The 144,179-nt window shown below is 32.1% G+C and overlaps 11 protein-coding genes across 20 annotated transcripts in view; 5 read left to right on the top strand and 6 right to left on the bottom strand.

Annotated features, from left to right (window-relative positions):
• LOC100811814 (uncharacterized) overlaps positions 1-3,326 on the bottom strand; it is a 5,996-nt gene extending 2,670 nt beyond the window's left edge. The window contains exons 1-2 of one of the 2 annotated variants that reach the window (XM_041006981.1): positions 3,309-3,326; positions 2,190-2,287 (exon numbers count right to left, since the gene is read on the bottom strand). In XM_041006981.1, coding sequence (XP_040862915.1) covers positions 2,190-2,221 — 32 coding nt within the window. In that variant the 5' untranslated portion in view covers positions 2,222-2,287; positions 3,309-3,326. Of the gene's footprint in view, positions 1-2,189; positions 2,383-3,308 lie in introns of those variants that run through there. The other variant, XM_041006980.1, reaches the window with a different exon arrangement.
• Positions 3,327-5,831: 2,505 nt separating this feature from the next.
• LOC100811286 (uncharacterized) lies at positions 5,832-8,021 on the bottom strand. Its single transcript, XM_006590987.4, has 4 exons — positions 7,868-8,021; positions 7,665-7,760; positions 7,109-7,329; positions 5,832-6,331 (listed from the first exon to the last, which is right to left on the bottom strand). Exons 2-4 carry the CDS (start codon positions 7,752-7,754, stop codon positions 6,028-6,030), a joined length of 615 nt encoding a protein of 204 aa, XP_006591050.1. The 5' UTR covers positions 7,755-7,760; positions 7,868-8,021; the 3' UTR covers positions 5,832-6,027.
• A 9,288-nt stretch (positions 8,022-17,309) lies between these two features.
• Positions 17,310-18,414, bottom strand: LOC100810740 (transcription initiation factor TFIID subunit 7). Its single transcript, XM_041006979.1, has 4 exons — positions 18,160-18,414; positions 17,964-18,083; positions 17,778-17,862; positions 17,310-17,557 (listed from the first exon to the last, which is right to left on the bottom strand). The coding sequence occupies exons 1-4, from the start codon at positions 18,412-18,414 to the stop codon at positions 17,391-17,393; spliced, it is 627 nt and encodes a 208-aa protein (XP_040862913.1). The 3' UTR covers positions 17,310-17,390.
• A 17,657-nt stretch (positions 18,415-36,071) lies between these two features.
• LOC100810216 (uncharacterized) lies at positions 36,072-39,777 on the top strand. Of its 5 annotated transcripts, NM_001361898.1 has the most exons (4): positions 36,081-36,252; positions 36,913-37,915; positions 39,166-39,202; positions 39,376-39,777. In NM_001361898.1, the coding sequence occupies exons 2-3, from the start codon at positions 37,032-37,034 to the stop codon at positions 39,200-39,202; spliced, it is 921 nt and encodes a 306-aa protein (NP_001348827.1). In that variant the 5' UTR covers positions 36,081-36,252; positions 36,913-37,031; the 3' UTR covers positions 39,376-39,777. The 5 variants fall into 5 exon arrangements, with proteins under 5 accessions (XP_040862369.1, XP_040862367.1, XP_040862368.1 ...); XM_041006435.1 differs by lacking the exon at positions 39,166-39,202 and having other exon boundaries at positions 36,072-36,252; positions 36,919-37,915; positions 39,376-39,697; XM_041006433.1 differs by lacking the exon at positions 39,376-39,777 and having other exon boundaries at positions 36,072-36,252; positions 39,166-39,205.
• Positions 39,778-41,663: 1,886 nt separating this feature from the next.
• On the bottom strand, positions 41,664-44,698 carry LOC100809681 (cytoplasmic 60S subunit biogenesis factor REI1 homolog 1). The gene is made up of 5 exons (XM_003538030.4): positions 44,346-44,698; positions 42,870-43,445; positions 42,617-42,786; positions 42,290-42,502; positions 41,664-42,158 (listed from the first exon to the last, which is right to left on the bottom strand). The coding sequence occupies exons 1-5, from the start codon at positions 44,448-44,450 to the stop codon at positions 41,999-42,001; spliced, it is 1,224 nt and encodes a 407-aa protein (XP_003538078.1). The 5' UTR covers positions 44,451-44,698; the 3' UTR covers positions 41,664-41,998.
• A 1,923-nt stretch (positions 44,699-46,621) lies between these two features.
• Positions 46,622-49,809, bottom strand: LOC100809141 (cytoplasmic 60S subunit biogenesis factor REI1 homolog 1). 2 transcript variants are annotated; one of them, XM_003538029.5, is made up of 6 exons: positions 49,562-49,809; positions 49,298-49,437; positions 47,810-48,385; positions 47,558-47,727; positions 47,231-47,443; positions 46,622-47,103 (listed from the first exon to the last, which is right to left on the bottom strand). In XM_003538029.5, the coding sequence occupies exons 2-6, from the start codon at positions 49,400-49,402 to the stop codon at positions 46,944-46,946; spliced, it is 1,224 nt and encodes a 407-aa protein (XP_003538077.1). In that variant the 5' UTR covers positions 49,403-49,437; positions 49,562-49,809; the 3' UTR covers positions 46,622-46,943. The 2 variants fall into 2 exon arrangements, with proteins under 2 accessions (XP_003538077.1, XP_006591049.1); XM_006590986.4 differs by having other exon boundaries at positions 47,810-48,205.
• Positions 49,810-85,014: 35,205 nt separating this feature from the next.
• LOC100808604 (chaperone protein dnaJ) lies at positions 85,015-87,960 on the top strand. Of its 2 annotated transcripts, none has more exons than NM_001255581.2 (6): positions 85,015-85,293; positions 85,499-85,646; positions 85,761-85,899; positions 86,510-86,786; positions 86,876-87,074; positions 87,174-87,960. In NM_001255581.2, exons 1-6 carry the CDS (start codon positions 85,144-85,146, stop codon positions 87,491-87,493), a joined length of 1,233 nt encoding a protein of 410 aa, NP_001242510.2. In that variant the 5' UTR covers positions 85,015-85,143; the 3' UTR covers positions 87,494-87,960. The 2 variants fall into 2 exon arrangements, with proteins under 2 accessions (NP_001242510.2, NP_001354212.1); NM_001367283.1 differs by having other exon boundaries at positions 85,499-85,667.
• A 9,349-nt stretch (positions 87,961-97,309) lies between these two features.
• On the top strand, positions 97,310-104,558 carry LOC100500637 (MD-2-related lipid recognition domain-containing protein). The gene is made up of 4 exons (NM_001250243.3): positions 97,310-97,480; positions 98,115-98,216; positions 98,567-98,727; positions 104,126-104,558. The coding sequence occupies exons 1-4, from the start codon at positions 97,378-97,380 to the stop codon at positions 104,231-104,233; spliced, it is 474 nt and encodes a 157-aa protein (NP_001237172.2). The 5' UTR covers positions 97,310-97,377; the 3' UTR covers positions 104,234-104,558.
• A 7,521-nt stretch (positions 104,559-112,079) lies between these two features.
• Positions 112,080-117,302, top strand: LOC100802231 (uncharacterized). Of its 3 annotated transcripts, none has more exons than XM_006590985.4 (4): positions 112,080-112,294; positions 112,700-112,932; positions 114,591-114,811; positions 116,604-117,302. In XM_006590985.4, the coding sequence occupies exons 2-4, from the start codon at positions 112,752-112,754 to the stop codon at positions 116,997-116,999; spliced, it is 798 nt and encodes a 265-aa protein (XP_006591048.1). In that variant the 5' UTR covers positions 112,080-112,294; positions 112,700-112,751; the 3' UTR covers positions 117,000-117,302. The 3 variants fall into 3 exon arrangements, with proteins under 3 accessions (XP_006591048.1, XP_006591047.1, XP_006591045.1); XM_006590984.4 differs by having other exon boundaries at positions 112,677-112,932; XM_006590982.4 differs by having other exon boundaries at positions 112,660-112,932.
• A 3,369-nt stretch (positions 117,303-120,671) lies between these two features.
• On the bottom strand, positions 120,672-121,091 carry LOC121173058 (secreted RxLR effector protein 161-like). The gene has a single exon (XM_041006813.1). It carries the CDS (start codon positions 121,089-121,091, stop codon positions 120,672-120,674), a length of 420 nt encoding a protein of 139 aa, XP_040862747.1.
• A 16,282-nt stretch (positions 121,092-137,373) lies between these two features.
• LOC100801155 (protein ASYMMETRIC LEAVES 2) lies at positions 137,374-138,018 on the top strand. The gene has a single exon (XM_006591529.3). The coding sequence runs from the start codon at positions 137,374-137,376 to the stop codon at positions 138,016-138,018; it is 645 nt and encodes a 214-aa protein (XP_006591592.1).
• The last annotated feature ends 6,161 nt before the right edge of the window (positions 138,019-144,179 follow it).

Genomic DNA, 144,179 nt, shown 5'->3' with positions numbered 1-144,179 from the left:
ACAGTTTGGTTTTTAAAAACTGAACTGTTGATAACCCAAACTGCTAAAAACTGACTATACTTGTGAAATTTAAAGTGCATTTCAACTTTTTCTAATTTGAAAGTTATGTATTCCCTGCATGATCAGGGGTTGCAATTGCTTCCTAGTCTCTACTGTCTGACGAACTTTTTTCTCCCCTCGCATCCTAGTTGGGTTCTTAATTATTTCTTTTTATATTACAATCTAGACTTGCATCTTTCCTTATGTTTTTTTAAATATTTGTTCGCCTGAACTGTTTTTCAGTTCGGTTCGGTTCAGGCAAACTGTTTTTGCAGTTCAGTGCAGTTTGGTTCTTTTGGCCACCCCTGACCACAAGCAGTGGCAAACAACAAAAAGACACATTGAATGAATGCCCTGCCTCAAAGGAGTCAAAAAGGGACAAGGAAGGGCTAACAAGACAGATGGAATATATGGTGTTGTGAACAGAAGCATGGAGGGTGGCGTGGACCCTACACGTTGTGCCATGTAATAAAGAATTCTAAACTTTGAAATTTCTAGTTCATTTATTTGCATTATAGGTTTAAAACCAATGGACATGTATTCATTTGATCTTTGTGGAATTCTTTAGCAAAAGGGCACTTAAAACACAAATTAAGATAAGTTTCAAAAGTTGGTTTCATCATGCACTCATACTTTCAAACAGTTAGAATGAAAGCGGACTTTAAAGTTTTTTTCACTAGATAGTTCCTTGTCACTACCATCTTCTGTCCTAGAAGCTCTCCCACTTTTATCTTCTTACTGTGTCAATATCACCATTCTTATTAATCTTTATATTTCAACAAGCAAAACATGTAATAAAATGCACCATAAAAGTTATCTATACAATCTTGGCTAAATTTATTTTAAGCAAGAAAATATATTTGGGCAGCAATGTGACTTATGACCTGGGAACCACTGCCAAGATGAGATATATCAGAGCTTCTAATTTCACATCCTCACAATTAACTTGTCACCTAAGAAGATAATCATTTGATAACAGACTTCTACAATTTCCAATTTATTACACTTCTAAAAGTATGCATCTTATTGTATTCCAATAGCATCTAAACATCCTGCTGGGAAAATCAAAAGGGTACATAACTACATATAAAATATATGTTGTCCTTTACATGTTCAGATCAAGATTATCAGCCATGAGTTTGCAACGAAATAAGATAAAGACATGAAAAGAAAGGCTTCTTAAATGTGATTCCTGTCTGTAATCAAGAGAGGTATGACTAAAGTTACCAATTTCTAAATAAATACCATCTCACTACTAAAATATAAGACCAGTTCCAAAACGGAAATCAAAAGCATAATGCGAATACTCCAAAATGCGAAATAAGAGTCTTCATTACCTGAGATCCTATGGTCAAATCTCAAGGAACAGCATGGTATATACATACATACAAATACACACACATATATATAGCACTTTTATTACCTAAATTTAACAAGGATTCTTTGGATGACATACAAAAAAGAAGGATCTCAATATTTGGGCAATTTAGAAACCAAATTCAAATGTTAACAAAAATCCTTGAAACATTTTCATCATTAAAGTATTACTCTCTCTTCTACATAGTCTCTAAAGTAGAGAAATTATATAAGTAATCCTCCAAGTATTACATCATGCTAAATAGTCCTCTAAATATTGGAAAATCCTTCAAACCAGTCCTGAACATTGGTAAAATATATATATATATATATATATATATATATATATATATATATATATATATATATATTTAATACTTTAAAGACTACTTATAAAATTTCATTACTTAAAAGGAGAGATTATAATAGTTGAGGGACCAAATTGATGGTTTATTCCAAATCCTCCGGAAATAAGAAATTAGAGTCACTCAAAATTCTCAACAACAATAATAATAACAACGACAACAACGAACTTGAAGAAAAGAATAAGTTATGAAACAGTAGGAGCGGGAACAATGCAAATATCAAGAGAGAGATACACGTGTTGCATCATCATTCACAGAATGCAAAAACCTAGAAGTTAAAACTTGGTTGAAAAGGTATGTAATGTATATATATATATATATATATATATATATATATATATATATAGAGAGAGAGAGAGAGAGAGAGAGAGAGAGAGAGAGAGAGAGAGAGAGAGAGAGAGAGAGAGAGAGAGAAAGAGAGAGAGATACCAGCTAAATTCCCATTGTGGTGGTGTAGCCATGTGTGACCCGACCGGGTTCAAAGCGTGGACTTGCTCTGATTGCAAAGGAAGCGGAACGTAGGCAGACTACAGAGAGAGAGTGAGGGAAAAAATCAACAAAATTGTAAAATAGGGTTTCTTTACGGATAAAACAGACAAAAGGTGGGAAAGGAAAACACAAACTGATAGTTTTTTTTTTTTTTGACTGAACACAAACTGACATAAGTATAACTAACTATTTGTGTTTTTTTTTCACATATATTTTCCTAAAGACATAATTATTATGCTGAAGACACGTTGCACACTAGATTCTGATTTGCCATTGTAAAAAAATAAATCGTCTTGATATAAAATTATTCAAAAAATAAAATAAATCTAATGTTTATTATCGTCAGTTTCATTAAATATAATATTGGATCATTGTTGGTCTAAAACAATTATACATGAGGAAAAAATTGAATATGAATTTGTGTGCTAAATAGATCCCATCACATGTAACATGTTAATGCAGCACGCATCAATCCCCTAATTTACAAATTGGTGATTTCGTTCTATTGGTTAGATTGATAACTAACCATGATTAGTAGAGTTATTAACTTAATTATAAATTAATTAAAAATCATAATTATTAAAAAAAACTTTAATTATAAATTAACTAATAACAATGAATTGGTATCCAAGCTACTAACATGAGGATTCCAATTCTGAAATTGAAATCAATGGCTCCATGCTTTTACCAAGACCTAAACAACATATTATCTCTTAAATTGTGATGGCAGCTGCGGTTGCTCTGCGGTAAGTTAAAACCATGTCTCCAACGTAAAATAAAAAAAATAAAATAAATAAAGTCCATTGATAGATACAATTAACTAGCCCCAAAAGCTTTGCTCAGACAAAACAAGTTCCTTCGTTCTGCTATAAATTGTGAACAAAAACTGGAAATGCAGAATTAAAAAGCGCGCAAACACAAATCGAATTTAGTTACGTGCTTTCATCTATGGTTTGGCGTCAAATATTCAGAAAAGATACAGAAGATACATGACGGAGCTTCGACCTTACGACATAGCCGTAAGCAAACACACATTAGAGAGAGAAAAGAGAAGCATACGTAGAAGTCGCAGAGAGATTAAAAAACAAATTGGATTTAGGGCAATACGAGAGTCGAGATATGAGGAATAATCAGTGAAAGTGGACAAAGAAGAAAGACAGTGGCAGTGTGGCACCGTGCGTGACGGCGTGACTGTGAGGGTTTAGGGTAGAAGGATAAAAATATAATAGAAAATATTTCTTATAAAAATATATTTTAATATCTGATTAATTTTTTAATAATTAATGGGCTTTAATTAATTTATAATTAAATTAAAAACTCATTTAATTACTAGTTAATAATTTAACAAATGAATCAAAATGGTAAATTTATAAAAGTAAAGAAATCAAATGTTTCAATTAAAAATCAAAAGGATTAAAATCATAAATTTAAGAAATTAGAAATTCAAAATTGTAATTTAGCTAAAATATTATGATGAAAAATGAATTTTTTTATTAAAATTCATTTAATTTGACAAATTTCCCGCAATATATAACTTGTGTGTTTTTTTTATAACTTTTTTTACAATATAATATTATAAAATAAAAACATTATAAAATAAAAACTTGTACCAGCATAAGTACATAGAGATAAATAAGTAACTTTTTTCCTTATTTTCTTTCTTGGATGATCTTCTTTCTTCACTATCTAGTACTCGTCAATTTGAAGGGTGAGGTATTTACAAAAGATATTATGATACTAAAGTAAGATCTCAATCGAAAACAATAAATGATAGTATTAAATGATATAAACATTGTTTTATTTCGATATTCTTGTAACTATTTATATATACCTTAATGGATTTTGAATCTATAGGCCCTTGTGTATCATTTAACCTTATTAGATAATGTACTTCTAATCATTGTAGGGGTTTTAAGTCATCCCTTAATATTATGTTATTAAGGTAATTATGTAAGGTATTGAAAGTATTTAGGTGTTCGACTTAGTTAAGTACCTTTAAATGAAAGGATCATCTTTTTGTGCAAGATGTTGAGAGTATTCAGGTGTTTGATCTAATCGAGTATCCAAATACCTTTAAAAGAAAGAAACATCTTGAAGATTTTGAGAATACGTAGGTGTTTGACCTAGTTAAACACCTGATTACCTTTTAAAAAAAAAGACATCTTATTGTGTAAGATGTTAGGAGTATTTAAATATTCAACCTAACTAATTACTTAATTACTTCTAAAGAAAAATTATACTTTAATATTTTAAAGATGACAAAAAATATATTTAAGTATTTGACCAAGCCTGAATACCCATACACTATAAAACTTACTTAATTACATTTTATGTGTTTAGCCCTCCAACAAAAACTCTAGCTCCAACATTGATGGTAGCCATAGCGTTAAGAGTAAATCATTATTTGTATCTTGTAAGAATTGAAACAGTACCTAACTCATCGTAGGAATTGAAAATCTATCTTTGACAATAACACTTTCTTAAAAAATGAAGACAATAACAATGTTTTTTTTTTTTTTGCTGAATAAAAGACAATAACAATGTCGAGTGCGCAATAATAAACCCAAAAACGTCATATGCCAGCCTTCTTTCTCAAATTGTATATTACCCATAAATTCATAATGCTATTAATACACTATCCCACAAACTGCTAGCATAGTCCGATGCTTATTTTTTTCTATCCTTTTTATCATTGTCATACACTTTAAGTTATGATAAAACTAACTTATAAACTAGTTGAAATCAGAAAGCACATAAGCTAAGAGTTCAAAAACTAAAAGTTAACTAATAAATATCAAATGATGTAACAAAATATTATATTGTGCACAGGATTTAGTTAACAAAACATAAAATTTTCTCTTTTAAGAATTAGATCTGTAAAATAAAAATCATGTGAGGAAACATATTAAATCATATAATTTTAGAAAAAATATAAAATAATTCATCAAATAATTGTAAAATTGATATAATTCAAAAAAATTATAACTTTAAGAAGCAATGTAATAATGATAATTGGTGAGTTAATTGTCAATGTAATAATAACAAAAAAAAATAAAATAAAATTTAAATTGAATAAAAGGATAAAATGAAATTTCAAATAAAATAATAAAGATAAAATTGAAAAGAAAAAAAAAATAACTTATAAGCTAAATTATTTTCCATTACTACTCAAACAAAACGTATACTGGACAATCTTATCTTATTTACAAGCTAGTCAAATCTCCTCAAAAGTCTTACCATATTTTATGTCTCTACCTCCTTTTAGCTAAAATCAAGTACGCATATCTGTACAAGAACAAAATTTGCACGGTATATTCTGGATTAAAGTTAATTTCAACATAATAACCGTAGTAAGCTATAAATAAATAAATGTATGAAAATACTAGAATAGAATCTCCATCATAATTAATTAGCCTACAGAACTTATGTGATCCAGTGATTGTCGCAGTCAACCCCAGTCACCTTAAAACTACAAAAAAAAAAAAAGGGGGCAAAAAGATCCACGCCATCACAAGGTAGCCCTGAAATAAATTTGTGTAAAATTCAAAGAATAAAATAAGAGACTTACTGACAAGGAATCCATTTTCTAAACAACTATGTTTTTTTTCTGCTTTTTTTTTCCTGCAGTACTAGTGCTTAAGCACACAACAAATGTTCACCGAGAACAACCGTTAAAAATATATATATACATTCAATATTTCACGGAATTGTTGGGCATGATTAAAAGGGAACTACAGAAATACCAGATGCAACACTTATTTCTACTCTGCAGCACACTTCAGGCACTACCCTTCAGTCCTGAATCGGCATCATAATAAGCATCAGAGGAGGCTGCACCAAATTCACCCTTGTCACCATCTTCTTCTTCTCCAAAGAAATCCTCACGAGCATTGCCAGCTAACATAAGGGCAATCAACCAAAGGAGAGATGAATCAAGGGATAGAAAGGCGCCGCCTCCGAGGAGACCAGTTTTGGCTGTAGGGCATTCATAGCTGAGATTCTGGTGCACATTGCGTGTCAGGTGAATGTGTTCTGTGATTGTTGGCCATAACAGCATAGCTGCAGCTAATCCAGCGGTGAACCTAAGTGAAGACACCATTGCACAGAAGAAAAGTCATTTATAATAGACATGACAAACTTTTAGTACCCATACATGAGGTCCTAGGTTCAAACCTCAGTGTGACTATTGTGCACAAAAAAAAAAAACACTCATAGTCATCGCATTTTGAAGTAACATTAATCAAAAGTCAAAACCATATTACCTATGCTTTTTTTTCCAGGCAGTACAGGTTAGTTTCCAACATCAAGTGCAACTAATGATGCCATTATGATCCACAGTATAATCTTTTGCAAAGTTTTTTCATGGCTGTTTATGAAAAGAAGTTCGTCTATTACCATTCTACATTTATCATGTCCACAAAGTAGGTGTATTCTACTTGGACCAACACACAAGTATTTTGCATTTACATTGACCAAATGGATACCCATTTTTAAAAAAGCAAAATGCCTAGATGGTATATTGAATCACAGTAATCGAAGTAGGCAGAAAAATCCAAAAGCCAATATCTATGGCACACAAAAAAAAAGTATGTTAAAATATTACTGAGAATTGCTTATATAAATCAAAATAGCTAAACCCTTTCATAGTGGAGAATAAGATCCAGAAATTTAATAGTAGTATCAAACAACACCCCAAGAATCAACTCCTAGTACAATCAGTATATCTATCTTTGAATATTCCATTTCCATGAACAAGGGGAAAAACACTTAAAAAGAAGTATCACACGTTATAATTTAGTACCTGAAAATTTAGTCATGAAAATTGGTAAACAGAGTGCTTATAAGGTAACAGTACTTACAAAGAAATGTTGAAGAACACTGTGAAAGTGGTGTGCTTAAACAGAATCCCTTGTGGAATAGACTTTCCTTTGTAAGGGTAAAACAAAGACATATACCCAATCACAGTGGATGCAACAAGAAATGCTGTAGAAAGATACCCCAATGCAACAGTTGGATCGGCTGGGTACTTGCAGGTGACAGAGATACCATCCGAACCAGGCACGGGTGTTCCAGCCACAGGCTGTAACAAAACAACAAAATTATTTTTATGTCTGTGTATGTACACGCACGCACAAGGCTATATCTAAGTTTTGTCCTAACAATTTCCATACATAAAAAATTGATGAAGGCTTCATATTGCAGTATGTAACTGTAATTGTGGCTGCAATATTATTAATGTTGTATAAGTCTCCAGAACCCACAATCATGACCACAATCACCACATCAATTTTCTGCAATATGGTTTTGGTTCTCTACTTCTTTCCACAATCACAATTGCAATTTAAAACTTTGTGAATTTGCCATAGAATATACTATAGTTCAGAATTCAACATATTTGGGGCATCATTACATTACCTTCTTGTTTTCAGCAACAACTCCCAAAATGAAGGACACCACACCCAACAGTGACACGATCAAAGACATTTGTTTCACCGTGGCAGCCATAGTGCCCTGCAACAACCCCAATTATTCACATTCAGACAACAATAACAAACAAACAGAGGAATTAACAACAAACTCTTTTTTTCTTCATGCGAGAAACAAAGAAAACGACGTGCCTGATATGCGTAGAGGGAGATCTTTGAATGAATTCAAAGATTCGAAGCGTTAAGCGCAGAATTCAAGATCCCCCTTGCTTCCTCGTTGGTTTCGTTGGGGGAAGACACGCATAAATGGACGAGGATACGAGGAGCCAAATATTCGGTGCCATATTTTAGTCGTAAAAATTGTCACCTAAATAAGTCAACTCTTTGCTTTGTTGGCATAATATTAAAATCGCGTATTTGGATTAGATATTTGGCTACATTCATTCCTTTTTTTTTTTTACTTTCCTTTGCCACAAGGTAATTTATTACCTATGTGTAAGAAAAAAAAACATCATAAATTAATTGTTATTTTTATTTTTTAACCTAACATTAGTTATACTTTTCTCACTTATATTTTTTAAAATATTAACCGTAAACAAAAAAATATATAAATAAATTAATATTAATATAAGGTTAATTTTGTAAAAAAAAATCATATGTTTATTATTTAATCCGTGTAAAATAACTTAAGACAATTATTATCGAAAAAAAACAAACTAAAACAATTATTATTTTGGTACTGGGTGAGTACAACTTTTTTTCAAAAAATGAGGTATTTTATTACAGCTGTTGATTAAGAATCATGAGTTGTTTGCTTTTAAATTTTTATTTATAATAATAAGTAATAAATATGGAAATTAATTACTCTTTTGAATCCATGGGTTTTAATTAATGGGCGAATTTGGTCTACACAATTATAATCGTTCATATTTTTTATTCTCATAATTTCCTAAATATTTAAATTAGGATTTTACCCTATATTTCATCTAGTAATTCATGAGAATATAACAGTGGTGTGTTTGAATGTATGAAACTAATTTGTGGGAATTGATTAACAAAGAAAAGTGTTTTCATTTAAAAAATAAAAAAAAGTTTTTTTATATTTATTTTATACATTAAGTTTTTTATTTAATTATTTATTTATCTTTTTTCTTTGTTAATCTATTCTTCTTTTTAGGGTTGTTTGTCAATCTATCCAAATCAATGTTATACCTTCAGTATATTATCGTTAATTGTTGACTTAGGGGCAGTTGTTTTTCTGGTAGATTTTTTTGTCCCAGAAATATAGAAGAGAAAAAAAAATAAGCTGGTGCTTGTTACAAAGTAATAAAATAGTTAATCTTAAATATATTTTTTATGAGAATAAATATCAATTTTACCTTCACATTCATCAATTGATAGCTAAAATTGAACTCATCTAGTTATGAGATATAAATTTGTTTCTTACTAATTGAATCAACTTTGAATGAGTAGTTTATTATAGTTTTTTTTTCTGAATGAGGTAGTTTATTACAGCTGTTGATTAAGAATCATGCACTTTTTAAATTTTTTTTATTTATAATAATAAGTAATAAATATGGAAATTAATTACTCTTTTGAATCCCCGTGTTTTAATTAATGGATGAATTTGGTCTACACAATTATAATTGTTCATATTTGATTCTCATAATATCCTAAATATTAAAATTACGTTTTTACCCTATATTTCATATAGTAATTCATTAGAATATAACAGTGGTGTGTTTGAATGTATGAAACTAATTTGTGGGAATTGATTAACAAAGAAAAGTGTTTTTTTTATTTAAACAAAAAAAATTGCTATATTTATTTTATACATTAAGTTTTTATTTTATTTAGTTATTTATTTATCTTTTTTTTCTTTGTTAATCTATCCGAATCAATGTTATACACTTACCTTTAGTATATTATCGTTAATTGTTGAACAAAATATGTTTTTTTAATCGATCAGAAAGGAAATTAAAGTGTTGGACGAGATATGAGGCTAGGGATTTTAGTTTAATAATTAAGAAATTATAAAGAATAAATAGGAGCAATTAAAACCAAAGAGACGAAATCACACCTAAGCTACAATATAAAGCAATGTACTTTCCATTTGAATTCCACATTGAAGTAAATATAAGTCTCTTCCCCCGAGGTTAAATATTGGTAAAAAATATATCCAGCATTAATTATTTTATTACTATGTAACAAATGTGTGATTATTTTTTTCTCTATTGTATTCCTAGGACTAAAAAATCTAGCCTTGAAAGAAACGCAAGTGTTTAACACTCTCAGGTAAATTTGCTTCCCAAACCCAGGACCAAACTTTCTCACAAGAATTTTGAATATTTGGCTCGCGAGCTTAACAAGAATTTTCATTGATAGAATTTACATGCTCCCTTAAAGGACCTTCATCCAGCCAGTTATCGTACCAAAAGGAGACGTTACCTCTACCAATTCTGAATTTGAAACTATCTTTGATAAATGAAAGAGATTTATGAAGGGATGCCCAGATGTTTGAAGAGCCCCCTTGATAAGGAACATGCAAAAAGTGATTATCTTTCAAGTACTTTTAAGATAGCAGTCGAACCTAAAATTTATCCGCATCATTTAATGAGGGCCCAAATGTGCTTGCCGAGAAGGGCAATATTACTTGCCCTACACTTCATGATACCAAGCCCACCTTTACTCTCGGTAATAATATCATGTTCTACTCGAACTCAGAAAATCACTTTACTCAGAGGTCGATCCGTCAAGTAACCTACTCAGATACTAAATATCGGAGAGATTCAAATAAGATAAGAGGAAAATTTTATCTCTTAATCAAAAGATAAAGATACAAATCCTTAACCTACTCACATATTGACGTTTGCATACATTTGCATCTCTAATTTGAGCGTTGCAGTGTCTTTGCTGGTACCCCCACTGTCCATGAAGAGACTCACGAAAGAACACCACCATAAACAAATCTTGCCAAATTCAGTAAGAACATATCTCAACCAAGCAAATGAGAATGAGAGCTACCCGGAATGAAATTATGGACAACAAAGTTCACTTTTTGCAGACAGATTGAGGGAGCCAAATAAGCATCAAAGGCAACTTTAATCTCCACCCTCATACTTGTTGATATACTAATACTTATACCCGCGACCTACACTTGTGTATAAAGTTAATCAATCCATAAAAAATAATCAAAACAATTATGATAGATAAATTAAAAATGCATTCTTAAATTTATAAAACATAACATTAAAAATATTCATACATAATATTAAAAACAAACAAACAAACATAACACTAGTTTATCCAAACTCAAGTCATAAATAATCATTACAAAAATAATCATCTAATATAATGATTCTTAAAGTTAATATTCCAATCACTCAATAAAAACTCTAATTAAACTTGTTCATCATGTTGTGACAATATTCCATAAGACCTATTAAAAAGAATATAGTAAAATTAATTAGCTTATAATTATATAATATAATTTTTTTTTTAAAAACAAATGAATAGGATATTTGACCCAATCATCAGAATCAACTTCTTCATATTTTACAAACACTTATCTCCCAAATCAATATATTTCTTTGGTCCCCTAATACTATTAGAAAGAAGACTAAGAATTAAACTATAAAAACAATAATTAAAACTACCAATAGCATAATTATTTTTTCACAAAAAATTATATATATAACATATATTATTTACTTAACTGACATATTATAATTATAATATATGTGTGTATGCGTGCATGGGTGTGTATGTGTGTTTGCGGATATTTTTGTGGGACCCATATGATTTAGCTAGACTTTATCATCCCTATTTAAGTCCACTTTTGAATTGATTAATTGTTACTTTCTTTTTATCAGAATCTATGGTATTCCTTACTTTAATTATTATATTAGAAATACTCCTCGTTAAAAGAAGAAGAAAAGAGAAATATTAATGAGAATGACAATTTAATTTTTTTTTATAAATTTAAGATAAAATTATTACTATCAACTAAGTTAACCATTTTACTTAATTTTAATGAATTAGATAATTGGATCTTGTATATATGAAGAAAAGAAATATATTTTAATAAGTTTAAATTAGTCAATAGTATTTTGTAAACCGTTCCTCTCTCAGTATTTTCTTCTCTACTATTAGAATCTCACATGAATTGCATGATCTCCTTTCTCCTGCATGTAAATCCTGCTAACAAGAAAATGCTTGGGAGTGGTGGTGCTGATGGAGGTAACTCATTTCTTGTGGGTAATAATGCTTTATATATAGTTAATTTGGTAGTAAAAAATCAAGGTTTTAAATATCGGTTGAGGTCATGGCCACATTGCGGTTTTGTCACTTTGTTGGTTGATATTAGGACAAATCGTAGACAAATGTGGTTGATGCAGTCGTGAACCAACAAATTAATAAGTATTTGTTCCTCTTGTTGTTGAGGAGGGGTACTACACTATCTTTTGTCTTCTAAAATACTCCCTTTAGTCTTAAATATATAAAAAAAGTTTTAAAATATAATTTTTTTAACTAACTATATCTTACTTTTGATAGGATAAGTTGGGAAAAAATACTTTTTAATTAAAATTGATGTAATTAAATATGATTAACTAACTTTTTTTTAGTTAGTGTTACATGCTTCTTTTTTTTCTTATATTTAATAATGGAGGGAGTAGTCTTTAGTCTTTAAAATAATGAATTATATAAATAGTGCCTAAAGTATTGACATTTTAGTCTCTAATTTGATATATTTTACTAACATTGAGGGGACTAATTTGAAGAATTTTTCAATACTTAAAGACTAGCATGATTTCTAATACTCAAGAATTACTCATACAATTATTTTAGTTTGGTGGAGTCTTTACCGACTATGTAAGAGAGTAGGACTCTAAGGATGAAATTGATGGATTATTTTGGTTAAAATTTATTAAAAATTTGATAATTATCATGAGTGAGATTCATTAAATAAGGAGAAGTTATGCATGATCTTCATTGAGTGTGTTAGAAAGACTGTACCAAATAGTGTCTTAGTGGCATTTCTTTTGTTTTAATGGGTGTGTGACCCTTGCTTTCAGCTATATACAGGGCCGCAGGCACCTTGTTGAAGCATGTCGGGTGATGTTAGGTGCACCTAACATTATTATTGATGCATCCAATATTTTAAATAAATGAGTAAAAATACATTTCACTCAAGTTGATCCGTATGAGTCATACGGATCAACTTGATCTGTCTGTTTAAATTATATTTATGGATCAAGTTTATCCGTACAAATCATATGAATTAACCTCGAACTCGTGTACCTTTAATATAGGATAATTTTGAAATTAACAAAAAATGTTGGGTGCACAAACAATATAGCTGGTGCACCTAGCATCACCCAAGCATGCCGTGCTGTCCCTTCAATTAGGCCCGGAGTTCGGTGCCCAACACATTTGGTCTTAATTTTGATATGACTGCGGGTTTGCCTTTGAGTTTCATTGAAGTTTGACAAATTTAAGACCCTAGTGCAGCCCTATACTTCAATTCCACTGTGCTTGGAATCACTGAAAGGGGGAATTTATATGATATGATTTAGTAATTAAATCCAGTCAAAGCTAACTAGATTTGAGTGGAATCTTAGATATATGTAGAACTGAAATCAAAATATTTTAAAAAATCAAATATTCTTTTTAAACAACTTTGCAAAGGATTTTAGTTCAAAATCATGTTAATTACTATTTCAGAACTTTGCAAATATATTTTATTTAAAAATCAAATCAATTACTGTTTTGTAACTTTTCAGGAAAGATAGCATTTATTTAAATCAATTCCCAAATTTGTGGTTCCAAATATCCTTGCACTTGTAAATACTATATAGAATTATGCACTTGTAAATACTATATAGAATTATGAAATGAGGCAAGGTAACCTGTTGCTTTATTTGAAAAGTTGGAATCTGATTGATAAAGTTTGTATCTATAAGATGATGTTTCTGTGATTAAGGTTTTAGAATATGTAATTGCGTTTTAAAAAATAAAATTCAGGTCCACTTTGTTATGTTCTCCCCTGATATTTATATCATTTGGTTAAACAAGGTAGATGAGTTGCTGAAAGATTAGTGTGCCTACTGAATTGAACACTTTGTTGCAGTGTGTCAATAACAGCTGCCAACATACAGAAGTTTCTTTTCTATTTTTTAGGAGTTTGTTTCCTTTTGTCCACATTTCAGATTTTAGGAATTACAGATTCTTTTTTTAAATTTTAAATGTTGTTGTTATGCCTAAAATTAAGGGATGTAACTGACATGATTTATGCTCTTTATATAGAGCTGTTTTAATGAAATATTGTTAGCTTCCCTGAACATTAATATCTTTTTCTCTACTCTCTCATAAACCCCCAAAACAACAGAACACTGAATCAGTTGGGAGTTGTGGAACAAATGCATTATCAAGTTTCAAAGTCGTGTAAGGAAAAGATATAAGCTTAATCTTAGAAGAGTAGAGTGGTGATGGTTGCTATTATTATATTATAAATACCATATGAATGGGATTGTGATTGTGGTCTGCAGCCTGCCTAAACTATACTTTATTAAAAATTAGAACAGATATCAAAATAGTCTGACATGTTTAGTAAATAACCTTGTCCATTAAGCATGTGATCATGTTTAATTCTTGGTCTGTGCTTATGGAAAAACATATCTTCTACAGCCCTTGGACTAGTCCAATTGGAGCTGGTTTGAACCTGCAAGTGCCCACACTTCAGTATGTGATATCGTTTATTAGTGTATTTTTTGCTCTGGTGTTGTCATGACCCGAAGGTCACATGGTTTTACATTGCAATTTCATGAATTGTTTTTTTGGTCCATACTTTTTGTTCAGATCTCTGTGCTTGTATGGTCTATATGGGGTCATTGTAGCTTATATTCTCTAGGTAGGTAGTTGAAGAAATTTAGTGCTTTAGCTGGAGAAGACAAACCAGAGATTGGGCCTACGGAAAACCATTGTCATTGTTGTTCACATACAAATGTAGTCAATTTATGAGTAGTGAGTAGGGCTTTGTTAGGTGCACTAGGCATATTGTTTGTGCATCCAACATTAAAATAAAATTCTAAAAATATCCTTAAAGGTTTTTTATTTTTACAGATTACATGATCCATATGAGTTATACGGATTATGTAATCCGTATGAGTTAATCCGTATGACTCATATGGATCATGTGATCCATACTAGTTAACTTATACGGATTACGTGATCCGTAAATATATTTTTTTCAAAAATATTTTTTTAATTTATTAATAAATTAATTTTTTTAATAGTAAATATTTTTTATTTATAAAAATATACTGATTAAATAATTTGTATGAATTATATCAAAATTGATTGTCACAATTTATTATTTAAATTTACATGCGCAATAAATATACATTAAAAAATTAGTGTTATATATAACAACATTATTTATTTTATAATATAATTGGCCTATTAGCTTAATTGGTTATCGATAATCCTTTTATGGAAGGACAAAATGAGAAGATTATAAAATTATTGGGTATACTTGTAATTTCACTAGGTGTACATAGCAATGTCATAGTGAGTAATGTCATTTCTAAATTACTTTCTCCACATACACGCATATTTTACGACTTCGTGTTTGGAACGTTATAAAGCAACATCCATTCCAAATCCACGTTAATGATGTTTTTACTTTAGATGAATGTGGAGAGAGAACAATGATCCCAGTTACAAGATTCATTTCAAACTTGCATGTAACGTAACTACATATTTTATTATTACCACACATTCTCAATTACGATCTCGATCGATCAAAAAATAGGCTATCAAAATTAGGGGTGGGTAAGCAGGTCGATTCGTCGCACGTAAGACCCATTTGCATAAGTTCGTATTGGCAACGAACCGGGTCAGTTCGCCCCACTTCTTACAAAACCAAATAAATTGGTCTGTCCCCGCCCCACGGATCCCGCGGGTCAAACGGGTCGGTCCGCGGGCTTAGTTTTAAAAAAAATCAATTTTAATAAAATACAATACAATCAAATTAAGTTCAATACAGATGTAAATAAAATCTCAATAATTAGTCAATTACATCAATAAAATAAATAATGTCTTAACAAGAGAAAATCCAAGCAATAAATCTAAAATATGAAATTTAAACATTTCTAACAACAAATGATTCCATATTTGAAGTAGTTTGAGTTTTCTTCATCTCCACATTTAAGAGAGTACAACATCAATGAATCAGCCCTAACAAAAATAGGATAAAAACAAATTCTAGAGAGAGAAGAGATGTACTTTGTGTGGTGGCGCGGTGGTGGGCCGAGGCTGTGTCGCTGTTGTGTATCGTGTGATTACGTGAGTGTGGATCGCGTTTTGTTTTCCTTGTAAGGGGAAAGAGTCGTATGACTTTGCGCACGTGCATGAGTACGTGGTGGAGAAAAACCATGAAAAGAAAAAGTGTTCTTGGCCTGCTACAATAATAATTGCTCAATATGATTTGAGTTATTTTTTATAATAAAAATATATTGAAATATCTTTAAAAATATTTATTTAACAATTATTTTTAGCTTAGATGATAAAAATTGATATTTTTATTATTTATGACTTGCAAATATGAAAATGATAGATTAAGAAAAGATTGAAAAAAAATCAAAAAGCAAGATTTTTAGCATGTTACCACTTATATTTTTTTATCTGAATCTTTTATTTCTATTATCTTTTATTTTTCTTATCTTATCCTTTTTTATCTTTATCATCTTTTAATTTAAATCTTATTTTTATCTTTAAATCTTTATCTTGACTAATATATTATCACTTATATTTTTTTATCTGAATTTTTTATTTCTATTATCTTTTATTTTTCTTATCTTATCATTTTTTATCTTTATCATCTTTTAATTTAAATCTTATTTTTATCTTTAAATCTTTATCTTGACTAATATATTTCTTTATTTGTCATTTAAACAAAATTAAATTGAAAAAGAAAAAATCAAACCTGATATAATTGAATCAAAATCACACAAATCAAACCTAATGCAGACTGCGGACAACCTGCGGACCCCGCGGGCCAAACCCACATAATCCACGAGTTAAGCGAGCGTGAACCAAAAAATATGATATAACCATAGACTATTTAAAAAAATTGGTCTGTAGCCCGCGCACCAATCCATGAACCTGGACTCGTTTACGCACCTCTAATCAAAACTAGTTTGAGAATTATCTACCGCCACATATCAACCACTCATAACTAATTATTTAAATATTTATTTTATACTTTAACTATTAGTAACCATTGGATATAAAGTAAGGATTAACCGTGGGTCTCTAAACAACCTCCATAAAGAGTCAATATCAAGAAACCAATCAAGTATCCAATTTCATATCCCTCATGCTGCCCTAGATAAGGAAAACAAACAAAATGGCTTTAGTTGAACACATGCTTACCCTTACTCATCCGGAGGAAATTAGGACCTCAAAGGTTAACTATCAAAAAGGTATACCACAAAACATTAGGCAAGAAAATGCACGATTTGTAAAAGATAGCAAGAAAATGCATAATTTGTAAAATATACAAGAACGGTGCATACAAATCACCTACAAAGGAAAACTACTGTAGGTGAGATTTTTAAGAGTGAATGGAATTCAGATTTAACTGCAAAAGTTATACTATACAGATTTTCATTTCATCATTGTGATATAAATATTCATTTGGTAGTGGATTTGGTCAGACTGAGTCATCAGATTCCTCAGAATCACTCCTGTCAAGTTCCCCTGCATTAGTAAGATTCTCTGGAGCATCATGTTTTGGTGCAGGCTTAGGTGCAGCTTTTTTATTGGCACCTCGGGCATTCTCATCCCCTTCCTCTTGCTCAGCTGCTTCCACATGTGAATCTCAGTCAAGGAAATAACCAAAGTTGAGTTATTTTCACTGATGCAAATAGAGACTCTAGTTTATCCCATGAACCCCATATGTCTATAAGTGAGGAAAGGAATAAGTAAAAGGGAAAGAAATAAGCAACAGCAACGATCACAATAACTACTAATTTTAAAGAGAACATAGATTTGTATTTAAGGATTGAAAATTTTGCTAAATTGCTATTTGACACAAACAAAGATGTAAGGATATCAAGATTGTCCGCTGTTCCTCCAGCCATGATTTTGAGAAGATCTTTCTCAACACGGGAGACAAGCTCAGGCTGAAAATTGGGAAAAATAATAAAAAAAGTTATTTATGAGAGCATGTATATATAGGCGGAGAGGCAAGTTAATGTCTATGTTATGTGAATGAAAAGTATACATTAAGATCAGGCTCCCTGCGAAATCTACGCTTGCGAGCATCTCTCATGGGTGGAGTGAGGCCATGTCTGTACTCAATAACATCTGGAGCAGCATCACCAGATTCCCTCACCATAATCATCTGTTAGTTGGATGCAGTAAGCAGTTATATGAATCAAAGAGTATGATTAAGAATGAATGAATTATTTGAATCTGACCTGGCCAATATCGGCAGTCTTAATCAAAGAGTTATCATCATAAGTCTTATTATAGGATTCAACAACGCAAGGAAGATCCAATAGAGAAGCTGCGAAGTGTTCATTCCCAATCATAAATGTACCACTTCTTCCATCCTCACTAAATGACAAATCTAGTGACTTGTCTTCTGATGAAGGAGCATTGTTTTCATTCAGAAGACACTCTATCCGCTCCGCCACATTGGGTGGAACTCGAAGTATGAATTGCTCCTCCATAACTATAACCATTAGGACATATTTGGAAACATTAAATTGCTAAATGATTTGATTTAGAAAACAGATAAATGATATGAACTGAAATGATTTAGAAATCAAATCACATGTTTTGTACCCATTATAAGAAATGGGATTCAAATGGATTTGGAAATTAATTATTATGTTTGAATTTATTAAAACAGAATTCATTTCATTTCATTTTATTATTTTTCATTTCTACCATTTTATGATTTTAATATAATATGACATTATGAATGAATTTATAACATTAAATCCCCTCTCTTCCCCCAACATAAAAATAAATAAATAAAACATCATAATCATCAAAACTGTAAGATATAGTTTGCTATTTCCGATATCAATCAGCAAGTATATTTGATATAAGAACTAAGAAATAAAAGAGTGTACACACATTAAATTCATTACTTTCTTGAAGAGGCAATGCATAAATTCATGTTTTAACAGCTTATTTAGGATAACAACTAGAACAATTATTGGACAATGAACATCAAAAAGAGTCATAAAAGAGAAAACAAAAAAGTAACATGAGAGGAAAACAACCAGCAGGTGCTAGTTGCTACAAAGAGAATTAGTACTGTTAAATTCAAATTAATTACAGAAGCTATTTAGAACTAGAATTCCCAACGATAACCATCCCGTGAGCAAAGATAACATCAATTCAGCATCACCATCTGAGAAATAAAAGACTGCATTGCACTTAAAAAAAAACTATGTAGAAATATATTTTGAGAAAAAGGGTTACAGTGTAAAAAGTTTTACACAGTCATTCAATCACAACTCATCATGCATGATAACTTTGTTGACTTTTAAAATAATTATCTTAGAGTAATTCAAACGGTGATTTATAATTGAATAACAGTGTAAAATTATTTTACACTATCAATGCATAGGCGTTAAACTCATACTTTTAATGTTATGAAACCCGGTCTGATCATTGACCCAGTTGGAGAAGTAGGTCAATGGGTCAGTGGTCCAATCGGTGGGTCAGTAATTAGTCCAGTTTGACTCGATATATATTAAAAAATTTAAAAATTATATATATATATAAGTATATATTATAGATTTGTTCTAATCTTCCGTAGGAGTAAAATATCCTAAAAATAAGATTAAGTTTTTCATCTCTCAATGGCATACTTAATCACTCAATTTGCCAATGTCCTAATGGCATAAATATTTGCTTGTCTTTTTTCGCATATTACACACATGCTCTGTACCACTCTTTCCTCCTTAGTCTTCACTAAAGGCAACTAATACCAAATTTATTTTAATATTAAATATAAACTGGCCAAAGGTAACAGATTACAAGGTTTTTGGAGATAAAATGATATACAGTGGTCCAAATTTAAAAAGCAATTTAGAGTTTATTATATGCAAAATATTGCAAATGTATTGGGAATGGCAGGAAATATGGTAAATGCACTCATCTAGAAATTGGGACCGTGAGGTCCACAAATTAATAAGAGCAACTCTTTCATCTGCTATTAATTCAAAATCTTCAAATACGAAATTAGGAAATCTCTGAGAAGACAATGGCCATAGACCCTCAAGTCTAACACAGCACATAGGATCGCAGTATCAGAAACCACACAAACTTTTCCAACAACTTGTAGACTGAGGTGAGTTGAGAAATTTCTCACTTTCTCTCTTAGTTTTTATTGATTTCAAAATGATACATATATACAAGACACAAGAGAGAGAGAGAGACGGACTATTAACAGTGACAATTCACTGCTGCCTTCTGAATAAAGCTTACCAACTAAGCTACCAAACATAGATAAATACTAAAATATTCAACACTCCCCCTCAAGTTGGAGTATATAAATCATATGTACCAAGCTTGGAACAAATAGTCTGAATTTTGGGTCCTCTTAAGGACTTAGTCAAAATATTCGCTGGCTGATCATCAGAACCAATGAACTCAGTGACAATCTCCTTGGACAGAAGCTTCTCTCGAATGAAATGACAATCAATCTCTATGTGCTTAGTCCTTTCGTGAAAGACTGGGTTTGAGGCAATATGAAGAGCAGCCTGATTATCACAATGCAACTTCATTTGCAACTCTTCACAGAACCTCAATTCTTGCAAAAATTGTTTAATCCACGAGTTCACAAGTAACCATAGCCATAGATCGATATTCAGCTTCTGCACTGGACCGAGCGACAACAATTTGTTTCTTGCTTTTCCAAGAGATAAGATTTCCTCCAATGAAGACACAATAGCCTGATGTAGACCTCCTATCCATGGGATAGCCAGCCCAATCAGCATCACAATATCCCGATAGTTGCATATTACCCTTGTCTTCATACAACAACCTTTGTCCAGGAGCTCTTTTAACATATCTCAGAATACGCATGACAGCATTCCAATGGTCCAAATGAGGATTTTGCATAAATTGGCTAACCACTCCCACAACAAAGAAGATATCAAGTCTAGTAATGGTGAGGTAAATGAGTTTTCCCACAAGCCTCCTATATCTCTCGGGGTCAGGATAAACTTCACTTTGATCTGCCATGAGCTTTAGATTTGGATCCATAGGGCTTTCAACAAGTCTACAATTTTGCATACCAGTTTCTTCTAAAATATCAAGAACATACTTCCTTTGAGAGATCACAACACCATCTCCTGATTGAGCCACTTCAATACCAAGGAAATATTTCAAATATCCCAAATCTTTGGTCTGGAAATGACTGAATAAGTACTCTTTTAGCTGGGTGATCTTAGTAGTATCATTCCTTGTAATCACTATATCATCAACATAAACCATAAGATAAACACATTTTCCAGGAGATGTATGACAGTAAAAAATAGAGTGATCAGCTTCACTTCGTTTCAGTCCAAAAAGTTGAACAACATGACTAAATTTACCAAACCAAGCTCGAGTAGATTGCTTCAACCCATAAAGAGATCAGTGAAGCTTACACACAAGGTCATACTCCCCCTGAGCAACAAACCCAGGAGGTTGCTCCATATAAATATCCTTCTCAAGATCACCGTGGAGGAAGGCATTTTTAATATCAAGCTGATGGAGGGGCCAGTGACGAATAGCAGCCATAGCAAGAAACAGACGAACAATGATGATTTTGACTACAGGAGAGAAAGTATCACAGTAATCAAGGCCATATACCTGTGTGTAGCCTTTAGCTACCAAGCGAGCCTTAAGCCGATCAACCTTACCATTGGGCCCAACCTTAATAGTATAGACCCATTTACAACCCCCAGTTGTCTTGCTAGGAGGAAGAGGAACGAGCTCCCAAGTACCATTATTTTCAAGAGCCTGCATTTCATCAATCCTAGCCTGTCGCTAGCCAGGATGATCAAGTGCCTCATGGACAGTGGAATGAATAGTAAGGGAAGACAATGAAAAAACAAAGGAACCATATGAAGGAGACAAACGATGGTAACTTAAGAAATTATAAATAGGATGAGGATTACAAGTAGAGCGAGTACCTTTCCTGATGACAATGGGCCAATGTGAGTCAGAATGATGAGAAGAAGTGGAAGGAGAGGAATGATCCATGAGTTGAGGACTGGTTGAAGAAGAACAAGGATCACGAGGAGAGGCTTCAGGTACTGGAGATCCAATCTACCTTGTCCTATGTTGATCTGTAATCAGAGGTGAAGAGGCAACTTCAGGTGAATTTGGTGGGGAAGATGGGACAACACTGACATTTAGGTCTGAGTTACCTAGAGGATAAGGAGAAGGAATAGGAAGAACTTCCTGGAGAGACGAAGTATGGTCTATGGAGGGTGTGAAGAAGGGTGTGTCTTCAAAGAAGGTTACATCTGCAAACATGTAGTATCATCTCGTGGTTGGAGAGTAACACTTGCAACCTTTTTGAAGACGAGAATAGCCTAAGAAGATACATTTGACTGATCTAGCAGAAATTTTGTCTAAACCAGGAGACAAATCATGAACAAAACAGGTACAACCAAACACTTTAGGAGAAACATGAAATAATGGATCATGAGGAAAGACAATTGAGTGAGGGATTTGGTTTTCAAGAGAAAAAGAGGGCATCCTATTAATTAGGAAACAAGCAGTAAGCACCGCATCTCCCCAATGATGTGTAGGAACATTAGAATTTAGCATTAGGGAATGTGCAGTTTCAAGAAGATGACGATTCTTCCTTTTTGCTATACCATTTTGTTGTGGTATGTGGACTGATGTAGAATACCTTTGGAAGACAAAAAGGAAGAAAGATCATGAGAGAAATACTCTTTAGCATTATCACTTCTGAAAATTTTAATTGTTTTTCCAAATTGATTCTCAATCTCATTGTAGAATGACATGAATATAAGCAAAAGTTCAGATCTGTCTTTCATTAAATAAACCCAAGTACATATGTAGAATTCATCAATGAAGGTTACAAAATATCGAAAACCAAAAGATGTAACACAACTTGGTCCCCAAATATCAGAATGAATGGTAGAGAAAGTCGAGTTACATCTTTGTACAGTTTGAGGAAATGATGACCTGACATGTTTTCCTAGTTGACAAGACTCACAATCTAAGACTCGAAGATTCTTAAGACTAGGAACCATCATCTTCAATTTTGGCAAACTTGGGTGACCCAAACGATCATGCAAAAGTTTGGGTTTTGAGATTGCAAAAGAAGACCCAGGTGGACTGGATTCCAAGTAGTAAAGTCCTCGTTATTCATGTCCTTCTCCAATCAATTGCCCCGTCCCATGTTCCTAAATTACAAAAGAATTAGCAGTAAAAGTTACTGAACAATTTAACGAACGAGTTAACTGACTTTATGAGATTAGATTATAGGGACACTGAGGAATGAATAATACAGAATTTAATTTCAAAGAGGGAAACAATGAAACTTGACCACTTCCTTGAGATGCAACCTTGGAGCCATTAGCTACAGTAACAATGTGAGGAATTTTTAGAATGGAAAAGGATGAAAAGGAGGACTTATTACCATAAATATGATCAAAGGCACCTGAGTCGAATATCCAAGGACTAGGACCTTCAATGGATTGAGAGATACATGCTGTTGAAAAACATGGTACAGATGAGGATTGAGCTTGGTTGCTGGGTTTCTCGAATTTAAGCTTCAAATACTCCTGATACTCCTCATCAAAGAATCTAAACTCTGCTTTCTCTGATCTAGAAACATGTGTGACCTTGTCGGGAAACCCATGCAACAAATAGCAATTCTCTTGGGTGTGACCCATCCTGTTGTAGTAGGTGCAATGAGGACATCCACCCCTTCCACTGCGACCTCTTCTACTGTTGCAGCCGCCTCCTCTACCACGAGATGCAACCATGGCTGACGTCTCCATACTATCAGCAGGATTTTCATCCTTCGATACATGAGGCACGCGGAGAAGTCTAGTGATGAGGGAATCCATTGATGGAACCTGGTCCCCAGCAAGTACTTGATCACACACATGATCAAAGTTTAAGTGTAAGCTTCTCAAGATGAGGACCATGTAGAACTTGTCCAGTTTTCTGTTCACTTCTTCCAATGAATCAGCCACAAGGAACTTTCTCAGCTCTTCCACGGCAGCTAGAGCCTTACCCACATGAGCGATCATGTCATGGCTGGTTTGCTTAAGGGCTGTAACCTTCATGGTTGCATCAAACAAGCTTTGGATATCATTGGCAAAAATTTCCTAGGCCTTCTTCCAAAAAGAACGACACGTTTTAAATGATCTAAGAATCTCCAAAATATCTGACTCAACTGATTGCCATAACACAGCGCAGAGTTGATAGTCAAGCTTCTCCCATTCAGGTCTTTTGTCGTTTGGAATGGAATCAGAAGCTTTCTCCAAATGGTCATGGTATCCTTGACCAAGAAACCATAGTTCCACGGAAGAAGACCACGATGGGTAATTTTTCCAATTTTAGTTTAGCAGTCGTGATGGTTGGGGTTCCAGAGAAGGAGAAAACAGGTCCAAAGGAAGCCATTTCAGGTCCCAAACAAGAAATCCTAACACAAAAGAGGGAGAACACACAAGAGCTGATAGAAAAGCTTGTCGGAAGAGAGAGCTAAGGCCTGAAATGAGCTCAGGGGCTGACGACAAAGTTGTCGGGACCAGACAGGTCAGCTTTTGACGACGAGGTGACGGCGCGTGGGATCCATTGGGAGCGTGACTACCAGGGGTGGGTCGCACTTTTCGAGGCGAACCTAACCCTGGTCTCGCCAAAAAAAATGGTCGGAGATGATGACGGTTGGCGGTAGTGGATGGCGCGGCGGCAGACAGAACCCGCTCTGTTGCCAACTTGAAGACTGAGGTGAGCTGAGAAATTTCTCACTTTCTCTCTTAGATTTTATTGATTTCAAAATGATACATATATACAAGACACAAGAGAGAAAGAAGGACTATTAACAGTGACAATTCACTGTTGCCTTCTGAATAAAGCTTACCAACTAAGCTAGCAAACATAGATAAATACTAAAATATTTAACACAACAAAACAACCAACAGATAAAGAAGTAGCACATATACTGCTCAAAACGAAAGATCAAAGCCAAAAAAGCACACAGCTAACAGCTTCCTGAATGATTCTCGCTCCCTATGAGCAAAGAATTATTGAAAGGCAAAAAAAAACATAAGAAAACAAAATGACACCAAACTAATTTCGATTGCAAATTACTAACCACAGGACTTGGTCGTGTGGTCCAAATCCCATAACCAACACCAATTTTTTTAATAATTAAAAAATAACACAAGGTTCAAATCATGTTGTAGGCCACCAAGCCAGCTCAAAAACATTCCAGAATCCAAATAATGAAACAAAAACAAAAAACAAGGTTAAAATAAACCCACAGTGGTAATTCTCAAAATCAGAGCACAGAGTTCACAAACAACCAAAATCCAATAAGCAACAGCTTAAAAAAATTAAAATTAAAACCAAGAGCTCTCTCAATCAAAACCCAAACAAGAGCTTGAAAGAAATACCCCTTTTTGAAAGTTGTTGGCAGGTAGGGAGGCAATCTTGAAGAAGTCTCCACAAAAATACAAGGACCTTTGAAGGCGTTACAGATTTCCAGAAATTAGAGATCCAAAAGGGGGCGACGAGCTTCCAGTGCAATGGCGAATGCCGATGACAAGTGCGAAGATGACAAGCTTTGTGCGACAGCCGACGACGAGCGTGAATATGAAGAGAAGGGAAGAGCATGGTGGCCTGTGGCCATGAAGATAAGCTGATCCGTGAAGAGAAGTGACTGAGTGAGATTTTTTAGGGTTGATTCAAGACAACGCCATTTTGGAGCTTTTTTTTATGAAAAAAACCCAGTCCGAGTTTCAAAAACCAGCCAAGTTGTTAGGTTTACACAAAACCAGTCGGGTTTGATCGGGTCATCCCGGGCCAAATGCATGGCTGGTCCAATACCCAAACCAACCTGGTTATGCCACCAGGTCCTGGTTGGACCGGTCCGACCGGCCGGGCCGAATCGGGTTTTCCAACTAATCTAGTAAAAGCATAGCTATGCTAATAGATTCACTAAATTGCATGATGCGTGTAGCTCAGCTAACATTGATCTTTAATAGGAACCAAGAATAAAATTATGGTTTAGAGTGACTTTATACAACTAAAAACAGAGCTTCGAGACAAACATAACAGTCTGCCCTACTTCATACAAAACAAACCCAACATTCCCAACCCCCTCTTTCCAAGCACACCGGCCTCCTAAATATCCCTTTGCATCAAGCAAATTATTTGACTAAAATGCTAACCACCTGCCACCTCAGCTAACTAATACAAGGGAATCAACTAACATTTCCTTAGCAAAGTTAATAAAACCAATAGGACTCACGAGGAACAAGACAATGACATCAGCTTATACATCGCTTAGTGATCATTAAGGATGCAAGATGAAAAAAAAAGTCTCGAAAATGCTTCACGGGGAGTTCAGAAAAGACTTCACTGCAGCATCTCAATTATGTAAGTAAATAATATTACAGTGGCCTGAAGAAAAAGGGATGTGTTCTCATTGCCAATAAAGAGTACACCACAGAACAATGTGAGCAACTGTGATATGCATTTTTTAAATTTACAGTTCTCAATTCATACACAATTGTGAATACCAATAAATCGTAAGATTGAAACCCCCCACTGTTGCCCTGTAACATAACAGACAAAGAGTACATCCTGAACCACTTTGAACCTCTAAATCTGCAAAATCCAATCACAACCACCCCAAACTAGGTAAATAATATTACAAACATGAATTTGAAATGCTCGAGAAAATTAAAAAGCAATAAAATGAACTAGGATAGGTTTAGGGTTTAGGGCTTACCTTGAGAAACCGCAGAAATTGGTGCAAAAGCAGAAATCGCGAGTGAGAGAGCTTGAGTTCGAAGAGCGATAACGAGAATTTCAAGAATGGATCCAAGGAGCGAGCAACTGATTGCCCTTCGTTCGTCGAAAGGGGGTTAGGGTTTCGGTGGAATCAAATATAGTTTTTTGGAGTGAATTTTAGAGAACGTAATCGGTGACTCTGCTGTTGTTGGATGAAGGAAAGAAAAAATAAAACTTACCTCCCAAATCCAAAAATCTATTTTTATTGTTTTAAAAATATGGTAAAAAGTATTTTAATAGCCAGTAAAATATAAACTCAAAATTATCCAAACAAATTTTGAGTTAAAAATATCATTTCAAAACTGAAAATTACCATGCCTTAGTCTTCATTCTATGCTTTTATTTTTTGTACTCAAACTCTTTTTTTGTACTGCTCTTTTTAAATTAGGATTAGGTTTTAAATTTTTATTTATTTCAAAAATAATAACAAGTCTCAATAAGAAATAGTAGATAAATAAAATATATGAAAAATTATTTCCTTCTTATTCTTAAGGGATAAAATACATATTTTTAAAATTATTTTTAATTTATTTATTTAAATAGAAGTAATCATTTTAGGATGGACTAGGATATTAATATTTTCCTTTGCGGTCACGATTAAAGATAGAGTTCGACCAAATCTAGATTGGTTAGGACCCTACATGAACATTTAGATTGGAGCCAATTTACAATTAGAAGTCAAAGGAAAAGTGATAAAGTTTTTCTCAAGCAACACTAACTTATTTGCATGGCCCATTGTTGACATGTCATGAATCAATTATAAGTTCATAAGCAATAGCTAGACCCATTTGCAGAAAGACATTCAAAGATGGACCCATAACATTAAGGAGCCTCTAAAGGCTTTTTAAGAAACTATTAAGGGATTTTCTTCCTGCATCCAACACCATTTCTTCTACACTTAACATATGGAATGAAAAACCAATTTTGTCCTTCATGCATTGATGCTTAAAATGTGAGATACAGATTGGATTGGGATTTCGTCTATCTGCATCATTCGTTCACGCTCACTGCATTTCTCCTCTCATCTTCTTCTCTTCAATCAGTGTTTGATCTTCATTAATCGGTGGTTCATCTTCATTAATTCGCGTGTGCTTGTTGTTGGTGTTCGTCATCGTCTCATTATCGATGTCGTGAGTCGCCATGAGTTCTGTTGTCACCTTCTGTGTTTCTTTTGAGCACATTTTGTTTTGACATTTTCAGGAGAAGCACACATAGAATAGATCAGGGTAGGCATTTCCCGAAGTTTACTCTTTAGAGTCACTATGCTACATACATCAAGCTCTTCAAACCACTTGGATATGGTTTCCATCTCTTCGGTTATGCTGACTTTGGGCTCAGATAAACCTTGGTCTAAAAAACTTAGCCTCCGCCAAAACATATGGATTGTGTCAAGTGGTATGCTACCAAGAACATATCTAGCTAGCTCACATGCACATGGAAGACCATAAGTAGTTCTCATTATACATCCACAACGAGAACTGTCAATGCCAGCATAATTTACACGCTCAAACTCAACAGCAATCTAATTTAACGTATACCTTGATATCGTGCCAATTAGTCTCTTACATAAGGTTACTTTTAAAAAATGTCTGACCACATGTGTGTTTGTCTCAAAAGATGTCTTAATTTCAGTGTGTTGCGGAGTGATCCTATTGTTCATGGTTTCTCAAACACTACATAGGTTTTCAAGGCTATTATGCAATAGTCTCTTTAAGGCCTAATGTGCAGACTCAACCCTGCATTTGAAAAACAAACAATTATTTTTATCCATTGAAGTGTTGTTATTAAAACCAATATACATTTACAATTGTCCTACCTATTAGTTGTTGTGTTTCCTAGATGCATCACCTTATTCGTCTAGGCTTTAACAAATCTTTGTTTGTGGGGAATCAACCATGTTTGTTTGACATAGTTAAAAAACATTGGTCATGGTGAGTAAGCAATTTCAAACTTCATAAGACACTCATTGAACTCTTGCTCGGAAGGACAATCCACCAGACTCCCCCATGTTTCCATGACATAACCCCGTGCATTTTTTTGACCCACAAAGGTTTTACATTTTGCTTTCACATTCTTATCAATGTGAAATTGAGACAAAAAGTTAGTTGCCTCAGGGAAAGTAGTTTTCACTGCATTCATCAATGTTGAATTTCTATTGGTAACAATAACTTGAGGGATTACATCACATCTCAAAAAAATACCTCGAAATAGTTCCAGAGCACAAACAACATTATTTATATGTTTTTCATCCAAATAGGCAAATGGAACTGAAAATGTCATCCAGTAGGTGTCACACCAACAATGTCAAGTAAAGACATCCTGTATTTGTTTGTTTTGTAGGTACTATCTATAAGAAATACCAAATTACAAGCATTGATTAATTTCACTAATCAGAATGACTCCAAAATATATCACATACATCTTCATCCTTCAGCCTATGTCAATGAATATATTAATCGTGTTCAAGAAGCTTCATTACTTGTTGCATTTCACTATTACTGCCTCTAATAGAAGAACGATATGCATATCTTGCATTGTACACTTGCTTCATTGTTGTACAAGTGTTAGCATTGTGCTCCTTCAAAGTGAGAAGAATATTATTTGGTTTCACCATTAACTTTGTCATATCACCAATAATAATCTTCTCATCCTTGGTTAGTCGACCAACATATGGATGTCCAACGAATGACTTAGTCAATGCATGATTATGACTCCCACATATTAACTTCACCATCCACTCTTCACCTCCCAACACTTGTTTCACTCACAGCTTAAAAGGACACCCACATTCTCTAATGTGAGTCATTGTTCATACTAAATCTTTCTTATATTCCCTATATTTTCCTCTCCTCTCACAACCAATTAAAACATATGAGGTTCTTCCTCTCTTTCCAGTATTTGTGTCTGACCTTATTATCATCATCACAAACCAAATATCATACACAATAAAGCGAGTTCAATGCAAAACGTCATCACGGGTAACAAACACCTACAAAAGGGATAATACATGTCTAGTCTTCAAGGAACATTCATTTACTTACTTTAATAAAATACAAAATTATATTAATACCTGAGAAGTATTGAAGACATCAAAATAATCAATTTTTTCAAACACACCTGGTTTTTCTTCATTGTCTTCATTCATATTAACTTCTTCAGACGTTATGTTATGATATCCGTAGGGGGTAGGAATCACAACAAGGTGGATTCAGATTTACAAAACATGAGTGGAAAAATGAAACCAAATCCTATCCCCATTGGATTTTAGCGGGACACATATGGGGTGAAGTGACATACCTAAACCCAAACTCAAACCTGCTTCTCCAAGTCAAGGAAAATCAGGGTGGGGTTGAACAGGTACCAACGGGTTCAATTTTTATTGCCAAGCTTATCCATGGGAATTGAAGATTAAGTCAAAAAATTTTAACAACTCACGCATTTTGTTCAACCAATTCAATTAGACCCCCTTAATCTACAACTACTATTCTACTAAACTATATAAGATTGTGTTTTATTCTATTAGATGATGATATTGATTTCCTCCCAATAATTCAATTAATTAGTGCGGAATTTATATTTATTCTATTTTATTATATTATATTAAATTAATCATTGAATTAAATCTTAAATTATTAGTTGATATGAAAATATTAATTGACTGATTAATATATATATATGTGTGGGGGGGGGGGGGGGGGAGGGAGAGTGAGTTAGTGGATGGAAATTTTGTACTATTATATATTTTTACTTTTTTTAACATATCTTCTTTCCTCTTGTTTTAATTTCTTATTTGATCATAATTTTTCTCATTTTATTATCTCATGACATTCTTTGTTTTCTCTAGGTTTTGATTTGTGTTTTTCCTATATTCTACATATAATCATTATGATCATGTAGTTGACATTCTTTTCTATTTTTATTTTCATTTTTTTGTCATTTGTTATGGAGGTCATGTTATTGATTGATATATATATATATTTGCAGGTATCTAATTGTGGATAATTTTCAAGGTATGATTAGAAAGATATTGTCAAAGTCTCTAACATGTTAAACTTATTTTAATCTGTCCAAATTGATTTTTTTATATTTTTACCTTTATTATTTTTTGGCATTTATCATAATTGCCACAATAAATTTTTTAATAAAAAGGGAAAATTAAATATAAAATTGAGTGGCCAATATTTATTTATTAATTTCAATAAAGTTTAATTTCTTATGAAATTTATTCACTTAAAAATATTCAATGAGTTATTATAAAAAATTACACAAAATTATTTATTAACATTTTTTTACCATACTAAAATTTAAACCTTGCAAATGAAATTATACAAGATTTTATTATTGATGAAAGTATATTTCTCTATGGATATTTATTTATTTTAATAAATTTTCATTTCTTATGACATTTATTCACTAATTTTTTCAATGAACAAGTTATTTTTGGAACTAATTTAATTTAAAATAAAATTAACCATAATAAAATTAAAAACAAAATTGATGTAGGTAAATGACTTAATTTTTGGAATAATTCAAATTAAAAGGAAAGATATAATAATGCATATATATTTATAATTAAAATTTTAAAATAATATAACATGAAATTCATCAAATTGTCAAGTATCAATTCAAACAATTAACATTAATATAATTTATTTTATCCTTCAATTCCAACCAAAATGAGATGATGTTTTTTAATCACAATTTTTTTACCATTTAAACATTTTTAGATGAAATTTAAAGCTTAAAAAAGTAATCATATTGTAATTAAAAAATATTCTCAATTTTGTTATCCCAAAACAAGCTTGCAAACCATAAAATAAATAAACAAATAAAAAAATTAAATTAACCTTTTCTAAAAGAAAATCAAAAGAGAGCATGCATACACCACCAAAGTGAAATAAATCATACCTAGCACAACACCCCAATAATAATATTTTTCTAGAGCACGTGTATATAAAAATATATTTAAATATTTATTGACATATTTAGTGACATATATTTATTAAAATTTAAACTAAATAATTAATACTATATTAAAAGTTCAAAATAATATAAAAATTACTCTTATAAATTATAAAAGAGGAGGAAGCCAATTATATTAATGTAACTTAAGTAACTATTATAATATTTTATAATTTGATATAGAATATGATTTTTATAGATCCATCGATTGAATTATATCTACATATTACCAATATTTTTTATGTGAAATTTTGTTCAAATTAAATAATAATAATAATGATAATAATAATAATAAGAAGAAGAAATTAATCAAACGATTCATATTTTAGTATATATTAAAAAATTTATATCACGTCAATTTTAATTTGTATGAATGAGGTGGTAAATAATTTTGTATTAATATGAATTTTTTTTATATATGATTCAAATGAAAGAAACTTTTAATCTAACAATAGATTTTAAAAAAACATTATCTAATTGAAAGTTATTAAACAGTATAATAATTGATTAAAATTATATCGATATAACTTAATCTCTCTCATTATAAAATATGAGTTTAATACCCCATGCAAAACTAGTTTTTAAAATAAAAGTAGGTTGACTAATGACTCCTTTGATAAGAATTTAATTCTTTATTATTTTTTAGAGTCTTACTTACCATATGTTTAAGATATTAGTTAATGAACACAATGTTATTTATTCTAATATTTTTTTCTATTTTTAATTTTTTAACCTTGCCTACAAACACTAACATTTGTAATTCTTTGAATTGATTAGAAAACAAAAAGCCATCAAGAAATTGACCACCACTATCCTCTAAAAGGTTAACATGAATTGAATGGAACTTTATTTCCAAGAACTTCCTTGCAGTGTGTTTGGTTTGCATTTATATTTCCTATTTTCATTTTCTGAAAATTGTTTTCATTTTTAAAAGATTAGAATTCTGATAACATGTTTGGTTTGACTTTTTGTTTAAAATGATATCCCTTGTCACCGTGTTTTCATTTTACCCAAAATGAAATTTCTGTTTTCAACTGAAAAATATTTTCATTGAAAACGCGATTTTATCCATTTTCTGGTTTGTTTATTTTCAAAAATCCAACCAAAGATATTTTCATCACCATTTTTTTTTAGTGAGAATGAAAACATGAAACAACCAAACCAAACATCCCCTTATTAATGGAACCTTATTTTTTAATATTGTTAAAAAACAAAAAATATTTTGACTTTGACTACTCGATCACCAAACGATTTTTTTTTGTAAAATCTTTTTGCTTTTTTTAAGCAAAATTCATTAGATTAAAATTCAAATCTGAATAAAAATGGTATGAAGACTATCCTAGGTAAGGCTAACATAGATTGAAATCTTACTCATAAAAAAACATTAATAGTAGTATTTAATATTGTTAAATCTATCTCTTCTAAAAATAAAAATGATGTACTTTTAAAAAATAACAATTAATTAAAAAGTCAATCACTTAGATAATATATATAATTAATTATAAAAATTTGTATATTTCGATCATTATTTTATAATTAATAAAAATAACTGCACCTTATCTTTAAAACTACAACTTTTTTTTATCAATATGGTACAATTTGCTTTTTGAATTATTAAATATTTTTTTAAACAAATTACTAATATGAAATAAGTCATATTTTATATATACACGAATAATTTTATAACAATATGCATCAACAAGTTCTAAGAATTATAAATGTTTTTTTTGGCCTGAATAACATTTATATAAAGTATTCATTAACCTTCTTGATAACTAATACTTACCTGGATCTCTCCTTATAATCATAATTTTTCATCCATGAAACTCAAATTTGAGACATTGCTAAAATGAATCTAGTCTAGGTTCACTTGGACCAACAATTTATTTGTAGAATAATAAATATAAAAATTGAAATTGTAAAATATAGAGTAAATAATATATATTAATAATATAATTCAACAAAACTAGCTGAAAAGTTAGTTGATAACTAATAGTTGAAAACTGAAAAACTAGTTTATTAAATTAGGAGTATTCAATAAAGCTAGTTAGTGTAGTTAAAAAAATATAAAAATACAAAAATAATAAAATATGATTTATTAAAAAAAGATAACAAGAAAAATAAATAAATATATTGAGAATAAAAGTGGAAGAAAATATAAAAAAAAACTAAAAATTAGAAATTAACATTTTAAAAATTATACTCCAATTAGCGTTTCAAGCAACATTAGAAGCTATTAAAAAACATTATATACTGAACAAATAAATGAATATTTCAACTAATAAAAAAATTAAAAACTAAACAAACAAATGAATATTTCAACTAATAAAAAAATTAAAAACTAACTAAAATATCATATCGAATATAGTTTATATAAAAAAAAAATTTGTTCTAATTGGTGATGTCAGCGGGTAATCCCATATAAATTCTTCTCAATTAAGTGCAATCAATTTTCTTTTTATTATTTTTATTTTTTAATAAATGCAATCAATTGAAGTATTCATTTTAATTATTTATTATTCTTCATTAAACGCAATCAACTTGAAAATTTGTTCCTATTATTTTATTCTTCTATATTAAAATCAAAATCATGCATGACAATTACTGAATTGTCTAAAAAATTGACTGAATTTAAAAAAATTATGATTTGAATATTGAACCTAATAATGCAAGCATATATTTTGATTCAAACTAATTTATAGTAGTAATTCTTACCATCCATTTTTTTATGGTTAAAACATTCAAAACTAAAACTACAAGTACATATTTTGATTTCTATTAAAACATTCATGATCCGTAAGATTTCTATGATTTGAATATTTTGAAATAATAATAATATAATTTATTTTCATAATTTATATTTATTATCTTTAATATATATTTTATTATTTAATAATTTATAGTATTTATGTATTATAGTGATATATTCATGATAATAAATTATTATTACTTATTAATTATTAATATAAGAAACGGATAAATATAAATTATCAAATAATACTATTATCTTAATTTTTGCACACAATCTCTGATTTGGATTATTAAGTAATACTATTACCTTAAATATAAATCATTTCACAATATGTATGTTGATAATAAATTATTATATTTCTTATATATAATTACCTTGAATACTAACAAGTAACAAATATTTATTATTATTGATTTGAGTTTATAATAATTTTTAAAAAAAATCAATCAATTTCTACATATATTAGTCATAAAAAAATTTGTTAATTTTTTTATATTATTATTTGAAAAAATTGTATACATGATAACTATTACATGTATCAATGGTAAATTTATTTAAAATTTTAGTAACTTTAATTTAAGTATTCTAATTAATATGCTATGGAGTATTCATCGACTTTGCTTATGACTTATCCTGTTAAAGTAAACTCATCATCTTTGTTAATGATTAATCTTCATCAGAGAAACGAGTGAGTCACATTTGTCAATTACTAATACATCCAAAAGACTTGAACCCCGAAACCTTACCTAAGTCGACTTGTGTCTCACTCGATCTAATGACTTGTTGATTCTATTTGTAATAATTTGATCTTATATGATAACTTTAACATAATTAATTAAGTAATTACATTTAAAAATCTATTATAAAATAAAATTTTGTCTCGTGAACATATGTCACTCTTTTTAACGAATATTAGTCATAAAAAAATCATTAGATATTTCATATTAATAACATAATTAAAAAAAATAACAAAAACTAAATTAATTTTTTAAAAGAAAGTAAAAAAGAAACATACAAGACATCACTAAAATAAAACAAATTCTATCAAAGACAACACCTCCTATAATAATCATCATCTTAAAATTGAACTATAGAAAAATATATTTAAATATTTATCACCATACATTTATTAAAATTTAAATTAAATAATTAATAATATATAAAACTTAAAAATAATATAAAAATTACTCTTATAAAATATAAATTTAATGTCCATGTCAGACACTAGATATTAAGCTACTGACACAAATAATTATATTTTTTTGCGAGCCATGAATAATTATGTTAACAATACATAAAAATTATTCTAAAATATAACCTACCCCACTAAATTTTTTAAAATATCTTGATAGTTTCAAAATTGCTTTAGTTTAAGTAACTGAATCCATATCCAAATTAGTATTGTTAGAGTTTAATATTGATATAACAAATTTATTAAAAAAATTATATTATTATTTAATCATAAATCATATTAAGATATAATTTAAAATAAATTTATAATAAAAGTTGTTAAAAATTATTGCAACGATGGATGATTTATTAAATTCTTAAATTCTATTTTATTTTTATTTTGCAAATTATAAAAAGGTAGAAAATGAGGAATTGCACTTTGCGAAGGGTAAGAAAGGAGAGAGAGAAGCTGCGCACCTCTTCATACTAGTGCTGATTGCTGAAACTGCCATCGCTCGCCATTTGCACAAAGATCCCAACAACACTTGAAAGTTGAAACAGAAAAACACCAATCCCTCATCGTACTGTTCCGTTATCAATTCTCGTGTTTAAGGTTTGGTTCCCTTGGACCCTGTATTTTTCAATGTACTTTGATCACTTTTTTCTTTCGAAGTTTGTCTCTTTTTTTGCTTCTTCTTCTTTGGGTCTTTGACTGTTTGCTGGGTCCGCTTCAATTTATGTCTTCTTAGATGTTTGTGTGTGTGTTTTTTTTACCAGTTTTTCCATCCCTTTGGAATACCCTTTATTTTGGATTGGTCAACTTGCTCATTTTTGTATTAATAATGAAAATTGGGTTCTCTATTTTCTTTTTCTTTGAGAAAAAAATTTGGATGTTAGATGAAGGGTTTAATTCCTTATATTTGGTTGGTGGATTTTTTTTTTTTTCATTTGGACCACCTGCTTTATTATCTGGTAAGTTATGTGTCTCAAGATGGGGTTCATTTTGTTTTTCTTTGATGGTGGCTTTTGTGCTATTTTATGTGCAGACAAGTTTTTTTTGGTTTCTTTCCCAAAATTTCAGATTTGGGTGAGATATTGATTATGGAGTTTAACTGGTGTGATCTCTCTTAGATGACACTGTAATGTGGCTTTTGGGTTGTGTCTTTATATCAGTTTGTTGGACAATCAATTAGTATCAGTTTATTAAGTACCTTTGCTATATGATTCTAAACTAGATTTTTTCTGTCTCTTACCATCTTTGGCTGGTTCCAAGATTCAGGACACAATTTGCTTGATACATTTTCAAGTTTTCATCTACATGTTTTGATTTTGAAGAATAAGGAGTATGCAATTGACTACTACAGATATGGTTTTACTATAAGTGGCCTGTATATGGTTTTGGGTCTTGCAAGTGTAAGCAGTATGGAGGATATTCAATTGGATATCAGTTGGGACAACGCTGTCTGTCCCATATGCTTGGATTTTCCTCATAACAGTGTTCTCCTTCAGTGTTCATCTTATGATAAAGGATGTCGTGCTTTTGTTTGTGACACAAATCAATTGCACTCTAATTGTTTGGATCGCTTTAAAAATTCATGTGGCATGCCATCCTCTCCAGCGTCTAATGCAATTTCCACTGAAAGTACTGAAAATAGTGATGATCCTGAGGTATCAAATGGTCAATGCAATCTGACTTGCCCCTTGTGTAGAGGTGAGGTTTCTGGGTGGGTTATAGTTGATAAAGCTCGCATTCATCTTGATGAGAAGAAGCGTTGTTGTGATGAGGTGCGATGCACTTTCATGGGAAGTTACTTGGAGCTACAGACACATGCTCAACTTGAACACCCTCATGCACGTCCATCAAAAATTGATCCTGCCCGCCTGCTTGATTGGGAGAATTTTCAACAATCGTCAGAGATCATAGATGTTTTGAGCACTATTCATTCAGAAATCCCCAGAGGGGTGGTTCTAGGAGATTATGTGATTGAATATGGGGATGATGATGCTAGAGACGAGTTTGAAGGCTTCCCTGGAGATGAGGGCAACTGGTGGACCTCATGTATTCTCTATTTCGACAACTTTAGAAGATCCAGAAATAGAAGAAGGACAAGAGTCAGTCATACAAGAAGGGATAATCGCCGTTTAAGTTATGATACTTCAAATTCTGATGAAGGTTCTGTAGTATCTATGGAGTATGCAGATTATAGGATAGAAGAGATTGATGATGAGATTGTTAGTACTAGTGGCTCTTCAAGGGGTAGCAGTGGTTATCGCAGGTGCATAGACTTTTCCTTCTTTATTCATTTTTGCTCTTACTATACAGTAATATTAATGTCATTTCCATCTCATGCCTTTTACTTTTACTTTACTTTCTAGGTTGTTAAGCTCTGACAATTTCAGTAGAAGACTTTGCAGGCAGAATTTGTTCACTATTTTTTTTTGTATCAGGATAAACAGTTTTCTAGCGCTAAAGCTGTATTTTTCTAAAGCACAACATTCTAAACAATTACTAGTTTCTACTGTTCCTCTTTCAAGATGAACATGATTATGTATCAGTATACACTATACAGTTTACTAGAATCATATTCTTTTTACTATGCTTCGATGTCAATAATCTAACTCGTCATATTAGTGAATGGTGTTTAATGTGCATTACTGTAAAGCATAATATTCTGATTTGAAAAAGAAACATGATCTCACTCATTATTTGCTACCTGATTTATTGTGGTTCATTTCAATGTATATCATACTTAAGAAGTGGTTATAGTTGTAAATTTTGTACTAGTTAGCTTTTGAAAGTTATTATTCAATAGTTCTTTACTTGCTATTGTATTTTAAGAGAATGGTATGGTTTTCTTACTGTTTTTCTTTTTAATGTTGGTCTTAAAAGATACTTCCCTCTGGGCCATTAATGATGAGATTTCATCTGATTCAGTATACACTATACAGCTTACTAGAATCATATTCTTTTTACTATGCTTCGATGTCAATAATCTAACTCGTCATATTAGTGAATGGTGTTTCATGTGCATTACTGTAAAGCATAATATTCTGATTTGAAAAAGAAACATGATCTCACTCATTATTTGCTACCTGATTTATTGTGGTTCATTTCAATGTATATCATACTTAAGAAGTGGTTATAGTTGTAAATTTTGTACTAGTTAGCTTTTGAAAGTTATTATTCAATAGTTCTTTACTTGCTATTGTATTTTAAGAGAATGGTATGGTTTTCTTACTGTTTTTCTTTTTAATGTTGGTCTTAAAAGATACTTCCCTCTGGACCATTAATGATGAGATTTCATCTGATTCAAGTGTTTTGCATGTTCTACCATTTTCGAATTTATTCAATGTGATAAGTAATACGGCTATCGAAGGATTCTATGTGATTGACTATCATAGGAGTGACTTAGTGTATTTGATTTAGAGTTCTGTGGCTATTTGATGTTTGAACTTTGAGTTAGAATGATTTTCTTCAGTTGTCTTCAGAATTTCGGTATCCTTATTTCATTTATGTTATTCACAGATCCCATAGATGCTGTTCCCGCTTTTATGACAATTAGGTATGTGTTGACAGCTTAAGAAGATCCTTTATTGTTAAAGACCCCTGATGGCTTAAACTAACTTACTAACTAATTGTAGATTTCATTCTGGCTAGGAAGTTCACAGTGATGGTGCTGGGGGCTTTTTGTTCCATTACCTTAAAATTACTAATGAACTTTCTCTATGTTTGCAGGCAGCATGTGAATTGAATGAAAGAAAAAGTCAAGGGGGCATGGAAAACATTGTGTTTCACCATGCAAAGATATTACATTTAGCTTGTTTGTTGCTTTTACCATGAGATGTGGTGATTGGAGAACTCTATAAATTTGACAGTTCCTTGTGGTCACATACTCAATTTCTTTTGTTTTTTGGTTTTAGCTTTAAAATCACAGTTTCTGTCTGAATCTAAGGAAGTGTATGCTAGCAATCAGAAGCCTGTTAATTTCCTCATAGGCTAGTGATTTAGCGAGCATTCTGCTGCCAAACTATGGGAATAATGAATTTTTTTAATTTTATTTTCCTTGTACATATGGATATAGCTAATTGATTGTGATATGTTTAGAATACCATAAAGATGACAGTTTCCATGTCACTCCAAAATTATTCTATATTTTGCCCATTTACTGATTGCCCACTTGACTTCATATATGAGGCATTTACAAAATTCTTACATTTGTAACTGCACAATTGTACAAGTGGTTTTTCTGTATGGATTCAATTTGGTTCCACTTGACTTTATGTTGTCAAAATATTTAACAGGACCTTTTCTAAAATTGTGGTCCAAATGTAAGAATTAGTCTTTGCCTCCTGGACGTGGAATATAGAAGTAGAAGATTTCTGAAGACCGAAGATATTTAGGTTTTGTTTGGATAAATTTTTCAATAAACGTTTATACTGATTATGCACAAGTTACAATAAGTTTTTCTTCTTGCACAAAAGAAAAATAAGTTTTTTTTTCTTCTAAAAAAATAATCTTAATCTATGCATGATGTAATTTTAACTTATAATTTTTTTTATTTTTTTCTTATTATTTTATTCTCTTTTCTTACAAAAAAAATAAAATAAACAAGACCATTCAATTTTTTATATAAAGGGTTGGTGCAAATGGTCTATTTAGCATTAGAAGTCATGATTGATTCAATCTGAATACAAAATTCATTTGGGTTAGTTATAATTATGTATTACAAACGAGATTAATCTTTAATCCAGTCGGGTGAAAAACACCTATAATCTCTAATCTGGGAAAAAAAATTATTCATTTTTTATGTTTAGAATGCCAAAGATAGTTTTACAATATTCTGCCGAAGGTTAATAGGTGTAAATTATGGATCTATAAGAGGTGGGATAGTGATTATATAGTGTTTCCTTTCATACCAAAAAAAAAAAGAGACTTCCATCACAGGATATCACATTAATTCTTTATGATATATGAAAATGACGTGACAATCAAATGTTACTATGAAATCCGAATATTCAGAAAGAGATACTGACGCTACGTATTGGATTTCTATTAATTCCCGCTACCTGTGAAGTTAATAGTCTATAATAAAATTTTCACACCAACAATACAAAATCCCCATGACTGACCAAAACTATATACAAAATCCCTAAAGAGAGTAAAGTAATTATTTATAAAAAAAAATCAGTGATTAGAATATGAATGACTACTTATTCCCTTGATTAATGATTTTTCACTTAATAACTATGAAATTTACTGTATCAAGTGATTAATACTCAAGTAAGCAAATCCGATAGAGTTTCCATTTCATATGGGAATCGGAATTTTAACATTCATTTTCGTTCTACTTCATTAAATCAATAAGATTCATGAATACGTAATAAGATCTTGAAAATTTATTACTTCTTAGCTTGTGAAAATAGGAAACTAAATCCATAAGGATTATAAAAACAATATACTATCTAATGTCCCACTTGGGAAGATTTTCGGTTTATTTTTAAAAATCAAAACCAATTTTAGTTTGAATTTTTATTTTCAATTTTCAGTTCGAGATGATAGTCACGGTAAGGATGAGGTTATGAGTGATGATAGTAGTAAAGCGATAGTGTGATTATAGTAACATTAATAATGGTGGTAACAACAGTGACAAAATGGTGTTGCCACCAACCATGTGGTGCTAGGATGAAACAGTGGAAGTGACGGTGATAATGAAAGGATAATGATGTGTTTTTTTAAACTAAAAATCAAATTCACAAAATCTTTTTTCCTGATTTTGAAAATAATGGTAAAATTGAGCCAAAATTGAGTTAAACCATTTAAACTATTTTTGTCAAACATTTTATTTTGAAAATTACATTTGAAAAACAAAAAACTCGCAACCTTCCTAAACAAGGCCTAAATTATTCTCAAGCTTAAACTTGAAAATAAAATGCAATATCTCGAAAGAACAAGAGACTAGTTCAATTCCTCATCTCCCTCTCCAAACAAAAAAAAAAGATCAGAATGCAAAATTGTAATTCCTCTAGGATTAAAATTAAAATTTCCACTCATTATGGTTCCATCGTTTTCAAAAATAAAATAAATATCAACTTCATGCCCCACTCCCCCCAAAAAAAGCACCAACCAGAAAGGTGTCCTTATCATCCAGATGTTGATGAAAACCCTAACGACAAAGAAATAAGTAAAATGCCTAATTCCTCATTGGAAAATATCACGTATATCATGTCACTCTACTACCTTTGATGGATACCTTGTGGATGATTCATGAGATCAAGAAATGAAAAATTATTTCATGAGGAAACCTTATAGAAAAAACTAATACACAGCACCACTCATGTAAAACTATTACCAGTGAGGACTAATATGGTACATTATTTGGCAGGTTCCTGATGACATTACTCTTCATCGCCATCTTGGTACGCATATTGTCCACACCTGACCTATTCATTTCCTTCAGCACTTTCATCCTCACAATCTTCTCCCTTGATTGGATAGTGGTCAAGCCCAGGCTCCTGTACCTGAAAACAAAGAAGAAAAAAAGAAGCATCATCACCACCATGTGTCTATGATTTGCTTGAATGAAATTATGAAACAGAAAATGTCCCTCAGCATTACAAAAGAAATAGAAAACAAGGATAGAAAGGTGGACCTTGAAGCCAATGCAGCAGTGATAGCCATATTTGCTAGTGATGGCCGAGGTTTCTGACGATAATAACGCAAAAATTCACGGGAACCAAGTGTTTTGGTTGATGATCTATCACCAGATTTCGTGGTGATTATGAGCTCGGACCCACCAGCAAGTTCTACATTGTTAGATGCATCACAAGATGCAACAAGCTGCTTGCCTTGATCATCCACATAACTGAACAAAAATAAAGAACATTTGAGATTGGATGTATCAGCAAGCCTTGCAAATTTTATAGGGATAGTTTTTAAAGACAGGTAATTCAAACCATGCAGTTGGAACTAGACTAACCTGCTGCTATAATCATAGAACTCATCTAATTCTACCTCCTCGTCATCATCACCATCACCATAATGCACTTTACAGTGACTTTTTGCCTCCATATGTTTCCTGACTGCTTCCAAGCTGCTGAATGGATAACATCGATCATTGCAGTACAGACACATGTAGTCCCTTTTGACCTAGAAAATGGAAAAAAGCGAAGTTAAGGACCAAACCAAACCTGTTTTTCCTTTTGTTTGGGAGGGGGAACCCAGAAATATACCTTAAGGCCAAGATAGGTGAGGAGGCCTTTTGGATCCTTCAAATACTCAACATCTGGAATGAAGAATCCATGATGCTTGTGCATGTGAACCATGCAGTCTTCTATTGTTTTGTGCTCTTGATCACACATAAAGCAACAAGAGGGGTCTAACTCCTCAAAATCATCATCTTCCTCCATATCAACATTTTCACCATGCTCATTCACATTCAAATCAGTCAAGGACTTTGCAGCACCGTCAACCAAATCCTCTTCAGGATCAACCTCCTCCCATTCATCTTCACTTTCCTCATTTTCAGAGTTATCAACCTCTCTTCTAGGAGGAGGCCTATTCACAACACGTTGTGGAAGTGGCTTAACTATTGCCTTCTCATCTGCTTGACTAGTTCCTTCAGAGGCCCGCATCATATGACCACGTGATTTAAGGTGCTCAGCATGAGCCTTGGAACTTTTATAATCCTTTCCACAAAGACCACAGCAGTAGAGCATGGGAGTTTCACCCAGTTTATTTTTCTCTTGAGCAAGCACAGATTGTCTAGCCAGAAATAGAGCTTCAGTCACCCCAGGAACCCCAGCCACCTATATGCATTTTTTTTAAAAAAAACAGACATTTGTTTAATATTTTCAAGGAAATAAACCAAGTTCTTCAAAAAAAAAATGGATAGTCACCAAATTCTCCCCCTCCTAGACAACGCATGCATGTGAGTACACACATTTAGAAGGATCATGTATAGTGAAATTATGAGAGGAGTATATCTTAATTCTTAGTACAAAGACAGTAAAAATTATTTCAATGCATTCTAATCTTAAAATTATATGGATGAAATTTGCTCCCCTCAAACTTTCATCCTTTACAAGTGATTGTCTGATATAAATTTACCCCCCCCCCACTCTTTCATCTCACTTGATATGCCTCTTTGGTAACAACATCTCCCTCCCAAGTCCCAACATTATAAGACGCTATTTGGATAAACTAAAAAGTAAAATGAATTGAGTTTCTCCCATAACATAAAATCGACTCATGTACTCAACTTTTGTATAAGCTCTCTCATCTAACTTCTCCAAAAGCTGAGATGTATAACTTACAAGAAAAACTCAATTTATTTTAACTTCTTACTTTTTTCACAAGCCTTAAGAAGTTTATTCAAACAGGGTCTAACACCTTATTAATATACCCTCAACAATTACTCTATGAAATGTTCTTAACACAATTGATTTGAAGTTGTTTTTATTCTACACATTCCATAACACAACGCAAAAACAGATCTCTCCAAAGGATTCAACTTGTAAAATAACAATTCTAACTGAGAAACATGAAATAGCAAGGCACATAATTAACGGAGCTAGTTCATTCTTTCAAGGAGGACATAAAAACCTTATTTAATCGCATATCCTCAAACCTCATAAAAAAATTAGGGTTTAACAAAATAAAATAAATAAATCGATTAATTACAAAAAAAGAGAAAAAGGAAAAGGAACCTTGCGCTTGAGATTGTATCGATGCCACTCGGATTTGTAATGGAGCTTTTGCTCTGTGTCATCTTTGAATTCGGTGTTACAAGCGTTGCACGTTAACCCCGGCATGCTTCAAAGGAATGAGAAATGTTTTGCGATGGTTTTGTTGTTGAAACTGAAAAGGCGAATGAAGGAACAGAGTCTATATATATATTTTAGCAAGCAATAGGAATGAATGAGGAATTGTTCTTCGTTCGTACGTTGTCGGCGAAACGAAACGGTGAAGAAGGTTTAGCACTCAGCGCTTGCGTCATTCGTTTGAGACATGTTTAACATTCTATTCGCCCTGTTATTTTTTTTCTTCTTGGCAGTTTCTATATCCACTCCCCCTCTTTCCTTACACACATTTCGTTTTCAATTGTTTTTTCAAAAAACACTTAATAATTAATTTGATCCTTTAATTTATTTTTCATGTTCAATTGACTCCTTTAATTTTTGAAGTGTGCAGCTGAGTCCTTTTATTTGTAAAAATTATCCAATTGGTTCCTTACCATCGGAGTGAGGCTGACATGTTAACTGAGTGTATACATGACTTATTGTTTATATTTTATAACCGTTTTGGACAATTGAGAACCTTCAAGATCAGAGATCTAAGAACCTTTTCAAAAAATTTGGTGCGAATGTAAGAATTGTGTAGTCTTTGCCTTCTTGACGTGGAATATAGAAGTAGAAGATTTTTGAAGGCCGATAATATTTAGGTTTTGTTTGGACAAAATTTTCAATAAACATTTATACTGCTTATGCACAAGTTAAAATAAGTTCTTCTTGCACAAAAGAAAAATAAGTTTTTTCTTCTTCTAAAAAAGCTAATCTTAATCTATGGATGAACTAATTTTAGTTTATAAAAAATCATTTTTCTTATTATTTGGTTCTCTTTTCTTAAAAAAAAAAACAAGACCATTCAATTTTTGACCCTAATGGTTGGTGCAAATATTTATTTAGCGTTAGAATTCGTGTCAGATTAAAAAAATACAAATTTTATTTGGATTAGTAATAGTCATGTACAATGAATGAAATTAACCTTTAATATATTAGATTGAGAGACACTTGTAATCTTTAATTTGGAGAAAAAGTCATTCCTTTTTATGTTTGGAATGCAAAAGATAGTTTACAATATTCTACAATAGGTGTAAATTATGGATTCATAAGAGGTGGGATATTGATTATATGGTGTTTCCTTTCATTAAAAAAAAGAAGAAAGAAACACTTCCATCACGGGACATCACATTAATCCTTTATGATGTATGAAAATGACGTGACAATCAAATGTTACGATGAAATTCGAATATACAGAAAGAGATGTTGGCTCTACGTATTGGATTTCTAGTAATTCCCACTACCTGTGAAGTTATTAGTTTACAACAAAATTGTCACGCCAACAATACAAAATCTCAGTTGCTGACCAAAACCATATACAAAATTAGTGATTATTGATAAAAAGAAATTCAGTGATTAGAATATGAATGACTACTTATTCCCTTGATTAATGATTTTTCACATAATAACTATTCAATTTACTGTCTCAAGTGATTAATACTCAATTAAGCAAATCCAGTAGAGTTTCCATTTCATATCGGAATTGGAATTTTAACATTCAATTTCGTCCTACTTGATTAAATCCATATGGTTTATGCATATGTAACATCTTAAAAATCTGTGACTTCTTAGCTTGTGAAAATAGGAAACTAAATCCATATAATTGTAAAATCGATATACTATCTGAAGTCCCAATTTGGGAAGCTTTTCTGTCTAACTTTAAAAATCAAAACCAATTTTAGTTGAGTTTTTTGATACAATTTTAAGTTCAAAGTGAAGACAATTTGGTAGTGACGACAGGGGTGGGATTGGGAGTGATGATAACTGTGGGATGATAGTGTGATTGTTGTGACATTGATAATGACAACACTAATAGCGACAATGGTGTTGCCAGGGTGGTACGGTGGCGGAGGCAGCAACGGTGATGGAATGGTGATGATGTGTTTTTAAAAACTAAAAACCAAATTAACAAAATTGAATCAAATCATTTAAGCTCCATTTATGCCAAACATGTTTTATTTTGAAATTTCATTTGAAAAACCAAAACCAAAAAACTCAACCTCACCAAACAAGGCCTAAAGTATTATCAAGCTCAAACTCGAAAATAAAATGCAATGTCTCGAAAGAACAAGAGACTAGTTCAATTCCTCATCTCCCTCTCCAAACAAATAAAAAACGATCAGAATGCAAAATTGTAATTCCTCTAGGATTAAAATTAAAATTTCCACTCATTATGGTTCCATCGTTTTCAAAAATAAAATAAATATCAACTTCATGCCCCACTCCCCCCAAAAAAAGCACCAACCAGAAAGGTGTCCTTATCATCCAGATGTTGATGAAAACCCTAACGACAAAGAAATAAGTAAAATGCCTAATTCCTCATTGGAAAATATCATGTATATCATGTCACTCTACTACCTTTGATGGATACCTTGTGGATGATTCATAAGATCAAGAAATGAAAAATTATTTCATAGAAAAAATTAATACACAGCACCACTCATGTAAAACTATTACCAGTGAGGACTAATATGGTACATTCTTTGGCAGGTTCCTGATGACATTACTCTTCATCGCCATCTTAGTACGCATATTGTCCACACCTGACCTATTCATTTCCTTCAGCACTTTCATCCTCACAATCTTCTCCCTTGATTGGATAGTGGTCAAGCCCATGCTCCTGTACCTAAAAATAAAGAAAAAAAGAAGGATCATCAACACCATCTGTCTATGATTCGCTTGAATGAAATTATGAAACATCAAATGTCCCTCAGCATTACAAAGAAATAGAAAACAAGGTTAGAAAGGCGGACCTTGAAGCCAACGCAGCAGTGATAGCCATATTTGCTAGTGATGGCCGAGGTTTTTGACGATAATAACGCAAAAATTCACGGGAACCTAGTGTTTTGGTTGATGATCTTTCACCAGATTTCGTGGTGATTATGAGCTCAGACCCACCAACAAGTTCTACATTGTTAGATGCATCACAAGACGCAACAAGCTGCTTGCCTTGATCATCCACATAACTGAACAAAAATAAAGAACATTTGAGATTGGATGTATCAGCAAGCCTTGCAAATTTTATAGGGATAGTTTTTAAAGATAGGTAATTCAAACCATGCAGTTGGAACTAGACTAACCTGCTGCTATAATCATAGAACTCATCTAATTCTACCTCCTCGTCATCATCACCATCACCATAATGCACTTTACAGTGACTTTTTGCCTCCATATGTTTCCTGACTGCTTCCAAGCTGCTGAATGGATAACATCGATCATTGCAGTACAGACACATGTAGTCCCTTTTGACCTAGAAAATGGAAAAAAGCGAAGTTAAGGACCAAACCAAACCTGTTTTCCTTTTGTTTGGGATGCGGAACGCAGAAATATACCTTAAGGCCAAGATAGGTGAGGAGGCCTTTTGGATCCTTCAAATACTCAACATCAGGAATGAAGAATCCATGATGCTTGTGCATGTGAACCATGCAGTTTTCTATTGATTTGTGCTCTTGATCACACATAAAGCAACAAGAGGGGTCTAACTCCTCAAAATCATCATCTACCTCCATATCAACATTTTCACCATGCTCATTCACATTCAAATCAGTCAAGGACTTTGCAGCACCATCAACCAAATCCTCTTCAGGATCAACCTCCTCCCATTCATCTTCACTTTCCTCATTTTCAGAGTTATCTACCTCTCTCCTAGGAGGAGGCCTATTCACAACACGTTGTGGAAGAGGCTTAACTATTGCCTTCTCATCTGCGTGACTAGTTCCTTCAGAGGCCTGCATCATATGACCACGTGATTTAAGGTGCTCAGCATGAGCCTTAGAACTTTTATAATCCTTTCCACAAAGACCACAGCTGTAGAGCATGGGGGTTTCACCCAGTTTATTTTTCTCTTGAGCAAGCACAGATTGTCTAGCCAGAAATAACGCCTCGGTCACCCCAGGAACCCCAGCCACCTATATGCATTTTATTTTTAAAAAAACAGACATTCATTTAATATTTTCAAGGAAATAAACCAAGTTCTTAAAAAAAAATGGATAGTCACCAAATCCTCCCCCTCCCCAACAAAGCATGCATGTGAGTACACACACATATAGAAGGGTCATGTATAGTGAAAGTATGAGAGGAGTATATCTTAATTCTTAGTACAAAGATGGTAAAAATTATTTCAATGCATTTTAATCTTAGTCATTGATTTCAATTATATGGATGAAATGTGCTTCCCTCAAACTTTCAGCCTTTTCAAGTGATTGTATGATATAAATTTACCCCTCCACTTTCATCTCACTTGATATGCCTCTATGGTAACAACATCTTCCTCCCATGTCCTAATATTATAAGACGCTATTTGGATAAACTAAAAAGTAAAATGAATTGAGTTTCTCCCATAACATAAAATCGACTCATGTACTCAACTTTTGTATAAGCTCTCTCATCTAATTTCTCCAAAAGCTGAGATGTATAACTTACAAGAAAAACTCAATTTTTTTTTAACTTCTTACTTTTTTCACAAGCCTTAAGAAGCTTATTCAAACAGGGCCTAGGACCTTCTTATTAATATACCTTCAACAATAACTCTATGAAATGTTCTTAACACAATTGATTTGAAGTTGTTTCTACTCTACACATTCCATAACACAATACAAAAACAGATCTTTCCACAGGATTCAACTTGTAAAATAACAATTCTAACTGAGAAACATGAAATAGCAAGGCACATAATTAACGAAGCTAGTTCATTCTATCAAGGAGGACATAAAAACCTTATTTAATCGCATATCCTCAAACCTCATAAAAAAAACTAGGGTTTAACAAAATTAAATAAATAAATCGATTAATTATAAAAATAGAGAAAAAGGAAAGAGAACCTTGCGCTTGAGATTGTATCGATGCCACTCGGATTTGTAATGGAGCTTTTGCTCTGTATCATCTTTGAATTCGGTGTTGCAAGCGTTGCACGTTAACCCCGGCATGCTTCAAAGAAATGAACCACTTAGAACCTCTAAATCTGCAAAATCCAGTCACAGCCACCCCAAACTAGGTAAATAATATTACAGACATGAATTTGAAATGCGCGAGAAAATTAAAAAGCAATAAAATGAACTAGGATAGGTTTAGGGTTTAGGGCTTACCTTGAGAAACCGCAGAAATTGGTGCAGAAGCAGAAATCGTGAGCGAGAGAGCTTGAGTTCGAAGAGCGATAACGAGAATTTCAAGAATGGATCCAAGGAGCGAGCAACTGATTGCCCTTCGTTCGTCGAAAGGGGGTTAGGGTTTCGGTGGAATCAAATAGAGTTTTTTGGGAGTGAATTTTAGAGAACGTAATCGGTGACTTTGCTGTTGTTGGATGAAGGAAAGAAAGAATAAAACTTACCTCCCAAATCCTACAATCTATTTTTATTGTTTTAAAAATATGGTAAAAAGTATTTTAACAGCCAGTAAAATATAAACTCAAAATTATCCAAACAAATTTTGAGTTAAAAATATCATTTCAAAACTGAAAATTACCATGCCTTAGTCTTCATTCTATGCTTTTATTTTTTGTACTCAAACTCTTTTTTTGTACTGCTCTTTTTAAATTAGGATTAGGTTTTAAATTTTTATTTATTTCAAAAATAATATCAAGTCTCAATAAGAAATAGTTGATAAATAAAATATATGAAAAATTATTTCCTTCTTATTCTTAAGGGATAAAATACATATTTTTAAAATTATTTTTAATTTATTTATTTAAATAGAAGTAATCATTTTAGGATGGACTAGGATATTAATATTTTCCTTGTGTGTAATTGAACTTGACACGACCTCAAATCTTATTTTAAAGACCAAATAAAATTATAAAACTAAGTCCACAAACACACTTTCCTTATGGAGTCCGCGATCAAAAGAGACAATGTTTGACTTGCTTCTGACCAAGCTTGACATGAGAGAAGACAACATTGATTTGTGGCCATGATTAAAGATAGAGTTCGTCCAAATCTAGATTGGTTAGGACCCTACATGAACATTTAGATTGGAGCCAATTTACAATTAGAAGTCAAAGGAAAAGTGATAAAGTTTTTCTCAAGCAACACTAACTTATTTGCATGGCCCATCGTTGACATGTCATGAATCGATTATAAGTTCATAAGCAATAGCTAAACCCATTTGCACAAAGACATTCAAAGATGGACCCATAACATTAAGGAGCCTCTAAAGGCTTTTTAAGAAACTATTAAGGGATTTTCTTCTTGCATCCAACACCATTTCTTCTACACTCAACAAATGGAATGAAAAACCAATTTTGTCCTTCTTTCATTGATGCTTAAAATGTGAAATACAGATTGGGATTTTGTCTGTCTGCATCATTCATTCACACTCACTGCATTTCTCCTCTCATCTTCTTCTCTTCAATCTATGTTTGATCTTCATTAATCGGTGGTTCATCTTCATCAATCCATGTGTGCTTGTTGTTGGTGTTCACCATCGTCTCGTTATCGCTGTCGTGGGTTCTGTTGTCACCCTCTATTTTTCTTTTGAGCATATTTTGTTTTGACATTTTCAGGAGAAGCACACATAGAATTTAGATCAGGGTAGGCATTTCCCGAAGTTTACTCTTTAGAGCCACTTTGGCACATGCATCAAGCTCTTCAAACCACTTGGATATGGTTTTCATCTCTTCGGTTATGCTGACTTTGGGCTCAGATAAACCTTGGTTTAAAAAACTTAGCCTCCGCCAAAACATATGGATTGTGTCAAGTGGTATGCTACGAAGAACATATCTAGCTAGCTCACATGCACATGGAAGACCATTAAGTAGTTCTCATTATACATCCACAACGAGAACTATCAATGCCAACATAATTTACACGCTCAAACTCAGCAGCAATCTAATTTAATGTATACCTTGATATCATGCCAATTAGTCTCTTGTATAAGGTAACTTTTAAAAAATGTCTGACCATATGTGTGTTTGCCTCAAAAGATGCCTTAATTTCAGTGTGTTGCAGAGTGATCCTGTTATTCATGGCTTCCCAAACACTACATAGGTCTTCAAGGCTATTATGCAATAGTCTCTTTAAGGCCCAATGTGCAGACTCAATCCAGCATTTGAAAAACAAGCAATTATTTTTATCCATTGAAGTGTTGTTATTAAAACCAACAGACTTTGTTAAAACCAACAAAATGATTATGCAGAGTTTGACATGATTGAATTTTTGTTAAAATTATATTGATATGCAAAATAGTTGAATTAAGTAAATAATTACCATGATATGTGTTGATAAGTTTACTTAGATTTTTAGGGGTTAGTTCTTTGGTAATTAATTACCACTATGTGTAATCGATTACAGTAGAACAGACTTCTTGTAATTGATTACAGTCTACATGTAATCGATTACATGAAAATTTATAGTTCTGGTAATCGATTACAAGATCTATGTAATCAATTACAGCACGTCTCCCTCTATAAATTCAAAACGTCAGAAACGCAGCCATTCGCGATTTCTTCTCCGCGACGAACCCTTTTCTCCCAAATTTCAAAATCACATAACTTCCTTATTTCTCAACCAAATCACATCCCACAAAGCCCAAAATTCATCATTTTTCATTCTCTTTCATCTCCACCGATCAAAACTTCCAAAAAAATCCTTCAAATGGCAAAACCATCAAAGAAGCGAAAGGGCGTTTCGACTTCATCCGCAATCATCGGAACTCGAAGTCACGGATCATCCGAGGTGCAGACAACCCAAATTCCTCCCTCCATATCATCTCCTACGTTGTTTTCCTCGAAAGAACAACGTATCCGATACAATTCCCTTTTCTCTTCTCGTTCCATTATCGACCCTAAGTTTGTAGACTTATCTTTCTTTGATGATGAAGTGTTTGATTGTTTTTAAGCATTTCAAAATTCTGGTTTAATTCAATTTATCTCCATGAAACTTCCTTTTTATCTTGAATTAGTTAGAGCTTTTTATTCTAACTTGGAAATTCAAGAAAATTCCTTGATTTCCGAAGTATATGGGATTAAGATGGTCATAGATCAGTCCTTTCTCTTTGAACTCACTCAATTATCCAATGACGGTATACCGTTTGAGGGTACACTTGATGATGAGTGGAAGTTCGATTTTTTTGTTTCTAATGCCCGCCGGATGGTTTGCACCAACCAAGCGGATATGACCGGAAGGCTTCTTGCCAGTTCATTGGCATTCAAATGCCGCATCATGCACTACTTGATTGTGCGCATCCTACTCCCTAGATCATCCAACCTTGCACATGTTTCTAAGGAAGATTTAATAATTATGTGGGTTTTCTTAACCGGTCGTCAAATCGACTGGGCCCATCTTGTGAGATATCGCATGCATAAGGCATTGCGATAAAATGCTCCACTTCCATATCCTCATTTGATCACCTTGTTCTTACAACATTTTAATGTCCCTCTTGACTCTGAACCTTTTGTTAAAGTCAAGAGATCTTTCTCTATCGGTGCGAATGTGGTCTCCTCTTTTGGATACCGCAAAGAGAGAGATGGTTCTTGGGTGAAGAAAGATGCTCCAGTACAGGCCGTTGAAGACCATTCTCCATCACCGCCTCCTCAGAGAGATGATTCTTCATCTCTTATGCACAACATTCTTGACAGGTTGGATGGACTCGACACCTTCGTCAGTGAACGCTTTGACTCATTGGACAGTCGTATTGATGCTATGGATGCACAGTTTGCAGGAATGGATACACACATCACCAAGCTTGAGGAGGATGTGAGTTATGTTCGTCGGTGCTTCGACCTTCCACCTCCATCCTCATAGATCTAGTTTATTATTATTATATTTTAATCTTAAGCCTTGTATTTGGCTATGTTTTTATGACATTATTCTATAAACATTTGGGATTGTTTTTAGTATTTGCTACTTAGTTAATTATGACTGAACATGGTGATTATTTATTTTCTCTTAGATGTTTATGATTATGTGTTTTAAACTTAGTTATTTTGATGATATATGTCTAGTTGTATGTACTTACATTTGGTATTATGCTTTGTGTATGTTTTAAAATTATTTATGTATGATTTTATTTTATGAACTTTGGCTTTTTGATGTTGCCAAAGGGGGAGAGAAAATGGGTATTTTAGAAATCAAGATATTATATTTTCAAAGCTTTAAAATTAAGCATAAATTCAAAAAAAAATGGGGAGAAAGAGATGAGTGAACGGTAGAACAAAACTTGTATGTATCCTCTTGATTTCAGGATTGTCATCATAAAAAAGGGGGAGATTGTGGAAGCAATGTCTTTCAAGATTATTTTGATGGTGCCAAAGAATCAAGAGTCAAGCAAGTTCCATAGAATCAAGATCAAGATTCAAGTTTTAAGAATCAAGATCAAGATTCAAGAATAATCAAGATCAAGATTCAAGATTCAAGAATAAAGAGAAGACTCAATCAAGATAAGTATTAAAATAGTTTTTCAAAAACTATTGAATAACACAATTTTGTTCAAAAGAATTTTTCAAAAGAAAAATTTTACCAAAGAGTTTTACTCTCTGGTAATCGATTACCAGTAGCCAACATTGTTTTCAAATTGATTTACAAAGTTGTAATTGATTACCATAATCATATAATTGATTACCAATGTTTTAAAATGTTAGATTTCAAATTACAGGAGTCACAACTTGTGATAAAACATTTTCAAATCATTTCAAACTTGTGTAATCGATTACACAATACTTGTAATTGATTACCAGTGTTTCTAAATGTTTTGATTTTCAAATTTAAACATGAAGTATCACATCTGTTGATGTGTAATCGATTACATATGATGGTAATCAATTACCAGTGAATTATTTTGAAAATTAAATTACCAAAAGTCACAATTCTTAAAGTGACTAGTTTCTGAATATTTTTTAAAAGTCACAACCTTTAAAGTGACTAGTTTTCAAAAGAGTCACAACTTTTAAAGTGACTAGTTTTCAAAAGAGCCACAACTTTTAAAAAGTGACTAGTTTTAAAGAAATTGCCAAGAGTCATAAACTTTTAACTTGAGTCATCAAATGACTATAAATATATGACCATGGCACGAATTTTAAAGATAACTTTTAGATTTCTTTCATTCATTCAAAGCATTCTTCTAAGAGTTTTTGTTCAAAACTTTCTTTATTCAAGAAAAGTTCATTGGTCAAAAACTTGTGCTATTCTTCTTCTTCATTTCTTCTCTCTTGTCAAAAGATTCAAAGGACTAACCGCCTGAGAATTATTTTGTTTCTTCCATTCTCCCTCTTGACAAAAGATTTCAAAGGACTAACTGCCTGAGATATCTTCTGTTTCTTACAAAAGATTTCAAAGGACTAACCGTCTGAGATATCTTTTATTTTCCCTTACAAAGATTCAAGGGACTAACCGCCTAAGAATTCTTTGTCTTAACACACTGGAGCGTACATCCTTTGTGGTACAAGTAGAGGGTACATCTCTTGTGGATCAGTTCAAGTGGAACGTACATCCACTTGGTTATTCAAAGAGAACAAAGGAGGGTACACTCCTTGTGGATCTTTGCTTATAAAGGATTTTACAAGATTATTGGAAATCTCAAGAACTGATGGTTGCTTGGGGACTGGATGTAGGCACGGGTTGTGGCCAAACCAGTATAAATCTTGTGTTTGCCTTCTTCTTCCCTACACTCTTTATTTTTCCGCTGTGTACTTTTTATTTCTGCTTTACTTTTGTCTAAGTTATTGTTTTTGTTCTTTACTTCCTCATAACTTAATAGTAAAGCTTAATTGAATCTAGTAACATTAAGAAAGATAATTTTTTAATTAGTCAAGACACGTTTATAATTAATTCAACCACCCCTTCTTAATTATTCCGATGTCACTTGATCCAACAAGATTATGTCAAAAAAATTTAACATCTCACGCATTTTGTTCAACCAATTCAATTAGACCCCCTTAACCTACAACTACCATCTACTATACTATATAAGATTATGTTTGATTCTATTAGATGATGATATTGATTTCCTCCCAATAATTCAACTAATTAATGCGGATTTTATATTTATTCTATTTTATTATATTAAATTAATTTAATCATTGAATCAAATCTTAAATTATTAATTGATATGATAAAATATTAATTGATTGATTAATAAATATATATATATATATATATATATATATATATATATATATATATATATATATATGTGTGTGTGTGTGTGTGTGTTGGGGGGGGGGGAGGGAGAGTGAGTTAGTGGATGGAAATTTTTTATTATTATATATTTTCACTTTTTTTTAACATATCTTCTTTCCTATTGTTCTAATTTCTTATTTGATCATAATTTTTCTCATTTTATTATCTCCTGACATTCTTTGTTTTCTCTAAGTTTTGATTTGTGTTTTTCCTATAAAATTAGTTTTTTCTCCTAGAATTAATTCTTCTACATATAATCATTGTGATCATGTAGTTGACATTCTTTTCTATTTTTATTTTCATCTTTTTGTCCTTTGTTATGGAGGTCATGTTGTTGATTGATATATATATATATATATATATATATATATATATATATATATTGGTAGGTATGTGATTGTGGATAATTTTCAAGGTATGATAAGAAAGACATTGTCAAAGTCTCTAACATGTTAAACTTAGTTTAGTCTGTCCAAATTGATATTTTTATATTTTTACCTTTATTATTTTTGGGCATTTATCATAATTACAATAATAAAGTTTTTAATAAAAAGGGAAAATTAAATATAAAAATTGAGTGGGAAATATTTATTTATTAATTTTAATAAAGTTTAATTTCTTATGACATTTATTCACTTAAAAATATTCAATGAATTATTATAAAAAATTACACAAAATTATTTATTAACATTTTTTTTACCGTACTAAAATTTAAACCTTGCAAATGAAATTATACAAGATTTTATCATTGATGAAAGTATATTTCTCTATGGATATTTATTTATTTAAATAAATTTTCATTTCTTATGACATTTATTCACTAATTTTTTCAATGAACAAGTTATTTTTGGAACTAATTTAATTTAAAATAAAATTAACCATAATAAAATTAAAAACAAAATTGATGTAGGTAAATGACTTAATTTTTGGAATAATTCAAATTAAAAGGAAAGATATAATAATGCATATATATTTAAAATTAAAATTTTAAAATAATATAACTTGAAATTAATCAAATTTTCAAGTATCAATTCAAATAATTAACATTAATATAATTTATTTTATCCTTCAATTCCAACCAAAATGAGATGATGTTTTTTAATCACAATTTTTTTTAGCATTTAAACATTTTTAGATGAAATTTAAAGCTTAAAAAAGTAATCATATTGTAATTAAAAAACATTCTCAATTTTTTTTATCCCAAAACAAGCTTGCAAACCATAAAATAAATAAACAAATAAAAAAAATTAAATTAACCATTTTTAAAAGAAAATCAAAGGAGAGCATGCATACACCACCAAAGTGAAATAAATCATACCTAGGACAACACCCAAATAATAATATTTTTCTAGAGCATGTGTATATAAAAATGTATTTAAATATTTATTGACATATTTACTTACATATATTTATTAAAATTTAAACTAAATAATTAATACTTGAAATTTCAAAATAATATAAAAATTACTCTTATAAATTATAAAAGAGGAGGAAGCAAATTATATTAATGTAACTTAAGTAACTATTATAGTATTTTATAATTTGATATAGAATATGATTTTTATCGATCCATCAATTGAATTATATCTATATATTATCAATATTTTTTATGTGAAATTTTTTTAAAATTAAATAATAATAATAATAAGAAAAAAGTAATCAAACGATTCATATTTTAGTATATATTAAAAAATTTATATCATGTCAATTTTAATTTGTATGAATGAGGTAGTAAATAATTTTGTATTAATATAAAAAAAAATTATATATGATTTAAATGAAAGAAACTTTTAATCTAACAATAGATTTTGAGAAAATATTATCTAATTGAAAGTTATTAAACAATATAATAATTGATTAAAATTATATCAATATAACTTAATCTCTCTCATTATAAAATATGAGTTTAATACCGCATGCAAAACTAGTTTTTAAAATAAAAGTAGGTTGACTCATGACTCCTTTCATAAGGATTTAATTCTTTATTATTTTTTAGAGTCTTACTTACCTGTATGTTTAAAATATTAGTTAATGAACACAATGTTATTTATTCTAATATTTTTTTTCTATTTTTAATTTTTTAACCGTGCCTACAAACACTAACATTTGTAATTCTTTGAATTTATTAAAAAAACAAAAAGCTATCAAGAAATCGACCAACACTATCCTCTAAAAGGTTAACATGAATTGAATGGAACTTTATTTCCAAGAACTTCCTTGGGGTGTGTTTGGTTTGCATTTTCATTTTCTGTTTTCATTTTCTGAAAACTGTTTTCATTTTCAAAATATTTGAATTCTAAAACATGTTGGATTTGACTTTTTGCTTAAAATTATTTTTCTGAGGTTTTTGTTTTCAACTGAAAAATATTTTCACTGAAAACGTGATTTTATTGTTTCCATTTTCTGGTTCGGTTGGAAAAATATTTTCACTGAAAATGTTTTCAAAAATCCAATCAAATATATTTCCATCACCATTTTCTGTTTTCAGTGAGAATGAAAACAAGAAACAACCAAACCAAACACCTCCTTATTGATGGAACCTTATTTTTTTATCGGGGTTATCAAGTGTTTTTAAAAAACATAAAATATTTTGACTTTCACTACTAGATCACCAAACCATTTTTTTTTTGTAAAATCTTTTTGCTTTTTTTAAGCAAAACTCGTTAGATTAAAATTCAAATCTAAAACAAAAATGGTATGAAGATTATCCCAGGTAAGGCTAACATAGATTGAAATCTTACTCGTAAAAGAACATTAATAGTAGTATTTGATATTGTTAAATCTATCTCTTCTAAAATAAAAATGATGTACTTTTAAAAAATAACAATTAATTAAAAAGTCGATCACTAAAATAATATATATATAATTAATTATAAAAATTTGTATATTTCAATCATTATTTTATAATTAATAAAAATAACTGCACTTTATCTTTAAAACTAACACTTTTTTTTTTATCAATATGGTATAATTTACTTTTAGAATTATTAAACATTTTTTAAACAAATTACTAATATGAAATAAATCATATTTTCTATATACACGAATAATTTTGTAACAATATGTATCAACAAGTTCTAAGAATTATAAATGTTTTTTTTTGCCACAATAACATTTATATAAAGTATTCATTAAACTTCTTGATAACTAATACTTGCGTGGAACTCTCCTTACAATCATAATTTTTCATCCATTAAACTCAAATTTGAGACATTGCTTAAGAGAATCTAGTCTAGTTTCACTTGGACCAATAATTTATTTGTAGAATAATAAATATAAAAATTGCAATTGTAAAATATAGAGTAAATAATATATACTAATAATATAATTTTTTAATATCATTATCATGTGTTCAACAAAACTAGCTGAAAAGTTAGCTAGTAGCTAGTAGTTGAAAATTGAAAAAACTAGTTTATTAAATTAGGAGTGTTCAATAAAACTAGTTAGTGTAGTTAAAAAGTATAAAATTAAATAAAAATAATAAAATATGATTTATTAAAAAAAGATAATAAGGAAAATCAATAAATATATTGAGGATAAAAGTGAAAAAAAATATAAAAAAAACTAAAAGTTAGAAACTAACGTTTTACAAATTATACTCCAATTAGCGTTTCAAACAACATTAGAAGCTATTAAAAAAATTGTTTACTGAACAAACAAATGAACATTTTAACTAATAAAAAAAGTTAAAAATTAACTAAAATATCATATCGAATATAGTTTTTATATAAAAAAAATGTTTTGTTCTAATTGGTGATGGCACCTGGTAATCCCATATAAATTCTTCTCAGTTAAATGCAATCAATTTTCTTTTTATTTGTTTTATTTTTTTTATTAAATGCAATCAATTTTCTTTTTATTTGTTTTATTTTTTTATTAAATGTTCGTTTTAATTATTTATTATTCTTCATTAAATGCAATCAATTTGAACATTTGTTCGTATTATTTTATTCTTCTATATTAAAATCAAAATCGTGCATAACAATTACTGAATTGTCTAAAAAGACTGACTGAATTAAAAAAATTATGATTTGAATATTGAACCTAATAATGCAAGCATATATTTTGATTCAAACTAATTTATAGTAGTAAAAATGAGCGAGAGGAAATGAACGAGTTTTGTTTGACAACTTACAAATCAAGATTAATTATTCATTACCAGTAATATATTCCTTTAAGAAACTTGAGCTATGCTTACTTTATCTGGAAACATAAGTGATCAAATCAAAATCAAAGCAGAGGAAATGAACAAGTTTCCCGCAGGTTCTTTTAAAAATAAAAAAAAATGACTAAAATCAAATTAGAGAAAGTCAGCTATAAACTACATCAGTGTCATTCCTAACCCAGAAAGTCTTGCTACTATTCATGGAAGTTATAATGCTTTTCATGATTTCAGGTAGATAAAGTCAATCATTCACAATAGTATCAATTATATAAAAGCAAAAGGTAGTAAGCCGCACTTGCATCGCACTAAAGTAACATGAATATGCTGGAAATGAGAAATGGTAACCGAAGTTTATTTTTGTACAGCTTCTGTATAAAAGAAAAGAGAGATGAGAAGAAAAGAAAGAAAAGTTTGTGATGAGTGATGCAATAAAGATAAAAGAAAGAGAGGAAAATAAATGTTTTTAACAGTATTGTATGAATAATATAAATTATGAAAAAATATTCAGCTGAAATTATGTTAAGCGTGTATTTTCAAGACAAGAGATAGTTACTTATCTAACCAATATAAGAATAATTAAAACAATCCACAAATAACACAACGTGTTAAGTACATTATTAAGTATGTTCCTTGCTCATAGTGCATTATAAAAGTATAACTTCTAGTTTTTTTTTTAAGGAAAAGTATAACCTCTTGAGTTTTTTTTAAAGGAAAAATATACTTTGTTTAAGTTATGAGTGGAGTAATTTATATAGAACAAAAATGAAAAGAAAAAGATTGTTGGATGGATAATTAATGAAAATAATTAATGAAAAACAGTCATCGAGTGAAACAATGAAATAGTATAAAAGAAAAAGTAATGATACAGTTATTTTGTGCTAAAAGAAAAAGTTATTGCATAGCCTTATTGTATAATACATCAAAATCACAAAAATGTTATTATTACAAAATTCCTATAAAGATTAATAATCTCAAATTCATCATTCATTACCAGACAACAATTGTATTTTTAGGAAAACTTGTAATTTCCCTAAAAAATAAAAACAATAAAATTTCTAATTAAAGGCAAACAAATTTTTTATTCAATAATATGAAAAATGCTATTAAATTGAAATACTTGTACACGATATTTCTCAATTCTTTATTCTTTATAAAACTCATCATCTATATTTTGTCGCCGATTGAAGAACTCCATAAAAATGCATGAAATCATGAGTTACATTAACTCCTTAAACCTCTAATTCAATGGCAAAAAAATATAATAACTAATTACAACTTCAAAAATGCATATTCTATGATGGTGGTCACTTCACACTTCATCATTGATTTTCTTTCTTACCACTTAAAAAAAATAGTTAGAATTATATTAGATACGGAGAAATAATTTTAAAAAAATATTCCGTAGATGATTTATGAAAAAATGAATATTGTTATATTACCTATGCATTTTTTGAGTCAATAGTTTTTTTTTTACCATATTCTAGAGTTGAGTACTGTCTCTCACTATAATTAAACATCCAATTGAATATAGTTGTAGATGATGAATTTATAATGATAAAATTTATAAAATTGATAACGTGGGACATGATATAATACCATTTTTTTAGAATAAACAGGTAAATAATTTTGTTGTCAATTATAATTATTGTTGTGAGATCGTACTCTTCCTTTTAATCACTCGGTCACTCCATAACTTTTGGATTTTTTTCTCTTTTTTTGTTTGAGATAAACTTCTTTCTCTACATTGTGTAAACTAAAATCACCTCAAATATCTCATTAAATTATTTATGAAAAAATCTCCACGTGCATGAATTAAATGGTATGGAATTGTTATTCTAGCTCAATCAAATGTCTCGAGAAATACAACTACATTAAATACTAAAAAGAAATTTTTTATCACTCATAATTATCTTATATTTTCTCAAACATTATTATCTCCAGTGAAAGATTCCTATGTCTAGAAGAAAAAAATACTTATGAAAATTATTGTTACAAATTCATTTTTTACAATGGTTAATTATTTGTTTGCATTAAAAAAATTATCTCTTTAAACTTATGAGTGCATAATACATAATTTTTTCCTTCCGTCTTTTTTTCTCCCATCTCATACCAATTTTCTATATCTTTAATCTTTAATATTTGTGTGAAAAAAATCTATATTTATATTAAAAATTTGATGAGAATTAAATTAAGAGTAAAAAAATATTTATTATTTATTATTATAGTGAAAAATCAAAATTTAAGATTTATTGAAAAAGTAAATCAATGATTAAATGTGTATTTATTATTTATTAATTTTATTTTAATTAATTAACTAATTAACTAGAATTTATTTAATTTCATTTAATTCGAGGATGAGTCGTCAAAGAGTGTCACGTGATAACTTCTAATTGTATAAAATTATTATTTTATATAATATATAGATATTGAGAGTGAGGGCATCATTTTACCGTGTGACATATGTGTTCACAAACACATTCAGTAATTATGTTTTATATAATATATAAATAAAAATTTATATAATATAATAATAAATTAGATAAGAATGTATATAAAATAATAATAATGAATTATATAATTAAAAATTTGATGTTTGGTTTTTTATACATAATTATCATAAATGCACATTTAAAAGTTGTTACTATTGTTAATTAAATAGATGTTAGTTATTGTAATTTTAAAATTTTAAAAGAAAGTGGGATATCCTTTTATCAAAGCCTGACATATGAGTTGAAGTTAATAATTGTGTTTTATATAATATATAAATAAACACTTGTATAATATCATGATAATATTAATGATATATTAAATTATATAAAATAATAGTAATAAATATAAATTAAATAATTAAATGTAATTAAAAATTTAGTATTTGGTTTCTTTATACATAATTATCATAAATACATATTTAAATCTTGTTACTATTTTTAATTAAATAAATGATATATTAATATAATTTACATGGATTGAAAATATTCTCCTTTCTTATTTATTGTAATTTTAAACTTTGAAAAAAAATGTGAAACATCCTTTCATCATATGTATTGACAAGCACACTCACTTGTCAACCAATTATAAATTATTATTGTCATGATTTTTAAAAAAATTATTATAAAACTCAATAAAAATATCATAAAATTATGAATTGAGATCATGGACGGATCCAAGATTTAGTAAGGGAGACATGTTTAAAAGTTAAAATTTATTATATAAATATACTAACTATCCTTAAAATTTACATAAAGTATTTATGATTATGTATTTTTCCTAATAATCTAATATTACATAATAGAGAATATATTTGCATATAATTTAAATCAAACATTTTTTAAAAGATCCAAAATTACAATGAAAATCACTTTCACATGCCATTGATAACCATAATAGATTTATAATAAAATTGATATCTATGCTAAACATTTTTTTTTTACGAAAACTCTTATCACGTTCAAAAAGCCTACTCAATTAAAATAAATTATGTTCACAAAAAAATTAGAATAAATTATGGTATTTACTAAATTATATTTGCCTAAGATATTCAAATAAAAAACAAAAATAGTTTCATATTGTAACAGTTATTCAAACCCAACAAAAATTACTAATTTGCAATCCTATTGTGTGTTGTTAAATATCATATTTGTTACCTCTAAATGTATAACAAATACAAATATAATTAATTTTATTCATGTTAACATTATTGAAATTTTATACACACACCAAACACAACTCATTTTTGCCTTCGATTTTCTTAATTAATTTTATCTTATTTGCTGACATTCAAATAGTCACAATATATTACTTAAAATAGTATAGATAACAATTGTTCAAGAATAATCAATTTATTCAGTAAAAAAAGAATAGTCAATTTATTGATCAGTTTTACTTGTTATGTCTCTTCCACATTTGTCTACTCCTTATCCACTGCTTGCATGTCCATATAGACTCCATAACAAATAATAAAATATAACAAATCGTATTCCACCTAATTAATGCATTATTGGCACATGCATAGGTCACTAATAATTAATCTATGTAATTTAGATGATTAGTGGAAATGTTTTACGTTACTCTAAAGAGAAATAGGGAGATAGGTAACTCAAATTAGGTGAATGTTTGGGTGAAGTTGCATGCAAAAGAAGCGGAAAAGATTTTTTTGCAAAACTTCTTCTCTTTAATAATAAATGATAAGGTTTTGATATAGTCTAATATTTTTTATTGGAATGTTATTTTTTCATCTATACTTTCAATTTTTAAAATAAATCAAAGGCTATTAATATCATAATGCTCACTAAAACTTTTTAAGATTAAGACAATATTTTTGTAATCCATCATCATTTAAAATTTACATATTCAAATAAAAAAAATAGTTTCATATTGTAAAAGTTATTCAAATCCAACAAAAATTTCAAAATTCCAATCCTATTATAATTTATTAAATATCATATTTGTTACCTCTAAATGTCTAACAAATGCAATTAGTTTTATCCATGTTAACTTTATTGCAATTTTATAGGCACACCAAAATAACTCATTTTGGCTTTCGATTTTCTTAATTAATTTTATCTTAATTTGTTGACATTCAAATAGTCTCAATACATTACTTAAAATAGTATAGATAACAATTCAGTAAAAAAAATCAATTTATTGATCAATTTTACTTATTATATCCCTTTCACGTATAAATTGATTTTTTTTTACTAAATTGTTAATAAGATCTACATTAATTACATAAAATTAATCTAATCTAAGTAATAATGAATAAATCCTTGGGATGTTACATTAGTGGTATCAAAGGAATTCGTCATATCAAGATTGAGATATGGACTTGTTAGTTATTTGTGATGCGTGCTCTTATTCTTGTGAAAACAAGGATACAAGATGAATGATTGTTTGTGTGACTTACTTGGTATTCTAAGTAGTGATTTGCATGAATTGATTGTTTGTGTTGTGTGTAATGATTGTTTGGACACCTCAAATGGTGAGTAGTTTAAGGCTATTTAAGGATTAGTTTGATCAACATCATTGAGAGAAATGTCAAGATCTTGAGATCTGTTAGGGCACAATTGAGTTGCAAATAGCAGGGTGAAATAGATAGATATTGCCAAGCTGAGAGATAAAGTCATTTCCTTAAACTCTACCTTATCCTGAGAATTTCTCATGATCTTACTATATGTAGAGGGGTAATAGGTTGATTGTGATAAAGGGGTATATGACAGGTGATAGGCTTATTCTTTATTGATCCAAATTTGTCTGAATCTCTTGCTCCCCTTCTTAAATTGTATGGTAAATTGAGGTCTTCCCTATTGATATTTGCCTTGTGAACATGAGTCATTTAAACACATTTCAATAACCTACTTTTGAGTAGCCTACTATTCTTGTGAAAGAAGTGTATTAGTCCTCATGAGCATCAATAAATTGGCATGAATGAGTAACTTACTTATGATGTCTCCTTTAAAATCATGTGATGATATGGACTTCTTCATGCGCCTATAAACCTAAAGAGAGTAAATTGTTTGAACTTGATTGAGTAGTTGTCGCTATGATGATTCGTTTGATCCCTGTGGATATGTTGTTTCCAATTCTTATGTTAATCATTGATCCATGGGGAAGAGTTGTAACGACCCGCCTCGTCGCTACGATATCACCACTCTAATAACTCAAGAAATTAAATTCTTTTTCTTTCTTTTATTTTGCTTATGAAAATCATAGTAAATTTGAATTTCACACACACACACACACACACACACACCAATGTTTAACCGAATACATGAATATTAATATAGTAGTTCGGTACACATCATACACATAATGAACATTAAACCAGTTCGTAGATATAATTAAATCTGTGATTTACATCCTTAATCCAACAAAAGAAATCATGAACCACTATGGAGGAGTTGATTAACAAAACACAACTATCTCCCCAAAATAATCCCAATGTCATCACGTCGGATTGGCGGATTCTTAACAAAATCTCATCCCTGCACCCTATTATTGTCATGTTGCTCCCGCGAACAAGGTTCGCGATCATCACAGGTATCAACCACACGATACAAAATTGCAAGGGTGAGTTTATAATAAAAAGAACCAATGTTAAATCCAAATAATCACAATTAGCAAGAAAACATAAGCAAACATCATGAGCTTACACAACATTCATTATTCAACACTCACATCCAACAATTGTTCATTGTCCAAATTCAACAATTACTCATCATCCATATTCAACAATTACTCATCATCCATCCATGGATCCAATCAAGACTGCATATAATGATGCATGCACCTGACCTCAACTCTCAGATGCAATGCGACACGTACCGTATCCAATACCAAGGAAATAGCCCTAAGCGTGTCTACACGACACCTCACTTAGGAAACCATGCAATATTTGTTGAGGCCACCCAGTCGTGCACCGTAACTCCCCCCCTAGGTGAACAACCTGGGGTCATAAGGAATTCCCTACCAAGTGACACACCCCCTAATACAAGGTACATACTGCCATAATTTATATTATTTCCCATGTCATATGAGGTATGAAACATGGGCACCCCCTCCATGAACATACACTACATATGACGTATGGACGTGGCCAAAAGCAAGTGCCAAAGACCATGGACCAATTAAAGCGCCTAAGCATTCCTTCATAAATGCTTAGATTCTTTAACCATGCTTGTTCCCCACAAATGGGCCATTCGACAAGGTCAGTGCACTCCGCCCCCCGCGAACATACACAACATGCACTTGTCAATGCATTTCCAACATCATCAACATTCCATTTCAATGACATCACCAATAACCACAACAACCTCATTCCATATTGATATAACCATCAATAATAACATCAGTTCATGTTGACATGATCACCATTAACAACATCATCTCGAATCAATATCATCGTAAATATCAACATCACCACATATCAATTAAAGTCACCAATAGCAACATCAACAATGGGTCGCATTCCGCATATAAATATATTTTCCATGCCCGAGGTTCACACTCCCCAGGTCTTCAAACAACACAAGTTTAATAAACAATAATGCTATTCATCAACAATAGATATATCGCATCCCATTCGTTAAAAACATAGTTTTCTTGAAATAAAATCAACATGCAACAGGGACAGACAGATATTCTCATAGCTAGGTTCCCTGACCCTAACTATGGTGTCAAAACGGTAAATTTTATAATAACTCCTTTCACCTATTGTGAGCTCTCCGTCAGTTCTTCTTTGCGTTACTTAGAGGTCTCTCTCTCGTTTGCAGTTGTTGGTCCCCCGCAAGTCTCTATTACGCCAAAACGAAAGGAATTTAGTATGGATTTCAAAAACAAGGTCAAAGGTAACATTTAGGGGTCAAATACCCGTGTCAAAACATAAAGGTCTAAGGGGTGTTTCGGATTCTACAAATGGAAACATCATTTTGGAATTCCGATCACGCCAATGTGACTGGGGTTCAGTGAATGCCGCAAAAACAACCTCAAGGTTATAAAAAGATAACTTTTACAATGTCTCATTCTCTAGGGTTTTTCAAAGGAAGAGTAAAAGCACCTTATTACAGTACCCAACACATGAGAGACACTAAGAGGAACTCAAACTAGTTAGGAGAAGGCTTAGAAGTCAAGGTTACCTCAGAGAAACTTTGAAATGGAGGATTGAGGAATTTTCTCCATCAAATCTTCGAGGAGGATTCTGAGGATTCCGCTTTGATTAAAGTGTTCCTCTTGGTGTAGGGGTCCAACGGCAAGTAACAACAGCTCACGGCGGCCACCGATGGTCTTGGGTGGTGTAAAATAAGGTTTTAGGGTTTGGGAGACGTTTTTGGGAGAAGATGAGAGTGAAAATCATGTTTTTCACGCTGAGGACGTATTTATAACCTGCAATTTTCGCTTAGCGGGCCTGTCGCGCTAAGTCGAAGTTCACTTCTTGCACGTAGCGCAATAATTTAGGCTTAGTGCAGCCCCCTCTGCACTAGGGCTCTCTTAGGACACCTTTGGGTCGCTCAGTGCAAGTCCCCTCGGTTGGAATTGGGCTTAGCGCAACTTTGGGCCGTCCAGCGCAATTTCCCTCTATTGGAATTGCACTTAGCGTGCCTTTCTCGTTTAGCGGGAGACCAAAAGTTATTGTTTTCAAGATCCAATGGTCAGACTGTAGATGTTAGACAAGTGGCTTCAGATATCTTAAGAATGGAGGTTGAATTAAGATATTACAAACTATTTCCCCAATTAAAATTCTATTTTAATTTCAATGCAAGTTACAAGTTCCCTTAAAAATGAACTCTTAAATAATGATTCAAATAAAACAATCTGAATATAAATGCAAAACAATAATAAATAAAAGAGTTTAAGGGAAGAGAAAGTGCAAACTCAGATTTATGCTGGTTCGGCCACACCTTTGTGCCTACGTCCAGTCCCCAAGCAACTCGCTTGAGAGTTTCACTATCTTGTAAAATCCCTTTACAAGTTCTGAACACATAAGGACAATCCTTCCTTTGTGTTCAGATTTCTTTACAACAAGAGACCCTCGGTCTCTCAATCCCTTTTGAGAATTTAGAAAGAAGAGAAGAATAAATCTCTCTTGAAAGAGATAGATTGTACAATCTGAGCACTCAATTAATTCCTTATTGAATTCCTTAATAGCTATTGTAAACCATTTTTGGCCACTGGTAATCGATTACCAGAGAGTAAATCTCTTGAAAAAAACTTTTTAACTTAAATTTCTTAGCCAAACCTTTTGCTATTTCAATTAGGAATTCCCTTCCTAAAATACTAGTGATCTTCTTGATGTTGTATCTTGTATTCTTGAATTAAACTTGAGAAGCGCATTTTCATCAAATCATCACGATTATCATCAAAACATCAAAGACAAAGGCTTTGCTTCTACAGTAGAAATATACCTTAGGGATATCCAGACAAAATTTGAATATGATCCAACGGTTAACGAATCCGGTATCGCTATTTTAATGAACTAGGTTTTGGTAAAATCTAAAATCTCATACTTTCAACTTAGCTCAACAAAACTCCACATAATTCAACATCCATATCAAGATATTCACACATGACTAGTTCAAGGCATACTTCAACTCATTCAAGTCTATCATATAGTCAAACAACACAATAAATACTATTAAACATCGATTTATAATTAATAACATTTCAGGGTGTTACAAAAGTTGTTTCTTTTATTTTACTTGCATTCATGCAAGGAAAAAGTTAAGGAAGAAAGAAAATCTGGATAGAGTTGTGAGATGAGCACTCAGGACTCCATCTAGATGATTTTCCCTCCTAACGCTAAATCTTATGAAGCAATGTCTAAAATGCGTTGGCCTTTATTGTTTTCAAATTTGGGGTTTGTGCCTATATCCTTGAGGAAGTTTCAAAGAATAAGGTTCAAAAAGTTGAGTGGCAGTCTGGTGTCGAATGAAGAGGAGAGAGATAAGAAGGATTGAAATTGCCTGATGTTGGGTAAGATATAGAATTAAAGAATAGTAAAGCAGGGATTGGATAGAAAAAAAATGGAAGGGAAGGGAAGATTTGGAGTATCCTGATCCATGAGGTGTAATAGAGTATTGAGAGCGCAAACATTACCTTATAGTGTTAGTAAATGTTACTTTGTATTTTGGAAATTGGGATGGTGTGTTGTAGTTTAAAATTTTGTGAGGCATCCTGAGTATTTTGAGATAGCGAGTAGACTTGTGTTGGATGCCACAATGTGCAAAAAGTGAACACAATGAATCTTGAAGTATAGATTATGAATTGTTAAGTGGAGTAGTGTAAGGACGATAAGGCGAGTTGCCATGATCTTAAGAACCTAATAGATGGAGAATCATTGGTTGGTTGATAAGCTTAGAAGTATGGTTAGATACTAGAAGTTGAAATTCAAGAAGTGAATGACTTGTAGATAGTGGTTTGAAAGAGGTCAATACAATGTAAGAGCTATATTGATAGGAGACTAGTTGAAGTATGGTACTTAATGTGAGTGTAAGTTAGAGTCTTAGATTATGTGGACATACTTTTATGTGATAAAGAGGAGGTAAGAAGTTAGTAAAAAAGTAATAGATTGATTTAAGGATAGACAAAGTAGAGTGTACTGTTGGAACACTTTATGCTAAGTGAATTTCGGGGACACAATTCCTAAAAGGTTGGGATAATTGTAACATTCCAATTTTTCATGTGTGTGTGGTAGACAATGTTATTACTTTGTTGTGTGATTGAGTAATGTTTTATACTATTAAAATGGTAGAAAATGAGATGTTACCATAGGATAGCTAAGCACAATTAAGCTTTTAAGTTTTTAAGCTAAAGTCTAGAAAAAATAAGGATAATTCAGAGAAAATTCTCTAGTCAAATAATGGTTGAGTTCATTAATGACCTATATGTTAATAATTGAATTTTGGTCTAGAAATATAAATTAGAAGCTTGAAAGAAGAAAATTAGTAATTAATGTAAGGTTACAAAATAAGTAGGGATAATTAAGGTTGATTAATGACGATCTAGATTTCATGGAATTAGAAAATGGGTAATTAAGTCACAAGAGTTTAAAATGGAGGGCATTTTTGTAAATGACTATACAACTAGTTTAAAAATAGAAATTTAGTTTAATTAGTTGGTGACAAATTAAAGTGCCTGATTATACAATGTAGAATAATTAAAATAAGTTAGAGTTGTAACACCCTGAAAAATTACAATTCAGATTGACAGAGAAAACTCTGTGTTGTGTCATCTGTGCATGTATGAATTTAATTTAAGTATTTATATGCTTTTAATCATAGAATTTTGTGTTATGTATATATGTGTGTGTGTGTGTATGTGTGTGGTTAGTTGGTTTAATAAACTTGACAGAGAAATAGAAATTATTTGAGCTAGATTTTCATTTGTGAAAGAATTGCACTGTGCATTGAGTCGCAGTATAATTTGTCTATGTGTGAGTGAAATTTGTGCAAGGTTAACTCTAGGTACACATATCTTAAGGGAGGTTAACAAATTAATATAGGAAGTTAGCATACTAATCTAGATGATTAGAATAAGATTTACCTGTTTTCGCAAACATAATTTTTACCATTTTTGCTTAAGTCTACTTTAGCCATTTCTGTTTAAAAATTCAAAAGGAAAAAATACCCATATATAGTAGCATTTGGCAAGTCCACCATGGCTATCAAATGATCATTCATGTTGTCAATTTGATCTTGTCAACATTAAGCCTAACCAAGTTTCATTTGGACTAAGCTTTAAGCCTTATTTCTTCACTTCTCCAAAAAAATCAAACTTGGAACCTTCGTTCTCCATTGTTATGCATAAGTTCTTCAAGGGAGGGAGAGGAATCTGTTTTCTTCTTATTCTTCCAACATTCATACAAGTGTTCTTGAGGCTTCTTCCCTCAAAGCTTTGGTAAGAGGCCCTTAATCTTCACTCTTTTTTTGTTTCCTCACCATTTTCGTGCAAAACTCTCATTCTTGGTTCCAAATTTCTTTTTTCATCCTTTGAAGCTTGGGAACATCTAGATATGGGTTCTTGGTTCATTTGAGCATTTTCGTGCAAGCTTCATCAAGGTAAGGGGGGTCTTTCCCATTCTTGAACCTTGATCTTGTTATCTTTGGAAGCTAGACTTCATTGCATGTTGTGTTGATGTTCAAAATTTCATAGCTACTGCCCTAGATGGAATTGTGTGATATGTTGTTTTTCTTGAATTTTTAAGGTTAAAAATGAGTTCTTTGGGTGTCAAAACTTAGTATGAGCCTTAAATTTCACTTAAATTAGAGTTTTCTAACAAAAGTTATGAACAAATCCAGTTTAAGAATATTTTGTAGGATTAAATCTGTCACGAATTTAAAGTGGTGGTTATGACTGTATAGACTAATTTTATTAAGGTTTTGACTTCAAAAATGAGTTTGTTAGGTGTGAAAAATATAGGGCAGAATGTAAAATTTATGAAAAATCGATTTCTGGAACACTTAAAAATTTGAAGACAAGTTTAAGAGTGAAATATGTGAAATAGGGCAACAACGTGATACTAGACATTAGATGATTTAATTTGGTAATTATAAGACTAAAAATGGATTTAGAATGAAGAAAACCATAGGGAAAGTGCAGGGAACCCTAAGAACCACTCTAGGATCCATTGTGAACTTGTAAGTAAGACAAACAAAATTACTAAACCCATGAGGACCAACTTGTATTAATTCTCTATTTTGTAATTTGATGTTGTATGTAATGTCTGCCGATTGTATGATCAAGTTGAAATTAATTACAATTTTTCTCTGATGGTGATTGTTATGCCTCAAAATGTTATGGATATCATTAGTGTGATTATTGAGATATAAGAAGAATGTCATGTTCAATGCTGAGATTGATTGTATGCATGTCCGATGACTATTTTTATGCTTTAAGTGAATATATTGTTTGCTAGTGTGACTGCTAAGATAAGAATGGACGATGAAGTTTTATTATTGCTTATGAATGCCTATGATCGAGAGAGTATGAACTCTGGCACTTGTATCTGTGGCGTGTAATTTATGTTTTTGCAATATATTGATATTCACCTGTACACACTTTGGTCTGAGTCTGGGGGTATCCGACCCTTGACAAATTGCTTGTTATAACTTTTAGGATGTTGTAAATATAGTAATTATGTTGTTGAATTTTGGTAGATTTAGGTGAAAAGTGATTTCTATCACTTGAGGGGCCTAGAATGGTTCCCTGAGAGTAGCACATAGGCTTGAGCCTCGTCTTTATGTGCTCGTGTGTGTGTATAAATGTTTGTTTTGTGTGCTATGCCCAGTATGAGGGATACACACGCAATGTGGCAGAAAGATGCAAAAAGATTGAAGGAAGAGTAAGGAATCGTTAGTTATGTTCCATCTGTGAGATGACATGTTTTGTTATTAGGATTCGCCTGCGAAATGGTGTGGTTATGGTTAGATTTCTTCTATGAGATTGTGAGGTATGTGATTATGATATATATGTGAGACGGTGAGGTATGTGATTATGGTCTATTTGTGAGATGGTGAGGTATGTGATTACGTTCCATCTATGAGATGATGAGGCTTATGTTGAGAAATGAATTATTTATAGGGTACACTAGGGTATAGTGGGTAGAGAGGTTTGAAGAACCTAAGGGAATTAGCGAGTGGTGACTATCTGAAATTTGGTGCACTCATTTGGCGTGGGGAACTCACATGCGTGAATTTTCTACTTTTGACGAGCTCTGAGACTATCTTTTTGGATTTGGGAGCTTGGGGATTGGTATACGTTGTACCCATATGTGGTGATCACTCTCAATTGTCATCCATGTGGTTGTGTAAGACCATTAATACTTGGGAGGCTTGGTGGCATTGTTAGGCCCTATTATGTGTCGAGTGTAATAGTAAGTTTTATCCAATGTGATTATCAATGTGGTGACTACCAGACATTCGATGCACTCATTTGGCATGGGGAACTCACGGGCCTGACTTTGCTACTTTTGACGAGCTCTGAGACTATACTTTTTGGATTTGGGAGCTTGGGGATCGGTATACATTGTACTCGTATTTAGCAATCACTCTCAATTGTCATCCATGTGGTTGTGTAAGACCATCAATACTTGGGAGGCTTGGTGGCATTGTTAGGCCCTATTATGTGTCGAGTGTAATAGTTAGTTGTATCCAAAGTGATTATCAATGATGTCAAGTGTAGTATTTGATCGTGTCAAGAGTGATAATCAGTGGTGTTAAGTACTATAGTCATTTATGTCAAGTGTGATAGTTATGCGCTCTAGGGCATCAAGTGTTGTTTGCCTAGGAAAACGATACACCATGGTTATGTAAGTTGTATGCTTTGTGTGTTGTTTGTGACATTTGAGGAGCAGAGAACTCACCCCTACAACTAATAACTTTTAGGTATCAACGTCCGAGGAGACCATGATGATCTCATGCCTACGAAGATAAAAAAAGTACATATAGTTGTTGTGGCAGTTAGAGCCTTCATTTAAGGAGGATGAGGATGATTCTTTCGCGGATTCGTCTTAGATACAATTTGATACCTTGGGTTGGATATTTGTCTGCTCAAAGACCTAGGTTTTCTTTTGGATGTATCCATTTTAGAGTTGGGTGTACCTAGGTTCAGATAGTCATATTTGTTACAGATTTATGTGTTACACTTACTTTAAGACATCTACGGGTTGTAATTACATTTTATTTTCTTGTGACATGGTACTATGGTACTTTTTATTATTATGTATGAAGACTATGTTATTTCTCCCTTGTATTTAATTATTCTATTTCAAGGTTCATATCTTTTCGAAGGTTGTGATTAATGTAAATCTGTTACATAAAATTTTTAATTGTACTCGCTTTCAAGAAATGATGTTATTGTCCTTTTATACTTTTTAATGAGATTTATTTACACGAGTTTTACAATGAAGTTTATCCGCATATGTTTTCAAAAAAAAAATATTACTCGGAGTTTTGAATAAGGTATTAATTTATTGACACGTATTTCAAGAACAAAAAAATTAACAAGAATTTTTCAAACAATATTTTGAACTAGAATCTGGGGTGCTATAATGTGTCTTGGATGACCACACAACCTTTATTTATAATGAGCAAATAGGATCTACATTAATTACATAAAATCAATGTAATCTAAGTAATAATGAGCAAATCCCAAATTACACTAATGAAAATTAAGAGAATAATATATAATTCTAATAGTGTGTGTATGTTTGTGTGTGTGTGTATATATATAATACAACTCTTCTGAGAACACTTTTTTATGTGAAAACATGAAATTAATTAATAATAACCATTAGATCATGATTAAAAATAACAGACGACCAAGATTAAAATTTAAAAATTAAATTTAAAATAAATATAACCATTAAATCTCTAAAAGATTCACCAAACAAATCACATCCTAAAATATCTCAACTATTGTTAACCTACCACCATTGATATGACTGTCACCACCTCTGCCATCATAATCGTCCTTGTCGTCGCTGCCGTCACCACCACCATCGTTGGCAGAGCTTTTACTTGGGTCTAAAAAGCATAGTCTTCATCCATCATTTTCCTCCCTTGTAAGCATTATTCAGGTGGGGTGATTAACTTCCTCCTTTTTGCTCGGAGTTTAGGTCTCATTGTTTTCTTGGTTGGTGAAACTTGTTTGGCTTGTGATTGTGATGGTGCAGCTTGTTGGGGTTGGGATTGGGTTAGTGTAGGTGGTTGGGTTTGGGTTGATGTAGGTGCTTCAGACTGGTTTGGTACAAGAGGTTGGAATTGGGGTGGTTTAAGTGGTTGGAATTGGGGTGGTGTAGATGGTTGGGACTGGTTTGGTTTAAAGGGTTTGGGTTGATGTAGGGTCATCCTTACTAACTCTTTTGTTGTGGCCAGTTATTCCACATTTTGATCATTTTTGATTGATTCCTCTCTTGGACACTTTGTTAATTATGGATGTAGTTTCTCCAGTCTCCTTCCTCCTATTTTTCTTGGGTTTACCAAACATTTTCTTCATTGGAGGTGCTTGCACATTTATGTATGGAGGTTTTTTCCACTACTTCTGACCTAATGCTGAGTAGATTATTGGTTAGTTTACTGCTTCATAGTGTTATTTTCTAAAATAATTTGGGATGAACTTTTCAGGGTTAATGTTCATGTGTTTCATAAATGTAATGACATGTACACATGGAATGCATGTAAACATCCATTTCGTCTAGTTCAATGTATATACCATTGCATGTATTATGAATTATCATGCAAAAGACCTTGGTCTATTTTCCCGTGAAAAATATAATCATTCCAATGATTTCATTTGGCAATCTAGTGACGATGATGGTGAGGCCAAAAAAATATTTGTTCTCCCTCTCATATCTATGTCATGGAGTTGATCTAGGTTTGATGGGTCATCTGAAATGATTTGTCGCAGTCCAAATTGTCTTATGACCCTGTCTGTTGGATTCATTCCACAATTGCAAAACATATGAGAGGGACTTTTGCCTGAACAATCATTGATACCTCAACATTATTAATTAATGACCTTATTTTTTGTGTGTCATAAGGATTCCACAAGAACTGCAAGACATACATTATTATTGTCACATATTTAAGTTTGATTAGGAAACAAAAAAGTACTTAACATGAAAATTAAGAATTGAACCTCATTCATATGTAGTCTATCAAATATGATGCATATCAATATGGTTGAATTAGTAAGAATGTTTCTTTCGGTTGTCGGACAACACCACCTTCGTGCAAGAGGAAATTCAAGTCCTTCTTGTACTTCTTCCATAGATAGGTGATGTATCTTTGTGGCAATATATTTAATGCGGTCCCATGCTCATGACTGTAGCAGCAACAAACATCCACCGATTTCCGTTTATTTAGGCTTCACAGCCTAATCTAGAGCTCAAAAAAAGGGATGCTAATACTATTGCACTCCAACTGTAATGACCTGCCTCAGTCAAATTTGATAATAAAAGGAGATACATAAAATGAACTCTTGCACTTGATGTATCTAGCTTCAAACAACCGCCTATCAGTATCATGATATGAGCTCTAGTATGTTGTGCAATGACAACATCATCAACATCAATTGGAAGTTGTTGAAAATTTTGCTGCAACTAGCTTAGACAAACCTTTTTACCCTTTATATACTTATCAGATGGAGTGTCCCCTAGTAATGTCTGACAAGCAACACGTACATCATCGGTGATGATATCAATTACTGATAATCCATCAATCTTCAGGTTCAACTGTAGGGTCATATCTTGTAAAGTTATGGTTGGCTCTCCATGTGGAAAATGAAATGTGTGAGTTTTGGTTCTCCAACGTTCAATCAATGCACTAACCAAATGTTGGTTAATATCAATTTTTCTGACATTGATAACATGACAAAAACCAGCTAAAGTGATTAGGTTTTTGACATGATTATCTATTTGATCCAAGTGTGTAAAAGCCCAAACAGAATTATACGTCAAACGAATCATTCTCTTTTTGTCTTCCCACACTTGATTTGAAATATGGTTGTCTTGTAAGCGCAACAACGAGCCATCAATATGTCTAGGTTGTGCATGTGTCATTGGTTCACAGTGAAGGAAAGAACAAATGGATGAAAGGATGAAAAAAGTGGGGATGTAGACAAACAAAAAGAAGCTTCGTGAGGAAACTTAGTTTGGATGAAAATAAGATTGGAGAAGAATTAAAGTGCAAGTGAATAAATGCACACTATATTTATATAAGTTGGTTTCATGTGGAATGCATCACACATTTAATGAGTATTACTTTTTTACCAAAGTATAGGCTTCAAATAACTTAACTTGTATAAAGCCTATATGCATCACGTGAAATGCAGTATACACAACACCAAGGCTGGCTTAAGGCCCAATCAAGGACTTTAGGCCCAAAAAAAAGGCCCCAATTTTTTTTATAGTACTAATATACCTCAAAAAAATTATTGTAAAACTATATTTAAAAATAAATTTTAATTAAAATATTATAAGTAACTATTAATCTTTTTATTGGTACCATAAGTAATAATTAATGAACAATAATGTCTCAACAAAGATTGAACGGATTGACATTATTGTCTATTGAAAAGGAAATGTTAAATGAAATTAATTACGACAATTTAATCGATAATTTTGCAACACAAAAAGCCCGAAAAATTAATTTTAAATAAAACAATGATAATTTTAATAAACTATTTTATGAGTAAATAAAAGTCTTCATTCTTAAATTTGTTTTAGGCCTCTCAAGTCCTTGTGTCGTCCCTACACAACATGATACTATTCATGGGTTTGATGTTTCGAGAGGCATGCAATAACCTCACACACTTAATGGTTTTAGTTTGCGTGAAGACAAAGTGACATGCATTTGAGTTAATATTGAACTTAGTACAACCATCAAAACTTTAAACCAACTAAGATTTGGAACACTTAGTCTTAGTGTCTTCAACTTATTCACCAGCTGTAAAACATGCATCAAAACTTTCAACCAATTATTTTTCTGCCATGCTTCACGAGTATGATACTTCCTTTAATGTAAGCTACCCTTTGCAATATTCAACAGCCTAATGTTTACTAGCATGATGCATTGAATGACCATCCATCCATCCATTAATGAGATAACTTTACTATTATACTATTCATGCATGTGCCATGCTTCACGAGACAATTGAATTGCTGCATTTTTTTTTGCACTTTGATTCAACAATTCACTGCATGAAAATGGCCAAAATGGTGTAGTTTTTCTGCATTTTTCCTACACTTTGACTCACCTATTCATTGCGTGCAAATGACCAAAGTGGTGCAATATTTTTCTGTATTTTTCTTGCACTATGATTCACCAGCAAATGGCCAAAACGATGCAATCTTTTTGCATTTTTCCTACAATTTGCTTCACGAATTCACGGTCAAAATGGTGCAGCTTGGAAGTCGTTTACTTGGCCACGACTTCAAAGTGGTGAAGGATGACATGACTTCATTATTTCAAAGGGCGGTTTGGATTCGATTTCATGCAAAATGGATGGTGGGATGGAGGGCTGGTCCAATGATTTCAAAGTCATGAAACATGTCATGACTTCACTATTTGCTTTTTAAATATTATATTGTAATTTAAAAATATTATATGTTATTATATATTATAATATTATAACTGTTAACTCTTTTTTAATAATTATAAGTGTTAAAGCTAATATTATTTTAGGATTTTAGAAATTTAAATAAGTTATTAGATAATAATATTTTAGAGTTTAGTCTTTTAATAAGTTATAAAATTTAAGTTATTATTATTATAGGGTTTAGTCTTTTAATAAATTATAAGTGTTAAGTTAATATTATTTTAGGGTTTTAGATATTTAAATAAGTTATTAGATAATAATATTTTAGAGTTGTGTCTTTTAATAAGTTATAAGATTTAAGTTATTATTATTTTAGGGTTTAGTATTTTAATAAGTTTTGAGTTATTATTATTTTAGGGTTTAACTTTTAATAAATTATAAGTGTTAAGTTAATATTATTTTAGTTTTTTAGAAATTTAAATAAGTTATTAGATAATAATATTTTAGTGTTGTGTCTTTTAATAAGTTATAAGATTTAAGTTATTATTATTTTAGGGTTTAATATTTTAATAAGTTTTAAGATATTATTATTTTAGGATTTAGTCTTTCAATAAATTATAAGTGTTAAGTTAATATTATTTTAAGGTTTTAGAAATTTAAATAAGTTATTATATAATAATATTTTAGAGTTGTTACTATTATTTATACAAAAATGTTATTTTTATACAAAAATGTTATTAGTTGATTATATGCACATTATACATGAAATGAAAAGTCTAACTGCGAAAATAATTTTCATTGATACAAATGTATGATGCACTATTCACTATTCATTGTTCATGTTTATTATAAAAGGGAGGTCTAATTCACACTTCATTTCATGAAGTAACAATCTTGTAATATTTTTCAGAATACAAAAGAGTATTTCATTTTCACATTTTTCTTATCATCTTCTCGGTATATTTTTTATTTAACAATAGATACACTAAATTAGGGAGTTTTACCAGAAGGGTGTATTTTTTTTTTTCAATTTTCTCAGCATAGGGTTTTTTTATTTAGCGTTAAATAAACTAAATTATTTTCATTTTCACTAATCAGTTACATTTGTATTTTTTTACATATGGCTAGTGAAGAACCCATAATATGAGATAATGTTAGCAACTTTAGTGATGACGAGCAACAACACGATGTTCACGAACATGGAGAACCAAGTAATCAAAGTGAAGTCATCTTCATATTTTGAAACTATTAGTAGCCAACTTCTAGAGAATCAATAGTACTCAAATCCTTATAAGAACAAAGGGAGTTCTAGTACAAATGACCTTTATGAAGGCTTGATATTTGAATCAAAACAAGGAGTTATGGATGTCATTAAACAATTTTATTTTGTGCATTCATTTAATTTTTATGTGGTAGAGAACAAGAGTGACAAGTATGTTCTCATGTGTAATCAATATGATAATGGATGTTACTGGAGGGCGAGAGTATCGTTCAACAAATACACAAGAGATGAGAGTTGAAGAAAATAAATGGTATTCACACTTGCACAACTTTTGTCATATCACAAGATCATGCTAAGTTAGACTTATCAGTAATTGCTCATAATATTGTTCATTTAGTGATAACAAACCCTGATATCAAAATCAAAACATTGATTGCAGACATGCTACAATAGTTTAGTTGTACTGTTTCATACAAAAAAGCATGGACAACTAAACAAAAAGCCCTTGAAATGACATTTGGAAGTTAGGAACAATCATACAATTATCTGCCTGTATGAATGACAACTGCTCAATACTTTGTACCAGGTACAATAGTAAGATACAAAACTTCCTCTTCAATGGAGGATGGTGAAGATGAGTCTCCTAGGGTGATTCTTGATCATGTATTTTGGGCTTTTAAGTCATGTATTGAAGGCTTTCAATATTGCAAGTCAATTGTGCAAGTAGATGGGACATTTTTAACTGAAAAATATCGTGGTACTTTATTGACTGCCATTGGACAAGATGGTAGTAGGAACAATTTTTCACTTGCTTTTACAATTGTTGAAAGCGAGACCAAAGAAGTTTGGATGTGGTTCTTGCATTATTTGAAGAGATATGTTACACCTCAACCAAATTTGTGTATTATATCAAAAGGGGAACCAGTTTGCTAGCAGTTTTGCAATCAGAACGAGTTGGATGAACTGGACCAGATGTTTTATCTGTGTATTGCATTTGCCACATTGCATCAAATTTCAACAAACAGTTTTAAAATGTTAACTTAAAAAAACAAGTCATTAGTATGGGTATGCTTCTAACCATTTCATACATCAAATTCTTGCTTTATTACGTCTTCACTATATTAATTACTCATTGTTTTATCTTTTGCCATATGATTTGAGGCAAAGTTGCTCACAATGTGAGCAGAGTTTTCACATGTAGCAGATTGGTTGGACCAAATTCCCAAGAGTAAATGGACTCAGGCCTACGATGAAGGAAAACAATATGACCATATGACTATCAACCTTGTTGAATGTATGAATTATGTTTTGAAAGGAGCTCGAGCATTACCTATTATTGTCTTAGTTAATGAAACATTTAATAAAATAAATGATTCATTTGTTACTAATGACATGAAAATCATGAATATGATAAAGGCAAGACATAGGTACTCTGAATATATGTCATGATGCAAGAAAATCAACACATTGCTACCTCGCATTATGTTCGCATGTATGTTCGAGAAACAAGGGAGTTTGAGGTTCAAAAAATTGCAAATATGTGGCTTAGTCAACAAGCAATGGCATGCACTGTCAAATTGAACGAATGGTGATGCAATTGTGGACAATCTCAAGCAATTCAAATTCCTTACTCGTATGCAATTGTAATGTGTGCTTTTTGCAATTTAAGTTACGGTGACTTTGTTGACCCTATATACAAGTTGGAAAATATTTTCAAAGTTTATCAACATCATTTTCATTCCCTTGGAAGTGAAGACAAATGACCTCAATATTTAGGTCCATATTTTATGTCTGATCCTTCAAAACAACGACATGCATCAGTAAGGTCAACCACTACTTGTATACATAATGAGATGGATGGACCAATTTCAAATAGGCCTAAGAAATTCTCATTGTGTAGAAGTAAAGGACATAATCGTAGTAACTGTCCATATAAACAAGTAGATGACTAATATAGTTTCTACTTTTTTTGTTTCTCTTTAATTTGTATTGTTCATTTATATTAATGAATTATGTTCCTTTTAATTTGACAACTACTTTTATTACTAAATTGTTAGATGTTGTTAATAGTAAATTCCTTTACACAAAATAAACAATATTACAAATACACGGATTGGTCAATAAGCAATGGCATGCACTGTCAAATTGAATGAATAGTCGTATGATTGTGGACAATTTCAAGCAATTTGAATTTCTTGCTCGCATGCAATTGTAACTTATGATGACTTTGTTGACCCTATATACAAGTTGGAAAATATTTTCAAAGTTTATTAGCATCATTTTCATTCCCTTGGAAGTGAAGACAAATGATCTCAATATTTAGGTCCATATTTTATGTTTGATGCTTCGAAATGACGACAAACATCAGTAAGGTCAACCACTACTTGTATGCATAATGAGATCGATGAACCAATTTCAAATAGGCCTAAGAAATGTTCATCGTATAGAAGTAAATGACATAATTTTAGTAACTGTCCATACAAACAAGTAGATGACTAATATAATTTTTACTTTTTATGTTTCTTTTTAATTTGTATTGTTAATTTTATATTAATGTATCATGTTCTTTTTAATTTAACAACTACTTTTATTACTAAATTTTTAGATGTTGTTAATAGTAAATTCCTTTACACAAAATAAATAATATTATTTCATAAATTATAAGTTAATATTAGTAACAAAATATTTTAATATTTAGTTTCAAATTTAAGTTTTTAAAATTTAAGTATTTGAAATAAAATAAATATTTAAAAAATATATATTAAATATCATTAAGTTTATTTTTTATTTCATTTAAAAAAATTCAAATTCAATAACATTATTAAAATATTATCTAAATTTTAAATATACAAAATATATTAAATAAAATAATATTAAAAAATATAAAATACTTTAAATAAAAAACATTAAAAAATATATAACATATTAAATAAAACCATGAAAAATATACAACATATTAAATAAAACTAATAACAAGTAAAATTAAAAATATTTATTTAATAATTGAATAAATAAAATTATTTATACTTTTTAGAAAATTGAAAATAAAATACATTAAAGTGTGAAAAAAACATTACGACTTCATAGTCATAAAATGTATATAAAAAATTACTTACGACTTTAAAGTTGTAAAATAAAAAAAAAAACTAACAACTTTGAAGTCATAAATAAAAAACTGAAGTCATAAAACTATTTATGAGTTGAGTTAAAAAAAATATAAGTCATAATAGATATTACAACTTTTAACTTAGTTGTTATGACTTATCCCCTTTTCGAAAATAATTTGAAAACGACTCCCATTTGAAAAAATTGAAAAAATACCCCTAACTGGTAAAACTCCCGGGCGAGGGCAAGGGCAGGGGAAATGGGGAGTTAGGAGCGAGGGTGGGGTAAACAAAAATCAACCTTGATTCGCACCCGTTACCATGCATACAATCAAATAACCCAAAGTATAGAGAGAACGGAGAACAACACAACACAATGAACTCAAAAAGGCCAAAACAAAAATCTTGTTTTGCATTACATACCCAATGAACTCAAAAAGGTGTAAATGAAAATATACAAAAACACACACAAAATAACAGTAACACCATGAACAACATACCTCTAATGACAGTGCTGATATCGACAAAAGACAACATCGACAACAATCTAATGACAATCATGTGCCCTAGGTCTTGCTCTTGCTCGTAAGAACTCTTGGTTTCCCTCTACTTTTCCATCACATTAGAATGTCACTTCTCTTTCTAATGATTTCTTATTTGGAAAAATTGCAAAATTGGTCCTCCACTTTATTTCCAATTACAGATTTGGCCTCCCTATAATTTAATTCACAAATTTGATCCCACAGTTTTATAAATTCTTGCAAAATTGGTCTTGGAAGCCCGATTTGGACGTTGACCGTTAACCTCAGACGTGTGACTGCCACATGTCAATGCCACGTGTGACTGCCACATGTCAATAACACGTGTCAACATCTGAGTGGTTCCTTGTAAATGCTTCATTTTTTTAGGTAAAATTACACTTTTGATCCCTCAATTTTACTCCAATTTCGATTTTGGTCCCCTTATAGTTTAATTCACACATTTAGTCCCCCAGTTTTATAAATTCCTTTATAAATTGTTCCTGCAAAATTGGTCTTTTGAATGGTTTTGCTACTGGTGCTAGAGACATAGTAGGTCTTGATAAATTTCACACTTCTTTTTCATCGCAAGTTTTACACTCACATGAAACCCAGAGAAAAATCACTCTTTATCTCTCTCCCACTTCCGGGGTTGTTCAACTTGGGAAAGTGGTGCATGAATTCCAATCTGGGTCAGAAATTTTCAGATCTCTTACTTTAACAGGTTTTGTAATAATCCCCTATTTTTTTTTCTTTTTTTGCTCCCCCATGCAGTATTATGTATATGCTTAAGTGGCCTATGTATGACAATAGTATTTTTGTTTGAAATTTGAAATACAACTTCTCTAGTAATAAAATTTGGCTGAATTTATAAAGGGAATTATAAAACTGATGGATCAAATGTGTGAATTAAATTATAAGGAGGCCAAAATCGAAATTGGAGTAAAACTGGGGGACCAAAAGTACAACTTTACCTACAAAAAATGAAGCTTTTACAGGAAACTACTCAGACATTGACACGTGACAGTCAACGTTTGAGGTTAACAGTCAATGTCCAAATCGGGTTTCCTGGACCAATTTTGCAGGGATTTATAAAATCGGGGGACCAAATTTGTGAATTAAATTATAAGGGATCAAATCCGAAATTGAAGATAAATTGAGGGAACAAAAATGTAATTTTACCTTCTTATTTTGTCAACAAAAAAACATCGTTTAAAATGATGTGGTTTTGAAAATCTCGCTATATCAACATCTTACTCAACAACCAACAGATACATCATACAACTCTATTAATTTTTACTCTATTAATTTTTTAGACGTTTCTCATCAAAAGGATTAAATTGAGACATTTTAAAAATTTAATGTAACAAAGTGAAAATTTTTAAACTTAATATACATGAGTAAAACAATTGAGAAATATAATAAAACAAAAATTATATTAAACTAATTTATTATTATTTGCACAAAACCCATCAAAGATAATCTAAAGGGCCTTAGAGTGTAACATCCCTGTGGTCATCATTTGAGAACCAAAAAAATGGTTAGCTCTTAGTGGACTCAAAGAAAGAAAAAAGAAAAAAAAACATTTTGAAAGAGAAAAAAAAGTTAAAAAAACTCAGAAAAGGAAACTCTGGCATTTCCTAGAGCTTGCCTCGAAGGATCTAGAACAAAATTAAACGTCAACCCACACATCCAACGGTCCACGCATCCAACCTAAACACGCGAACAAAAATTCTAGACCCTTCTCCCGTGGGACCCACTTGACGAGCCTCCATCGCAACCGTCCATTATTAAACCCTCTCTCAATGTCCACCCTCCAAAAATAAAAGAACAAAAACAAAAAACACAGTAAATAGTAAATATAAATACCAACGCTGGAGTGATGGTAGTTTAGGGCGGTGTTACTCCTTCTCTCGTTGATTCGGATCTAGAGTCTTTTTTCACTCTTCAGTTCTCGTTGTTGTTCTTCGCTTTCCTGAAACTAGGGTTTTCAATTTCGATTCATTCGTTAATAATTAAAGATGTTTGGGAGGGCACCGAAGAAGAGCGATAATACGAGGTACTACGAAATCCTCGGCGTCTCGAAGAACGCTTCGCAGGATGATCTGAAGAAGGCTTACAAGAAAGCCGCCATCAAGAATCACCCTGACAAGGGCGGTGATCCCGAGAAGGTAATTTTTGTTGTGCTAATTCTTATTCACTCAATTCGCGATTCAATTAGGAGTTTCATTCAGTTAAATTAGGGTTCAATTAAGAATTTATTGATAGAATTAGGGTTAACGTAACGTTGATTGTATTGTGGTGGTGAAATTGTTGCAAGCATGTTTGTTTGGTGAGGCTTATAGTGTGTGTTTTTTGTTTGTTTGTTTGGTGTAGTTTAAAGAGCTGGCACAAGCATATGAGGTTCTGAGTGACCCTGAGAAGCGTGAGATATATGATCAGTATGGTGAAGATGCGCTTAAGGAAGGAATGGGTGGTGGCGGTGGCCATGATCCGTTTGATATCTTTTCATCTTTCTTTGGAGGTGGGAGTCCCTTTGGATCAGGTTGATTATTTTTATGATTGATTACTTTGATTCGTATCTTTGATGATTAATGATAGTTTGTTTGTGCTAAATGGGTTATGGCTTTGTGAACAGGTGGAAGTAGTCGAGGTAGGAGGCAGAGGCGCGGAGAAGATGTGGTTCACCCTCTCAAGGTCTCTCTGGAGGACCTTTATCTCGGGACTTCTAAGAAGCTCTCCCTCTCCAGAAATGTCATATGCTCCAAGTGCACTGGGTGAGTGAATTCAGAGTTTGCTTGGTGATTAGATTTTAGGAAAAAATTACTATTTGTTTGGTTTAAAATTATGATGTTTATTAATACGACGTAGCATGGTCTTAAATTGTGGTTGCGGGCAATCCTTGATTATTATTGGGAATTGCAGACAAATGCCGCGTGTTTAAATTGTGGTTGTGGTCGCGGACCACAATTTTGAACCATAGAACATATACGGATTTTTATTGTTTGTGGGTATTTCGAGTGTTTGGTTTTCGACAATAATTAATCTTTAGGGAATCTTTTTTTGGGGCTTAAATGTATGAATTTGATTATATATGATATGTCTTTTGTCTATGTAGATTGGGCATTGTTCATTTTTAGTCTCTCAAGTAAATTTTCTCCTTTATGAAAATGTGTCAAATATAATCAAAAGAAGGCAATTCAAGGGCTACATCTGACATATTTTTATCAAGGAGGCAATTATTTTGAGATATTAATAACTGTTTATATTTGTAGATATATTTAACCCATTTCATTAATTCAAACATTGACTAGATTTTATTGTTCGCGTAATTGTTGCTTGTTTCACAAATGGGATTTCCATTGATTGTTGTCTGTGAATTCTCAGTAAGGGTTCTAAGTCTGGTGCTTCGATGAAGTGTGCTGGTTGTCAAGGAACTGGTATGAAGGTTTCTATAAGACATCTTGGCCCGTCCATGATTCAGCAGATGCAGCATGCTTGCAATGAATGCAAGGGTACTGGAGAAACCATCAACGACAGAGATCGCTGCCCACAGTGCAAGGGAGAAAAGGTTGTGCAGGAGAAAAAAGTCCTTGAAGTTATTGTGGAAAAGGGAATGCAGAACGGGCAGAAGATTACATTCCCTGGCGAAGCTGATGAAGCGGTATGCTGATATGAGAATTGTAATGTCATTTGCATTGTGTCTCATGGATCACAGAATTTATAATGATCTGAGTTGTTTGTATTTTGCAGCCAGACACAATTACTGGGGATATTGTCTTTGTCCTTCAGCAGAAGGAACATCCCAAATTCAAAAGAAAGGCTGAAGATCTTTTTGTAGAGCACATTTTGTCCCTTACTGAAGCCTTATGTGGCTTCCAATTTGTGCTGACTCACTTGGATGGCCGTCAGCTTCTTATTAAATCAAATCCTGGGGAAGTTGTCAAGCCTGGTATGTAAATGATTCACACCTGCCCCAATTTTGCTGTGATTAAATTGGTTATTTTATTATGTGCCAAGAAAATTCTAACTTTGCTGGTTATACATGCAGATTCATACAAGGCTATAAATGATGAGGGAATGCCCATGTATCAGAGGTCATTCATGAAGGGGAAGCTTTACATTCACTTCACTGTGGAGTTCCCAGATTCCCTAAACCCTGACCAGGTTAAGGCCTTGGAAGCTGTTCTGCCACCAAAGCCTTCTTCACAATTGACAGACATGGAGCTGGATGAATGTGAGGAAACAACACTCCATGATGTCAACATGGAGGAGGAGACTAGGAGGAAGCAACAACAAGCTCAGGAGGCATATGATGAGGATGATGACATGCCTGGTGGTGCACAGAGGGTACAGTGTGCCCAGCAGTAATGACTTGTGTGGAAGCTAGAATCAGAATTGATGAAAATGATGATGATACTGTTGATGTTTCCGTAACCGTAGTGTGTGTGGACTAAAGATAAGTAGTGTTTGATCAAATGATTGTGAGAAAGTGAACAGTGTATTGCTTGCTTTCTTATGATTGTCGAAGGGATAATTTCCGATCTGACGTCCTAAATAGTAGTACTTTACTATATTTGTTTGTTCTTTTTAAACTCTACGATTTGGTTTATCTCATTCCGTTGTTTGTGTGCATCGCGTTTGCTACTGAGTGAAAAACTTCTCAGAAACTTGTAAGGCAAAAAATGGGAAATATCCGAATATTCTCCCTCAAAAAATGTCTTGGTTTTTCAGGGAAAAGCCAAGGCGGATATAACTGTAACCTGTAGGGGTATATTTTCCCAAGAAATTAGATAGCTTTTAATAAAAGCAGAACATGCAACTAGCTGGAGGAATACAATAAATGGTTTCTAATGCATGCAATTATTAGATTTTCAAGCTCTTCACCTCCTAACGAGTAAAGAGTAATTTTTTCTAATGTAATTGGAATTAGTTTGAATTTGTTACATGATATACAGATTAGACTATCTAGGTATTCATTTTCAGGATACAAAATCCTCCTAAACATATTGGCCTAACTGAAAAAATAGTTGACCTTAGTTTAGTTATTAAACTTGATTTGGTCTGTATGATATATATGGCTAGTTTTACTTCAATTATTAGGTCATTCGAATACCATTCGTGAAATTTATAATGAGTTTCCTCTATCTAGTTGGAATTGAGCTGGTTCAATTTGAATTTTTAGAGAGACGCGGGGGATATTTACAAGTTTTGATTTTTAAAAAGAACATATAAAAATAAGCTGAAACTAGATAAATTTATAAATCATTGTTACGAGTATTTTTTATCTCAATATAATTTATTTTATTTAATTTATATTCAATGGTTAATTAAAATTTAAATTTGAACTATTCAATTATTAAATATAAGTTGTTATTATTTGTGCCAATAATTATTATTGGTCATCTAAATATAGTATTTAGTTAGCTGAACTGGGCCCAAATTCTAAACGTGAAATTTATGTAGTTGGACCCTTTTGTATTTATTAAAAAATTAGTGGAGTGTCCGTGCGATGCACGGGTCGGTATTTTAAAATATTTTACTATAAGTGAAATAAATACTATTTGTCAAGGTGTTGTTTGTATTATTCGCCTGTAAGTGACATAAATAATATTTGTCATTGCTGTTTGTATAATTTTAATGTAAGTGAAATAAATACTATTTGTCAGGGTGTTGTTTGTATATAACATAAGGATAATTTGTATAGAGTTGATTGTGTTAAAACATTTTAAAATTAATTTAAATTATATAAAAGAAACATGGGAAATAAATTAAAAAATATTGTGGTTTTGCAAGAAAATTTTTATTTTAGATGTATTTTATTGTGAAGAGAAACTAAATTTTCATAATTAATGGACATATGAAAGTAATATTTTCATTATAAAAGATAATTGACACTTAAAAAAAATAAGTTTTTTTGTAAAATAATTTTGTAGTGTTTGTTTTAAAAAATGTTTAGTGGGTATATGAAAGTAATATTTTCATTATAAAAGATAATTTACACTTATAAAAAAATAATGTTTTAGTCTTTGTTTTAAAAAAATGTTTCTGTCTATAAAAATAATTTTTTGTTATGTTAAATAATTTTGTAATCTCTATAAATAATATTATTTAAAAATAACCTTTTCTTATCCTAAATAAATTTTAATCTAATTCAGCAAAAAAAAATTATAATCATGTATAAAAGATAATGTTTTAGAACAATTTTAGTTATGTACATGATTACGGGACACAAAGTTAATGCTCTTTGTAATTTAAAGTTAAAAAACTATTCTAGTAATTTGAATGTAAAAAAATATGCACCTTAAATTAATTTAAACATATAGCATTTTAATAGTTAAAAATTGCTAAACTTAAATGCAATTTTGTTTTTTTAATTTTATTTAATCTACAATTTGATCTCTTTATTTTATAATTAAAACATTTGATTATTCTATTTTTAAAAATTCACAACTATGATCTCTTTATTGGAAAATATAAATATTTGGTTTTTATATCTTTAAAAATCCACAATTTTTGTTTAATCTTTAATTTTTTGTATATTTTATTTCTTTCTTTTTTTACTTTGTGCTGTTGTTTTCCAAATGCAGGACGAGAATGAGAAAATTCATTGCTTATGTTATTGGCTTTCTTATTTAGTGAAGAAGGGTAATTTTGTGGGAAACGAAAATGCAAAACACAAAGGATAGGAAAAAACAAAAAACTTTTCCACGTAACTTTAAAAAACTAAAATGTTCAATAATTAGAAGCAAAAATATCGAAAGGTCACAACATGGTGGGATAAGTTTTTTTTCTGATCAAGTAAATCTGAAAACAGAACATGGATATTACATGGTCTATAAAACATAAGCACTGGAATAAGCAGCAAATAAATATGAGATGAGCATAGCAGGGAATGTGTAAGATGAGCATAGTAGATAACAATATCCCTCCATCAACAATGTTCAGTTTACTAAACAATAAATTTGTAATACAACAGTTATAAATTACTAATATAGCAAATTAAATAAAACAGACTCATTTCATTCAAATTCAAACCATGAAAACTCAAAACTCACTGGTACATTCCTTAACAATGTCATATGACAAAACAAAATTTGAAAGCCAAAATTTATGTGGAATACATCTCAACTGCATCAGAAATATACTCCATGCGTAGGATGTTTAACTTTGGCAGAAAACAAAATAAAAATGTTTTTACGAACCAATACTGATGTGTAAAAGAGAAATAAAATTTAAGCTAATGTGCAAAATAAAAAAAGATTAAAAATTTATAATATATCTGATGTTCAAAGTCAAATAGGTAAATAAGAAAGAGACCATGTAATTGACAAAATGTTCATAAAAGAAAAAAAGATAGAAAAATCAAAGTACATAAGCTAACTCTAATACTCCCAATTCTTTCTTCGACGGATGACAATTTCCCATATTTTATCAATGATTCTGTAATAGAAGGAGACTTCATCATCGTGGGAGAAATCATTATCTGCAAGGAATTGATACCATGGTTGGACAACATATTTGCGCCTAACTCCACCATCAACCACCACACACATTCCGCCAGTTCTGATTTCGATTTTGATGAGCATACGCAGTATCAGTTATCAACTAACAAACATATCAAAGCTGAGTAATTAGGACTTTCACAATCCTGTGGCTTCAGCTTCTATGTTTTGTTTAACATCAATTTGATCGTATTGAATCTGCTCACTGAGTAGATATGACAATATATTTTGTGCGGTGCACCATCATTTCATAGCAAATGATGTATAAACAATCGAATATCAAATATGTATGATATATGATAATATTTGATTAAACTTTAACTTTTCATTGGTATTCATCCGTCTCATACTCTTTACTATCGTGAATACCATTACAATTATTAATTAAATGAATAACATACAACCATATCAATTAACTATTCAAATTGCAATACGATAACATATAAATCGATTGGGTTTGCTTTGTTTGCATGTTACTAAGTCAAGTTTGACTGTATGACGAACAAAATACTTGGTTTCATGCAATAAACTGTTGTTGTATTTTATCAATTAGCTTTAAATCATCTATGAGGAGCAATCAACTTTAAATTCTTACAATCAATTAATTTTCAGATTTTAAAGATGAAACAAAAAATTTTAACTTATGTCATTTAATGGTTTAATTTATTTATTCTTATATTCATATTTATTTATGTTTTTATATAAAATTATATATAACAAACAAGGGATAACACATAACAGTGTTTCGTTCCTTTTTCAAGTATATAACATGATTTGTTTTTTGCTTTCAAATATGTTGGCTTATTACACTGGAATCAGTATTATTATATATTTATATATGGTTTTAAATTTGAATTCAATTAGTATTAGTATTACTATTAATATTATTATTATTACTATTTTAATAATTATAATAAATAATACTAATTATATTATAATAATAATAATAATTTTTTAAAACAGAGAACAATCATACCATATATTTTTATAGCTGCACACATTAAATGCATTTGCAGATAATGAGGTCAGTAACAAAATAATAATAATTGTAAAGTATTCAAAAAATCAGTATATTGAATATTGTATATATGAATAATAATAAATTATGGAAGTCTGGGATACGTTAAGCATGTGTTAATTTTTAAAAAATTATTATTATTATAATATAATTAGTCCATAATTTATTATTATACAACAAAATACAACGAAACTAAATGACAATCAAAATGAGACAAAGCTCAAGTATTTTTTTTTTTCAGTACAAAGCAAATATACACAAAAAAAACCAACTACAAAGGCAAAGCTTTAAACATGAAGGAAAATGAAGAGTCCAAAGAAATACACATAAAAAACAAACACAAAGGTAAATGTTTTTTAACACATGCATGCAAACGAACATAAAGGCCAAAACGAACACATGCATGCAAACGTGTAAAAAAAAAAAACAAAATAGAAACAGTTGTAGGCATCAAAACGAACAGAAAGGCATAAACAGTAGCAATGTAAATCAGAATCAGGCAAAGCTCACGCATGTTTTTAGCACTTCAGTCCAAAGGAAACCGAAAAAGGTAAACTAACAATGAACACATAACCGAAAAAAATAAGCAAATGCAACACAAACCAAAAGTTCAGAAAGCAAGCGCAAAAAAGAGAAATAGTGAACGGAGTGAGCACACGAGAGATGGAGGTACAGGATGGCAATGGCAAAACAATGACAATATTGGGAAATGTGAAAAGAAGAAATGGGAAAAAAAATGGAAAGCAGAAAAATGAAGAAGCAAAAACGGGCAGGACGAACATAAACAAAGGGACAGGACACGTGGACTGAAGTGAGAAATCAACAAAGAAGCATAAAAGATGGTTTTTTATTGGACAGGTGGCAACACATGGACTGAAGAGCAAAGAAGCATAAAAGAGGGTTTATTATTGGACAGGTGACAACACACAGGCTAAAGAGCAAAGAAGCATAAAAGAGGGTTTATTATTGGACATGTGGCAACACACGGGAATGAGGAAAGTAGAAGCATAAAACACGACAATGAGCAAAGAAGAAACATAAAAGAAGGCCTATAACTGGACAGGTGTCAACAGGACAGAGAATAGGCAATGGCACAATTGGGGAGTCTCTGCATGGGAAAAAATAGCATGATATATAAGCATGAATTAATAAGCAACATTGAAGAAGTTTTCATTGTTACCAGTGGTCCTGATGTACCAAGAATTGATTGCGTGATTTCAAGTGTCCAAATATGTTGTCTTGACATAACTTCTGGCCTTCCATAAGTCTGACATTCCAGTGAGGAAACGAAATAAAGATCAAACATGGATTTGCTGTTGCATGCCAAGAATTTAATGATCACAGATTCGTAAATTGATAAATCTTTTCTGAATTCTTTCAGCCCTTCCGCAAAGTAGACTTTTGCCCGATGCTGCCTTAGCCTGATTTGGTATATTGTTCCATCATATCTAAAGTTGACAAACTCAGGGTATTCTGGTGTCCATTGTTGGTGGTAAAAAGTGGGCACTTCTATAATGTCCTGCAAATAATTATTGCAAGAAAGCAAATATGAAACAACATGAAGAATAAAACAATTAGTATGTAACATTGCCATATCATTGTGGAATACTACAGTGAACTGTAGGATTAATGGATTAGTGTGAGTTGGATATTCAATCTGCAGTGAGAGGAAATGCGAAAATGAAAATCAAGTATGGCACTGAAATAGGAACGTCTAAAATATGTGGAGAATGACAACAACATATTAAAATGAAAAAAGTTGTATGTACATTGTTTGTGACATAAAGGTTTCATTTTGCAGCATTCTTACTGCTGTAAATGTGCCTTTAATCTTTTGGATCAAAATTTTAGGTTGATACTCATGCCAAACTTAACAGGATGCTGACATAAAGTATCTTTCGACTGGAATGTAGATTAACAATCAAATAACAAAGGAAATTGTGTATTCGTTGTCTGCTGGTAAAAAATAAACAAAACAATCTTTATAACAGTTGACACTAGTAATGAGTCAAAATATATCCGTGCATGCATTCAAAACATAAAGGAAGAAAGAAGACTTGGTTCCATAGCTAGATCAAAATAGCAGGAGACAAAGAAAAGGTAGGTATGACAAAGGTCACGCATTTTTTCAGGCTGAACAGTCTTTCAGTCGAAAGCAATATACATAAAAACCAAATAAAAAATTTAAATAACCAAAAAAAAAAAACAATTACATGCAAGGGGCCGAGAATGAAAAGGAAGTAAAATACAAAACAAAAAGCTAAGCCAGTAGGAAGCAAAACAAAAACCCATGTGAATGGAGTGAAAGAGTGAATGGAGTGAGAACGGGAATAAAAGAGAATAAGAAATGGAAAAAACGCAGGAGAGAAAGAGTGGACGGAGCAGAAATGGAAAAAATCCAGGAAAACAGAGAATGAACAATGTTCAAAATATTTTGAGAGAGTAAGCGAGTAATTGGTTTCACATGCACCTTGCTTGTAGCTGTTGATGAATTAGAACTGGTGTTTGTCTTGATTGAGTCAGTCGATAACTCTGAAGGCATTCTCTAAACCGTTTTAGTATTTTTTGTTCAAGGAATGAACATTGAATATTTGCTGAAGAAGTGGCCTGTGAAGAATAAATGTTGAAGTGACATAGTGGTTGGTGAAAATATGTAAGGGGTGGAATACGAAGAGGTTTGAGAATTATGGAGCATTCAATGGAGTATGGCAAGATTGGAGGTGGAGAGTCATCTGAATCATTGTGACTATTTTTTTTATTACTGAATGTCCACAACCAATATTGATATTTATAAAAATGCAGTAAAACAAATATATGAGCAAAAAATAATCAACATGTATTTAATATGACAGGTGTTAACAAAGTAATTATGTTATATATTATATATTATATTATATATCATATATATAATAAAATAAAATAATCTGAGAAGACTAATTTTTTGGTATGAAGCAAATATTTTTTACCAAATTAGATGGTTTTTAATAACTAATTCAAATAAATAATAATGTAATGTAATGGTGGAAGCAGACATAAAAATCATAGATTTGGTTTTAAAAATCGTAACCTTAGATGTTTAAAAAGCGTAGAAGTCAGGCCCAAGATTCTGGGCTGTAAAAAACCATTTTTTAAAAATTAACCAATGATACAGATATAAACCGAAAATGCAAGGCAAGGTGTAGAAGTTCCAACAACATTTCCTTTTTGTAATTAATTAATAATTCATTTATTTCCCAAAAAAATCCTTCCTCAGTGCCAGGTGTTGCAACTACGTTTTCTCTTGTCTCCTCTTTATCTCTCTCATGAAATTATGTTACCACTTTTTTTTTTTTTTCTGATCTTTCTCTTCTTTCTTTGTGTCTGTCACAACCTTTTCTCTCTTTAGAAAAAATGAGGAGTGAGAGAAAGGGATCAGAAGAGAATGAGAATGGGAAAGGGTGAACGGAGTGAGAATGAGGATGGAATGACAATGGGAAAAGAAGAGATGGAAAAACCCGAGCAGGACACGTGGAGGGAGGGGCAAAATAATGGGAAGAGGAAAAGAAATAAAAGCAAACACGGGCATAACACGTGGATTGAAGCGAGAAAAATCATAAAACCCAAAAAAAGACAAAAGCCAAAACTTTTTGATGAATATGAAAATTTTTAATCATGAACCAAAAAATCAAACCTGCACTCGTGGAGTTTCCAGATAAAAACTGCACCTGTAGTGTGTTATTCTACCAGATGTGCATGCAATAGAGGCAAACTAAAAACATTTAAGCTTTTTGCACTGTAAAAAATAAAGAAACAAAAAAAACACAGACAACAAAAACAAATCAAAATTAGACAAAAAGAAATGGGAAAAAATAGATAAAAATGGAACCTTTAATAATTAAATGTTAATGTTAATAAATTGACAATGATTACGACAAAAATAAATAGAAAATTAAAGCTGATTTGAATAATATGGTAAAATTGATAGTGTAATATTTGGAAAAAACCTTTCCATTAATAGGTACTTGCCAATTAATTTTGTCCAATAAAAAAAATAAATTCTCCAATCTTTCTTTGCTCACTTCAATCCACGTGTAATTTTATTTATTATTTTTTTATTTTGCTCAGTACTTACACCTCCTCACATGCTTATGTTTTTTTCAAGTACCACCAAGCCACACGTATCGCTTTCTAATTGTCAGATTTCACTACATCATTTAATTCCCCTTAATTCCATAACTTTCTTCTCTCCCCTCCATCTCTTTTGCCTCCGTCAAGATTTTCTTATCAATCAGATTTAAATATTATATTGTCCATTTGGTAAAATTGATAGTGTAATATCTGAAAAGAAGTTGCGTATAAAAATAGAGTGATGATGACCCCATTTTGATTGATGGAGAAATTTTTATGTTACTTTGTTTTGACAATTTAAAGTTGTAATTTAATCATTATGATTTCCAGATAATGCATTTTATTGTTTACAATTTGCTGAAAAACGTAAATTGAAAACACATCTTTTATATTAGTTACACTGATTTATTTAATATTAGTAATTTTATTCATTTCACTTTTGTATGAAATTTTTTTTTTCCATTAAAAGTATGATATGATCTTTTTGTTTTGATAATAACGAAGTTACGAAAATTGATTTCACTATTATAAACTCGATTTATGAAGGAAAGACACATATAGTGAAGAGTATTTTGTTTATCACATTTTGTTTATCACCCGATTTATAGTGAAACATAAAAGAGAGTTTTTTATTGGACAGGTGGCAACACACGGACCGAAGAGCAAAGAAGTATAGAAGAGAGTTTATTATTGGACAGGTGACAACACACAACAATGAGCAAACAAGCATAAAAGAAGGTTTCTAATTGGACAGGTGTCAACATGACAAAGTCCGGTAGTGGGACAGGTGGCAAAAGGACAGAGATTCGTTAGTCAGGGCCTTCCTTGTATAATAGATAGAAGATGCCATGCACTACACGCAGTGCTTGATTTATTTATTGAATTTAATTTAAATTTAGAAATTAAATTCTGCTTTTTTTATTTTATATTTAATATTTTATGAAGAATAAATAAAAATATTCAAAAAATGAAATAAAAGTAAAATAATATTTTATAAACGTTAATGAAAATTTATGAACTGAAAATAAAAAGTAAATATCCTTATTTTAAAAAATATTTTTATATCATTAATATTTCTTATACTGGTTCTTGTTGGGACTTTACAAATATCAATCATTAGAATGATGTTAAAGAAACTTTAAGTGTATATTTAGAAAACATTCCTGTTTCACAAAAAAAAAAGGAGAACACATTAATGTCATAAAAATAATTATTTGTAATTTTATAAAAAATTTATGGTAAAAATTAAATCAAAATGTAATTTCTTACATCAATAAGTGGTTATTATGTATAGCAAATTTATTGATTTTTATTATGATTATTTAAAAATTTATATCTAATACAATTTTTATAGAATGGTAATGCCTTTTTTTATGAATAGTTTATGAAAATTAAACTAAAAAAATGCCTGAAATATTAAAAATATCTTGTATAAAAATTCTTAGAAATAAATACATACATATATTCTATGTGGGTAGGAGTGTTAGTTTGTCTCTGTTTATTATTCTTTTGGGGTACAGTGGGTCTATTTATTATAATGTAACACCTAAGCAAAATGTTGTGTTGTGTGTCTCTTCTCTTTCCAAACTCTCTTCTTCCCTTCCAAGACCCTTTTGAAGCAACCGATGGAATTTCAGTTTCTTCCCAGATTCTACCTTCTTGTTTCCTTATCCATTCTGTTCCTTGCACCCTTTCACGCTCAAGCTAAAATTAAAGTGACTTACTGCGGTACTTCAACTCTCTCTCTCTCTCTCTCTCTCTCTCTCTCTCTCTCTCTCTCTCTCTCTCTCTCTGTTTTTGACTTTTTATTATTATCATAATTTTGATTAGGAGTTAATCTCGATCAGTGCAAGATAAGATTTGAAATTTAGAATTACTTCTCTATGTTTTGATGTTTAACTAGTTCTGTTTGTTGATAATAATTGTTTTTCTGCACAGTGAGTTTTCTAGTCCTTTTTCCACCCTCGCAAGTGCTTGGTTCTGCAACTTTCATGGATTTATGTGAAAAAAAAATATATTTTTTATTTGGGTTCAGATTCGATTTCTGTTTGACATTGGAATCTGTTATTTTAGATAAAGTGGAACGGTAGGAACACATTTTTTTTAACATACTGATTGATTAAAATTTATTTAAAACTACGAAATATGAAATGATATAAGATGTGAGACTCCCAAAGAGTGTTTCTGAAAGAGGGTGTTAGAGTGAGAGTGTTTTTGAAAGAGTGATAGAGTGAGAGTGTCACTGTGTGATGTCATGTAGTGCTGGCAGCTGTTATATATATGTTTATTGTTTGTTCATATTTGTTTTAGGTTATGGTTATCTTTCTGTCTTTTTATTTTTTATGCCAAAAATTTTTTGTAGATAAGAAGGCAGACTATGCTGTGAAGGTGTCTGGAGTTGAAATATCACCAAACCCTGTGGTGAGTGGCCAGGCGGCTACCTTTAAGATCTCAGCAACTTCTGGTAATCTCTCTCTCTCTCTCTCTCTCTCTCCTTATTTATCTGGTTTTGCTGCTTTTCAAATTTCCATCAAATTTTATTTTATTTGCATGGTACTACTCTGAAGTGGTGATTACAGGACATTTGACCACCAATAGTTACATTACATACATTTCAATATTGTTTTTAATTTTAAGTATGTGTAAACATAATATTAATAATCATTCATCTAAACGCCTGTTGTTTGCAAATGATTCGGGGGACTTATATAAACTATCATTTTATATTATTACTCACTTCATTTGTTCCTTATCATGCGCCACTTGTCTATTTTAACAAATTATAAGTGGATTTTCTGTCAATCCTTCATGCAGGTAAAGCTATTTATGGTGGAGAGGTGGTAATTGGAGTTTCATACGTTGGGGTGCCAGTCCATACTGAAAGAATTGATCTTTGTGAAGAAGTAACCTGTCCTGTTGCTAATGGCAATTTTCTGATTTCTCACACCCAAACATTGCCTGCAATTACTCCACCGGTTAGTTTCATTTTATCAAACAAACTCTCCTAGCAAAGTTGAAGAATGAACATATTCTAAAAATATTACCCTATCATGATATACAGCTTCCTTTGACATCTTTTAAGGGTCCCTTGAGCCTTGACACTTAAATGTTTCTGGCATTGTGAAATTAATCTATATAACTTTGATTTTGGTGCTAATTTTCTCATTATTGGGCATTTGCAAATATGCACTCGGTGTGTATTGCACCATCTTCCTTTTTTGGGCTTGTAACTTGAAAAATTACTACAATGTAAAGTTTGCTTTAATCAAGAGTGATTAAATTAATTCCTTTAGAGTGTCAAATGTCTTGAGGTGTACCGTCTAGGTAGGGATGGAAATGGGCCAGGCCACCTATGAGGGGCCTTTGGCCTGACCTATTTAAGGCCTGACCTGACTTGTTTATTATAAAGGTCTCAGGCTCTTTGAAAAGCCTATTTAAATAAAAAGGCCAGGCCCAAGCTTTAAAAAAAGTCTGTTTGACCTGTCAGGCTAGCCTGTTTAATATATATATATATATATATATATATATATATATATATTAAAACTTAAAAGACATAAATCAATCTTTAAAAAAATGAAATAAGACAAAATCTAAACAGCCTAGTCTACGTAAAAGATAGAAAACCAAATAAGGGATTTGAAACGATTGTAGTTTATAAAAGAGCAAAATAAGGAAAACACATAACCCTCCTCTCTCTTTCAATGCTGGTTCGTTGCTTCATGTTTGGGAGATGGCTTGGGAATTAAAAATTTTCTACTTCTTTGTATTTAACCTGCCTTAGTTCTTATTTCTTATTTATTTTAGTATTTGACATAAGACTAGATTATCGAATGGAACTTATGGTATTTTACTTAGCATGCTTATTTTGTTTACAATATTTTGTTGAATACTTAAAGTACTCTGATTATAATTCTTACTTGGATTGTGTTGATTAGTGAATTTTAATCTCATATTAGAGTGCTCTAATTAATTTTAACTCGTTTTTTTTTCCATGCACAAATTAAAAGGGAAGTATGTGTTTTTCTTTATATTAAATTTTAAAAAGTACTCTACGAATTCTCAAAGTTTCACTGTATTGTCATTAGATTCCCTTCGTATATAATATTTATTCTAAAATAGGCTTTTTAATAGGCTCATAGGCCAAGCCTAAAAAAAAGCCTATAACAGGTAAATAAGCTAAGCCAAACTTTATATTTTTAATTCAGGCCAAGACCAAGCCTAGCCAAGCCTGGCTTGTTTCCACCCCTACTTCTGGGAGATCCTCACATGTAATTCTTTGACACAAATGAATTTTACCTTTTGAAAAGTAGGTTTGTTGTAGGAGATTGAAACTGACCTTGCTTTCAAATAACTGATTTTCCATAATACAAATATACTTAAAAAAGTTTTCTTGTTCTCTCTCTCTCTCTCTCTCTGTGACATCATGCATCACCTAAGTGTAAAGTCACAAGTCATTTAACCACCAGTGAACATGCAAAAAAGTGATATGTTGGAATGCTATTTTTATTAATGATGGTCATAGAGATAGAGTTAACTACACCAATGCAATAGATTGGATTTGAATCAATTGGTCATTCTGTTTGTCTAAATCAGTAGTCTCTGTTGACTAAAAAAGTAATTTTCTTTTTGGGGGATGACTCAAAAATTAATTTGACGGTGGTTAGTTTGTGTGCCATTCTTGAGTGGGTTTTCTGGCTGTATATTTCGTAGTTCGTACTACATCTATTTTCTGTTAAACTGGCTCTCTGAATCCTTTTGAATAATAACATATTTTTCACATTCCCTCTTCAAGGCATGATATTGTGGTTATGTTTGACATTCAGTTGGTCAATTTTTTATTTAAATAGTTCATAGTTGAGCCATATCCTTCATATTGTTACTTGTTTTCTTGTGCTTACTAAATTCTTTGCGGTTGTTCACTTTTTACTTTACTATGATTTTGGGTTTATGTGATGTTAGATGCCAAATCAAGTGGCAAGATACACCCAGTTTTTCTTTAGAACATGATATTTAGGTGCTCCCTCTTCCACATACATCACTGACTCTTTAATGGAGCAAAATATGTTTTAAGTGTTCAGCTATGAAGGTTGATAGCTTGAAAAGATTGTGGTTTCTCTCTTCTCCTTTCATCTTTTTAAGCAGTTTGCATTAATTATTCACTTTTTCAGTTTTCCTTAATTGAGGATCACCAATCATATTATACTACAAGTCGCATAGTTTCGGTATCTTGGATCTCTTATCAAAGTGATTTGGATGTCATACAGAGTTCAAGCTAGATGGATAAGATGAAGAAAATGTTTAAAGCATGACTCATGATACCAAATGCCAGTGAAACACAAGGGAAAACTCTACCATACAACTATTAAATGACCAATGCTTAATGGTAGATAATATTAGGCAGTGAAATGTCATCTGCAGCAGAGATGAGATGATTAGACATACAAGAAAAGATAAGATTAGAAACAAGTGTATTTGGGAGAAAGTTGAAGTAGCCCCTATTGAGAAGATTATGGTGACTCACATAAGGTGATTTGGACATATGAGAAGAACAATATAAGCTTTAGCAAGAAATGTTGATCAAGTGGAAGATAATTCAATTAAAAGTGGTAAAGGAATGCTGAATAAAACTTCAGAAAAAACCATTAGAAAATACTTTTGCTCTAAAGGTTTTTACTGAAAATTTGGCTTTTGACTTTTTGGTAGAGTAGGCTTGGTGGTGGTTGTTGATTCAGTTTTACCTTGTTTTTTACTTTAAAGTTAAGTTTTACTATTTTCCCCCTCAAATCTTTAATCAATGTTCAATTCTTGAACACATGATTTTGATTTGGATACCTTTACAAATATTGCACTTGAATGACTGACCTTATTAAGTTTTTGGATATTCATGCTTCCATCTAAACTTCCTTTTAAAGTTCTAGATCTTTTTTAAATTTATGAAAATTTTTGAAGCTAGTCTAGAAGTGTGATTCTTATCAAGAGCAATGTTGTTAATGGCGGATGGCGGTTCATGGCGGAAAGTAAAAAATCCGCCATAAAAATATGGCGGATGGCGTAGCGGAAAATGGCGGATGCCATGGCGGACCAAAAAAAAAAAAACATATATATAAACTCATTGAAATTGAAAAAAACAAAGGATTGCATTCAAATAAACTAAAAAAGTTTCATGAGTTCATACAATAATCAAGTACCAACACTAAATAAACTCATTACAGAGTTCAAATAAACTCAGCCATTTAAAAGAGGACTGAACAGAAAAAAAAAATTGTGGTGTTAAATACGAAAAAAAAAATGGGACTGTTAAAAGTAAAAAGGGGTGTCAAATAGCAAAAGGAAAAAAAAGCTGCAGACAGAAAACATGGGGTGTCAAACAGAAAAAATAAAACTAATAAAACCTGCGTCTTCTTCTTCTTCGCGACAGCTTCGTCTTCTCCGCGAGAACTTCTCGCTGCAGGCCGCCGTTCGTGACAGGTGCGTCGCTGCCGGAGCTCGTCGCCGCCGTTTGTGCCGGTGCGTCGCTGCTGGAGGTCGTCGCGGCTGCGTGTGCATGCGGCTGCGGGTGTCGCGGCTGGGTGTGCGTGTGGGGTGCGGGAGGGACGCGGCTGGTGCAGGGGAGGCTCGCGGTTGGGTTCTCTCTTAGATGGAAGGTTGTTCTGAATCACAGAGCTGTGCTGGAGGGTCTTTTAGCTGAATGAATAACTGGGTAGGGTTGGGTCGGGTCAGCCCAACTCCTACCGCGGACAAAAAGCAAAAAAAAAACGCCATTTTCCGCCACCCCGCCATAACCGCCACGACCGCCATGGCTATGGCGGCCGCCATCCCAAACCCGCCATGCCACCGCTATTCGGTGGCGTTTTTTCGAAAAACCGCCATGAAAATCCGCCATGGCACCGCCATGGCCGCCATTTAACAACACTGATCAAGAGGCATTTAAACTCTAATAAGCAAGAACAATCCTGCAATATATGCTACTTGAACTGAATTTATTTATTTATTTTATATGATAGCCTGTAGTTGTGTCCTAGTTTGCCTTAGAGTTAGATTTGCCTCAATTGTTTGTCTTATACATGCATAAACCAAAACTTTCTATTTTTTATTTTATTTTAAGGAGTCAAACCGTAGTCTTCTGCGCACAATATCCACACATCCAGACACTTGAGAGCTAAACCAAAACTTTCTATAGGGCCTTGTTAGGCAGAAGGTAAATACTGAAGGTACAAGGATGGATGGGCACATTTGTGCATTAATGTATGGATGTGATAGAATATAAGGGAGGGAGTTTCCTGCAAAAGTAAGCTAGAAGGAGGTAGGTGATGTAAATGGTAAAGTTAGAGCGGGTGTTGGAATGTGTACTTTTGCTAAATGCTGACTATTGTGGTTTCAACATAACTATATGATAGCATTACGATCCAGAGCAGGCCCAAGAGAACCCACAAGATACCTGCACGATACCGTGACCCTGCGTGAAGGATACCTGCTGATAGCCTGAGGAATACTTGCTGATATGATATTAGGATATTAATAGAAAAGTGCATGTTTGTTATTTGCCTTGTTAACCAAATTCTGTTATTATTTGAAAGTTTGTTGGGATAGCTGACCCAATTTCAGCACGTGCTCAGACCCACTTGTTATAAATATATGAAAGATGAATAAAATCAGCAAGGAGAAAATCATTTCTATTACCTGATATCCATAGATAGCATAGCTTAGTTATCTGTTTCATACCACTATACCTATCTTGCTTAAGGGACTTTGGGATGAAATAGACAAATATGCATTCCACATGGTGTGTCACTCTATCTAAAGCTTTAGAAAAAATCACTGCTGAATGCATGTTTTCGATTAAGAAAAATGGCACTGTCAGTGCCATCTCTGTGTTGTGAATTGCAAGTATCCCTTCCCCCAAATTCATGTTTTGTTTGATGCTTGATCTCAGCACTCAAGGTAATACACATGGATAAGGTAGCAATCAACACTACTTATTGTTGCATAGAGAAATACTAGCAATATACTCTCTAACACACTCTTTGGAACACACTTTCTACTATTGGCTGAAATTTATTAACAATTGTAAACTTTGGTAGGTCCCACATCTCATTTGATGAGTCTCCCCCTGAATTGGTACTTTTCAAAAAATTTAAGTAATAATAGAGTATGTGTTAGAAAGAGTGTGCTGCTAACCTCTTGTCACATACTATACTGAAGTCTTGATTGGACTCGGGGCCCAGAATGACGATGTAAAATTTTCTTGAACTCTATTTTCTTGGTTTAATCATCCTTGTCTTAGATAACAAATTTCTGCTGGGCAAAACTTTTCTGTTTTATTGAACCGTTACATTACTGGCTTCATTTCCTTGTCTGTGTTCATTTTTGCAGGGACCCTACTCTCTGAAGATGACATTGAAGGATGATCGGGAGGAGGTGTTAACTTGCGTTAAGTTTAATTTTAAAATTGTTTTTGGATCTTTTGTGTCTGATATGTAAAGTGTCCTTTGCATGCCTGATCTGGGGAACTTTTTTGCTTTGTTGTGAAGTGTTTTATTGTATTTTGCACTGTATATCACCTTTCAATTCAAGAGTCGTATCGTATAAGGCCAATATTCTCTAATGTCAGAGTCATTAGACTCACGATGTTGTATAAGGTCCATGACTGAATTTCTCTTTCTGTATTTGCATAGTGCAATCCATAGTTCTGAATTGCGGTCGCGGCTGCTATGATGCAGATTGCGGCATGAAATTATTATATGATTGCACCGAATGCAAAAAAGAGTTCTACAGTTATTTTAATTATTGATATATCTTTTGTTTACATGGTTATTTAGAGTTTTATTCATTTTAAGATTTTGCATTGTTTGCCACCTGCCTCCCGCACCTCTCCAACACCCCACACATCCATATCCATTCGACTAGAAGATTGAAGTTGGAATCTATTTTTTTTTTTTTTTTATAAAAAGTGGTATATAACTGTTGAGATTCTGTTGTGGTTGCTTTGTGGCAATTCATGTGATAAAAAAAGTGGTATATAACAGTGTATGGATGTCAGCGAACCAAAGAAACAGAAACGTGGTGGGAGAAGAAGGTAAATAAACTTCAGCAAATCAGGGGTGAATGGGTGATAGAGGCATATGAGAAAAATAAAATCTTCATGTATCTTCACTTTTCCATAGATTGAATTTTTAGTTAAGGCCTGTGAGAAACGGGTTAATTTTTACTTCTAGTTTGAATAATTGTGTATAACAGGACCTTTTATTTGTTAACACTAGAGAGGCGCCCGTGCCAATGCACGGATTCTTACTCCTATTTGTGTATTGATAAATGCAAATTATGACTATATGTATACACTTTGATAATTTTGTTTATTGACATGATAATAATGTTGAAGTATTGGTAGAAAAAAGAAAACATTAATTTAAGTATGTATTTCAAACTAACCTGATCGTATTGTAGAATGGTTTGGATACTGTTGGTGAGATTATGATTAGTATCATATTGTTGTAGTGAATGAGAAGTTGTACAATGAACAAAAATAAATGAATTGATTGTCTATGTAGATAAGATCAGTGAATATTTAAAAATCCCAAGTAGGAGTTTGTTATTATATACAAAAAATACTAACTTGAAAAGGGGTAAATTGATATGAATATGCATTAGTGGGTGTGATGTAATATTAAATTTTCATCATTTGTGTTGTTGATGTTCTGCTGCAATAGTAAAGAAATAAAAGTATTATATCAAATTTATTTGAGAATTGATGATAATGAAATTGCAATAGAGTATTGATGTTGACGGCGGTATAAGTAACGGTAAAGTAAAAAATATAGTATATTGTAGTTATATGATTAAAAATAGAAACAAATAATGTTTTGATAGAAAATGAATTTGATTAATGATAATGCATATGTAGAAATAAGAATTTGAGAAGCATACTATGTTTATAAGTTTGTGAATACTTTTTTGTATACTACATTAATGATAGTATTTTTGGGAGTGCCTTGATTATCATGAATAAGAATATGGAGTCTTTTTTTGCTTTGAACTCGTGAGAGTGCAACATATAGCTGGCCATGAGAAAAAATTGGGTTTGGCAAATACAATACAACATGTGTCAATGACTGTCCGTGAGATTTGTTAATGATCATTGCAAATGAAACCATGAATGAAAACTGTCTTCTAATTAGCTTGAATGGCCATGGAGAATCAAAAGAAGACAAATTCATTCTTGGTATGTATGTCCTATGACCTATATTGGGTCTAGTAATAATCTCTGCTTCAACCACATTTGAACCAAGCCTTGTAATAATAAGTCTAGTTCCGTTGCATAACCTATTAGCCTGGTCCAAATTTCGTAGTAGTATGATGGGAGTACCAACCTTGATTTTGAGCTTGTGATTAGGTATTCCTAATGTTTTCAATGAGTTTAGAAATTCAGGTGTTAGTACTCTGAAAGCATGACTGAGTAGTTCATTAGATTTATCAACACTATCAACACTACAATATTCTTTCTCCTCACCAAGAATCAAAGATAGGACATTTATAGAGGCTGAGTTCGTTTCTTGTTTTGAGGTTACCTCACATGGTGTATGGTTGAAGTCATTTATTTTGTCAACAACTTCTTTCGTAGAGGCTAGAACAACTCTTTTTTGCAAGAAATCTCCATTGCTATAGTTATGTAATAAGTCTGGATATGTTGCTTCAACAATTTCCTGGATAGGATCTTGAAAGTTCTTGATAAGAAACTCATCTAGGATGGTGATTTCGCCATAACCATCGTTAGGTTCTCCAAGTTTATTATCGCCTATGTCTAGGAGCCAATCAAAAAATAGTTTGAGGTCATCACAGTTGGTATGGGCAGCAAAATTCAATTGCAATCGCATGTTTTTTGTCAGCTTAAGAATTTGACAATGGTCCCAAATGTATGATGCATTTAGAGTTGCGTGGACAATGTCAGAGCGATTACCTCTTGGCACAACAAGTAGTATTTGACGGAAATCACCACAAAAAACAATGACCTTACCTCCAAAAGGTTTATCGTTGTGCATGATGTCTTTTAAGCCTTTGTCAAGTGCCTCAATACTGTACCTGTGACACATTGGAGCTTCATCCCAAATTATGAGTTTTGTCATCTGCAACAATTCAGCTAAGTCACTCCCCTGATGAATATTGCATGTAGAATTTTGTGTTGCAGGCATTGGTATAGCAAACTTAGAATGTGTTGTTCTACCCCCAGGCAGTAGGATTGAGGCAATCCTACTTGAAGCCACTATCAAAACAATGCCGCCATTAGAGCGTATAGCAGATGATAAAGTTTTCCAGACCAAGGTCTTGCTTGTGCCACCATATCCATCGAGAAAATAAACTCCGTTTGATTGAGTTGCAACCACATGCATAATCTTATCAAAAATAGAAGCATGCTCATATGGATTTAGTAATGTATGCATAATGTATTAGTAGTATGGATTGTTAGGAATGAATATTGTTTTAAGAAAAACTAAAATATGATGTAAATGCCTGTTAGTGAGTGATAGCATCTGTTAAATTCAACAGCCAAAATGTCCTTGTCATAAGCCAGCTCATTGTAGATGAGCTTATTTCTGTGCGGGTTGGCAGCATATCCTATTGGGTATGACATTGAAGGGAAATCTCGTAGGCTTTTTCTGTTGGCTTGTAGGAGGTTTCAATTTCAGTCAAACAAAGATGCATTGTTTCTTTGTCTGTGAGATGAATGCCATGAATAGTATAACAAAGACATTGTTAGCAAGTGGGTTGTTTGCTATGATTGATATGTATTTATTTAGGATTGATGAAATTACCTTGTCTTCTATGATTAAATACAATATCATCTGCCATCCATTATCAAGTTTATTCCCACACATATTCTGGTCTATCCATGGTATTCATAAATAGAAGCTTTACAAATAACTTCCTAAGAAAGTGTGGAGTTCCCCAAGTGTTTGCTTCTCGTAAAACACAAACAAATTCTTGATCACTTCCTAGAAAACCTTTTGCAAAACATGTTTCTCTGAATGTTTGGTAGACAACATTTTCTACTGTTCTAATATCTTTGTAAGATTGTGACCCTTTAGCGGAGGAAAGCATCATCCTCATGTAGAACAACTCTCCATTGGAAGGAGATACCCATATGAGCCTGCCAATTGTATTTCCTTGTTTTCTTGGTTTCTAGCATCTTTTGCGTGCATCATAAACGAATTTGGACACATATTCAACATAAGTAAGATCCCGTCCATGATGACATATTTTATTAGAATCCATTCAAGTTGTAAACATTGATTCTTTGATTGTACTCTTAGATAGTACTATGCCAATTGGTTGACTATCTTTCCAGTAAACAAACTGTTGATTTTTTAGGAGGATCAAACGTTGTAGTACAGTAGGGACAACTATCATAATTCCATGGTGTATCAATCATCACTTCATCCACCATAGCAACGATCAAACAATAACAGTCCTAAATGAGTAAAATCATATGAACATGGTGATTAAATTGTAATGATCATTAATCATATCCAAATAACAGTAACATTACCTGTCTCAGTCTGCTTATTTCACCTAACCTCAACATCTGAGCATTATGCAAAAACTTTTCCCCTGAGTTTTGTTGTGAAAGTTGGGTATACTGGGACTAAGATACACATCCTTCATCTGTTACTCCGCCAACATAAAATGACACACGTAAACTGCATTATGAAACAACGTGAAATTTGAGTTGCATAAACAGTATTTATAAAAAAATGAAGTAAATTAAATTCTTGCATCGTACTTATCACAAAATTGTTGGATTTTTGCAATGTCAGTGTTGACATACAACTTGGACCCATGCTTAATATTTTGGACACTGAGCAGATACTTCTCTGCAAAAAAATAAGAGTTACATGTATAAATACATTGATAAATTCAAATGAAGCAAATATGTAACAAATAGAAATTGACATAACACCGGCCTTTCGGATCTTTGATCTTAGCAAAAGTTAACATAATGATCAATGACTTCTGAACAAAATGGTTTTTCTCGATAGCATCATCAAGCTGAAGAGCATATTCCTCCTACACAGTCATGATGATCTCAGCATCACTACAACAGAACAAAACATAAAATGATAGCACTTGTAATGGTTTAAATATTAATACCCTTACAACTTAATGGAAGGAAAAATACTTGTTATCTCTCAACTTCACAGTAACTTTGTACACAGGATTAACTGTCTTACGTTCAATAACTTCAGCAACAACATTGACAACATCTATTTAAAAAATATAATGAAACACAATTTTTAGTTATGTTGAATATACATACTATTTTGTTTACAAAAAGGATAAACGACATACCAACTAACGTATCACGCGACGCAATGCTGGAAATAATATTAGCAAATTCATTTATGACATGGATGTTATCAGGAATCTCAGATCTGTTAACCTCCTTCACAGACGTATTTTTGACGAAATAAACCAAAAATTTAATTGTACTCACTTTGTATTCAGAATTATTGTCAACAACCTTGATGTTTTGAATCAAATATGCACCACCACATCACAACTTGGGCTCAAATTCAGGGAACAATTCTTGCCATAGAGTTGCGCCAATCTTTGCACCCTGGAACAATTACAAATGAAAATTGTAAAAAAAACTAAATTAGGTAAACCAATGAAACCGAACAACATGACAATTACCGTATGGTCCATCAACACCATGTTAATGGCTAGTCTACCATTGTGCTTGTTCACATGCCACATATCAGTGATTCGCACAACTATTTTCCAAGTACCTTTCTTTGTTTGCAATTTAGATAACATGTTTTCCTTCCGAGACATAACTTGAAATAAATGACAATATTCTGGTTCATGAAGCATTAAAAAAATTTATGCAACACAACAATACAATATGGACAATGAAACATTGAAGCAGACAATATTGAACACCAAAAACAAACAAAACACCATATCGGTGGAGCAGACAAATAGAATAAACATTGATAACTAAACTATGGAACCAACCACAGTAAAATATATACGACCATTTATGTTTCACAAACTCATGAAATATGGAAACCAATTAGCCAATGATACCAACTGAGCTCAAGATGACATGAGAACAATAATACCAAATGTTGACAACAAAGAAAATACGAAATCACCAAGTAGGGTACAGAAATGAACCTGCACTAACGGTTGGGGGATACGTATGAGGCGACTACTTTGTGGTTGTCCTTCTCAGCTTCTTTGTTGTTCTCGGACAAAAAAAATAGCAATTGCAGTTAGGGTATATAAAAGAAAGGCATGACAACAAAAACTAGTAATAGATAACATGTGTCCAAACATGGCCAATGGAAGTGAAAATGGATTCAAAACTAAACGAAGGCAAGGCACCAAAAACCTAATAAACACCTTCAACTACACAAACCCAGGCAACACAACAAATACATGTAACCTATTGTGAAAAAATAAACTGGAAACGACGACAAAACATAAACAACGCTCCATTACAACAAAAGAAAGACGAAATCAACAACATCATGGTATAAAAAAGAAACCTTTACGTAATGATCAACCTCTAGCCTATTAAGGAACCATTAAAAGAAACAAATGACTAAATGAACAAAATGTTGGTAAACGAAAAGACAAACACCATAAAGTAATAATGAAAGGAACGGAGCACACCAAAAGAAATTCAACCATTTATGTTTAGAAAACTCATACAACCAAAAATAAAGGTACCCAATCAAGGCAACACAACAAATACATGTAGCCTATAAGCTGGAAACGACGAAAAAACAGAAACAATGCTCCATCACAACCAAAAAAAGATGAAATCAACAACATCATGGTATAAAAAAAAAACTTGTTAGTAGAGGAGGGGATACGTAATTGTCGGCCTCTAGCTCCAGTGTCGTTCACGACCAAGATGAAAATGAAAGTGCATTTGTTTTTGTCGTCATGGGAGCAAAATGGAATTGGTGCACAACTCAATAGGGATACTCCAAACAGAAGGAAAATGAAGCAAAGAAAACGTAAAAGACATAAAACAATAAATGCACATTGACAATGACCTTTTAGGGCGGGAATGAGGTCGCTTCTCATCGTGACACGTTAGTCCTATCACGATCAGGTAAGCATCGTCAGGGCCTTATTTATATGATATAGATAGATAAGAATTATATGCTTGAATTTTATAATCTTTTAATTCACCAAAAAATGGAATTTTCTAATATGGTGGTCAAAGTGCTTGAAAACTTCATCCATGATCGTAAAAACTTCATATTTAATGGCCTGAAAAATTATGAAAAAAAAATTGTTTCGAATTTTTTATTACGAGAGATATGATTGGTTTGATGGGTAGAAGGTGGGTTGTTTTATCAGCAAAAACTTTTTCATATTTATAAAGAGTACCAAGAATACCCAGCTCAATTACAAGATGTATACATATCATGACTATTATTAAATTTCCCAGCAATTGGTTACCGGATATTAAATATTATAATTCTATTTTTTTTATCAATAATATTAATTTATTAATTTTATTAGAAATATGAAAATTCGAGCCTGTGATATCTTCTTTCTCCATTTTTTCTTTCTCAACAACTACTAGATCATTTTTTTTTTGAATGGGTTTAGAAAAACCCCAACCCCCAAACCTCAATAAGTCTCAACGATAAGTTCTCTGACGTGATGAAAGGGTCAATGTAGAAAATAATTAAATAATTTTCTATCCGTCTCAAAAAATAAGAAAGCAAAAAAATAGTGAAAATCAAGTTTAAGTTGTGTTTTTTCATTAATATAATTTAATTATTTTATATTAATAGAATGCAAAATATTTCACTATCTAAAAGAAACATAAGAAATTCTTTGCATTATATTAATATAAAATTAAATATTTATATAAAATAGAAACCAAAACTTTAGAGATGAAACTTATTTTCACTTAAACTAATATAATGTAATGCTGATTATTTTTGACATTTAAAATCTATTATAGTTATTTACTAAATTAAATTTAAATGAAAAATCATTAAAAAATACGTACTTAAATAACTATAAAAAAATATGAAATAGTATATATTAAAAAAAATAAAGTAAAATTAAAATTAACACACATCAATATATAATAAAAAATATTATAAAATGTCAAATTTATATCTTATCTAAAAAATATAACTCGCGAATCAGTTAAGTAAATTAATATTAAAATAATATTTTATTAACTAAATTAATTTAACATTTTTAAGAAATAAAAATTCAAACGTGTGGTTCTTTACATTTTAATTTTTATATATTCTTGCTAAAAAATATATATTATTTTATTTTATTTTTGTGTATTTTGCAAGCCGTGATGCAATGCCTCATGTAGAATATTCTTCTTCCTCCACCGCGATTAGGGTTTTCGGATTTTCACTTTACTCTCACTTCTTCCACCCTCGTCACCTGCAATTGATTTTTTTTTCTTCCAATCGATAATTGAAGAACACGACATTCCAATTCCTCTCTCGATTCGTTTCGCTAGCTCGATAATCAAAAGTGCCTGGTGATTCGGTACGTTATAGAGCTCCATTAAAGTTTTTTTTTTTTTGTCTTTTTTGTTTTTTATTTTCCCCATTAAATTGCACTTTCTGTACATTTGCAAAAGTTTGCTATCTTTGATATACTTAATCTTAGTTTGATTTCTCTAACCCTAGGTTCTATTTCAATCAAAGAATGAATTATGATGGGATTTATTTGGGCCTCAGTTCCCAAATTTTGTATGAAACTGTGAATTATATTGTTATATCTGTTTCAATTTGTTAGTGGAGTATTTCATATGAAACTAAGATATGGGTACATGCATGGTGACATACAATTGTAGTTTGGGTTGTGTGGTTAAGTGATTGGTTTGGGTTTTTGTGGCTTTGATGTCTCAGAGGTTGTGTTTACATAGGAGTTGTTTGTGAAAATGAGAAGGCAGGGGCACTATGGGGATCCATCTGCCAACACTTGTGTTGGTGGTGGCCAGATGCATCATATGGCTGGTCAAAGGGGGGAGGCCAAGTCGGGTAATTTTGAAGGACGGCTAGAGGCCTTTACTCCAGAAAGAGAGAATCCGTATGGAAATTCCAAGCCGGAGGGTCAGTGGAGATGGGAGATGGATGAATCGAAGATGTCCAATTCAATGGCATCTCGAATGTTTAATGAAGGCAAGTGTTATTCGTTGCCTTTTTCTGCTTACTTTACTTATCCTTCTATTAACCTAGGTTTACACTGCATCTGGATTTCCTAAAACAATCATTGTTTTTGAAATATGTCACGAGATGGAAATAAATGCTGTGAAGTTGTAATTAGATATTGTTTTTACAAGTTTTCATGATTAAAAGTAGTGAGTAGTTAGCGTATTGTATATTTTCATTTTTGCCAAGGTTAATATATATTCAATATTTTTTTTTCATGAAATTGACAAAAATGTTTTCTTTAATGGTTGGTTTTCACTAAAACAAGGGTAGGACCTATGATGCAGACTTAAAGGAGCATAGCGTGTATGTATGATGGCCACTTTTTATGTTGTTGCTAGAATTAAACCACCTGATAAATGCCATCATGACATATGAACTCACTCTGCACTTGTGTACAGAAGTTTATAAAAAAATTCAGAAAAGTTAAAGTGATGAAGTTTGGAGAGGAAGTACAAGAAGATAAGAAAATAAAGAGATAATATATGGTATAGTTATAGTTATATGAAATTATTGTGGTTTAAATATATTTTTGATCCCTAAAAGTATGGCATATTTTGGTTTTAATTCCTATAAAAGTTTATTTGTTTTTAGTACCTACATTTAACAAAAGCAATGTGGTTTTAGTCTCTTATGAGGGACTTAGAGCACTTGATTTTTGTAACTTTTTAAAGGACTAAAAATGAATAAATTTAAATAAAAAGTGTTTATTTATAAAAAATGTCAATGTTTTCAAGGACCAAAAATATATTTAAGCCAACAATATGCTGTTTTTAGTTACTCAATTATACGTATAAGTGTATAACTTCAAGCCTATGACCTCATGTTTTGTTAATGTATAAAACAATGGGAATGATAAGGTAAAATAAAGCCTTAATTTTGAAAATGATTGGACAAAAGGTAAAGGTTGAACCTGTTCTCTTTTGAAAAGTATAGACAGGGATAAGAAACTTAATCCATTGGTTTCTGTCTCTTTTTGAAATGTAGGTTTATGTTGATGTGTCATAAGTATAGGGAAGAACATTTAACCATTTACTTCTTGATTTTGCTTGTGTCAAGTGACTGAGGTGAGGCATGTTGTTTTAAGATCATGATGCTAGTAGTGTGTTTTTTCCCACTAAAAGAAAAATGTACCTTTTAATTTTGTATATCTTCATTGATGACACATGATTAAGATAATGTTGCTCATTCTTGCTTTGTAATTAAGTGAGGTAATAACCCAATACTTTTGACCGTCCTTTGTGAACAGATTAACGATGATATCATGTAACTAAATTGGGCAGCATAATCCTTCTAAATGTTGTCATTTCCAGTTTGTTGCTAAATGCATGTTTTATTCACATTCCTGACATTCTTCTGTAAAATTTGCTTCTTTTTCAATGAACACGGTTTAAAGAAGTTCTTCATGTATAGGAGATGAATTTAATTATTGATGTCTGATCTTAAGTTTATTGTAATAGTATTCTAGTTCAGCTAACATGACACATTTTCAGAACCTATCTTATTTTTGAATTGTTAAAACATTAGCTTCCCTCTCTAGAATGCCTGGTTACAGGTTTGCCATTTATATCATGGAAATAGTTTTCAAACTCCTAAACTTAGGTGAGCCATATCTTGTTCTAGTGTAGGTCAAGGGGTTGATGCTTCAAAGCCCTATTTTCAAGGGCAGAGCCGGAACAATAGTGATTCCAGATCTCAGGCTCATGAAGAAGATATGGATGTTAGATATGAAGGAGAACATTTATCACAATCTTTTGAAGGTCTTGAGCAGAATTTTCATGATGACATCATTAAACTCACCAAAGAACAGAATGATGCTGAAGATGCAGAATATGCCAGACACAGAGAGGTTTGTGTTCAACATAAAAAAACTATTAATTTGTTACTGTGTTCTTGAAATACGCTAAATCTTCTACGCATTTTGCAACTTTTTTGTCTTTTTTTCCTTTTTTTTTCTTAATAGATGAACCCATAATCATGCAACACCCTTGATGGACTGGATCCAGTTTTGCAGACCTCACTAGGTTTAAATTACTTATTGGGCATCAGCACACTGAAAACGGGACAAATAATGAGCCACCTGGAAAGACAGCTTCATGGGTATTTAGATTTTATAAACTAATTATCATAATAATAATAATAAAATCAAATAGATTTTTTTTCAAGTGTTCCAGCTTTCCCAGGGTGGTGTGAAACTTATTCCTAATATTCAATTTTAAAAACTTGCCCTACTCCCATTTCTTAGTTATGACTTGCATGTGTGTTTACCTTGTTGAGTTTTGGACAATTTTGTTTTGTTAGAGGGCTTGTTATACATGTTTTATGCTACTGTATAGTCAACAAAGTCCACTCAGTTTAAGTCAGTTTCCCTTTTTATAGCTGAAATGTGATGATCTAAACAAAAAGGTGTCAAAAAGAAGAATTGCATTTATGCTCAATCCTGTAGTCTTCCTCTGTAAGAGTAAGAATAAGAATTGGGTTTCACTTTGGTTTAAGACCTTATGGGATTTGTTCAACAGTTTGTTTGTTTTTGAAGATGTTAAACATACTTTTGAAGCTGTAAAACTTTTTATAGATGTTACAGTAAGAAACATATTAAAGAGATATAGTTTCTCTTCTAGAATAATCTGTTTGCATGGATTGAACTGCATCCCAGCAATGCAAGCTTATCAATGGGTTGCTAAATGCCTTTTCAGAATAACTTCTGGATAGAAAAAAATTGTTTGTAATGGCTAGTTTGTTATATACTTTGCCTTTTTCCATTTGTTGTATACTATTGGGAAAAATCCAAGTCCCACATCGGCTAAAGATAAAGTCAAGTAGTAGTATATTAGTGAGGGGCAACTCTCACCCCTTGAGCTAACTTTTGGGGTTGAGTTAGACCTAAACTCACATTCTAAGAATCTAAGATGGTATCAGAGCATATTCAAGATTAATCCAAAGGACCACTCACCATTGTTATCCACGCACCAAGCCCAAGAAGTATTGGACGTGAGGGGATGTATTGGGAAAAATCCAAGTCCCACATCGGCTAAAGATCTATGTGAGGGACAACTCTCACCCCTTGAACTAGTTTTTGGGGTTGAGTTAGGCTTAAATTCACATTCTAAGAATCTAACATATACTTTGGCTTTTTCCATCACATTTGATAAACTTGAAGTCATTATAAAGTTGCAAATACTGCAGTTATATACTGCTTTTTTGCATCTTCGTTGATAAACTTGATGTGATGATGCAAGACTACAAATACTGCAGTTATGTGTACTTTTTTGCATCTTCAAACTATGAACTTACCCAGTGTTGTCTGATCTTTGTTGTGTGGTTCTGACCCATTTTTAGAATACTTCATAAATATTATATGGATGTAAAAAAAATCACTTTTGCAAGAGTGGTTTGTTATTCTGGTGTTAGGTTCTTCTGTCAGCTAACCGTGAGCACTGGGTCTAGTTTTGTCACCTGCATCTTTGTATTTTAAAAAATCTACACCGCTATGTTTTGAAGCTGGATATTTGCAGCACACTGGGTGTGACGAAGATAATCTTATTCATGTTAAAATCTGTAGATTTTATATATATATATATATTCTCTAAAACTATATGTCTCAATTGAGCTTTAACCAAGTTGTACGTATATCTTTTCAGAAAATAAATGCAATCAATGCTCAGTATGAAGAAAAACTAGCAGCACTCCGAGCTCAGCATAGCAGCCGCAGAGCTGAATTTCTTCAAAGGGAATCACATGCTAGGCAACAGCAGTACCAGCAAATCATAAGGGATCCTTACCCCGGTGGTGGCATGGCACCCCGAGACCCTCATGCACCCCGAGACCCTCATGCACCCCGAGATCCTCATGGTTACAACAATGTGAATGATTCAGGTGCAGGTGGAGAAGTGCAACGAGGCTATTCTGCCGATCACTTTGATCCTTACCGAGAGAGAGCTCGATTTCTTGGGGGTGGTAGAGATCAAGGATTTGAACCTAGAGGCCCATATCCTGGTGGCCGTGTCTATGACACTGGTTCACGCTACTACAATTGAGTTTTGACCCAAAGGTTTATCTCCATTTTGGGTTTCTACTGCAGGTGAAAATGCTTAAATTGACATAATTTATGCTTTGTCATCTTACCATCTTTTTACTACCCTGTTTATGGAAATTAACGTTTCTTAGCGGCTGTTATTTATATAGATCAACATTGGAGTTGCACACCGTTATATTGGTGTTGTGCATTAAAACGTAGGATATTTGTTGTTTGTGTTTATGAAAACCAATAACATTCAACACCATGTAATACAATCTTCTATTTAATTCAACTGCATAAGGAGAGGATGATATTGCTCGGATAACATGCTGCGAGCATCTATACCTACCACGGAAGAAGCATAGCTTAGCACCAATCCTTATGCTTCAGTCCGATCAGAGTTAAAAACATTAAATTAAACAACCAAAATTAAAAACAAATGCAGTGTTTTTGCATGTTTACCTCTAAACTCGAAACTACGAATTGCCTCTAAAATCCCAATGTCTTGCTATAGGATGGAGAAAGTTTTGATAAATTTGACTGGCGACGGAGATAATGAAGAAACTGTAGCGGGTTTTCCTGATGTTGATGAAAGAAATTCTAGGATGTATTTATCATACTAGTTTGCAAAATTTCGCTGATTGTATAATCCATAGTCTTCTGAAAAATTTTGATTTTTAACTTTGACGAATATTGACGATGTAAGATTAATGTAGTCAATCTCACCTAGCAAGATAAGATTATTATTGTTGTCAGTCTTACAAAGTATACTATCAAAAGTAGCAGCATTCTTTTGTTATTCACATCGTTAACATTAGAAGATGCATGCATGAGAAGGATTAAATATTAAAGCTCTTGGACAAAATTTAACCATAGCTTTGTTTTTTATTTTTTCAAAACAAAATAAGTTAATTGAAACACTTGTTGAAGGGGTGAAAAGAACAAATCACATTTTGCTGTAATTACAGAAGCACGGGATTTTAGAAGTAACTAACAACGTAACCGTCTGACATTTGTTAGTTTTCAGCATCATGTACCAGTGGACCACATTTCTATATCCGTGTTAAGATGTGCCACCAGAACTCTTGGTCTCTTCTTTGATGGTTGTAGTACCAAAGTACTTTAGACAGCCTTAAGCGAGTCCAGGACAACTGATTTTTTTACATTCTGTGGCTCTAAGTTGTTAACATTCAATGGGTTGAGATATGGTTATTTTGACATCAACCGGGTAACATTCACTATAACTGCTTCTATTGATGTATCTGTCTTTGCGCAGTTCACTTATATATGACTTATCTTATCCATAGACATAATTAAAATATAAGATTAAATATTTTTTTTTCCTTCACTTGAACCAATGTCATCAAATTCGGACTGGTTATCAAGTCGATCTGAGTATTGAGTCACTTGGTTGGGATACTGGCTTAAAATTTGAATTTTATCAACATATTTAGAAGCATAATTATGAATTTGTTCAAATGCAACGAATTTATAATATATATCATTGTTGTACAATGAAAGACAATTTAATACACACAAAATTTTCCCTCAAAAAATAATACACACAAATTAATCAAGAGAAAATAAAAAATGACAATAATTTTATCATCTCAAATTTAAAGATGCAATTATGCTTGATAAAAAAAATAAGCAAATATATAAATAATAAAATGTAAGGAATAAATTAAATTTTTTAATATGACCATGATGTTCAACTGTTAGACAAAAAAACTAAAAAATGCATGACTCACTAAGTTAATTGGGTAATCGATTTGAGGTTAGATCACACTGAAACGGATCGGGTCACACCATGTTCACACCATGTTGCATGTGTAACCAGTGTAACCAATCCAACATGTGGTGTTCAGACGGACGGGTTCCCAAGACAATGGGTCAATCTGGTCAATTTGAGCTGGGTCAAATAACTATGACTATAATATTGAATTTTTGCGTTTATTCATTAATAATTTTATATTTTATCTTTTTTTTTTAAATTTAATTTAAAATAATTATAGTAATTAATTATATAAATTTGTAATATGTGCAAAAGCCTAATTCTTAAAATATTTTAATCTGATTTTTTCCAATACAATAAAAAATTAACCTACACATATTAAACTACACTAGCAAACGGTGAAGGATTTTAAAAAATGTTAATGAAAATTTAATATAACATAAAAAAATTTGTGAATAGAGGTTGAGACGGCATATGTCAACGTGACTATGGATGGGAGGGGAGTTCCTTCAAAGCCACCAGACAAATAAGGAAAAAAATGATACACCACATACTTCTTTCATAGATAATCTATTGGGTCGTGCCACTGATTAACCATTTCGATAATTGCCGTCCATATTCTGGAATAGATAGTTTGGACTATAACAATTTTCAGAATAGCTATTCCATAAGTGTTTTGTTTCTATTCACGATAAGTTGTTCCAGAACGATGTTTCAAAATATAAAGGCTTTTGGAATAGTTGTTCTGTAACAATGTAACAAGGTTTTCAATGCTTACTTTGGAATGTCCCTATTAGTGTTCCAGATTCGCTGTTATGCAAACGTTGCAAAAGGTTTCCGGATACCCTATTATGGAAAGATGTTTCAAAAACAAATGATCTGGAATGTTCATTTCGAAATGTTTTTCTATGTGTTACGGATAATGTTTTGTCCGCCCAAGCTAGAGAAAGAACAGAGGGAGAGAAAGGAATGAGCGAGATTGAAACTACGGAAGGAAAAAAGGTGCAACAGTTCATTCTAGAGGTGAAGGTGTATGTATGAATTCAATCAATCAACCTAATTTAATTCTAACAGTCGATCATCAATCCTAATCACATGCTTTCTGTCCATGTAGAAAAAAATTACTGCATAAAGAAGGATGAAATCCCATTGTGTTCCCATACTCAAAATCATGATGAGAACTAAATGTGGAAGCGTATCTGGATTAGCCATAATAACATGATGAAAGGTTGATAAGGATCAAGATTGATTTTATGATCTTCTAAATGTAGAGGACTTTAAGTTCTCTGAATTTTCTCTTCTGACGAGATAAAGAGAAAAAGAATTCAAGTTGTACATGTTGTTACTTTTTTCTACAGATGAGGACCATAACCTCTTGTATTGGTAATTGATATCGATTATTCCAAATTTAATGATTATAATTTGGTCCCTCATCAAACTATAATATCACTAGTGGTATCTACACAATTAGCCTTTCACAACATATATGCCCTTAGCCATTATTTTATATTGATTAGACCACTTTAATATTTTGACTAATATAATAATAGCCTTAACTCATTCAATCATGTAGTATATATATGTATGACCCAAAATTGCTAATAATCTCCCAATGGTCACAAATATATATATCCTTACAATCCTTATAAATGTGTTAGACTTTATGAGCTCAAAATTTGCCTTTACATGCTTTGAGCATATTCCAAAAATCTTGTCCGTTGATTATATCTGCACATAGAATCAAAGCAGTTTTCATTGTATCAATCATAACTAAACCCATCAATGATCACTAATGCTGACAAAATCAAATGACATAGACTCATCATGAAATGTGTAGCATGAAAATTACATGAAGATGGTCTGTATTGGTTGAGCTCCTATTGTTGTTAGAATACAATACAATTGATTTTTTTTTGTCACAATATAACTTAATGGTCTTTCAATTCCTTCCACAATTTACAGCCCTATGACAAAATTTCTCAGCCATATTCCATGATTTGATGCCTCATAGCATGCCACAAATTCTGCCGTCATAGTGGATGTAGTAAGGATTTGCTTGGCACTGCGCCAAGAAACCGCACCACCAACTAACATGAAAATGTAACCTGAAGTGGATCTCAAACTATCTAGGCCTCCTGTAAAATCCGAGTCAGAATATCCAATGATCTCCAACTGATCTGACCTTTTGTATATGAACGTGTAATACTTTGTTCTCTTCAAATACCTCATAACTCTTTTGGCTGCTTTCCAATGATCCATTCCTGAATTGCTTAAATACCTGCCTAATACCCCAACTATATATGCTATATCTGGACGCGTACATACTTGGGCATACATCAATCTCCCTATAGCTGATGCATAGGGAATCTTTTGCATTTCTTGAATTTCCAAATTTCCTTTTGGGCACTATTTGAGACTGAACTTGTCTTCCTTAGCAACTGGAGTATCCCCGGATTTACATTCCTGCATGCCAAACCTTTTAAGTACCTTTTCGATATAGCTCCTTTGTGATAATCCTAGAATACCCCGAGATCGATCTTGGTGTATCTAAATTCCTAATACAAATGAGGCATCACCAAGATCTTTCATTTAGAAGTTTCTTGATAGAAATCTCTTGGTTTCGTGCAACATGCGTATATCATTAGTGGTAAGCAATATGTCAGCAACATATAAGACCAGGAAAATGTACTTGCTCCCACTGAATTTGTGATACACACAATCATCAACAAGATTCATCTCGAAACCAAATGAGAGAATTACTTGATGAAATTTGTGGTACCATTGACGAGATGCTTGTTTTAGCCCGTAAATGGATTTTTTCAGTTTGCAAACCATATTCTTTGGGTCTCCTGACACAAAGTTTTCTGGTTGCACCATATAAATTATCTCATCAATGTTGCCATTGAGAAATGCCGTCTCGACATCCATTTGATGAAGCTCCAAATCATAATGTGCAACAAGAGTCATGATTGTCCTAAAAGAATCTTTCGATGAAACTGGAGAGAATGTCTCTTTAAAGTCAATCCATTCCTTTTGCGTACAACCCTTTGCCACAAGACGAGCCTTATACCTCTCCACATTACCATTGGAATCCCGCTTGGTCTTAAATATCCATATGCAACCAATGGGTTTCACACCTTCTGGTAATGGGACAAGTTCCCAAACCTTGTTGTCTTGCATGGACTTATACTCCTCATTCATTGCTTCAATCCACTTGTTTGAGTTGGAATCTTGCATGGCTTGATGGAAGTTGACTGGGTCATCTTCCATTATACCATTATTTTCCTCATGTTCCTGGAGAAATATCACATAATCATCTGGAATAACACTTCTCCTTTCTCTTGTAGATCCCCACAAAGGTACTGGCTCATGAAGCATATGTTCTTGAGGATCTTGAGTTTGTTCTTCATGAACGACCAAATTGTCTAGAGTGAGAAATTCAATAACAATATCTTGTAAAGGTTCCGAATTTGCTTTATCAAAAGCAACTATATGAATCGGTTCTGAAATTGTTACTGATTCTTCCTCTAAGACAAGGTCTCTAACCTCTTCCCCTAAACTCAATATCCTCAAAGAATGTGGCAGTTCCCGTCTCAAAAATTATCTTTAATTTGGGATCATAAAATTTATAGCCCCTGGATCTTTCAGAATAACCAATAAAGTAGCTGCTCACTGTTCAGGAATCCAATTTCCTTTCATTTGACTTATAAGGTCTTGCCTCAACTGGACATCCCCATACATGAAAATGTTTCAGGCTAGGCTTTCGCCCAACCCAAAGCTCATAAGGTGTTTTGGCAGTTGCCTTGGTTGACACTTTATTAAGAATGTAAGTTGTAGTCTTTAGTGCCTTTCCCTAGAGTGGCTTTGGTAAGTTAGAATGACAAATCATACTTCTTACCATATCCTTAAGAGTTCTGTTTCATCTTTCAGCCACACCATTCATGCTAGGTGACCCCAGCATGGTGTATTGTGGAAGCAATTTCTTCCAAGGTTATTTTGATGATGCCAAAGAATCAAGAGTTAAGCAAAGGTTCAAGCAAAGATTCAAGAATCAAGATTCAAGAATAATCAAGATCAAGATTCAAGAATCAAGAAAAGACTCAATCAAGATAAGTATTAAAAAGTTTTTCAAAACATTGAGTAGCACAAGAAGTTTTCACAAAATCATTACCTAAGAGTTTTACTCTCTGATAATCGATTACCAGAAGGTAGTAATCGATTACCAGTAGCCAACATTATTTTCAAAACTGATTTACAAAGCTGTAATCGATTACCATAATCATGTAATCGATTACCAGTGTTTTAAAATGTTAAGATTTCAAATTTCAAGACTTACAACTTATGTCTAAACAGTTTTAAAGTATTTTAAACTTGTGTAATCGATTACACAATACTTGTAATCGATTACCAGAGCTTCAAAACGTTTTAATTTTCAAAATTCAAAATGAAGAGTCACATCTGTTGATGTGTAATCAATTACACCTTAATGGTAATCGATTACCAATGACTGATTTCGAAAAATACATTTCCAAAAGTCACAATTCTTCAAGTGACTTGTTTCTGATGATTTTTTCAAATGTCACAACTTTTTTTAAATTGACTAGTTTTAAAGAAATTGCCAAGAGTCACAAGCTTTGACTTGAGTCATCAAGAGATTATAAATATGTGACCATGACATGAATTTCAACAATCATCAATCAGCTTTGAATCATCTATCTTTCAATCTATCTTTCAATATCTTCTTTCATCTCTTTAAACTCTTTCTACAAAATTTTCTGATTCATTTTTCCTCATCTATCTAAAAGTTTTTGTTCAAATACTTTCTCTTTCAAGAAAAGTTCTTTGATCAAAAACTTGTGCTAGTCATCTTTTTCATTCTCTTCTCCCTTTGCCAAAAGAACGAATGACTAACCGCCTGAATTCATTAGTGTCTCCCTTCTCCCTTTCCAAGAGAATTCAAAGGACCCCACCTGAGAATTCTTTTAATTCTTCCATTTCTCTTAAGCAAAATATTTCAAAGGACTAACAACTTGAGATATCTTTTGTTTCCCCTTACAAAGATTCAAAGGACTAACCGCCTGAGAATTCTTTGTCCCAACACATTGGAGGGTACATCCTTTGTGGTACAAGTAGAGGGTACATCTACTTGGGGATTGTTATACTGAGAACAAGTGAGGGTACATCTTTTGTGGATCAGTTCAAGTGGAGGGTACATCCACTTGGATTTTCAAAGAGAACAAGGGAGGGTACATCCCTTGTGGATCTTTGGCTTGTAAAGGATTTTACAAGGTTGAAAGAAATCTCAAGAATCACAGGTTGCTTGGGGACTGAATGTAGGCACGGGTTGTTGCCGAACCAGTATAAAATTCTTGTGTTTGTCTTCTTCTTCCCTACACTCTTTAATTTCCGCTGTGTATTTTTCTTTTAGGCTTTACTTTTGTTTAAATTACATAACTTAGTAGTAAAGCCCAATTGAATCTAGTAACATTAAGAAGGATAGATTTTTAATTAGTCAAGACACGTTAATAATTAATTCAACCCCCCCTTCTTAATTATTTCGAGGCCACTTAATCCAACAATGTTTTGAACACATCTAGAGATTGTGACTTTTCATGTATAAGAAACAGGTATGCATTTCTGGAGTAATCGTCTATGAATGATATAAAATATTATTGACCATTCCATGAAGGTGTATGAATGGCCCACAAATATCTATATGTATCAATTCCAAGACATCTATAGCTCTATATGCACCTAATTTCTTGCTTTTGGTCTGTTTACCTTTAATGCATTCAGCACAAACATCAAAGCTTGTGAAATCAATGGAATCCAAGATTCCGTTTGACAAAAGTCATTCAATTCCGTTCTTAGAAATATGACCTAAGCGCTTATGCCATAATGCTCCTGAGTTTGTATTATCAATTCTACGCTTAGTACCACCCAATTCCACATTAAAGGATTCACCATAGGAAGCTACAATATCAAGTAAATATAGATTATCATAAGCCAAGAGTGAAACAGTTCCAACAATATCTGAATTAAAAGACAACCTAAACACATTGTTTCGAAATGAACACAAATAATCCAATTTGTCCAAATAAGAAACTGAAACCAAATTCCGTCTAAATGACGGTACAACAAGAGTGTCTTTCAAATCCAAATAAAAACCAGTACATAATAATAATAATCTAAAATTCCCTATAGCTTCCACCTCCATTAATTTACCATCTCCAACATATATACATCTTTCAGAATCAATTGGCTGCAGGTAGCTTAGGCAACCCTGTATTGAAACACTGATGTTAGTAGTGACACCAAAATCTAACCACCAAGTGTTTCTAGGTACTGAAGCTAAATTGACCTCAGAACAATTCAAAGTAAGAAACATACCTTTCTTTGCACGCCAAACATGATATTTGGTACATTTCTTCTTTACTTGTCTAGGCTTACTACAAATGAAACAATTGTCAGCTTGATTTTATTTCTTTTGTGCTGGACCCTTAGCAGCTTCATTCTTGGGCTCCTCAGTTCTTTTTCTTTTCCCCTTGTCTTTAGAGGTACTTACAACATAAGCACTTTCAGTCCTTTCTTGCATCAACCTTTCCTTTTCTTGCACACAATATGAAATGAACTCATTAAGAGACCATTTATCCTTCTGACAGTTATAAGAGATCTTATACTGACTAAACTATGAAGGTAGATAAATTAACACTAAATGAATAAACAAGTCTTTTGATAGCTCAAGCTTTAGTGCCCTTAATTTTGAAGCAATATTTTATATTCCCATGATGTATTCCCTAACATTTCCTTTGCCTTGATACTTCATGGAAATTAAGTTCTGAAGAAGAGTACTTGTTTCTGCCTTATCGCTTTTTTCAAAGTGTTTTTCAATTTTAGCAAGGAATTCTTTGGCACTAGTTATATCATCTGAAATAGTACCCTGTTAACCTATTGGCAAGTGCATCAATTTGCACAAGTAGTATTTAAATGATAAGACCGAGTATCGTATCCACAAGGAATTTGTTTCACTTAGATGATGTATATTCAATATGTAAACACTTTTAACTTTGGAAATGAGATAGAAGGTTCATTAATGGTTTAATTTTTTGTAATATACTATGCTACTTTAACAATGACGAAATAAACTCAAAGCTGTAAAATGCGATAAATATCAAGGTAAAAACGTCGGGTAGTCTTCTACTGAACTTTCTCTTGCCGTATTAAAAGGTTTTTCTCTATTTAACATGATTCTAGCGCTCTTGCACCACTTATTTACTTAGACCATGATTCCTCACAAGAATGAGCCTAACTCTTGTAGTTTTTGTTCTTGATTCCTCAACAAACTCGTTCTAAAAGAGTTGCAATACGCGTACAGTACAAAATATACTAGATTACTGCATTCTATTCCTAGATACACAAACCTCTAGTTGCTCTATCAAGTTCTAAGGTTTTCAAGCATTTTGCAACACTCAAAAGCCTAACTAAACATACAAATGGATGATCAAGCCACAAGCATGTAAAAAAAAATGCAGATAGAAGCAAAAAATACCAGAAAATAACATTAAATAGATAATTAGAAATTTATATCAAGAGTACTCAGTAGAATAACTCCCCAACTTCCTAGCCCTCCATTAACATGGAGGACTTAATACAAGAGGAAATGAGTAATTTTTGTGAAAGAAAAAGGCAAAGGATGAAGAAAAGGTCTTTTTTCAGCCTCAGGGCCTTCTTCTCTCTGTTTTCACGTAGTATAAGCTTGGTGTCTCTTCATTTCCCACCAACTCAGTGTTTTAAAGGCTTCTGGACTTCTCAGCACACGAAGGTGCGCTTAGCGAGCATGTCTCGCTGAGCGAGAGTAAGTGAATATCCACTAAGCGAGCCTGGGCGCGCTAAGCGCAAGTAGAGACAACGTCCTCGCTAGGCGGGCTGACTGCGCGCTACTCTCTGACTTATCCTCTTCTAGGGTTTTGCATCCGTTAAGCGAGCTGGCTGCCTCGCTAAGCGGATGAGGCTCGCTTAGCCAATCTGTCCTGCTAAGTGAGTTCATCAACAACATTTCACACTTTTTCTTCTTTAGTCTACAAACTAAGTTAAATTCAACATTAGTTCATAAAAATGGAGTTTCTACCTTATAAATTCATACAAGAACAAAAATATTTACAATTTCCACAAAAGAACCGTAAATTAAAGGCATATTTCTATTTTCTTCCTTATTTTTAATTCAGTAAAAGCTCAAGAATAACAATTAACAAACTCCTCCAAATTTACAGTTTTGCTTGTCCACAAGCAAAGAAAATAACAATTTTCTTGTTCTCAAGAAAAATGACTTAACAATGATTAACCCAAATGGTGTTTGTCTCAAATGTATCAATCACACAACAGAGACAACTAAGCATGCATCATTCAACAACCTTCCGAAGTGAAGTGCATTATATTCAAAGATATGAGCATGTGAATTAAGTAGCAAAATGAAATAGGCTAGTAGGCATGAGAAGTATCAAGGAAGGTCAACCAAGCTAAATACTTATGGCTACTGTTTCTCTCATATGCACATGTGTTTCAGGTAATTCTTCAAATAGACAATTAACACAATTCCCAACTTTTGCATTTCATCTCCTTCCATATAGTCATAAACACACAAAATGAATCTGAAGGACTTTCTTTGGCTTGTAATGAGGCTGGGCTGGAAACAATTCATGATTTTTCTAGGATGTAAAACTTAGGTTCTAGGAGAGCATTCATCCATAGATTACCCTTTTCTTTAAATTTCCAGCTTTTATTGACATGCCACAATTAGCAGTGCAATTAACAACACATAGAGCTTTCTTCAATTTTGATGTTCTTTTTTCTCTTTTTATTTTATTTTATTTTAGCAGTTTATAATTACTGCTAATGATTGATACTTTGACTCTCTGTGTGGCTGTTACTTACATTCCTAAAATATAAATCACCCAAACACACTCCTCCAAATTTGGGACAAATTTGACTTAAACCATACAATGCTCTCCTATAACCTAAGATAGGGTAAACAGAGATAGCATTTACATTTAGGTTCAGGGTTCAATGACTCATTCATTAATATTCAAGCTCAAAAAGGTGCCAGAGTTTAATCATTCATGAACATGGTAAGTCTGTTTGGCTAAGTGGCTAAATCAATTCAATCATGGCCTTTATCATTTCCAAATCATGCATTCATTCAGTATTCATAGATTCATGCAAAAATCAGTACTTGATGCTAGTCGTCCTCTCACAGTTTAAGATTCACACAACTCACCGGGTTACAACAATTGGTTACACCTTCACTATTTTCCTGTCATGCAAGCTAACATTTTCACTCATGCCCCTAATTTTCATGCTCTTTCTCTTCTACATAAAGTAGACTTATTCGAGATCTATGATTTAGCAACGTAAGTCACTCGTATCATGCAATCAATTCAGTTCAAACCAAAATCACAACAAACACCACTGCTGGATAAAATCATGAAATGCAGAATTCAACCACTGTTCAACTTCCAAAGCAGTAAAATACTTCAAAAGCAGTAAAATACTAAGTAAATAAATAACTAAAATAAAAAATGTTCGAAAAACAGAATAATTAAATGAAGTCCTGTCATGCTTCAATCATCCTGAGCTGGAGTGGGCCATGGATCCCAAGTCCCATACCACAGTGACGTCTGCTACATAATCATCGTCAATATCTGCCTCTGCTGTGCTTGAGACTCCCTCCTCAGCAACTTCCAATGGTGTATCCTGATGCAATACTACCCCCCAAGGGCATTGGATAGAAGACTCTAAGAAGATTGAGCCAGAGATGTAAGAGAAGGCCCTAGGGTTCTCATGAGCCTTAGGGTAGATTTTGGGCCCATGGGCTAAGTATGAGCCCACTTATCTTTGTACATATTAGATTAAGATTTCATTATTTTTGAGCCTTGTATTTAGGGCTCCATAATGTAGGTAGGATATCCTAGAAATGTAGGATTTTTCAGCCCTTGTATTTTAGGGCACTTAGACTAGTATTTATATTAGGGGTAGTTTTGTAATTTCACATGCATTAAGTGAGTATTTGATGTGTGTGTTGGGAAATAAATTTAATTGAATTAGGAGAAGCCCAATCCAATTAAATTTTAGAGGGGAAGGTGTTGGATTTCCCCCGCAGTTACTTTTTGGTCCAATTTTTCTTGATACAAATATGTTCAAGGGAAATCCGATTCGTTGGAAAACGCACCGGATCGTCAAGTATTTAAAATTAAAATGGATGAATTCAAGTATGGAACTCAGGAAACTAGTATTAGACAGGGTTAAATTAAAAAATAAGGAATTGTTGAAAGAAACATTGATAATTGATGGTTTAGAACAAAATTAAACAAAGTCTAGGCTAAAAACAGTAAAAACGCAAGTAATATTGACAACAATAGGTAAAAGTGTTGGGTTTCTCTAACAAACAAGCTGATGCATATAAGGATATTTCTCTAATCAATCATGCTTTTGTGTTCTATGTTGTAGCCTAAAGTACTAAACCACAATCCCTCATTAGGCTAGCTTAACTCAAGCTTCGTCCTTAGATCCCTCTTGTTGGACTAGGCTTAACTTAAGCATCCCTTGTAGGTTTAGACTAATTTAAACTAAAATTCATCCTCAGATCCTTCTTGTTGGACTAGGCTCAGCTTAATCAACTTACGAAAGTTTAGACTAATTTAACCTAAGCTTCATCCTTAGATCCCTCTTGTTGGACTAGACTTAGACTAAATAGCATTATCATCACAACATATTAAGAAAACTAAAACTTAATCCTCAGGTCCCTCTTGTTGGACTAAGTTTCAATTCTGCTTCTATCAATTTCTAAGGCAACAATACATTTCCCAGTGCTAAAGTCACCTAATTAGACATACAAATGGGTGATCAGACCAAGAGCATGCAAAAATTAAGCATTGAAAGAAGCATTGAACATAGGAAACACAATCAATTAGATATTAAAGTAATTACATCAGCTGTTCCTTAGAAATTCCCAACAAGAGTGTTTAGCTAGCCATACAGAAAAACCTTAGCACAAATGAGATTAAGAGTAGAGAATAACTGCTCCTTACACAAGAAGGGAGGATCCCTCCTCCTCTTCTCAGCATCTCACAATCACTCTACAACTCACTAATCTCTCTCTAATTACAAAACCTAGGTCTCTCTACAAAAGTTGATCCTCTTGCTTCCTCCAAAGCTCTTTTCTCGAAATAGGCACTGTGGTGTGCTCTTTGGTAGTGATTCTCTGGATTGTTACCCTAAATTTGTACAAATAGCTTTAAATAGGCTCTGAACCCGTGACGTTGTGTCACCGTCGTGCTTAGTGCGAGTAAGTGGATTTAAGCTTAGCGCCCGTCATGCGCTGAGCCTGGCTGAAGACAACCGTTGTGCTTAGCGCCTAGCCTTGATATTGATGCTCTGCCAGATTCTTCTGTCGCACTAAGCACGCTGAAGTTGTGCTTAGCAATGAATGCGCGCTGAGTCCAAATGGTGAGCTGAGTGTAACTACCACTTTTAGCACTTCAAAATTTTGCCTCATTTAACTTGACATTGAACAGATTTCATCATTAAATCCAATGGAAAATATTCTAGAGACAACTTTATCAATAAAACAAGATTTATTTACAAATTACTAAAAAATAAGCATAAATTGGGGAACTATACCGATTTTGGAAAATGTTTTCTATACAAAAGTTAGTCGTATAAGACGACTAACAGGAGGTGAGCATTTGCTTGCTACACCCCATTGACACATCATATAGTCACACTTTGTGCATGTCCTTCATGCTTTATATGCCTCATGACACCTATGCACACTTAGTGGAGAATCTTGGACTTGATCTTGGATTAGTGGGTTGAAAAATAGCTAAAATTCACTAATCATAATTAGTGAAATTTTGGTTCCAAAATTTGGCTCCACAAATTCAATTTCAAATTCAAGTGAAATTTGAATAGAAATTCAAATTTTCCTCCAATTTTGTGTGACACTTAAGCTATAAATAGAGGCCATGTGTGTGCATTTTTTCAAATTTGATCATTTGAGAATCACACTTCAAAGTTCAGACTTCATTTGAGGCACAAAATTTCGTGCTCCTTCTCTCCCTCTCCCTCCACTTATCTTCTCCTACCTTCAAGCTCTTATCCATGGCTTCCTATGGTGGTGAGCTTCTTCTTGACTCATCTTCTCCTTGAAGTGGCATCTCTAATCATCTTTCTTCCTTCTTCATTCCGCTGCCATTGAACTTCAAGAAGCAAATGACTTTATTGGTGAAGAAGATCCAAGGCCTACAAGCTCCACATGAAGGTACTGGTGCTGGTGCTGGAGTTGAAGCTAGAGCGTTTGAAGGGGCCCTGGCACTGGCCTTGCGGGACCCAGGGAATGTGATGGAAGGATCCTTTGGGTTCCAGCAGTTTTTCCTAATATAGGTCAAATTAATGGTCAGGCTGAGAGACTCGAAAGTTAGAGAGTCAGACACTACTCCTCTGGCTATGCATAGGGCTGTGATAAGGGCAGGAAAGCCCAACCTAGAGGAGTTGGATTGGGTCATATGAGAAATTTGTTCGGAAATGATTGAGCCCTGGTCCATGTCCATCTTAATGACAAGGCCGTAAACCAACCTCGCTCTATCCATATTAAGGTCATAGGTGTGAGAAGTAGGAGCGAGGTTGGAGTAGGGAAAGACACTCCATGTCTGAGCAAGTGTAGTCAAGTCCTTCCTTAGTAGCTTCCACGGTGCCCCCTTAGTATTTAAAACAAATCCTCACCTTGGTATACATAGTTTTGCTACAATCTCCTGAGGGTCAGGGTGAGTGTGACAGAAGCGAGAGTAAGCTTAGTACCTCACCCTAGGCTCGAATACCACATGTGTCTCCAGGAAAGTGTTCAATATGGCTGCATCGAACTTGATCGTCTTCCCTCGCACCTTGCATTGCCTGGGGGAGCGATCCTTTGGGTCATAGAGGTTGGAGTAAAACTCCTTAACTAACACCAAATCAATGTGGTTCTCCATCTGGCGAGTGAGATTCATATGCCATTGACAGCGCTCTAACTCCCGGAGGAACTCGTCATAGTGGGAGTAAGCTAACTCCATGTTTCTCTCAGGGAGGATGTTTCTGTTGTGGATGTTCATCTCATATTGCTCCCATGTGACCTCAGACACAAATCTGGACGTGCCATAAGGCTCCTGATGCTTGGAGGAGGAAATGCGTCTCTTCTTGGAAGCCATCTACACCAAAACACAGAAAAAGATTAAAGTTAGTCAGGATTTTATTGAAAACTAACTTAGGAAAAACAAGTAGTAAAATAGGTTGGGCGCTAAGTGAGATAGGCTTGCTTAGTGCGCCTTATAGAAATAACAGCATTGCGCTTAGCGCGACAACAGAAAAACAACAACAATGGCTAAGCGAGACCCTCTCGCTTAGCTATAAGACAACAGTGGCTAAGCGAGAGTGACTCGCTAAGCCTTATTGACAAACAGAGATGGAATTGTGCTTAGCACGCAGGTCGCGCTTAGCGCGACTGACTATCTAGGCTTAGCGTCAGTGGGTGCTTAGCGAGACTCACTACAAATGACACTAGTGGCCTAGCAAGATAGACTCTCTAAGCCTTATTCCATGATAGAGAGCTATTTGCGCTTAGCGAGCATGGCGCACTTAACGCATGAACAAAACATACAGAAAACCCAATTGCCTTGGGCTTAGCGAGACAGGCTCGCTTAGCCCAATTTTACGCTAAAGGCATATTTGGGCTTAGCGCGTATGATGCGCTAAGCCATGAAGGGAATGCGAACAACCTTTAAGTTCCAGAACTATCTAAGTGTACTCGCTAAGCGTGAATGGCCGACGTAGCGAGTTCGTACAAACCCAGAAAAATCATAGCAAAACTCAAAGACTTGCTAAGCCATAGTGCAATGGCTTAGCAAGTTCATACAAAATGCAGAAATTTAAACAAACTTGATGAACTCGCTTAGCGAAACAGGGAGCGCTTAGCGAGTTCATCCTGAAACCCAGAAATTCATCAAAACGTATGAACTCGCCTAGTGAGACATGCTCACTTAGCGAGTTCATCGCAAAACCCAGAAATTGGGCCTGCCAACCTCAACTCCCTAAGCCACTATTCAGACTTGGAAGCTTGAGGCTTAGCCCTTCTAACCAAAACTACATTACTATCTAAAGCAGTCATAACCTAACATAAACTACATAGAAACTAACACTTATCAACAACAACACAATTAAATAAACATACAAAAAACACAAAAAAATAACCTCTAGTTTCTCTATCAAGTTCTAAGGTTTTCAAGCATTTTCCAACATTTAAAAGCCCAACTAAATATACAAATGGATGATCAAGCCACAAGCATGTAAAATAAATGTAGATAGAAGCAGAAAACACCAAAAAATAACATTAAATAGATAGTTAGAAGTTTACATCAAGAGTGCTCAGTAGAATAACTCCCCAACAACGAAGTTCCTAGCCCTCCATTAACAAGGAGGACTTAATACAAGAGGAAATGAGTAATTTTTGTGAAAGAAAATGGTAAAGGATGAAGAAAATGTCTTCTCTCTAGCCTCAGTGCCTTCTTCTCTCTGTTTTCACGTAGTATAAGCTTAGTGTCTCTTCATTTCCCACCAAATCAGTGTTTTAAAGGCTTTTGGACTTCTCAGCATACGAAGGTGCGCTCAGCGAGCATGTCTCGTTGAGCGAGAGTAAGTGAATATCTGTTATGCGAGCCTGGGCACACTAAGCGCTAGTAGAGACAACATCCTCACTGGGCGGGCTGGCTGTGCCCTACTCTCTGACTTATCCTCTTCTAGGGTTTTGCATCCGCTAAGCGAGCTGGCTGCCTCGCTAAGTGGATGAGGCTCATTTAGCCAATCTGCCTCGCTGAGCAAATTCATTAGTAGCATTTCACACCTTCTATGCTTTAGCCTACAAACTGATTTAAATTCAACATTAGTTCACAAAAATGGAGTTTCTACCTTATAAATTCATACAAGAACAAAAATATTTACAATTTCCACAAAAGAACCGTAAATTAGAGGCATATTGCTATTTTCTTCCTTATTTTTAATGCACTAAAAGCTCAAGAATAACAATTAACATACTCCTAAAGACCTCAGGAATGCCACGCTTAATGATCATAAGACTCATGCGATTTGAGTGATTCCACTTCTCATGAAGTTTCCTCTGTTCAGAGGTATTGAAATCCGTAGGAGAAGGGGGTTTCTCAATCCTTAATGCAAGGTCTAGATGCATGTAGTCAAGAACAATTTGCATGTTCTCTTTCCAGTCCCTAAAATTTGTACCATTAAGAACCGGAACCGAATTCAGATTAGCAGATATAGAAACAACAACTGGAAATATCAAAACAAATAATACAATAAGCTTACAAAATAGTCATCAATGCATTTAAATAATGGTATAACCCATCTCAACATATCTAGTGCACAATTAATATCAAGTCTTTGGATCATGGTATTAATTGCTAGTGAAATCCTTGTTGTAATGTTCAAACATTGATAATAAAAGCATATCAAATAACAAACCCATCTTTTGATGTGATTTATCATTCACATGCAAACCCTCATAATTATCATACGTTTAACATCACAAGTGTGTATGTAAATTAGTTAGATAGTAACTTTCCTTTGGGCCAATCACCACTCATATAAATAATCACACATGTTAATATTTCTTATGAACAATCTACACTAACCTTTAAATTAAAAGTGCATTTAAATATTGTTGGAAGTTACGCTTTAGTAAAAGGTAAGATCAAGCAACAATATGTAAAATATCTAAATTCATTTAAAATTTAGAATATGATAGCAGTCTGAATAAATAAAATTTCCAAAATCATACATGAATTAAGTATGGGTGCTTTGATACCAATTTGTAGGGATTCAATCAATTAACTTAATTTAATTCTAATAGTTGATCATCAATCCTAACCACATACTTTCTATCCATGTAGAGAGAAATTATTGCATAAAGATGGATGAAATCCCATTGTGTTCCCATACTCAAAATCATGATGAAAACTAAATGCGGAAGCATATCTGGATTAGCCATAATGGAATGATGAAAGGTTGATAAGGATCAAGATTGATTTTATGATCTTCCAAATGTAGAGGGCTTTATGTTCTTCTCTGAATTTTCTCTTTTGACGGGATAAAGAGAAAAAGAATTCAAGCTGTATGTGTTGTTACTTCTCTCTACAAATGGGGACCATAACCTCTTGTATTGGTAACTACTATTCCAAATTTGATAATTATAATTTGGCCCCTCATCAAACTATAATATCAATAATGGTATCTACACAATTAGTCTTTCATAACATATATGTCCTTAGCCATGATTTTATTTTATATTGATTAGACCACTTTAATATTTTGGCTAATAAAATAATGGCCATAAATCATTCAATTATGTAATATATATATATATATATATATGACCCAAAATTGCTAATAGAAGAACTATCACAATTGGAAGGAAGTGAAGAAGGTGCTAGGGTTGGGAAGGGGCTTTGCGGCATCGGGAGTATGCAGCTAAAGGAAGAAAGTGTTAGGGTTAGGGACTTAGGGTTGGGAATAGAGTGCACGCGCGCCTGAGGTATTAATTCTCATTAAGGACAATTTTGTCCATTCACGTAAAGTTGGGACGTGTAGGAAGCATAGGCCCACATTTGGAATATGAGGCAAACATATTTCTTAGATGGATCAAACCCATAGTGCTAAGTGTATGTGTCACATATATGCGGATTTTACTTCGTGCACCTCTTCTTGTCTTCTTGCACCCTCAAATGTTCAATAAATTGAAATATTAACTTCTCTTTATTATGGAATGACTATTCAAGAAAAGTATTCCTATTTTGAAATATTAAAATCATATTTTAAAATAGCTATTACAAAATAGAGTTTAGTAAGAATTTGGTTAGACTAACTCCAAATTTTACTAGATATCTAATCAACTATCTAAGTGAACAACAATACTTAATAACTAAAAATATTATACTCTATTATCCATCGCAGAAATAAATTAATTTTAATTACAAATAATTTCTAATACACATATTATGAAATAAATTAACATTTTTAAAATATTTTATAAAAATATTCAGAAATAATATTTATCCATACATGGCACGAATTACACTACATTCTAGTGTTCAATATAGAAATATATATAGAGGTATTCTCCCTTAATAAAAAAATGAAAATTGCCCTATAATTTCAAGAAAGATGTGAGATTATACTATTTCTGTTTATTAACAATAGGAAGTGATTTTAGATGACGAAGGTTTTATAATTTTTTTACAAATAAATTTTATACATATATAGATATATATCTTACACATATTGCTTTCTACATATTTTTAAAACAACCATATTGCTATACTGGATGCGCATTCTATCTGGTACACACATATTATATATGTAATCATAGATGACTAACAAGATCTACAATTGTGTAATGGGTTACCAAAAAATATTATTTTGATATTGAGTTGTTTAAATTTGGAGAAAGTTAATTATATATATATAATTATTATTCATGAGTTACTTAATTTTATATTAAATATACGAAAAAAATAACAACATTTGTGAGTTACAACTTGTTTAATAAAAATATTTGTTTCCAGGAATATATATATATATATATATATATATATATATATATATATATATATATATATATATATATATATATATATATATATATATATATATATATATATATATATATATATATATATATATATATATATATATATATATATATATATATATATATTAGGAGTATTTTTTTTTTTGTAAAAATATTAGTGGATAAATGATACCTATCTATAGTGAAATAAAAAGAGAAATTAAAGAGTGTATAATAACAGATATGATTTAGCAGGAAGAGAAATAGAAAAAAAATATATTAGATGTTGGAGAAGTGTTTACAATAGAGATGGAGGTATCCATTTATTATCACTTTTCTAGTTTTTTAGATATTTGTTTGATACATACATTTTATTGCTAAAAAATTATATTTCCGCAAAAAATTTGTACAGCTGTCCTTTCATAATAATAATATAGAGAAAAAATATGATCATAAATTAAGTAATTGATGTCATGATGTCATAAAAATGTTATTAAAAAAGTTGCATAAATAACATTTTTAAGAAAAAAAAAATATTTTTCTTCTTCTAAAAGCTTAGCATAAGATGTGCCAAAACGGTTTGTCTTTTTTAGAAGAAGAAAGATGTGCCAAAAGGTTAAAAACATAAATAAAGCTAGAGGTAAAAAAAAAAAAATCATAAAATCAAAGATTAACACAATATGTACATCTGTATCAAATATTGATAACTTTAATTAAATTCCTATCAAATGTCAAATGTTGCAGAAAAAAGATTACCTAATAATCGTCTAGAACATATAATTATAAACTATAAGAGTAAGAAAAGGAAAAGAGTGTGTAGCGTAAATAATGGATTGCCCATCTAACATGCACGCATAAAAATCTGAAGTCTCTGATTTCTTTCTTGTTAATATTAATTATTACTTGATTATCACAAATTAATAGGAGGGAGACTTCATCACAGAAATTAAAAGTGTGATTGCAGTGAAGCAAGCGTACGTAGTTTTAGCAAGACCAATGGCATCTTCGAACCCACCATGTGCGGCTTGCAAGTTCCTGCGGAGAAAGTGCCAACCCGAATGCGTGTTCGCGCCATACTTCCCACCGGACCAGCCTCAGAGGTTCGTCAACGTGCACAGAATCTTCGGAGCCAGCAATGTCTCGAAGCTTCTCAATGAGTTGCACCCTCACCAGCGCGAAGACGCAGTGAATTCTCTAGCCTACGAAGCCGAAATGCGCCTCCGAGACCCTGTTAATGGGTGTGTTGGAATCATCTCTCTTCTTCACCAGCAGCTTCGCCAGCTCCACATGGACCTCCAGAGTGCCAAATTTGAGCTCTCAAGGATCCATAACTTGGGTGTAACCATACCCACTGGATACGGTCACACTTCTGCTGCGGTTATCACGCCCGTTAGCGCCTCTCATGTTATGAATGGTGCTGATGGTAGCTATGATAACCGCTATTATAACCAACAACATAGTTATCATCAGTGTGTGCCTCAGCAGTTAGTTAGGAACTTTGTTGGTGCAGGGAACAACTGTGATGAGGGTAATGTGTTGGCCATAAACATTGCTAGTTTTGGGCCATTGAGTCAGCTCCAGCAGCCTAGTGCTGCTGCTGTTGCTCGTGATGACCCTCACACTAGGGTTCATCACTCTTAGGGTTTATTGGGGCTAATTATTAACTCATAATATGTAATAGGTGATTAGTTGGTTTCCCTTTTCCTATGATACTTGGTTAAAATAATTCTTGCTTTGTATTTGTCATGATCAATCGTGATATGATGTGTGTCCACATATACAAGCATATATTTTGTTATTGAGAATTATATTGTATAAATATGGAAACATAATGTTTGGGAGATTCTTCTCTATACAGCATACGGCCCTTTTTCTTGTGTATTCCTTTAAATTGAGAAAATATTAAACTATATTTGAAACCTCAATTTAACAATTAATTCTGATAAGTGTGCATGGTACATATTTTTAGCATATATTTTATTTTTTTAAAAACAAAATTTGAATTTTGTTAAGTTTAAGAAGAATGCACCAAAATGTAGGTGCTGCAGCAAAAGCAGGTGGTTGTTTCTTGTTGTAAGTGAATGCAACGAAAAGAATGAGAGAAATATATTTGACATACATATCTTGAAGAATATTAAAGAGAGAAGAGAGTATGTATGATGGTGAAATTTATTTTGTTAATCAATAGAAAAAGAAAAAAGTCTAACAAAATTTGGAAGATTGTTTGATAGATGATTAAACTAAGAAGTTGATGAAATCCATCAAAATCCTTTTTTGAAAAACAATCTCAAGGATATGCTTTTTTTTACTGTATATTTTTGAATTTTTTGAATACCAAAAGAAAAGACTTTTTATAAATTATAAAACATCTTAATTGAGTACTACCATATTTTGTTGTATTCTTTAAAAAATCTTAAAGTCTTGATTAGATACTACAAAATTTATTTATACTATTTAAAAATTCTAATTAAATACCACAAGAAAAAAATTATTTTTTAAAATCTTATGAAATTCTAATCTAATACATCTCCTCTAATTGTAATACAACAACTTTTAGTTTTGTTTTAGACTTTTGGTACCTATCTACCTATAAAGAAAAATTTAACGCTGCTGGTAACATGATGTGGTGTTGATGTTTGTTGCGATTTACCTTCTAGTCTCTACACCACACTTGCACTAATTTTATGTTTTGATCTAACAGTTAACAAACTTTATATTGTAGTCCCTATACTTAAAAGCTATTATTTGTTTTAGTCCTTTGGTTTTGATCCATATCATGAGGTATCCTTTGTGTATATATATATGAAGAAAAAAAATTAAAATTAAAAAAATAAATAAAGAAAAATATATAAGAAAAATAAGTTTTAGTTGACAATTGCTTAATTTATCTAATTTTATCTTTAAAATTAATAACAAATATTTTTAAATTTATTATTCATTAAATAATTATTCATTAGAAAATAATTTTTCAAATAATTATGTAAAAAAATTTTCAGCCCCCTTTAATACACATAGATTTGTCCTTGCATATAATTAAAAAACTTAATGTTGTTAATAGTGGATAATGTGACACTAATATGACATTAATTGACGTGTATTGTATTAAAATTACTTGTTTCAATTTTTATACAAGATTTTTGTAATGTTTTAGTCCCTGTCAACACTCGACCCCTCCTTTCTTCTTCTTCCTACTTCTTCTCTCACTGCTGGAAATATGATATATGACGACAGTTTATAATTATCTTTGAAATCAACATCATTGAAAGTGTTGACTTTCGACAACGGTTCCAAAAAAATTATCTTAAAAAAATACATCCTTCTAAGACAGTTCTTAGCAAAGTCTAAGGAAAAAATCAATAGTAATACTATTATTTATGTCTCTTATAATTATATCAAAAATACCTAAAACTAAATAATTGTTAATGCTCTAGCATTCATAGTTCAATCAATAAATAATGTTATTCTTGATTAGAGACAACTAGGCAATACAAGATAAACCAACACATAAACAAACTTCTTCCAATTTTATATTTAGACTTTGGGTGGAGAATCACACTTTAAAAGTATAGTTATCGAATACATATAGTATATTAATATTGGATCTTACTTGGCCAAGGCTAAAGATTCAAAGCTAGGGCCTGTGACTGATAAGTGTAGCCATTACTTATGTTCAATGCCAAATATAAAGGATGTTTAAGGATTATTATGTTATTCTTATTTCTTAAAAATTTTAAGAATGATGCACTTTCATTTTACCAATAGTGATGTATAAAAATATTTATAAAAGTCATTCCATCAAGCAAAAAAAGGTTTGGGCAAAGAAAATTGAAGGGAAAAAACATAAGTATGAAAAAGAAGAAAATGAAACATAATTCTAACCAGAGATAATTGAAAAGCCTGTTGACACTGGTTCTGTAAGAATTTGGTAATTATTCATAGTATATTCAAGACAATTTTCAACCATACTCTTGACATTGTTTACATTAGAAAAAAGATGTTAAAATATAATAGAATACAAAATGATGATAGAATCAAGATTGAAATATAGTACATAAACTATCATGAAAATCCTGAGTGACAGAGTAGATAGTTTTAAAAATCATTACTCATGGATACATGGTTCCATTAGAAGAATTCAAAGGCTACACACACGCACACACACACACTCCTTAGGTCATGGATTCATGATCTTTAGAGATATGCTCTCATCAAATCCTTGGATTCTAATAGTGAAAGGAAGTTGCAGTACATTCACTATTTTATGCATACAGTGAACTTGCTTCACTTATATAAAATAACTCCAGTTGTTGTTTTTTATGGTTGCAATGTTCCATGCAAGGCCCTAACTAAGGAACAACAAATGAAGGAGTTTTTTTTTGTCTATTTGTTTTAATAAGTCTCAGGCCTTAACATAGAATTTTTTATCTTTTTTTACTCCTAGTACTTGTCCTTTTGATAAAGTGAATGTTGTTTCTCAGTGCGTCAATTGACAATTTTGGGAAACGAAGGGCTTATTGTGAATTGGCAATGGCGAAGCTCAAAGAAGGGAATGTTGGTGCAACTTCAGAGATCTTCCAGGTAGTAGCATTTATGAGATTTGAAAAAAAAATTGGTTTTTTTTTTGGAGGACATTGCTGATTACTACCATAATTTGTGTTTAACATGTTACTACATGATGTCTTAGTAAGATTATAGTAGAGTTTTATTGTAGTAGTCTTGGTTTGTTGAAAGTGGAAAAAAATGAAAAATAAACCAATGTACATTGCTAGTAATTAATCTGAGGTCAAAACTTACATGTAATTCTTTATGTGCTTTTGGTGTTGTTCTATCTCCAATACCTCATGAACCTATGCTAACCTTTAAAGTAAACACTTATTATGCGGGTTATGAAGGTAAAAATTTAATTTTTAATTAGAGAACAACATCAAAAACACCCAAGAAATTGGGTTTACGTTTTTGTCATTTATCATTATTATAACGAAATATTTTTATCTTTCATTTTCCTATATGCTAATGTTTATGCCGATGAGGCAAAACAATTCAAGGTTTTGTTTTGTATGCAGAGAGCAGTGAATATTACTCCCATTATGGCACATAACCTATTTGAACTAAGCTGTAAACATTTTTGTTGTACAAGCTTGTGAGTTGTGTGACACCCTTTACTCCACACATATATGTACTAATAATAAAAGGAATAAGTATGCAAAATTAATTAAATTTTTTAAAACACATTTAAATAAAGCACTTCAAAAGAGTGAAAGACTCACATTCACTTCACTATTATCAAATAAAACTTGTCAGAAACATTTTTGGTTCAAAACATCATGTAATTAAAGAAAACTCATGCTCCAATGTCACATCAACATTGTGTCCCGACGTTCTTCAGTACAAGGTTCCTTAAAGCAATTCACCTAGTCATATGCTCCCACGAACACAAAGTTCAAGATAATCACAGGATCCAAACACAAATAACACGCGGGGAGTGAGTTATCACATTCCTAACTAATAGTGAGAAATAAGACAACATGTAGATATACATATCATATAAACGAAATACAACTTACTTAAACATAGCTCACGTCATTCCACCACTTTGTCGCATAACATCACATCACAACACAACACGTCTCATCATTTTTACATCATTCACGTACTCAAGGATCAAAACACAATATCACTAAATCAATTAATATCGATCAATACACAAACATTACGCAACAGATACACTAAGACTCAATCCTATATGCAACAGATACACTAAGACTCAATCCTATATGCAATGTGGTACAATGTCAGTGAAAAATCTCGTTAGGCGCTTAGGAGTACATGACAAGACAAACCACACACTAATAAGTCAGGTCACTCTCACTAGGTAAAATCATAAGGAGACCAGCCAGAGTCACGCTGGTTTGCGAGAATGCTCTAACCATGTGAGATTGACACAAAATTAAAGGAGCACTCAAATCGGGTGTATTTACCCCTAAGGCCTAAACATCGAAGAATCCATCAGGGTCTCTCCCTCCTGATTTAGGTCCAATCCAGAAAATATTTTAGCACACAAACTCTATCTATGAACTGTAGAAAACACACGACTCCTCAATTGTTCTCAAAATAATTTTATCTCGTTGTGCTTGTGATTAAACTTGTCAGGTCCCCACAGTAGTTCCCATCACAGTATTCATCGCACATTAACTCGTAACTCTTAAAGGGTCTTATAGTCGTGTGATTGTACAATTCATAGCTCACAACTAAGTGCACACAACATCTCAATGCACATATATATTGCAAGTCAATACATACTCAATTTATCACATACATTCGGTTTCAATCACAATGGTATAATCCAAATTTAACATATTATCACACCTTATAAATCATATACACTTTACCTATGAACCATGCAATACACACAACTACTCAATTGTTTTCAAAATCATTTTAACTCGTTATGCCTCAAAGTGATTCAACTCATCGAGTTTCCACAGTGGATCCTATCACAAAACTCACCGCGCAAAAATTCATCACCCTTGAATGGTCTTACAATTGTGTGATTGCACAGTTCATAGCTTACAACTCAATACATACATCTCAATACACATGTATCTCACCATTCATCACAGGTTCAATTTGTCAGTTACTCACAATTTGAATCACCATTTCATAATCTCAGTATAATAATTTATAGAAAATGCTTCTCATAACACGGGAAGTAAAATCCCTCAAATAATTCTACACAATCATATTAAAATCAATGAATCAAAATCATAGGTAAAAAACACAAAACATCAAGAGCACTCAAATTCATCAACCAATTCATATCAGGAATCAATTGGTCCGTCAAACACAACAATATTTTATTTATAATCATAAATGAAAATTATAATTCAATAAACATCCCAAAATAAACCCCAATTTAATCCTAAGGATCTCTACACATGTTCATTCTAACCCAAATTGCGATAAATTCATTCCTTACCTCTAAGCGGGCTCATGGGTGTAGTCAAATAGTAATAATGACATCTCTAGTGGTTTTGTGAGACTCCTCAAGTTTTTCCTTTGATTGTTCTGCTAGGATTTTCAAGCATCACAGAGAAAGAGAAGAGATTGTAGCCTCCAATTCATTGTCAATGTGCGAGACTAATTTCTCTCTGTAGGAACATTATTTCATAAATCCCAGCGGTGAGTCTGTGTGAAAATGAGTTACTAAGGTTGTGTTCTAATTTCACAATGATCCAACGATTAACAAGTCTAAAATTGTAGTTTTACTGGGACAAATTTGGGTGTATCCTGGAAAAGGTAAAGATCAGTGCGAGAGATATTTCTTCCACCGCAGAAATTTTCTTGAAAATCCCAACGATGGGTGTGTGCGGATGTAAGTTATGAACCCCATGTTCACATTTCATGACTATCCAACGGTTAAAGAGTTTGGGATCATCGTTTTACTGAGATAAGTTTGATTATATGTGGGAAAAAGAGAGGATTTTGAGAGGGGAGGAGGGAAAATGAACTTGAGAGGAAGAGAAAGCGTAAAAATGTTGAAAACTGACCTAATATGTCTCTATTTATAGCTAGGTTACTCTCAGCCTATTCTTTACTCTATTTATTTATTTATTTGTTTTATAAAAAAGAATTCTATTTTATTTCCTATTGAATGAATAAATAAAATATATTTTTTATTTTCTTTCAAACCATTATTTTAATTAAGTCATTTCTCCTTATTTATTTAATTATAAAAACCTCATCATTTTTCTAAAACTCTATTTGTTTTTAAATAAATTTTTTTTTTAATTTATTTTAAGAAA

This window comes from Glycine max, chromosome 11, assembly GCF_000004515.6.
Source record: "Glycine max cultivar Williams 82 chromosome 11, Glycine_max_v4.0, whole genome shotgun sequence".
Lineage (NCBI taxonomy): Eukaryota > Viridiplantae > Streptophyta > Magnoliopsida > Fabales > Fabaceae > Glycine > Glycine max.
Note: the sequence above shows the minus strand (reverse complement) of the source record. Positions and strands in the feature narration are given on the sequence as shown.

Bases quoted from the DNA above. Each gene is read 5' to 3' on its own strand.
- LOC100500637 (NM_001250243.3), top strand. From the start codon at position 97,378: ATGGAATTTCAGTTTCTTCCCAGATTCTACCTTCTTGTTTCCTTATCC. The intron at 98,217-98,566 runs GTAATCTCTCTC...TCCTTCATGCAG, and splicing joins TAAGATCTCAGCAACTTCTG to GTAAAGCTATTTATGGTGGA. The intron at 98,728-104,125 runs GTTAGTTTCATT...TCATTTTTGCAG, and splicing joins TGCCTGCAATTACTCCACCG to GGACCCTACTCTCTGAAGAT.
- LOC100809681 (XM_003538030.4), bottom strand. From the start codon at position 44,450: ATGCCGGGGTTAACGTGCAACGCTTGTAACACCGAATTCAAAGATGAC. The intron at 43,446-44,345 runs GTTCCTTTTCCT...AAATGCATATAG, and splicing joins GATACAATCTCAAGCGCAAG to GTGGCTGGGGTTCCTGGGGT. The intron at 42,787-42,869 runs GTATATTTCTGG...TCCATTTTCTAG, and splicing joins TCACCTATCTTGGCCTTAAG to GTCAAAAGGGACTACATGTG.
- LOC100810740 (XM_041006979.1), bottom strand. From the start codon at position 18,414: ATGGAGGAGCAATTCATACTTCGAGTTCCACCCAATGTGGCGGAGCGG. The intron at 18,084-18,159 runs GTCAGATTCAAA...TCCAACTAACAG, and splicing joins AGACTGCCGATATTGGCCAG to ATGATTATGGTGAGGGAATC. The intron at 17,558-17,777 runs TGTTTGTGTCAA...TCCTTGACTGAG, and splicing joins TCTTGATATCCTTACATCTT to ATTCACATGTGGAAGCAGCT.
- LOC100808604 (NM_001367283.1), top strand. From the start codon at position 85,144: ATGTTTGGGAGGGCACCGAAGAAGAGCGATAATACGAGGTACTACGAA. The intron at 85,668-85,760 runs GTTGATTATTTT...CTTTGTGAACAG, and splicing joins TGGGAGTCCCTTTGGATCAG to GTGGAAGTAGTCGAGGTAGG. The intron at 85,900-86,509 runs GTGAGTGAATTC...GTGAATTCTCAG, and splicing joins ATATGCTCCAAGTGCACTGG to TAAGGGTTCTAAGTCTGGTG.
- LOC100811286 (XM_006590987.4), bottom strand. From the start codon at position 7,754: ATGGCTGCCACGGTGAAACAAATGTCTTTGATCGTGTCACTGTTGGGT. The intron at 7,330-7,664 runs GTAATGTAATGA...GTTTTGTTACAG, and splicing joins TTGTTGCTGAAAACAAGAAG to CCTGTGGCTGGAACACCCGT. The intron at 6,332-7,108 runs GTAAGTACTGTT...GTCTTCACTTAG, and splicing joins GTGTTCTTCAACATTTCTTT to GTTCACCGCTGGATTAGCTG.
- LOC121173058 (XM_041006813.1), bottom strand. From the start codon at position 121,091: ATGCAAAAGATTCCCTATGCATCAGCTATAGGGAGATTGATGTATGCC.
- LOC100809141 (XM_003538029.5), bottom strand. From the start codon at position 49,402: ATGCCGGGGTTAACGTGCAACGCTTGCAACACCGAATTCAAAGATGAT. The intron at 47,728-47,809 runs GTATATTTCTGC...TCCATTTTCTAG, and splicing joins TCACCTATCTTGGCCTTAAG to GTCAAAAGGGACTACATGTG. The intron at 47,104-47,230 runs GTCCGCCTTTCT...CTTTATTTTTAG, and splicing joins ACTGCTGCGTTGGCTTCAAG to GTACAGGAGCATGGGCTTGA.
- LOC100801155 (XM_006591529.3), top strand. From the start codon at position 137,374: ATGGCATCTTCGAACCCACCATGTGCGGCTTGCAAGTTCCTGCGGAGA.
- LOC100802231 (XM_006590984.4), top strand. From the start codon at position 112,692: ATGAGAAGGCAGGGGCACTATGGGGATCCATCTGCCAACACTTGTGTT. The intron at 112,933-114,590 runs GCAAGTGTTATT...GTTCTAGTGTAG, and splicing joins ATCTCGAATGTTTAATGAAG to GTCAAGGGGTTGATGCTTCA. The intron at 114,812-116,603 runs GTTTGTGTTCAA...ATATCTTTTCAG, and splicing joins AATATGCCAGACACAGAGAG to AAAATAAATGCAATCAATGC.
- LOC100810216 (NM_001361898.1), top strand. From the start codon at position 37,032: ATGGTTTTGGGTCTTGCAAGTGTAAGCAGTATGGAGGATATTCAATTG. The intron at 37,916-39,165 runs GTGCATAGACTT...TGTTATTCACAG, and splicing joins GGTAGCAGTGGTTATCGCAG to ATCCCATAGATGCTGTTCCC.